At 45.2% G+C, this 144,179-nt stretch overlaps 2 protein-coding genes across 4 annotated transcripts; one reads left to right on the forward strand and one right to left on the reverse strand.

Moving 5' to 3' along the window:
* Positions 1-22,079: 22,079 nt before the first annotated feature.
* Positions 22,080-77,845, reverse strand: LOC141270501 (uncharacterized). 2 transcript variants are annotated; one of them, XM_073680507.1, is made up of 8 exons: positions 77,772-77,845; positions 70,679-70,769; positions 25,364-25,513; positions 25,055-25,234; positions 24,848-24,971; positions 24,667-24,764; positions 24,378-24,468; positions 22,080-24,011 (listed from the first exon to the last, which is right to left on the reverse strand). In XM_073680507.1, exons 2-8 carry the CDS (start codon positions 70,718-70,720, stop codon positions 22,246-22,248), a joined length of 2,451 nt encoding a protein of 816 aa, XP_073536608.1. In that variant the 5' UTR covers positions 70,721-70,769; positions 77,772-77,845; the 3' UTR covers positions 22,080-22,245. The 2 variants fall into 2 exon arrangements, with proteins under 2 accessions (XP_073536608.1, XP_073536609.1); XM_073680508.1 differs by lacking the exons at positions 70,679-70,769; positions 77,772-77,845 and adding an exon at positions 35,382-35,467 and having other exon boundaries at positions 22,083-24,011.
* An 8,467-nt stretch (positions 77,846-86,312) lies between these two features.
* Positions 86,313-113,255, forward strand: LOC141270522 (uncharacterized). Of its 2 annotated transcripts, none has more exons than XM_073680552.1 (7): positions 86,313-86,371; positions 99,592-99,742; positions 99,872-100,051; positions 100,135-100,258; positions 100,342-100,430; positions 100,627-100,717; positions 105,490-113,255. In XM_073680552.1, the coding sequence occupies exons 1-7, from the start codon at positions 86,346-86,348 to the stop codon at positions 106,803-106,805; spliced, it is 1,977 nt and encodes a 658-aa protein (XP_073536653.1). In that variant the 5' UTR covers positions 86,313-86,345; the 3' UTR covers positions 106,806-113,255. The 2 variants fall into 2 exon arrangements, with proteins under 2 accessions (XP_073536653.1, XP_073536654.1); XM_073680553.1 differs by having other exon boundaries at positions 105,493-113,255.
* Positions 113,256-144,179: the final 30,924 nt, after the last annotated feature.

A 144,179-nucleotide genomic window follows, 5' to 3' on the forward strand; every position in this document is an offset into this window, starting at 1 on the left:
GGAGGCCCTTGTCATGGAATCTCCCTGCTCCTATGACACAACCCCCAGGAGTAATTTTTGGAAATACGATGCGCATTCTGCACTGGACCAAGTAGTACAATATCAAGAAGTCTTCTCTTCCTATATAATCTGGGGAATATTGACAATCAAAATCTCTGAGCCATTTGGAGAAGCTTCTCCAACCCATCCTGGAGGGGGTCACCATATATCCTTTGTCCATTGACTTGCACAAGTGATATATTTGAGCTCATCATCCAGTTGACTAGTGCAGCTTTAGTTTTCCAGTTCACTGAGTTCAGCCATACCTGAGGATCGCAGGCCGCACTCACTGCTACCTTCTAGTACTCCATGTCTCTTGGCCTTTTTCTCTGTAGTCTCTGCCCTTAAATGAGTTAAATAATAGAGTGAGGACCCTACTATATGAATAAGTGAGGGCACTCTGAAATGTACACAAGAGGGACCTCCAAAATCTCTAGAGGAGGGCACTTCAAAATGTATGTTACAGGGCCACACGAGGGCTCTCACAAAACTCCACTTTCCTGCCTCCTGAAGAGCCTCTGAACACTTGAATTTAGGGCCGCAGTATCACATGGTGGTGGAGGAGGAGTAGGAGGAGGAGGAGGGTCAAGCCCAATGCTACAATGAGCACATTGTAAACTACTATGGAATATGTATTCCACTATCTGAGTGTCAATGATGGAGGGACCGCCCAAATATCTAAGTAACAGCTGTCCCTCCAAAACGCATGTTACAGAGCCACCTGAGGCCTCTCAGGTCAAAGATCAACATCCCTACTAGTACGTTCTAGCTGTGCTTGTAAAGTGCTGGGGCATAGCTAACTAAAGGTGATGTATGACAGAGGGACCTACAAAATATATAAGTCAGGACCCTCCCAATTGTAAAAGGTGAAAAAAAGCCACAACAGTATGTGTGAACAAAGGCTAAAAGGGATATTTTTTTTGTTTCTCTGGTTTATTTAGCCTTATATACAAGTGATTGTGCAGGAAAAACTGTTTCTTAACCTTTTTGGTCTGTTAAATGCAATTTAGGTTAGGTTTGGTAGTTGTTCTTGTGTGTCTGTAAAAGTGGAGTAATACTGCGACAAACTTATTCCCAGAAACCATATGCGAGTCAGAAATGCATGCAGGCACATTCTCCAGGCTCTTCCCATTCTGTTTCATCACTTTCCCATCCATTTCAGCCTTTTCCTCAGGCCCACAGACCACTTTTTAGGGTCCAGCAGAAAATTACTCGCATTTCCCATTGACTCACATTGTACTCGCTATTGTGAACGAATACACGATTATTACAAAGTACTCGTTACGAGTATAGCGATTACGAATATTACGGTACTCGCTCACCACTAGTACGGACCTCTGCAGATCTGCTCAATGGAAGCGCTAGCTTTCTCAACCCAGGAGATCGATGTTGCTCTAGTGAAGTGAGCCGTAAGTCTCACCGGAGGTGAGAGGTTCTGGATCTGATATGTTTCGATAATCGTTCTTTTGATCCAGTTGGCAATAGTGATTTTGGATGTTTTCTTCCCTTTATTCTAACTGTAGAGCTGGATAAACAGATTCTGGTCTTTTCTCCACAGCTGCATCTCCTGGAGGTAATGAAGGACCACTCTACATACATCCAGAGAATGGAATTCTTCCTCCTTCTTGTTTGCTGGATTCTGACAGGAGGGGAGAATTATCTCCTGCGGCCTGTGGAACTCTGAGACCACTTTGGGTAGGAACAATGGGTCAAGACAATAAGTCTGTCTTTTAGGATTCTCAAGTATGGTTCATTGATTGAGAGGGCCTGAAGTTCACTCACTCTTCTGGATGTAGTGATCACTACCTGAAAGGCTGTGTTTCAGGACAGTTTATCCAGCTTTATTGATAAAGGTTCCAATGGTGGAAGAGTCATCCCTTTAAGGACAATATGAAGGTCCAGAAGGGGAGTAGGTTGGTCACTCTAGGACGAAGACGGGAAGCTGCAGTTATGAATCTCTTCACCCAATGATGGTCGGCCAGGCTCAGATCAAAATAAGAACTTAATACTGCCACCTGAACCTTGGGGTTGCTAGGTTTGAGATCCTTTTCTAGGCCCTCGTGCAAGAAATTTAGAATCTGAACAATGTTTGGTTGGTGGGGGTCTGGAAGATCAGGTGCACACCATGAATGAAAGTTTTCCATATTTTATGATATATGGTATTCGTCACTTCTGGAGAGTTCCAATGACTATCCGCGAGGCCCTTGGTTTTCGAAATTGCGAATTCAGAAGCCAGGCAGCCAGACATAGACTTCCAGGGTCTGGGTGGCAGATTGGCCCCTTGTTAAGGAGGTCTCCGATTGTGGAAGAATCAGGGGACCATCTATACTCCGGTTGCTTGAGGTGCCGAACCAGCTACTCTTCGGCCACAGCGGTGCTACCAGGATTACCTTTGCCCTTTCGGTTCTTATTTTTTGTAGTGTCCTTGGTAGGAACGGAACCGAAGGGAAGGCGTATGCCAGTTTGAATCTCCACTGGTGGGCAAACCCGTACTTGCCTAGACAGGCATCGTTTGGATTAAAGCAGAAGTACCGATTTACTTTTGCATTCTGGTGCCCTGCAAAACGACCTACCTCTGGACAGCCACACATTCTGGTTAGCATTTGAAAGACTTCTGAATTTAGAGCCCATTCTCCTGGATAAATATCTCTCCTGTTCAGTAAATCGGCCTGAATGTTGACTGAGCCTCTAATGTGGAGAGCTGATAGGAAGAGAAGGTGTTCTTCTCCCCAGGAGAATAGTCTCGCCGAGACTGTTTTCAGGTCTTCGAGTCATGCGCTTCCCTGATGGCAGAGGTGATCAACTGCAGTCATATTGTCTGAGTAGACTTTTACGTGGGTGTCCTGAATCAATGATGTTGCTGATTTGAGTACTTCCTCTACTGCCTTCAGCTCCTTGAAATTGAAGGATTGTTGGCTAATCTCTCTTGACCAGAGTCCCTGTAAGGAAGTTTGGGCAAACCATAGCCTCCCATCCTCTTTTGCTGGCATCTACTTTTATAGTTATTAGAGGGTACAGGATCTAGGGAACTCCTCTCTTCATGTTCTCTGGACTGAGTGACCAGGATAGAGAGGCTTTTACCTGCTAAGGTACTGGAATATTTCTGTCTAGGGATTCTGGTGACCCATCCCAATTTGTAAGAATATAGGTTTGCAAGGTTCTGGTGTGTGCTTGTGCCTAGGTTACCGCTTGGATGCAAGATATCATGGTGAAGAGGACTGACATAGCAAACCTCACTGACGTTAATTTTTAGCCTTGTAGGAAAGCTAGCCTTGATCTTAGCTGGATCTGTTTTTCTTTGGGTAAGAAAGATGTTTGTCTGTGAGAATCCAGTAGAACACCTTGGAATGTCTTTGCCGTGGAGGGATCCATGTCTGATTTTTGATGATTCACCAGCCATCCCAGTGATGTTAGAATCTGGGTTGTTGTTTGTAGATGTTCCTGAAGTAATGGTGCAGAGGGAGTGGGTAGACACGGGGTCTCCCGTGGGCATAATACTACTCAGACAACACAGGGTGAGGGTTAAACAGTATGGCAATACTTTATTGAACCACCAAACAGACAATAAACATATAGCATAGTCCCAGCAATACCCAAGATGGTGCAGATTACATTGTCTCACCCGTCAGATAATTCACTGGGATTAGAGCAGCTGCTCCGAGGTTTCCAAGGCCGACTACTCCCACCAGTGGCACCACGCTTTTGGCAGACACCCACAGAGATAATGTAACGACAAGCTTAGGAAACTGACAGTTCATTGAGGTACGTGGCCAGGAGACCCAAAGGACCCAACCTGGCTTCTCCGAACATATCCATGGAACCAGGTGACCGGATGGTCCCAAACTAGCTTTCTCTGAAAGTATCCATGGGTTCCAGGTGACCGAAGGGTCCCACCTGGCAACTCCAAACAACATCCATGGGACCAGGTGACCGCATTGTCCCAACCTGGTTTCCCCAAATGTATCCATGTATCCATTTTTTCTGTGATAGTCAATGGAGAAGATCTGTATTCCTCCAGCCAGGGCCATGGTCTCTGAAGCTGGCATCATGTAGAATCCAAATCTGTGCCCCTCTTGATGGAGCCATGTTGTCCGAAGTGTTGTTTTGGCAATTCACTCTGATTCTGAAGAGTCTCTCTGATTCTACTTGCAGAAAAATAGAAATCCCTTTTTATATTTACATCTGTGGCTCAGGTCATCATTCATAAGTCGGGGGGAGGTGGCAGGGGCTCATGTCTCATTGTTTGAGCATTTAATCAATTTGCATAGTTTGTCCTCCATTGCTCTGCAGAAAAAAAAACCAGCTGGCCAGGTACAATATGTAATCAGCATATTAGCAAAATCATTGTTCCATGACCCTGCATCTCTGTCCTCCACAAATAACAGACAATAAGATACAACAAACATTAACTGAAGTGTCAACATTCAGACAATATGACAAAGTCTCCTGACCTACTGAAAATAGACATCTGGATAATTAAGATTAAATTCTGTGTTGTCACAAGGAGCAACAAGAAGGACATTGTCGAGGTATGGTATTAAACAATTATTTTCTCTCCTGATGCAGGCCATGACTTCTGCCAAAATCTTTGTAAAGATTCGTGGTGCCAATGATAATCAAAATGGTACAACATTGAATTGGTAATGCACTACCTGTCTTCCCTGGGCAACCGCAAACCTCAAGAATTTCCGATATGTTGGGTGAATGGGGACATGATAATACGCGTCCTGTAAATCGATTGTTGCCATGGAAAAAGTCTTGTCCTATCAGGTTGTGAGGATCTGAGTTTGTGGGCTTTTAATAATCACCTACCCAGGTAAATGATGCAACAATATTTTATTCCTTTCATCTTTGGTAATTCAGCAATTCCAGGTAAATGTCCAAAATACAATTGTCTCAGTCCACAATACTCCATATGACAGATAAAACGATGGAAGCACAGGTATCCAGTAGCATGTTTATCCAGCCCAGCGGGGCAGCCACCAGGAATTTCAAGGCCCCGTACTGGCAAAATTTCTGGGCCCCATTGAGACTCCGCCCGGGCTCCACCCCAGCTCCGCCTCCACCCCTTGAACCTTCGACAGTCCCACTGCCTACTCTTGGAAAAACTCCACTTCCGCACCAGGTCCTCACCAACCACACATTAACAGTTCCCATCGAACAGCATATCACATACATAGCCAGCAGCATTTGTTTCGGTTAAAAGATTTTTTAAACAGCTACCACGACAAGGTAGACTCTTCTGGCCGGGTCCTACTTCTATTAAATATTTCTTATAATACACAATACTGTTTTTGATATATTTTTCTTTATGGGAATGTGTCACATACATTTTTTAAAAATGACCAATAATACCACATACAAGGGACAAATACCACCACACTATGACCATACCACATATTACCACCACATGGTGACCGGATAATAACACATACAAGGAACAAATACTGTCACACCATGACTAGACCATATTTTACCACCTCATTGTGACCAAATAATACCACATACAAGGAACAAATACCGTCACACAATTACCAGACCACATATTACCACATATGATGCATGCAGACTGTACCTTATCAGCCACCACCGCTCTCTAATCAGCATGTCTGTTTATCCATTTCTCTTACAGGTACCTGACTCAGCTTTTCCATCCTGATTTCCATGCCGATTTCTCTGTACCTCTCTGCTCCTATTTACTAATTGTATGTTCTTCAAGTAATACCAGCTACCCCCCACTTTCATTTATGACCTTATTTACTTAGCCTTTGACTATCCAGCATCTGTTTAAGCCTTAATCAGCTGATCAAGATGAGCACAGACCACACCCCTCTGGTTCACAGCTGAATGTATTTTGCTACATATATATTGTGGGCCAGAAGTCTGTTAGACTTTAGTCTGTGTCCATTGCTTAAGTGTGAGAAATATAAATTAATCCTGAATTTAACCTGAAGGGAACTGAAGGTAAGTGGATACTAAGTCACAGTAAACAATGTTTTTCTTTGTTTTCACTCTCATCCCCTTAATCCTTCACCTTTTCAAACCACCCCTAATCTCTACACCTAGTAATGAACTCTTCATCTCTCCCTCCATTCTCCCCACCCACCTCACCTCCTACTCAAAGCTATTCCTCAACATACAATCCTTTGTCTCCAAACACAGAAAGCCACCTCATGCCCTCTCCTGCTCCCACCTAATAACGCTTTCTCTGCTCCTCCTCACTGCCGGCGACATCTCTCCAAATCCTGGCCCTGCTCACCACATCCCTACAATCACTTCCACCTCCTACCCATGATCTATCCCAAACTCTCGTAACCCTTCGAACTTTATACCCATCTGCCCAGCTCCCGCTTCCCCAGTCCCTCTAACAGGAGCTCTATGGAACGCTCGCTCCATCTGCAACAAACTTTCCTACATTCACGATCTCTTCATCACTAACAAGCTTTCCTTCCTCGGCATCACTGAAACTTGGCTCACCCTCTCCGACACGGCCTCTCCTGCTGCACTTTTGTATGGTGCATTCCACCTTTCCCATACCCCCCACCCCACCAGCAAGCATGGTGGAGGAATAGGTTTCCTCCTATCAGATAACTGCTCCTTCACCCATATCCCACTGCTGCCCTCCATTACTCTCCCCTCTTTTGAAGTGCACTATGTGTGCATTTACTCCCCCTCCAACCTCCAACTGGCTGTCATTTACCGACCCCCAGGATCAACCACCACCTTCTTTGACCACTTCACCACTTGGCTACTTCATTTCCTCTCTGTTGACATCCCCACTATCCTCATGGGTGACTTCAACATCCCCATTGACACTTCCCTCTCAGCTGCCTCTAAGCTTCTATCCCTCACTTCCTCCTTCAGCATTACTCAGTGGTCTTCCGCACCCACCCACAAAGATGGCCACACACTGGACCTCATCTTCAACCACCTCTGTTCCCTATCTAACCTCTCTCTGACCACAACCTACTTACATTCTCTATCCTCTCCTCTCCAGGGCAATAATCAACACTCCACAAACTTGCATACCCTCGCAGAAATTTTAAACACTTTGACCTACATTCACTCTCTGAATACCTCCTCCCTCTCACAGACATTAGGTCCTTACATAATGCAGATGTTGCTGCCACTTTATACAACACCACAACAGCTGCAGCTCTCAATTCAGTCGCCCCCCTCACCCATACCAAAGCTCGCTCATTCAACAGACAACCCTGGCACACCAGCCTAACTAAAGAACTGCGACGGGCCTCTAGGGTTGCTGAATGTAGAATTCTCTCCTCCGTCCCCCAGTGCCTCCTCCCTCTCCTTTTATTTTAGCCGAAGACTTTTCCTCAATCTTGAAGCAGAAGATTGATACCATCAGACAAAGCTTTTGCCTAAAGTCCACAGAGCCCCTCCCCACACCTACTCAACCCTCCTCCTCCAAAACCACCTTCTCCACCATTACGGAAGATCAACTTTCCCCTTTACTCTCCAAATCACACCTCACCACCTGTGAACTTGACCCAAACCCATCCCAAACCTTACCACTATCTTCATCCCAACCCTAGCCCACCTCTTCAACCTGTCACTAACAACTGGTGCTTCAAACATGCCTCAAATCACACCCATCCTCAAAAAGCCCTCCCTTGACCCATCCTCTCTGACTAGCTATCGCCCCATATCACTTCTCCCATATGCCTCAAGACTACTGGAACAACACATCCATTCTGAACTGTCCTCCCACCTCTCCTCCAGCTCCCTCTTCGACCGCCTACAATCTGGTTTTCGACCGCACCATTCTACTGAAACTGCACTGACTAAAGTCACCAACAACCTACTAACCGCCAAATCCAAGCGACACTAATCTGTCCTCCTCCTCCTAGTCCTGTCATCTGCCTTCGACACAGTGGACCATTCCCTCTTACTACAAACTCTCTTCTCTAGGCATCACAGACTTGTCCCTATCCTGGATCTCCTCATACCTAACAGACAGGACTTTCAGTGTCTCCCACTCACACACCACCTCCTCATCGCGTCCCCTATCTGTCGGTGTCCCCCAAGGTTCAGTTCTAGGACCCCTACTCTTCTCCATCTACTCCTTAGGCCTGGGACAGCTCATAGAGTCTCATGGCTTTCATTATCCCCTCTATGCTGACAACACACAGATCTACCTCTCTGGACCCGACATCTGCTCTCTACTAACCAAAATCCCACGATGTCTGACCGCTATTTCATCCTTCTTCTCTGCTAGATTTCTAAAACTTAACATGGACCTATCTATCAACGTCAATGGCTGCCCACTCTCCCCAGTCCCTCAAGCTCGCTGCCTTGGGGTAACCTTGGACTCTGAACTCTCCTTCAAACCACATATCCAAGCCCTTTCCACTTCCTGCCGACTCCAACTCAAAAATAGCTCCCGGATCCGCACATTCCTCAACCATGAATCTGCAAAAACACTAGTGCACGCCCTCATCATCTCCCGCCTTGACTACTGCAACCTCCTGCTCTGTGGCCTCCCTTCCAACACTCTTGCACCCCTCCAATCCATCCTAAATTCTGCTGCCCGACTAATCCACCTGTCCCCCCGCTATTCCCTGGCCTCTCCTCTCTGTCAATCTCTTCACTGGCTCCCCATTGCTCAGAGACTCCAGTTCAAAACCCTAACCATGGCATACAAAGCCATTCACAACCCGTCTCCTCCATATATCTCTGATCTAGTCTCCCAGTACATACCCGCACACAACCTCCGATCCTCACAAGATATCCTTCTCTACTCCCCTCTTATCTCCTCCTCCCACAATCACATACAAGATTTCTCCCGTGCTTCCCCCCCTACTCTGGAACTCTCTACCCCAACACATCAGACTCTCGTCGGCCGTGGAAACCTTCAAAAGGAACCTGAAAACTCACCTCTTCCGACAAGTCTACAACCTGCATTAACCATTTCTCCACCATACAGCGCCACGACCAGCCCTACCCTCACCTACTGTATCCTCACCCATCCCTTGTAGATTGTGAACCCTCGCGGGCAGGGTCCTCTCTCCTCCTGTACCAGTCACTGTCACATTGTGTTCAAGATTATTGTAATTGTTTTTGCTATGTATACCCCTTTTTCACATGTAAAGCACCATGGAATAAATGGCGCTATAATAATAAATAATAATATTACCATCACATAGTGACTGAATACTACAATACTGATCATTAATAAAAAAAACCACAATACTGATATTACCATAAATGCCATTATACACAGGAGTTCTGTACATAATATAGAGTCTATAGTGTAAGTGTACTGGTAATACAGGGATCATCAGTGACATTATACACTGGAGCCCTGCGTACAGTGTAGTGTATAGTGTACAGGTAACACATCGACTCATCAGTGACGTCTCTAGTTGAAGTCGTTCATCTTCGCTTTTCTCTTTCATTCAGCACAGACTGCCAGCACTTCTTCCAGCCAGGATTCGTCTCTGTGTAGAACAGGCAAGAAAGCTTGTAAAAGGACTTCAACATGACGTTTCAAGGACGGAGCGAGACTGCCATCTACTGGCCAGATACAGTCAAGCGGAACGAAAATATGCAAGGGAAGTTGCAGGGAGAGCAGGTTCAGATGCTGGACCCGATCAGGTGACTTCCAGGAAGGAGTTCCAGGAGATAAGAGGCCAGCGTGCCAAACCTGAGGGGTCTTTGGCGCCAAGCAGCAGAAAGGAGCAGACGTGCTCCCCGCGTCCTGAGAAACCCCACGTGACAGGCCAAATCCAGAGGCCTGAGAGGTGCTCCAGCCGGGCACCGGTAAAAGAGCTCCGGATCCCTCACAGTTGTGACCCGAGTGCTGTGCCTGCTGAGGGGACTAGGAACCTGATCGTGGTGCTGAGTGAGTTCGCGGAACCCGAGGTCGCTCGCCGACAGACGAGGCCTGGACCCCCCCTATCCAAGGCTCAAGAGAGACTGCCTCCAACGGCCAAGCAGAGAGGAGTTGAGAGACTGTTGCCCCAGGAAAGTCATGCCAGCGGAAGCAGAAGAGCTGCATACGTGAGCAGGGCCGTCACTTCCACTGTTCACCCACGGTACCGGGGACAATTGAGTTTATGTACTCAGGTTGGGAGGGGAACGGTTGGGGCTAAAGTAGCACAACGTGATCTAATTGAATTTGTCCGGAAGAGACTCACGGCCTAGCGGGAATAACCGGTGACCCCCGCTAGGGCCAAATGCACAGTTAAAGAGACTGCACCTTACTTTAAGAGACTGCGCCTTACTTAGAGAAATTTCATATTTCGCTGATATTTCAAACCACTGTTCATTACCCTTGTTGCTAATCCCTTGTTTCAGAATACCTGTTGTATAAAACTGTTTACAATCATCTCTGACTGTTCTCGCCTTGTGTCTCTGTGCGTTGCATTCCGGCACCTGCATTACATTTGCATAAGATTATCTAGAGCAGTTTGCAGAGCACATTCCCCAATTTTTCCCCAACTTTTACACTACACCAGATGAAGAAAAAAAGTGACATAGTGCTGCCCTGCACATTAACCGGACCACCTCTCACTGAAATCAGTATCCTCAAAAATAAAATACATCCTGCCCCCATGTGTCTCATCATCATCACCATCCTGCCCCCGTATGTCTGCTCCTCAGTGTTCTGCCCCGTGTGTCTCCTCCACAGTGCTATGCCCCCATGTGTCTCCTCCGTGTCTCCTTCTCAGCATTCTGCCCCCGTGTGTCTCCTCCTCAGCATTCTGCCCCCGTGTGTCATCCTCATCACCATCCTGCCCCCGTGTGTCTCATCCTCATCACCATCCTGCCCCCGTGTGTCTCATCCTCATCACCATCCTGCCCCCGTGTGTCTCATCCTCATCACCATCCTGCTCCCGTGTGTCTCATCCTCATCACCATCCTGCTCCCGTGTGTCTCATCCTCATCACCATCCTGCTCCCGTGTGTCTCATCCTCATCACCATCCTGCCCCCGTGTGTCTCATCCTCATCACCATCCTGCCCCCGTGTGTCTCATCCTCATCACCATCCTGCCCCCGTGTGTCTCATCCTCATCACCATCCTGCCCCCGTGTGTCTCATCATTCTGCCCCCGTGTGCCTCCTCCTCAGCATTCTGCCCCCGTGTGCCTCCTCCTCAGCATTCTGCCCCGTGTGCCTCCTCCTCAGCATTCTGCCCCGTGTGTCTCCTCCTCAGCATTCTGCCCCCGTGTCTCCTCCTCAGCATTCTGCCCTGTGTGTGTCCTCCTCAGCATTCTGCCCCCGTGTGTCTCCTCCTCAGCATTCTGCCCCCCGTGTCTCTTCCTCAGCATTCTGCCCCCCGTGTGTCTCCTTCTCAACATTCTGCCCCCCGTGTGTCTCCTCCTCAACATTCTGCCCCCCCCGTGTGTCTCCTCCTCAGCATTCTACCCCCCGTGTGTCTCCTCCTCAGCATTCTGCCCCCATGTCTCAGTTTTACAAAAAAAATGAAAAAAAAGTTCTCCTTACCTTGCTGCCGCTCCACCGACGACTCTCCTCATCTGAGGCGCGGACGCCAGCCAGTTACAGGCCGGCAGTGACGTCACATGCTGGCAATGTGCAAACTGACATCAGGCAGCTGCTGGCCTGCGATTGGCTGGCGACTGTTAACTATTGCCGTGCGGGAAGCTCCCGCACGTTAATAAATTTAAAGTGAACCTACGTCCGAGGACGTAAGTTCAGATTGCTAGGTCCCCGTCGGGCCCCTCTGCTCACCGGGCCCTCATACGCCAGTAATGCCCTGATGGCAGCCCTGCAGCCCAGTCGGTCCTTAGATTAGATCCTCTCCCTTCGACATCATTCCAAACAACCCCCACCAAATACATGGCTTCTCTTACTCCCTCCCTGGGATCAGCCTCCTCCCCTAGACATTTGCTTTTAGCTGTAAAAATGAAAAATCTTTCAGATGCCCATCACTGGTGACCCCTGTGGTGATTCTCAGAGAACAATGGTTTAAGGCTCCTGAGCAATGGTCATTGAATGGAAGCATTGATTCCTGAAGCTGAACTGATGAGCAAACCAATCACTACTGAGATTAATGGAATGCTGGACACTTTACAAGTGAATCTATTGCACATACTGACAAGCAAGCAGAATTATATAAAACATAACAAGTAAATCACTAATAAAACATAATAATAATAATAATAATAATAAATATTGACAGAACCAGTGCTCCGTGGTGAAAAAGTCTCATAGTCTTTAGTAAGTGGGCAGCTCTCCACATGGGTGGAAAGTCGATCTGATGTACTCCATCTTGAATCTTCTGTATACGAGGTATTGGTTCAGTTTTTCTCTGCTTCTGGAACTAGGGAGATTATTCCTGAGGATAGCAAGCCTCTTAGGCCGGACATCAAGGGGTCATAAAGCTTTGAAGACTAGAGGCGAGTTATCTTCATTCTTTGTTGAGGATAAGGGGAGAATTCTATTTTTATCCCTTCTTGAACGGATTTTAGGGTCTATGGGTTTTTGCACATCTTGCGCTTTTGTGGAGGAATTTTAAAATGCGGACCCCTACTTTTTTGGCATCATGGTTTGCTCTGACATTGACTTTGGGAGAGAAATACATTTTTGACCCGCCCTCATTTTCGATCGTTCCACCTACCCGACTTTCCTTTAACTCTGTACTGAGGTGATTGTTCTTGAGAAGGTCGAAAGGATTTCTTCCTGGAGATTCTTGGCTCAGGCAGAGATTTTCTCTCGTCTGAGGCCTTCTCTAATAAGTCATCAAGAGCTGGTCCAAACCTGTAGTTTCCTTTATAGGGAATAGAACACAGCTTCATCTTCAAAGTCATATGACCACTGCATGATTTTAACCAGCGCGCACGTCTCAAGGAATTCGATAGAACTGACGATCTTGCATTCACCCTTACTGATTCTGCCGACGCGTCTGCTAGAAAACCCAACCTTTCTTGAGGAGAGGTAAGGATGCTAGGATATCTTCTCTGGGAGTTCCCGTAGAAAGATGTTCTTCTAGCTGAACAAGCTGGTGGGACATTGATAATGCTATGCAAGTGGAGATGACATTTGTGTTCAGCAGGGCTGCTGAAGTCTCCCAGGATCTTCTTTAAAGACTGTCCATCCATTTTTGGCCACTCTTGCAACCTGAATGTCTATTTTCGGACCAGTATTTTGCAGTTTCCTCTACCACTGGAAACCTGTCTCTTAGTTCGGTGGGAATACTAAGCCTCAACGGGGATTCCCATTGATCCAAGATTAGGTCCTGGATGTTTTTGTGTATGGGAAATACCAACTTCTTCTTTGACCGGAGGCCGCCGAACAACTCTTCTTGAACCATAAGTGTAGTTTTTTTCTTCTTCCACCTTCTTCCATGGTTTTTCTCACTGCCATAAGGAGGTCTTCCATATCCTTGGAAGAGAAATAATATTTCCTATTCTGAACAGCTTCTGGGGCTGGGCTTAGTTCGCCTTCCTCTAGGCGTTTTTTCGGTATGGACATCTCTTCTGACAGTCAGAGTCCCCTTCTTCTTCCTTGCTAACTTTTCTTTTCTTAGCCACTGGAGGGATACTGGGAGTGGATAGGGAAAAAGAGGCCAGGGAAGATTGGATTTCATGGTGAACTATCCCCTTGATATCCTCCATTAAGGAAGGTTGTTCACCTTTAACAATTTTTTCAGTGCATTACTCGCATACCGGCATTCTATGGGAGAATGTCTGTTTTTTTTGCACAAATTGCACATTTGCAGCTCAATGTTTTAAATCAGCTCCTTGGTGCAGGAGCCTTGTCCCCCTAAAAGAGAGGGGAGATGGAAAAGTCATGTTACTTACCGGTAACGGGATTTTTCGGAGACCATGACAGCACCACGAGAGAGGGGATCCGCCCACCAAGTACAGGAAACCTACAGGCTTAAAAGGGGGTGGCCCTCCCTCTCGCCACAGTTTGGATTACAGAGCATTGAGAGGACCGCCAGGTTAGTAGACATAGCAAAACAATCATAAAAATAACATTTTTATACAACACCACAAAGTGAGAAAGGTTGTAACTAATAGATGAGGAGCGCTCCCATAAGGTGAAGGGAGGGAATATAAGGGTGCTGTCATGGTCTCCGAAAAATCCCGTTACCGGTAAGTAACTTATGACTTTATCGGTCGACCATGACAGCACCACGAGAGAATTGCAGAGATGAAAAAAGTCTAGGGAGGGACCACAGCCTGGAGCACTCTTCTTCCAAATGTGAGGTTAGATGAAACACCCAAATCCAGTCTATAGTGCCTATAGAAGATAGATGGAGAAGACCAGGTAGCAGCCTTACATATGTCTTCCATCGAGACACCCGTCTTCTCCGCCCACGAGGTCGCCACTGCTCGGGTAGATTGAGCCTTCAACCCCTGTGGCGCTTCCTCACCGCTGGAGACATAGGCTAGAGTAATAGCCTCCCTGATCCACCTAGCTATGGTGGATTTAGTAACCTTAAGCCCCTTCCTCACCCCTTGGAAGGAGATAAATAAGGAACTATCTTTCCTGAAGGCCTGGGTGACTGACAGGTACTTAATCACACATCTTCTAACATCTAAGGTATGGAACTCTGCTTCTTTTTGGTTTCTTGGATTAGGACAGAACGAGGGAAGTATTATTTCCTGGAGTCTATGGAACGGGAAACTACTTTAGGGAGATATGCCGGGTCCGTTCTAAGAATTATTCTATCGTCCAGGATTTGAGTGAAAGGTGGGGATGAAGACAGAGCCTGGATATCACTAACCCTTCTAGCTGATGTTAGAGCTATTAGAAGCGCTGTTTTAAGGGAGATGGACTTTAAGAGATGCCGACTCTATTGGTTCAAAAGGTGAACCGGTTAATGCTTTTAGAACTAAATTTAGATCCCAGGGTACTAAATTGCTTTTGATAACAGGTCTGGATCTCAACACAGCTCTGATAAAGCGAGAAATCCAGTAATTCCCTGCCAAGTCACAGTTATATAGAGCACCTAAGGCTGAGACTTGGACTTTAAGGGTGCTTGTCGCCAATCCCATCTCGAGGCCCTTCTGTAAAAATCCTAAAATTTTACTAATTGGAGCTCCCGTACCAACTGTAGAACCAGAGAAAGATTAAAAATGTGTTCTAGCGGAAATCCTGGTCGTGACAGGTTTTCTACTATGCATTAGTGTAGTCACTAGATCTCGGGAGAATCCTTTGCATTCTAACAGGGACCTCTCAAGTTCCCCAGCGTCAAGTGGAGGCCAGGAGCTTGAGGAAGGCGTATCGGAGCCTGGCTGAGGAGATCCGGGATTTCTGGTAGGACCCAAGGATCGGAGATGGACATGTTCCTCAGGCATGAGAACCAGGGCCTCCTGGGCCAAAAGGGGGCAACCAGAAGGGCCCTCGCCTTGTCCTCTCTGATCATTCTTAGAACCATGGCCTTCCGAAATCCAGGTGGCTCAAAAGGCTGGTACCGATTTGGAGGAAGGACCCTTCTCAGCCGGGGGGGGGGGGGGTATCATCCCTGGAGGCTGCAGATTTGTCCATCCTGCCGTGATGACTGGACTTAGACGCCAAACCTCGTTTTCTTGAGGACCGGGCATTACCAGAAACACGCGGGCGATGCACCTTTTGGGGCTCCCCAAACTGCCACTGAGATGGTGGAGATGGCGGCTGCTCAACTTGCTGCTGCAGTAGCTGCTGCTGCTGCTGTTCACTATCAAACTCCATGATAGGGAGAATGAAGCTGGGAAGCCCTGAACAGTGGTGCCTGGCCAGTTAAATAGGCCTTGATCCACCCCTCCGTCACCAGATTTCAATCAAATTCATCTTTCTTTTTTTTTTCCCAGTACCTTTACAAAGAGGGACTATGAGGTACAGACACCCTATAAAAGCACTACAAGGCACAGGGGCACCCTGAAGCACTGAGATACTATGAGGCCCCATTAGGTACTAAAAGGCACTGTGAATCGCTATGAGGTGCTAACAGGCGCTATACGGCACTATGAATACACCATAAAGCACTATGATATGCTATGAGTCACTATGATATGTTATGCTATGAAGAGCCATAAGGCGCTATGAAGCACTATGCCATGAGGCACTATAAAGCACTATGAGACGCTATACGGCACTATGATGTGCTTTGAGACTCTAACATGCGTTATGAGGCACTGTGAAGCGCTATGCGGCACTGTGAAGAGCTATGCGGCACTGTGAGGCGCTATGCGGCACTGTGAAGCGCTATGTGCCACGAGGCACTATTAAGTGACATGAAAAGCTATGCCATGAGGCACCATGCTATAATGTGCCCTGAGGCACCATGCTATAATGTGCCCTGAGGCACCATGCTATAATGTGCCAAGAGGCACCATGCTACGATGCGCCAAGAGGCACCATGCTACGATGCGCCAAGAGGCACCATGCTATGATGTGCCAAGATGTGCTATGAAGCGCTATGCTATGATGCACTATGATGTGCCATGAGGCACTATGATGTGCCATGAGGCGAGGCACTATGATGTGCTATGAAGCACTATGCTATGATGCACTATGATGTGCCATGAGGCGCTATGCTATGGGGCACTATAATGTGCCATGAGGCGCTGTGAGGCACTATGATGTGCTATAAAGCGCTATGCCATGACGCACTATGATGTGCCATGAGGTGAGGCACTATGATGTGCTATGAAGCGCTATGCTATGACGCACAATGATGTGCCAGGAGGCACTATGATGTGCTATAAAGCGCTATGCGATGAGGCACTATGATGTGCTATAAAGCGCTATGCTATGAGGCACTATGATGTGCTATAAAGCGCTATGCCATGACGCACTATGATGTGCAATGAGGCCCTATGATGTGCTATGAAGCGCTATGCTATGATGCACTATGATGTGCCATGAGGCGCTATGCTATGAGGCACAATAATGTGCCATGAGGCACTATGATGAGCCATGAGGCACTATGATGAGCCATGAGGCGCTGTGAGGCACTATGATGTGCTATAAAGCGCTGCCATGACGCACTATGATGTGCAATGAGGCACTACAATGTGATATAAAGAGCTATGATGAGCTCTTTGTGAAGCGCAAAGAGGCTTTATAAGGCACTGTGAGGCACTGCGCTCAGATTTATATTTAAAAGAGTAATCCATCTGAATGAAGGATAAACCTTTCCTTTGGGTGGTAAATCTCAATTGCCAGACTAGCCCCACCTGAAGGAGCCAACTGATGAGACGCAGCTGGACAGCAGACCTTCACAGAGACCATGTGCTGTATTAACACCATGTGCCATCCTATGGATGGAGTAAACAGACTGGAGGACAACAGTAAAAACCTCTGAGTGTTACTTTAACATTTACTGAGCAGATTGAGGCTCATTTTTGTGGTAAATTCTGAAGGCCAATCATGAGGCTCTGGCGGCCCAGACATGTGGCTAACTTTAGCCTAGAGGTCTAAGGTCCAGCTTCCATCCTGAAGCCAATTTTAAAGCATGATGCCCTTGGCCCAGATGGGGTCTTACAGAGCGCACACACACCCATTTTTGAGTTTTGCGCAAACCTCCTTCAGCCTTTCCTAGAAACCATACCAAGGAAAGGGCCCCATAAACAAGGTAAACATTCACGAAGATCACTCACCACCAGCTGTACGGATTCGGAGGCAGGGACGAGTCACAGGCCTGTTCCTCTCCCTCCGTCCATGCCTGAGCAATACTGAGGTGGTAAATCCCAGGCAGGGGCGCCTCCAATAGTGCGCCAATCAAAGCAGGAGCTGCTGCCCCCAGGCAGGGGCGCAGCTCAACAGGTGCTCCCATTGATGTACAGAGCTGGAGCTGCTGATCCCAGACAGGGGCGCAGTTCCACAGCAGCTTCTCCACTGATGCACGGAACTGGAGCTGTCGACCCCAGATAGGGGCGCAGGTCCACAGCCACTTCGTCACTTATGCACGGAACTGGAGTTGTCGACTTTTTTTTTTTTTTTTCAGGGACGCATGCATCGCGGTTAATACCGCACTAACAAACAGATGCCGGTAACCCGACTTCCGGTCACATGATGTCCTCCAGGCACGGTGACGTCATCAGGCCGCAACTTACCGGAAGTGCGCACCCGCGCGAGGATGCCTCATACACCGCCGGCGCTCCCAGGTAGGTCCTGCCCATAGCGATGGCCTGCTACCTCTGAACGGGGCGCCGCTCTCCAGCGGCCCACTCCTGGTCGGGGGCGGAGGTTCGTAGACGGCCTCAGACCCGGCGCGCCAACCTCCGCCAGGTGTCGATGGGGACAACACCCCACGCAACTCGCATCTCCAGGGCAATGGTGGGCTTGCCACCTCAGATAGGGGCGCAGTCCCACTGCAATCCGGATCCCAACCAGGGCAGACTCCTCTACAGAAAGTGCAATCTGGCTGAAGCAGATAAAAGGGCTGCCACTCCAGATAGGGACGCAGCTCCCCTGCATATCCGGTGCAAAAACATGCTGTGCCTCTCCCAGATAGGGGTGCACTCGCATAGGCAGAACGCTGGAGCTGCAGATCCCAGATAGGGGCGCTGCTTGACAGCCGTCGGCGTCCAGATCTTCCACGAGCTTGCAATAGGTTCCCTCCATCAAGGACAGGAAACCAAACTGAGGCGAGAGGGAGGGCCGCCCCCTTTTAAGCCTGTAGGCTTCCTGTCCTTGGTGGGCGGATCCCCTCTCTCGTGGTGCTGTCATGGTCGACCGATAAATACTGCTGTCATACACAACAACCTGCTCCAAGGAGAAGGGCCCCTCAATGCCAGACAACTTACTGAGATTGGAACAGCGCTAGGCTCTGCAGACGAAGAGCAGGAAGAATTTAAATCCTCTATGTAAATCACAACAGGATTGGTCCTACCTTAGGGTGTCTTCAGTCCGAGCTCTTATATAGGCAACTGGACCCAGCACCTTTCTCTTGATTAGGCCACGGCCCCACTATCAGTACTTCATCAGTATTTTTTCTCTGGAGTGGGAGCCAAAACTAGGAGAGGGTGATAAATGCAGAATTGGTGCACTTGTTTCTAGTATACCTTTTCTCTGATTGTTCAACTGGTTTTGGCTCCCACTCCTGAGAAAAAATACTGACCAAATACTGAGTGGGGCCGTAGCTTTATAGAGACTCCCCACCCAATGTCCAGCTGTGAGAGCAAGGGGTGGATGGCCCATGCAATCAGAGATGGTCATCTCCACCATAATTTTCACTATCTGGTGTAGCAGTGTTGCGGAGTTCCAGTGTGGAATGCAAAACCGGAAGTGACATTATAAAGACGTCACTTCCGACGACCGGACCCATGTCACATGTACTCCAGTGCGGGACAAGACGGAAGTATGCTAAGGAGCTCAGTGTCCCAAGCTGTCCCAGGTCCGACGATGATCACGAGGGGGGGAGGGGGGATAGGCTGGAGAACTCAGTGAGGCCTCCAGCCTTAAAGAACCTCCCAGACTTTAACCAAAGGTGAGGACTGGAAGGGGAGTCCTGGGTCCACTAGGAGACAGGAGCAGAAAAAGGAGAGGGAAAGTAGGGCCAGTCGATCTCCGATACCTGGCTATAGATAATCTTAATCCAATGTCTACCGCCGGCACAGAACACCACGAGATGACGTCTTCATTCCAATAGGGACAGGAAAAAACACTGGAGAGAGGATATGGGAGGGGCTATTTGACCTCTTTGTGATTATTGTCCCTATTAGAGTGGGGTGACATCCTCCTGTGGTGCTGTCGTGGGGAGTTATTGGAGAAATGGACTCTGCTACCAGTCCTTGATGACCCGGTCCACATGTCAGTATTACATTGAAGTCATTCAGGACAAGACATTTTAATGCCCTAGGCAGATAAGGCCAATGGCACCTCACCCCAAGCAAAGGAATGGGTCAGACAGTAAGGTAATATGACCCCTAACACATCCCCCTGCCCAGATTGGTCAGTTATCAAGATCTGATGACCAATTCCATTAACATTGTTACCTTTTCACCAAAAAAATCCCAGCAAAACTAAAATATGTGGTGTACTTTATGGGTGAGGCTTAATAGTGATTGCAATTTCAGAGATAGATATAGACTCATTCATTGTTTGCAGACCACTTACACAATGCCAAATAGCAATATTAATTCCTGACATTATATATTGTAAATGTCAGACCCAAGGATAGTCGTGGAAACTAATATAGCTTAAGTATAATGGAGGCCATTTGGTTTCAATTATGCAAAATATACAGCTTGCAATGAAACTGATGTTTTTGGTGCCATATTCCTGTACTGATCGTGTTTCTGGTGACATATTCATGTACATATGGTGGTTCTGTTGACATATTCTTGTTCTGATGGTGGTGTTGGTGACATATTTATGTAGGGTTGGGTGTTCTGCTACTATACTCATGTACTAATGGTGTTCTGGTGATGCATTCATCGACAGAACCATCATCAGTACATGAATATGAAACCAAAATCATCATTAGTATATAAATAGAACTCCAGACTAGTGTTGATCGAGCATGTATTGTTAATAGTGATGATCGAGCATGCTCGGGCGAGCACCTATTATCTACAGCGTGTTCGGGCTTTATGTTTTCGTCGCTCCGTGAACATGATTTGCGACTGTTTGACAGCTTTAATACATGTGAGGAATGCCTGTTATTAAAGCTGTCAAACAGTTGCAAATCATGTGCACGGAGTGACGAAAACTTAAAGCTCGAGCACGCTGAAGATAATAGGTGCTCGCCTGAGCACGCTGAAGATAATAGGTGCTCGCCCGAGCATGCTCGTAAATCTCGAGCAAAGAGCATGTTCGATCATCACTAATTGTTAACCCTTTCGGCATGCACGCTCGGATGATCGCCGAGTATTTGCGGCGTGCTCAGCCTCTATGTTAGTGTCATGGCTGATAAACAGCTGTGACATATGCAGGGATTGCCTGTTTATCAGCCATGCACCCGCGGTGACACTAACATAGATGCCGAGCTAGCCGCATATACTCGGCGAGCACCCGAGCGTGGACGCCTAAAGGGTTAAGAATACATATGCTCGACCAACACTTCTCCAGACCCATCAATAATATATGAATATGGTACAAGAACCACACTAAGTAAATAAATAGGCCACTAGAATCATAATCAATTCATGAATATATCATCAGAACCACTATTAGTATATGAATTCAGCACCAATACCTTCAACAGTAAATAAATACAAAACCAGTACCATCATCAGTACATGAATAAATCAACAGAACTACCATCAGAACAAGAATACAGCATCAGAACCACCATAAGTATTTGAATAAATGAACCAAGCTTAGTATAACAATTATTTCTAATGTCAGGTCAGAGCCATATGCATTTGTAGCACATGAACCAACAACTCCCAGTATGTCATTATCAATGGTAAAAAGATTCTGGGAGTTGATGTTTCCAGCCATCATCAGATTGCGGCCCTTACGAAATCACAGTACGGATGAGATGCAGGCAGCGTCACAAATAAAAATTTACATCCAAGTACCTCATAAAGGGACATTTTCTCTGATTTTGTCGTTCTCTTCTCTTCATCTCAATCTTGTTCAAACGTCATGATGACTTTTCAGTTACAGATGGACTGTCAATCTAAGGTGCCCAACAGTATGGTCACCACAGACCCCAATATAATGTCCCTCACAGCCCTCTATGCAGTTTGGTCACCTCAGACTCCTATACAGTATGATGTACCCACAGCCCCCCATACAGTATGATGTCCCCACAGTACCCAGTATAATTTCCCCCATAGCCGACTATACAGTAGGATTTCACCACAATCGCCAGTATAGTGTCCCCTTTAGCCCCAAAACAAGTGTGATATCCCCACAGCCTCCAGTATAATGTCACCCACAGACCCTTATACAGTATGATGTACCCTACAACTACCAGTATAATGTCCCTCACAGCTCCCTCTACAGTATGATGTAACCACAGCCCAGATATAATGACAGTAAATGAAACCGATTATGCGCATAGCTAGTGTGATGTAACAACCTTATGTGAGCCCCAGGAACACGAGTCGCGACACCACTTGAATAGCGCTGCAACGGGAGGAGAGTATGAGTGTTTTTATTTTAATGAGACCAAACATGAGGAATGACAAGGGGATGTCCTAGTAGTAATCAACTCCTTTAAGAAGATATAATTTTCGGTTAGAAAATTTCCAACATTCTGAACATGAAAGGTTTCTTCAATGTGTGACTTCTCTGATGTTTAGTAAGAGTTGATTTCCAAGTAAAACATTTTCCACAATTAAGAACATGAAAAAGGCTTCTCCCCTGTGTGAATTATTTGGTGTCTAAGAAGAGATGATTTCGTCATAAAATATTTTCCACATTCTGAACAGAAAAAAGGCTTCTCCCCTGTGTGGGTTCTCTGGTGGCTATCAAGATGGGCTTTCCGGTTAAAACATTTCCCACATTCTGAACATGAAAAAAGCTTCTCCCCTGTGTGAATTCTCTGATGATTAACAAGAGTTGATTTATCTAGAAAACAGTTCCCACATTCTGAACATGAAAAAGGCTTCTCCCCTGTGTGACTTCTCTGGTGTCTAACAAGAAGTGATTTTTGTAAAAAACATTTCCCACATTCTGAACATGAAAAAGGCTTCTCTCCAGTATGGATTCTCTGGTGGCTATCAAGATTTGCTTTCGAGCTAAAACATTTCCCACATTCTGAACAGGAAAATGGCTTCTCCCCTGTGTGAGTTCTCTGGTGACTAACAAAATCTGATTTACGGCTAAAATATTTTTCACATTCCGAACAAGAAAAAAGCTTTTTCCCTGTGTGATTTCTCTGGTGACTAACAAAATCTGATTTATGGCTAAAACATTTTCCACATTCTGAACATGAAAAAGGCTTCTCCCCTGTATGTAATCTTTGGTGGCTATCAAGATGCGCTTTCTGGATAAAACATTTCCCACATTCTGAACATGAAAAAGGCTTCTCCCCTGTGTGTATTTTTTGGTGGCTCTCAAGATGCGCTTTCCGGTAAAAACATTTCCCACATTCTGAACATGAAAAAGGCTTCTCCCCTGTGTGACTTCTCTGGTGTGTAACAAGAAGTGATTTCCTTGTAAAACATTTCCCACATTCTGAACATGAAAATGGCTTTTCCCCTGTGTGACTTCTCTGGTGTCTAACAAGAAGTGATTTCCATAAAAAATATTTCCCACATTCTGAACATGAAAATGGCTTCTCACCTATGTGACTTCTCTGGTGTCTAACAAGAAGTGATTTCCATGTAAAACATTTCCCACATTCTGAACATGAAAATGGCTTTTCCCCTGTGTGACTTCTCTGGTGTCTAACAAGAAGTGATTTCCATGTAAAACATTTCCCACATTCTGAACATGAAAATGGCTTTTCCCCTGTGTGACTTCTCTGGTGTCTAACAAGAAGTGATTTCCTTGTAAAACATTTCCCACAGTCTGAACATGATGATGGCTTCTCCCCTGTGTGACTTCTCTGGTGTCTAACAAGAAGTGATTTCCATGTAAAACATTTCCCACATTCTGAACATGAAAATGGCTTTTCCCCTGTGTGACTTCTCTGGTGTCTAACAAGAAGTGATTTCCATAAATAACATTTCCCACATTCTGAACAGGAAAATGGCTTCTCCCCTGTGTGAGTTCTCTGGTGACTAACAAGATCTGATTTCTGGTTAAAACATTTCCCACACTTGAAGCAGGAAATTCTATTCTCTGCTGTGTACATTTTTTGAAGAAACGACTTTTCGAGGGGAAAACTTTTTCCATATTCTGAAAGTGAAAATGGCTTCTTTGCTTTAGGAGCAGTTAGTTTTTTAATGCCTCTTTTGTGACTCAGATTTTCAGTCAGTAATGAATCAGAAGACAGGAGCCGTTTTAAAGAATCAAATGGCAAATCTTTGTTGTGATGGGATGATGGCATATCTGGAGTAATGGCATCCACTTCAATTGTGTCCTGTGGGATCTCAAGATCATCTGTTTTAAAAACTGAAGATGTCAGCGTTCCCTCTGATCTCCTGGTAAAATTATCTGCCAAGAATAAAACTAATTATTATTTTTTAATAAAATATCCTTGAATTTTATATTTTTGAACATTTATATCTAAGCTGTCCATAAAAATGGCAAAATATTAAATTATTCACCAAGGCAATGACTGATCACAGTGATCTTCTCATTTCAGTTGGTAGATGGATCCTCTAGGTTGTAAGTTCTAGAGAAGGGCTTCAATACCTAAAGTCATTTGAACAGTTTTGGGTGGAGGAGAATGTTGTGGTCTAGAGGCAAAATGGTGATCACACGATTGTGATACAGCCGGACTACACCACTGATAAAGCAGCCACAGCCGGTGACTAAGAAGAATCTGTGGCTGCTCTGCATTTAGTGCTTACTACTCACCTGGGTAGTCATATGTAGGAATCTCCTCTTTACACCGCTCATCACCCCTCACATATGTCTCTGTAGTATTAAAATGGGTCAGATCTTCACCCTAAAACAAATATTGTAAAAGTCACAGACAGATGGAGAAGTCCCATCTATGATCAACTCTAATCCAGCCATCTCCACCAATCTCATTACACAAGTATAAAACATATAATCCTGGTGGATAAAACAAGACTGAGCACAAGACCTTCACAGCCATCTACACATCATAGGGGAGATCTCATGACACCTTCTCTCCATCTACCTGATGATCCTGAGGAACATTGGGGTCTTCTTGTTTACAGTCCAATGGAATAAGAGGACGGGGCCATCTCTCTGGTGTTGTCCTCTTACTGGATAGATCTGGAGGAAACACATACAGGGACTGAATTCATTCTTTACATACAGATAATTATAGGCTGTGTGTATTTAGTCCTGACTATTACCTGGTGATGTGATGGGCTGGGGAACCTCCATCATCACGTCCTTGTACAGATCTTTGTGTCCTTCTAAATACTCCCACTCCTCCATGGAGAAATAGACAGTGACGTCCTGACATCTTATAGGAACCTGACATATACAATGATACAGTCATCCCCCCGATCCCTTCATAGCATTACAGTATAATGCCCCAGCATTCCTAGCAGTGTCACCTCTCCAGTCAGCAGCTCAATCATCTTGTAGGCGAGTTCTAGGATCTTTTGGGTATTAATGTCCTCATGTATCATGGGGTGAGGGGTAGGCACTGTGATTGTGCTCAGGGTTCTTTGCCATCCCTCAGACACAGGGTCCTGACGGTGCACTCTAGAGGTCTTCTTCACTACTGTGTAATCCTGGTTATGGAGAGACACATTAATAAATCTCACTACAGACATTTTCAGAGTCCTCACCTCTCTAGTTCTGTCCATCTGTTATTCCCATAGATAAGAATGATGTAATGTGACGTCATCAGAATCTCTCACCTCTCCAGTAAGCCGGAAAAGGATCTCTAGGGTGAGGTGTAATATCCTCTCCGCCATCTCGTCTCTGTTCATCTCGATCTTTGATGGGTAAATCAGGAAAATTCTCTTATATAGAAGATCTTCACTGAGAGGATCTGATATTGTAGAGACCTAAATGAGAAGAAAATCAGCGGATGCAACACCATAAAAATCACGTATAATAATACAAATTACTGGAGTTAAGTAACAAGGGGAAACATGAAATTTATTATTTCACAGTATGTAGCTTTCTTCTTTACATCTACTAATAAAACCTATATATTTTAGGCCGCAGGCAACAAGCAGTTTCTTCCTTGGAGTCTGCAGCTGAATAAGTTTCTCATAGACTCATCTTCCATAAAGCTAATTCTCGTCTCATTTACAGACACTGGAATCGGCATTAGCAATACTATAGGAGATATTCATTACACGTGACATGAGAAATAACTACTTCTTGATGAGGACGACATCTTCATCTTCTACTACTGCTCTAAAAACATATTTGGCCAGAGTCCGTCACTGTCTACATCAGCACCGTCCGTCTATATGAATGTTTCCCGTCTTCCCCGGACTGTAATCTTCTATCACGTTAGATCTCATGTCTGATTCACACATAGAAGTTTGAGGCTTTCATAAAATACTTTTTTGTTTGCACAAACACTGCAGACAGAAATTATTTGATACCAAAGTCTCCATGTACAGTGTTTTATGGGGTTTATTTCTGGCCTTAGGCTTTCCTATATTACAAGAAAAACACCAGAAAAAAACAGATATTAAAATGTTTCAAAAGAAAATTGCACTAACAATTCTTGAAAAAGAAAAAAATATGCAAAAGCGTAAGACACATTTTCTTTTTTAACACCTTAAACATTTGTTTTTTTTAAAAAAAGAAATTAACTCTTTTGGGCACCAGAACATAGATGTACACCACAGGGATGGCACAGGTGCGGCTACAACAAAAACCCTGGCAGTTTAACCACTTGCTGCTTTCAAAAGCAAACATGGCATCTAAGGAAGTTTGACAGACTTTGGCTGAATGCCCAAGTACTCGATAGTATGTGGCTGCCTAGTTACTACAATATTTAAATGCCTAATAATGGTGTCTGGGCCTGCAATGTATGAAGGTCTATTAGGTCGGGCCAGAGGTAGAGTTCAATAAGTTACCTTTTAACGCCTTCATACACAGACTAAAGTTGCATGAAAGTAGTGATTTCGGGGGTTTTTGGTCGACTATATAAATTATTTGGGGGCCTCCTGACAGATGTCAGGGAAGAGAAGGATCTGGCATCCTGAATTTCAGAGGATAATCTGTTTCTTCTTCCTGTAGATAAGCCTCCACTAGAGGAGTCTGGGGGTGACTCTTTGATACAGACCACAGGAAAGCTGGAATATTTGTGTGTATGGGGGAGTCAGGAGAGATAGCCGTCTGCCAAATAACTGTTCAGCCACCACTTATCTCATTGTGTATGGGGCCGTTAGTATTACACTGACAGGCAGTGATAATACACCACACTACAGCAGTACAGTGCATCACCTGAGCAATCAGAGCTTGTATGTTGTATGATCGCACTAATGAGACCTGTTTAAATCTTTTTTTAAAGTGAAAAAAAATAGCAACAAGAAATATCCATTACTACACGGAAAACAGACAGTGAGTCTGTTTCCCTGTATGTTATGTATGTTACCACAATGTTAGTTAAGTCACGTCCATAACAATTTTACTATACTCTATTATCCTATACACAGTGGCGTAGATAGAAATCACAAATCCCACAGCAATAGCTGAAATTGAGCCCCGCAACCTCAAAAGGACAAAAATGTATAAAATATATATATTTATATATATATATATATATATATATATATATATATATATATATATATTGCGGAGTCATATCCCCCAACTCTGCAATTGGCATGCTGCCGTTGTACTGGGCAGGCCCGGAGCAGATGATATGGAGATGAATGAGGGAGACCAAAGTCTGAAAATAAACTTCTCTTTTCTTAACAAGAACTTGATGAGAAGTAATACATCAGATAGCAGGCACAACACTTTATGAATGCTTCTTCAGCATTATGCACAGCCAGGAACTTTCCGGTTACATGTAGAAGTATATAACTTTTGTTACAAGCTACAACAGTCCAACAAATTATTATGGGAAGGCCCAACATGCCCTGTGTGGACCATAAGGGTCAAGATGTGTCACTATGGCCCCTCAGAGCTACTCTCAGCTCCCAGTTGATTTGTGAGGACCTCACTGGCTGAGGTGCATCGGTACGACTCCTCACTAGTACACTCAAAGTCCATTTGATGCGGACCACGCACTCCTTGCTTTATCACTGCATTTTCAGCTCTCCGTAGGAGAACTAGTGTTCCAGTTTGGTGATACTGTAGCTTCCTCTCTAGTATAGACAATTGTTTGCTTAAATCCTTTTAACGAATCCTTTATTAACTTAATCCCCTTAATCTCTATTGGAAATCAAGAATCTTTCCCTTATTGATATCAGAGAGAATAAATTACCTCCATACACAGAACAATCCACTACACCAAGACCAATAATACCACCACGCTATGACCAGGCCACATATTACCACCACATAGTGACCTAATAAAACCAATTACAGGGGATAAATACACCCACACCATGACCAGACCACATATTACCACCCCATAGTAACCTAATAATACCACATACAAGGGTCAAAAACTGCCACAGACACCACAACCAGACCACATAGTGATCGAATAATATCACATACAAGAGAGAAATACTGTCACACCATGACCAGACCACATATTACTACAACATAGTGACCGAATACTACAATACTGATAACACTAATATTACCACTGGTGACATTATACACAAGAGCTCTGTATATAGTGTCAGTGTACAGGTAATACGGTGACTGGTGACATTACACTATGTACAGAGCTCCTGTATATAATGTCACTGTTGATCACTGCATTACTTGTACACTGACACTATATACAGAGCTCCTGTGTATATAGTATACGTGCATGCACGGGAGCCGCTTGTCACTGTGCATGCGCGAGAGCCAATCGTCGCAGCGACACGTGGCTTTACAATACACATTGCACAAGCGTGGATGACAGCATACAGTGCGCAAGCGCGGGACCACAACAAGCCAAATCATGTGACGTCGGCGAAAACCGGGGACAATTCAAATTGAGTGGGCTGCGCAAGTCGGACTGAATAAAGAAAGGAACACCCATATGACTAAACAAGCAAGTAAGCATATAAAGTGATTTTTTTTTTTTACTAAAGATTATAGCACCGATATTAATTCAAAAAGTGTGTTAGTGATGCATATTGCAGTGGGCAGTTTACATGCTCCAACTGACATGACAGGTTCCCTTTAATAGTGTCCCCACACTGAGCCCCTTTATTTAATAATGTTATTTAATAATGTCCCAGATCCTGGGCCCCTCCACCTAGTAGCCCATTCTGGGCTGCTTTGTTGTCCTCATCTTGAGCCCATCTGTCAGACCCCATATCCTCTACCCTGTCCAATCACAGAGGGTGGGGGGGATAAAAAAAAAATACTTCTTACCTTCCTACGCTCCCCTGGTGTCCTCTTGCTGCTTCATAGTTGCTGCGGTCGTTAAACTGGCCGCCGGCTGCAGCTGTGACAGGGCGCTCTGCTCTGACAGGCCACGTTCTTATGTCACATAGCAGGAACATTGAAAGGCCGCCGTCCTATCTGAGACCGCAAGCTGACAAGTGAGGCCTCTGATGGGCCGGCGGCCATGTAATGTTACTGCAATGTGACGTCGGCGCGCAGCCTGTCAGAGCAGAGCGCCCTCTCACCGCTGCATCCCGCGTTCATCTTGATGTGCGTCACCGCAGCGGGTCAGGTAAGAACCCTGCGTGCGCGCGCCCTGCCTTCGGCTTTAAAGGGCCAGTGTCCTGACAAACTTTTTTTTTTTCCATTTTATTTTCTTTCCTCCTACTTCTCTGGGGCCCACAGGGCATTTCACCGATACCCCGCCAGGCCAGTCCAACCCTGTTAGTGATGCTTAACGTTATCTGTTCCTTATGCTATACACTGAGACAAAACTGTGCATCATAAAGAATATTTATTACACATAAGTCTACAGTCTATTACATACATATATATTTATACCCAAGCTGGTGACTATATATATATATATATATATATATATATATATATATATATATAATATAACCAGGGATGTGTCCATCTGTCCGAAGCCTCTATAGACTGAGCATGCTCAGTTTGGAGCAATAATGACATTATGTCCAGGATGAGAGAGAGATAGAGACAGTGAGAGAGTGAGTACACCCCCTATATTCTCAGTACGTTATATATACAGCGCTCAGCGTGAGTACACCCCCCTGTATTCTCAGCGGGTTATACATACAGTGCTCAGCATGAGCACACCCCCCTGTATTCTCAGTACGTAATACATACAGTGCTCAGCATGAGCACACCCCCCTGTATTCTCAGTACGTAATACATACAGTGCTCAGTGTAAGTACACCCCCCGTATTCTCAGTATGTTACATATACAGCGCTCAGCGCGAGTACACCCCCCTGAATTCTCAGTATGCTGGACGAGTCCTTCTGTCCAAAGCCGGGATGGGTGGTGCCTGTGTAGTGAGGCGCCGGAGTCAGCACATGTCAGCACGGTGTCTTTAATAAAATGGCGCAGAATAGCACGGTATGCGCACGTACTGACTCAGGCGCCATTAATAAAATAATCAATAAAAATGCTCGCCACTCGGCCGTAGAACGGGCTCAATAGCTAGTAATTATACACTGCTCAAAAAAATAAAGGGAACAATCAAATAAATCCTAGATCTGAATGAATGAAATATTCTCATTGAATACTTTGTTCTGTACAAAGTTGGATGTGCTGACAACAAAATCACACAAAAATCATCAATGGAAATCAAATTTATTAACCAATGGAGGCCTGGATTTGGAGTCACCCCCAAAATTAAAGTGGAAAAACACACTACAGGCTGATCCAACTTTGAAGTAATGTCCTTAAAACAAGTCAAAATGAGGCTCAGTATTGTGTGTGGCCTCCACGTGCCTGTATGACCTCCCTACAATGCCTGGGCATGCTCCTGATGAGGTTGCGGATGGTCTCCTGTGGGATCTCCTGCCAGACCTGGACTAAAGCATCCGCCAACTGACGTTGGTGGATGGAGCGAGACATGATGCCCCAGATGTGTTCAATCAGATGCAGGTCTGGGGAACGGGCGGCCAGTCCAAAGCTTCAATGCCTTCATCTTGCAGGAACTGCTGACACACACCAGCCACATGAGGTCTGGCATTGTCCTGCATTAGGAGGAAACCAGGGCCAACCGCACCAGCATATGGTCTCACAAGGGGTCTGAGGATCTCATCTAGGTAGCTAATGGCAGTCAGGCTACCTCTGGCGAGCACATGGAGGGCTGTGCGGCCCTCCAAAGAAATGTCACCCCAAACCATTACTGACCCACTGCCAAACTGGTCATGCTGAAGGATGTTGCAGGCAGCAGATCGCTCTCCACGGCGTCTCCAGACTCTGTCACGTCTGTCACATGTGCTCAGTGTGAACCTGCTTTCATCTGTGAAGAGCACAGGGCGCCAGTGGTGACTTTGCCAATCCTGGTGTTCTGTGGCAAATGCCAAGAGTCCCGCACGGTGTTGGGCTGTGAGCACAACCCCCATCTGTGGACGTCGGGCCCTCATACCCTCATGGAGTCGGTTTCTAACCGTTTGTGCAGACACATGCACATTTGTGGCCTTCTGGAGGTCATTTTGCAGGGCTCTGGCAGTGCTTCTCCTGTTCCTCCTTGCACAAAGGCGGAGGTAGCGGTCCTGCTGCTGGGTTGTTGCCCTCGTACGGCCCCCTCCACGTCTCCTGGTGTACTGGCCTGTCTCCTGGTAGCACCTCCAGCCTCTGGACACTACGCTGACAGACACAGCAAACCTTCTTGCCACAGCTCGCATTGATCTGCCATCCTGGATGAGCTGCACTACTTGAGCAACTTCTATGGGTTGTAGAGTCTGTCTCATGCAACCACGAGTGTGAAAGCACAACCAACATTCAAAAGTGACGAAAACATCAGCCAGAAAGCATTGGTACTGAGATGTGGTCTGTGGTCCCACCTGCAGAACCACTCCTTTATTGAGTGTGTCTTGCTAATTGCCAATAATTTCCATCTATTGTCTATTCCATTTGCACAACAACATGTGAAATTGATTGTCAGTGTTGCTTCCTAAGTGGACAGTTTGATTTCACAGAAGTTTGATATACTTGGAGTTATATTCTGTAGTTTAACTGTTTTTTTTTTTTGAGCAGTGTAGAATGGGGTCTGTCTACAATAATGTACTGCGCCTGCGCTACTTTTCATGCGCTAGAGGTCCAATAATATTCATCCCCTAGTGTGCATGACTGAAAGTGACGTGTTTTGAACTTAAACGCCAAATAAACTAATTGCCGCTGCACCACTCGTACCCGTGACTGTACATGACCGTAGATATGCGTTCCATCTCGCAGCGCATCTAGGATCATTGTCTTGAGACTGTGCATGTCCGGAAGCATACGTTCCACGCCGGAGCGCATACTGAATCTGGATTACATTCCACCAATATAGAAAAGTCCTGTCTCTGAGATCAGAGTCATGGGAGACTAAAGCAAGTATTGCACATCCTCCCATCATGCAATAGACATGTAGATCTACTTTATCACTACATAAAATATGGGATGGTGGCCCACAGTATATTCCTAAATGGTCAAATTTGACCCCTATTGCATAGAGATACACAAGGATCACCACACTTGTTAATTATGAAGTAGTAGATGTGGGATATAACTGATAATAAATAATTCTGATATACAAGCTCAGATCTCTCGATAAATTACAACAATATGTGAACCTCATTCACTGGGAACTGAGTAGCAATGGGTAGAGTATAAAATCCAAAATGTAATCCAGGATGGGGCTGTAATCATACAAAACAGGCACAGGAAATTTGCTCATTGAGTCCCTTAGGGACTTGTGAATCCAGTTTAAAAATCCACTCACTTACCTTTTTGAGGATACATCTATTGTGATCACCTCCTCTCACATTGGGATTAACCACCTCAATAATACAAAAGGAGATGTCTCCGGTTTCACCTCGATGTACACAGTTCATGTGTCTCACTAATGAGGTGTCCTGACCATGGTGTTTATTGCCCAAATGCTCCCACCCTCCTCCTAGACTCCCTCTTGGTCTTGCCTACATAATCTAGGGGACAGGTGCATGTGGCCATAAATAAAAGTCCTGAGGTTTTACAGTTGGAATAATCGCTCTGGAAAAAGATTTTACCTGTAGAGGAACTCGAGAAAGATTTACATGGTCTCATCCAATTACATGTGCAACTTTCTTCACAGCTAAAGAAACCACAGAGATTCTTCTATCCAGCCAAGTCCCCTTTGGTACAGGTTTTATTAGAAACTATGCACTAAAAGGTCCCTAATTGACCAATCCTTTCTGAAACTTATTGTGGGAGTAGATCCCATAGCACCCTCAGGTCCAGGTCGGTCAGGGTTTTCTGAGGATATTAAAGATATGGTCACTCTGATTCTCATAAGTTCCTATTACTTGTGTTATCCCATATTTTTCTTGCTCTCTTGGTTAGGCATGGAGGAGTGTCTCTCTCTCCTGTGTTTCTGCAAACAATCGCGTGGAATCCAAAATGTATTGTGGATACCTTTTTTCTTGAATCTGGTGTTCATGTTTATTGCCTGTATATTAATATCTGTGACATTAGAGCAGTTTAATCTCAACTGTAAAAATTGGCCCTTGGACATTGCTTTTTTTGTTGTTGTAAGGATGATTATCCCACTTCAATAGTTTATTAGTGCTTGTACGTCTATGGTAGATGTGTGTTCCTAGGGTCCAATCCCATTCTTTCCTGATTAGTATATCCAAGAAAGGCAACTGGTAATAATTAAACTCTGATAAAAATCTAAGGCCCACTCTATTGATATTGAGTTCCCTGACAAATTCAAGAAATTGTTCACTCGTCCCTGACCAGATGATAAAAATGTCGTCAATATGTTTATACCATACCACAATATATGGATGCAACCACTTATGATCATCCCAGAATATTGTGGTTTCCTCTCACCAGTCCAGGAATAGGTTAGCAGATGAGGGGGCACAGCGGCTCCCCATCGCAGTACCCCTGAGCTAGTGGAAGTACTTCCTGTCAAAAAGAAAGAAGTTACGAGTAAGAGTGAATTTTAGAAGATCGTCCATTAAGTCATTATATCTGCTACACTCCATTGATCTCGATTTCAATAAACGTCTTACTCCTTTGATACCATCCTCATGCAGTATATTACTGTACAAAGCCTCGATATCTAATAAGGCCTGCTCCCCTACATGAGTGTATACATGCTCGAGAGTATACATGTAGGGGAGCATGCAGAGGGAAAACCATTTTACAGAGGCATTGTTCTAACTACAGGAGCTCAGGTGGTACTGGGGGAACATTACACTGTCTGGGGGCATCATACATCCTGCATAAGGGGCATAATGGGGGCATTACACTGTGTGGGGCATCATACATACTGCATAAGGGGCATAATGGGGGCATTACACTGTGTGGGAGCATCATACATCCTGCATAAGGGGCATAATGGGGGCATTACACTGTGTGGGGCATCATACATACTGCATAAGGGGCATAATGGGGGCATTACACTGTGTGGGGGCATCATACATACTGCATAAGGGGCATAATGGGGGCATTACACTGTGTGGGGTCATCATACATCCTGCATAAGGGGCATAATGGGGGCATTACACTGTGGGGCATCATACATCCTGCATAAGGGGCATAATGGGGGCATTACACTGTGTGGGGGCATCATACATCCTGCATAAGGGGCATAATGGGGGCATTACACTGTGTGGGGGCATCATACATCCAGCATAAGGGGAATAATGGAGGCATTACACTGAGTGGGGCATCACACATCCTGCATAAGGGGCATAATGGGGGCATTACACTATGTGGGGGCATCATACATACTGTATAAGGGGCATAATGGGGGCATTACACTTTGTGGGGGCATCATACATACTGCATAAGGGGCATAATGGGGGCATTACACTGTGTGGGGGGCATCATACATACTGCATAAGGGGCATAATGGGGGCATCATACATACTGCATAAGGGGCATAATGGGGGCATTACACTGTTAGGGGCATCATACATACTGCATAAGGGGCATAATGGGGGCATTACACTGTGTGGGGGCATCATACATCCTGCATAAGGGGCATAATGGGGGCATTACACTGTGTGGGGGCATCACACATGCTGCATAAGGGGCATTACACTGTGTGGGGGCATCATACATACTGCAAAAGGGGCATAATGGGGGCATTACACTGTGGGGGGCATCATACATACTGCATAAGGGGCATAATGGGGGCATTACACTGTGTGGGGGCATAATACATCCTATATAAGGGGCATAATGGGGGCATTACACTGTGTTGGGGCATCATACATCCTGTATAGGGGCATAATGGGGGCATTACACTGTGGGGGCATCATGCATACTGCATAAGGGGCATAATGGGGGCATTACACTGTGTGGGGGCATCATACATCCGGCATAAGGGGCATAATGGGGGCATTACATTGTGTGGGGGCAGCAACATCCTGCATAAGGGGCATATTGGGTGCATTACACTGTGTGGGGGCATCATACATCCTGCATAAGGGGCATAATGGGGGCATTACACTGTGGGGCCAGTAAAGGGGTCCTGTACTATGAGAACAATACGTTTCCTCCCTTCCTGTCTCCATAGTTGGGTCGTATGTATCTATTACAGGAAACAGAACAAAAACCTTATGATTCTTATAAAGGGGCAACACAAGACCCCAACAGAGTCTCCGTGCTGAAGGGGTTAATGCCCCCTGCGCCCAGTAATGGGGGTCTCCACATACCTCCACCTGCAGAGCCGCCACCACATATATGGCTGCTCTGTGCTCACAGGAGCTGTGATGAGGTCACAGGAGGGGAGGAGTCAGGGGTCACATGATCAGGGGCCTCAGTGGAGGCAGGACTCTGCTGTGCTGGTTGTCATGGTGCTGGATGAGCTGAAGTTTATGTGTGGGGTCAGGAGGGGTTTACAGTGTGGATGTAGCAGAGCCGCGTGTGTACGAGGTGTACGGAGCAGAGCCGTGTGTGTACGAGGTGTACGGAGCAGAGCCGTGTGTGTACGAGGTGTACGGAGCAGAGCCGCGTGTGTACGAGGCGTACGGAGCAGAGCCGCGTGTGTACGAGGTGTACGGAGCAGAGCCGCGCGTGTACGAGGTGTACGGAGCGGAGCTGCGTGTGTACGAGGTGTACGGAGCGGAGCCGCGTGTGTACGGAGCGGAGCCGCGTGTGTACGGACCGGAGCCGCATGTGTACGAGGTGTACGGAGCAGAGCCGCGTGTGTGCGAGGTGTACGGAGCGAAGCCGCGTGTGCGCGTACGAGGTGTACGGAGCGGAGCCGCATGTGTATGAGGTGTATGAAGCGGAGCCGTGTGTGTACAGAGCCATGTGTGTACGAGGTGTACGGAGCCGTGTGTGTACGAGTTGTGCAGAGCTGTGTGTGCAGAGCCGTCTGTGCAGAGCCGTGTGTGTACAGAGCCATGTGTGTACGAGGTGTACGGAGCGTAGCCGTGTGTGTACGGAGCCGGGTATGTACACTGTATACAGCTGTATACTCCCAGGTTCGGTCGCAGACACCCCGGCTCTTTATCATATGTAGAAGAACCGACACTGGACACTCGGTAAAACTGCGTTCGGACGTCTCTTGTTCCTCGCACAGATATTGATAACATAAGATGGAGTCAGACGAACCCTCCTACAAAACCTGATAACAAAGTCATTACTACAGGACTGGATGAGAAAGGGATTTATTCTACAAGAAACCCTGGGGCCACAAATGAGAGAATCCGGGCCCCGTGGCTGGATACTCCGGGCCCCCGGCGTGTTAGGACCAGACGGGGTCTTTGTCCCTGGAGCTTCTCTGCTCGGTATAATGAGACTCTGATCTTGTTCTTATAAAGAGGGTTTGAGTAAAATAGAAGCGGCCTGAATATGAGGACCTTGTCTGATCTCTATGTCCTTGTGTACAGAGCTATGGAGATGGCGCTATTCTTGTGTATAATAGATGTGATGTCGCTGGAGCCCTAATATTTCTGTACAGGGGTCTCTGTAGTACAGTGTCCATTTTAGGACATGATCAGATATCAAAATCAAACATCAGAATGATGTCAGTTTGAGGCTAAATACCCTGTTTGACAAGTGATTCTGACAAGTGAAAGTGCTTCCACATCATTTGTACCAGTATCAAACAAAGAGGAATAGAGGAGCTAAATGGCAGAAAACAGTGAATAATTTTATTATATCAAAAAGTTAAACATATCATAAATAATTGGATCACAGCATAGATGAACAGAGGTGCATGATGTCAGAAAAACACAGCACCCATTGGCCAGCAAAACCATACCCACTGCATGGAGATGTAACTAGTGGGATTAGGAAACCTGAGTAAGGTGAACAGAGTAAATAAATACAGGCTATGGGCAATAATAGTATGCATTTATAAGCAGTCTGCGACAACGTTAGAATGTGCCCATAGTCAAATAAAATATCAGGAACCTTACCAGGAATTGACTTGGAAGGGCCAAAGGGTACTGGAAGACAGAAATCTGTGGTAGAAAAGCCTCAATGCACGTTTTGCCTTAGGATTGTTGGCTTTCTCAAGAGGTTCATTGTCTCCCAGTCACATTGAAGTAGATTATAAGGCCAAATATGTTCTTCCTCAGTTGATGCAATATGAAGGGCAAACTCATGATTGTCTCCAGTCTTTTCAGGATCTGATTCCATCATTTTTCAGACGGAAGGCAGAGGTAACAGATGAAGTAGTTTTTGTAGATGGTTCCAGATTCTATTCAGATGGGCACTATTATAAAGGATATGCCATTTTTTATCCCACAAGAGGACAGGTTGTAAAGCACAAGTTACTGAGTCATTTTTCAGCTCAGAGGGCAGAGCTAGAAACAGTAAAAATGGTGCTACAGCTGAATGAAGCTGATAATCAGTGTCCCAATGTAATCTACAGTGATAGCTCCTATGTTGTGAGATCATTGACAGATTACCTGCCAGTCTGGGAAAAAAAGAGGCTATGTAGATTCTTCTAACAAGACTCTTGTACATAGTGACACACTGAAAACAATTTTTGAGATAGCTTCAAAAACCCCTAATGGTTTTGCTATTGTCAAAGTTCCTGCCCATAAAAATAATGATGAATTATCTGTTGGAAATGCAAAAGCAGATATGTTAGCCAAAGAGGCAGCCCTGACAGGAGAAGAAATATTTGAACCTGATTATCTCGAGGTTTCAGCAGTTCAAAGAACAGACACGCATATCCCTTCTTTTGCGGACGAACAAGAAAAAGATTCAACTCTTGTTGCTTCCCGGGTTGATTCAAAACCTCCCTTTGTTTGTGAAAATGGGGTTTTGTGTCATTACTTAAACGGGGACTTGCGTCCTGCTGTACTAAAACATCTACAGGATGAGTTTACAAGATATCATAATGAAAGCTTGGGTCATTTGGGCCAACAGAAATTGTTTGGCATTCTCAAAGAGAAATTTTACTGAGAAAAGATGGAAGAGACTGTACAAAGTATTGTTCAATTATGCCTCATTTGTGCCCAAATTAATCCAAGACCAAAAGGACAGAAACCGCCACTACTGCGAACCGCACCTGCAGACGGTCCATGGTCTATGTTACAAATCGAGTACATTGGTCCATTACCATCAGGTAAAAATGTTCTCAGGTATGCATTGGTTGTAGTAGATGTTTTTTCTAAATGGGTTGAAATTTTACCTGTCAGGAAAGATGATGCTTTGTCTACAGCTAGAGCATTAGTTAATCATGTCTTTTGTACTTGGGGGATCCCAAGAAAGATTACCTCTGATCGAGGAAGTCACTTCACAGGAAAAATCATGCAAGCAGTTTGTACTATTCTAGGGGTACAACAACTGTTTCATGTACCTTACCATCCACAGTCTGCTGGTATTGTGGAAAGGATGAATAGGACAATAAAATCCAGATTTGCCAAAATGTTATTGGATAAAGGTAATACTTGGGTGGATGCAGTACCTTTTGTACTGTTGAGTGTTAGAGGAACAACTTCCTCCACAAGTCAGTTTACTCCTTTTGAACTAATGACAGGAAGGAAAATGCCACTGATTTTCCCACATGAACCATTTTTGTCCACACCTCAAAAAGATGCTGTTGCAAGGTCCAAATGGTTGCAATTGTTGCAGGAAAACTTGAAAACCATTCTTCCACATGAATGCAGAGGATGGAGTCACCATATGAATCCAAATTCAAAAAAGGGGCTCTAGTCATTAAATCTTTCAGGAAGAGTGGACCTTGGGAAAGTAACTGGGAAGGTCCCTTTGAAATAATCGACACCATGGGACAAGTTATGATCCTAGTGCAACCAGCATCCAACATGGTTAAAAATATCCGCAGACAACAGACATTTTATATCATGGAACAAATACTAGTGAAGTGAATGGACATATCAAAGGAACTTTACATTCACGGAAATCAAGAGGATCAGGTATACAAAATCTAATAGATGAAGACAAACTGGACAATTCAGTAGATATTACTGGAAACATTTGCATGGGTTATGATGTAAAATGCTGAATTGAGCTACACTTCATACACGACACTTAATATTACATGCTGCCATAGGACCTAAGTCTAAATTTACACAATTACAAGGAGATTAGATACATTATGTATCACATGGCATGACAGGCTTATGGGAATGCAATCCTACAGATGTGTTATACTGGAATACAGAGATGAGGTGAAGAGAAAGCTGTGTGGCCGGGTGATATTACTAATGATATGCTCGCAAAAGGGACAGTTAGAACATCCGAAACAGAGATTGTGTTAAAGATACAACTTTTGGGGAAAATTTTTTATCCTTCATTACTTTCTATTACAGAAGGAGATGAAGATTGGGTAAAAACATGGAATTTCCAGATAACCAGAGAATCAGTACAAGTACAAGTATCTGTAGTTTTTACAGTAACAAATACTATCGCTCCAGAAGTAAGGGTTGCACCACAAGTTGTACATAGTCAAGAAAATATGTCTCCTCTTTTATTGAAATGCAACACAAGGTTAGAGTTACCTCCCGAGTCTTTGTTAACATGGACCAGAAGCAAATTATTTTTGGGAAGTTTTTCAACTGGTCCAACAAATGTTATACACAGAAGTCAATATGGGAATGTGAGATGGTTGCATAAGAATTTTTATTTTTCTCTAGATAATCCATCTCCTAAGGATTCGGGACTTTACCAATGTTGTGTTTTAACTAAAAATAATTATAAACAATGTAAAGATGTAAATGTTTGGTCAGCAGTAGAAAATGTATGTACACCGACAAGGTTTCAACCATCTACTCCTTTCCAAACCAATCAATTCCAATCTAAACTTCTATTAAGGGATGGAGTGTTGATGACTATGGTCTGGACTTTTAACATGTGTAGTTGGAAAATCTCATCCAGATATCCCCAATGTCAATCACATCTCATCAACATGGAGATGGGAATAGAACAATGGTTTGGGAAAAAAACCTCAACACAGGTTAGAAGTAAGAGGGGGATATTAGAAGGTATTTTGGGGGGATTAGGAACAGTGGGAAGTTTAATTAACACTATGGACATTCATACACTTAAATCAGATTTGGAAAATATTGGGTATATTGGAGGTAAAGGGGTAAAAATTCAGAAAAGTTTGAATCAACTCCTTGAAAAGATGGTTTTGAACACTGCTGCTCTGTTGGGATCTTCAGTGTCACATCTACAAAATGCTACTTTAGCTCTAATGGAAAGTGAACAGGAATCCCAAGTGGCCGGAGCATGTCTAGAAATTCAGATTGAATATTCCACCAATCTGAAAATGATTGCACAAGCATTGCAAAGTGGAATTACCCCTTTAGGAATAATGAGAAATTTGCCTACAGAATATAATTTTGCATTAAATCATACAGATTTGTGGGTAAATAGGTGGTTAGGATGTGAACAGAACATTTGTATAGAAACATCACTAATCCCAATATCGGGAAGAGAAGAAACCATGGTTCCTATAACTGTTATGGAAATTTCTTTTAGTAATACACAATAGCTGTATTATCTATTACAGTACACAGATTTTGCATTTGATGGTACAAACACTGAACAATTAGACATTTTTTCATGCTTATAGTGGGTACGGAAAGTATTCAGACCCCTTTATATTTTTCACTCTTTGTTTCATTGCAGCCATTTGGTAAATTCTAAAAAGTTCATTTTTTTCTCATTAAAGTACACTCTGCACCCCATCTTGACTGAAAAAAAAAAAGAAATGTAGAAATTTTTGCAAATTTATTAGAGTTTGCTCAAAAACACATGAAGGACTCCCAGACTATGAGAAATAAGATTCTCTGGTCTGATGAGACGAATATAGAACTTTTTGGTGATAATTCTAAGCAGTATGTGTGGAGAAAACCAGGCACTGCTCATCACCTGCCCAATATCCCAATAGTGAAACATGGTGGTGGCAGCATCATGCTGTGGGGGTGTTTTTCAGCTGCAGGGACAGGATAACTGGTTGCAATTGAAGGAAACATGAATGTGGCCAAGTACGGAGATATCATGGATGAAAATCTCTTCCAGAGTGCTCTGGAACTCAGACTTGGTCGAAGGTTCACCTTCCAACAAGACAATGACCCTAAGTATACAGCTAAAATAACAGAGGAGTGGCTTCAGAACAACTCTGTGACCATTCTTGACTGGCCCAGCCAGAGCCCTGACCTAAACCCAATTGAGCATCTCTGGAGAGACCTGAAAATGGCTGTCCACCAACATTCATCATCCAACCTGATGGAACTGGAGAGGATCTGCAAGGAAAAATGACAGAGGATCCCCAAATCCAGGTGTGAAAAACTTGTTGCATCATTCCTAAGAAGACTCATGGCTGTACTAGCTCAAAAGGGTGCTTCTACTCAATACTGAGCAAAGGGTCTGAATACTTATGACCATGTGATATTTCATTTTTTCTTTTTTAATAAATTTGCAAAATGTCTATATTTCTGTTTTTTTCAGTCGAGATGGGGTGCAGAGTGTACTTTAAAAAAATGAACTTTTTAGAATTTACCAAATGGCTGCAATGAAACAAAGAGTGAAAAATTTAAAAGGGTCTGAATACTTTCCGTAGCCACTGTACATTTTGTTTCTATGGTAATGTGTCTACCTGGCAGGATAAAGTCATTTATAACTCATGTTTCCATAATCATACCTCATGTCATGCCAGAGTTGAGAATGTGCACACGATACATGACTTGGTGACTCCAATAAGCTCGAACAAAATTTGTTTCCAAGTTATGTCTTAAAAAGAAGCTGTTTCTGCATTCTTCTCATCTTGTGTACATGCTGAAAATCTGACAATAGGTTTATATTGTATGGAGGGAAGTGTTAAAAATATCTCCAAGTAGGTAGGAAGTATTAATATTACATCAATAGGGACAAGAAATCTGAAAATCCTTCCAATACAGTTCAATTTGTCCCAAATAAATAATTTCCCTTGGGATATGTGGACAAATGAGATAAAGAAAGACAAGGGTTTGTTAATTTTGTTAACAAAACAACTAAAAGAAGCTGAAATTGTACTTGGACATGAAAAAGATAATTTAGATGATATTGAACATGAGTGGACAAGTATGTCAGGCTCATCTTGAAGGAGAAATCTAGGAAGATCAGTAACTAGTTGGTCACAGTCTCCAGCGAAAATGGCAGCAGGAAATGTATTAACAAATCCAATCATAATGATATTCATTTTGGTCTTGCTTTATATTTTTTATCAGATTTTTATTATGTGTAAAATTAAGAAAATATACAAAAAAATAAAGACAGAAATGAAAAAGGAAGATGATATTTTAAGAGAAATGTTAAAAAGAAAAAATATAACTTTTTGAGTGAATTTTTTTTAATTTAGAAATTTTTGGGAACTCAGATGACGTTCAATACAGGAGTTGATACAAGGTTTTCAAAATAAAGAATGAATGTGATACGAATGGTGAGAGAATGAGTTTAGGATTCATTATGATATTTTTTAAATCATTATCAGGGGGGACTGTAAAATATTAATTTCTTATGATAGAAAAATATACATAAGCTTTAACATGCTTAGGCTCTAACCATGCTTAGATTCAAATATAGAGAAAGACTGGAGTTATTCTGGGACCTTGGTAGAAACACCTGTTCAGTTTGTCAAACCTATAGGACTCTTGTCTATATGGGTTATTTGGGGATAACTAATGATCCTTAACCCCTTAACAACATCTGACGTACTAATACGCGTCTGTGCCCTGGGACTTAAGAGCCAGACCCGTATTAGTACGTCATCGCGATCGCGCGCGCACACAGGCTGTGCAGGCGCGATCGCCGCCGGGTGTCAGCTGATTGTCACAGCTGACACCCGGTACTATGTGCAGGGAGCGGTCCTGCACCGCTCCCAGCACATTAACCCCTGCGATGCTGCGATCGAAGTCGATCGCGGCATTGCGGGGGCAAGGGGAGGTGATCGCCGATACTCACCTCCTCTTCCGGCTTCCAGCGCAGTCTGCAAAGGCTTCCCGGGTGTTGCCATGACGACCCGATGTCGTCATGACAACATCCGGGTCACCAGACAACAGGAAGATTGTTTGGACATGCGCAGTGCATCTCCAAACAATCTTCACACTGTGCACCGCTGATAGCCTGCATGGCATAGGGATGGTGCTGCATTCCTGTGCCATGCAGGCGATCAGAGGAAAAAAAAGTGAAAGTCCCAGAGTGGGACAAAGTAATAAAGTGTATAAACTGTCTGAAAGTGGAAAAAAAAAAAAAATTGCAAAAATATAAAAAAAAAAATAAAAAAAATAATCCACCAAAAATAAAAATATAATGTACCCATCAATAAATATTATTATAAAAAAAATAAAAAAAAACAATAAAAGTACACATATTTGGTATCGCCGCGTCCGGAACAACCTGACCTATAAAACTGTCCCACTAGTTAACCCCTTCAGTGAACACGGTAAAAAAAAAAAAAAAAAAACGAAGCAAAAAACAATGCTTTATCACAATACCGCCAAACAAAAAGTGGAATAACACGCGATCAAAAAGACGCATATAAATAAAAATGGTACCGCTGAAAACGTCATATCGTCCCGCAAAAAACAAGCTGTCATACAGCTCCATCAGCCGAAAAGTAAAAAAGTTATAGCTCTCAGAATAAAGCGATGCTAAAAAATATTTTTTTCTATAAAATAGCTTTTATTGTGTATAAGCGCCAAAACATAGAAAAATGATACAAATGTGGTACCGCTTTAAACGTACTGACCCGAAGAATAAAGCTACCTCATCAATTTTACCACACGCGGAACAGAATAAAAAATAAAAAAAAAAAACAATTCCTGAATTGTTGGTTTTTGTTTATTCTGCCTCCCAAAAATCGGAATAGAAAGCGATCAAAAAATGTCACTTGCCTGAAAATGGCACCAATAACAACGTCAAGTCATCCCGCAAAAAACGAGCCGTCACATGACTGTCTGCCAAAATCTGGAAAAATTATAGCTCTCAAAATATGGCGATGCAAAAACTAGATTTTACAAAAAATGCGTCTTTTAGTTTGTGACATCTGTCAGTCATAAAAACCCCATATGATTCTGGCATTGCTGTAATCACACTGACCTGAAGAATAAAGTCGTCTAATCACTTATACCGCACAAGGAACGGCGTCAAAAATAAACTCTTGGGTTAGGATTGGGCTAGGGTTAGGGCTGGGTTTGGGGCTAGGGTTGTGCTGGGGCTAGGGTTGTGCTGGGGCTAGGGTTGTGCTATGGTTAGGGTTGTGCTAGGGTTAGGGCTGGGGTTGGGATTTTTTTCAAAAGTAAGAAAAAAAGATGACGATATGGCGACTAGTGTTGAGCGCAAGTGCTCGCTACTTGAGTTTGCATCGGGTGCTCTGGTATGCATTGAGTATCGTGGGTATTTGAGTGACATGCTCGAGTCTCTGCCCCATATGCTTCGCGGCCAAAAAAACTTTACGGGGATTGCCTGCCATGCACGAGCGATCCCCGCATGTTTTTTTTTGGGTGTCTAATAACCGTGAAACATGCGGAGCAGGGACTCGAGCATGTCACTCGAGCACACGCTGTACATGGTGCATACCTGAGTACCCGATGCAAACTCAAGTAGCGAGCACTTGCGCTCAAGAATAATGACAACTTATTCAATATGATGACCTAATGTAAACAAATTCTGTGCCGTACCTCTGGGTTCAAAATGTTCACTATACACCTTAATAAAATCCTTGAGGGGTATAGTTTCCAAAATGGGGACACTTGTGGGGGAGCTCCACTGTTTAGGCACATCACGGGCTCTCCAAACGCGACATGGTGTCCGCTAACGAATTGAATGGAAAATCGGCTCAAATTGTTAGCGGACGCCATGTTGCGTTTGGAGAGCCCCTGTGTGCCCAAACATTGGAGCTCCCCCACAAGTGACCCCATTTTGGAAACTAGACCCCCCAAGGCACCTATCTAGATGCATAGTGAGCACTTGGAACCCCCAGGTGCTTCACAAATTGATTCGTGAAAATGAAAAAGTGAAAAAAAAAAACACTTTTTCATTTTTATGAATCAATTTGGGAAGCACCTGGGGTTCCAAGTGCTCACTATGAATCTAGATTGGTGCCTTGGGGGGTCTAGTTTCCAAAATGGGGTCACTTGTGGGGGAGCTCCAATGTTTGGGCACACAGGGATTCTCCAAATGCAACATGATATCCGCTAACAAATTGTCAGCTCAAATTGTTAGCGGACACCATGTTGCGTTTGGAGAGCCCCTGTGTGCCCAAACTTTGGAGCTCCCCCACAAGTGACCCCATTTTGGAAACTAGACCCCCCAAGGCACCTATCTAAATTCATAGTGAGCACTTGGAACCCCAGGTGCTTCACAAATTGATTCATAAAAATGAAAAAGTTTTTTTTTTCACTTTTTCATTTTTACGAATCAATGTGTGAAGCACCTGGGGGTTCCAAGTGCTCACTATGCATCTAGAAAGGTGCCTTGGGGGGTCTAGTTTCCAAAATGGGGTCACTTGTGGGGGAGCTCCAAAGTTTGGGCACACGGGGCTCTCCAAACACAACATGGCGTCCGCTAATTAGTCAAGCAAATTATACAATCAAAAAGTCAAATGGCGCTCCTTCCCTTCCGAGCCCTGCCGTGCGCCCAAACAGTGTTTTTTCCCCAAATATTGGGTATTTGCGTGCCCAGGGGAAATTGCACAACAAATTTTGTGGTCCATTTTTTCTTGTTACCCCTGTGAAAATAAAAAAAATTGGGTCTAAAGTAACATTTTTGTGAAAAAAGTTCTTGAATGTGGTTTTGAGCTCCTTGAGGGGTGCAGTTTTTAGAATGGTGTCACTTTTGGGTATTTTCTGTCATAAAGACCTCTCAAAGTGACTTCAAATGTGATGTGGTCCCTAAAAAAATGGTTTTGTAAATTTTGTTGGAAAAATGAGAAATCGCTGGTCAACTTTTAACCCTTATAGCTCCCTAACAAAAAAAAATTTTGGTTCCAAAATTGTGCTGATGTAAAGTAGATATGTTATTTATTAACTTTTTTGTGTGACATATCTCTCTGATTTCAGGGCTTAAAAATTCAAATTTTGAAAATTGTAAAATTTTCAAAATTTTCGCCAAATTTCCATTTTTTTCACAAATAAATGCAAGTGATATCGAAGAAATTTTTCCACAATTTTTCCACAATCATGAAGTACAATATGTCACGAAAAAACTATCTCAGAATCAGGGGGATCCGTTGAAGCGTTCCAGAGTAATTACCTCATAAAGTGACAGTGGTCAGAATTGTAAAAATTGGCCTGGTCATTAACGTGCAAACCACCCTCGGGGCTTAAGGGGTTAAAGGTCATTAGCCATATGTTTAAATATACCAACATGAGGTGATGTGCACGTAGCCAAAATGCATATGTCACAAGTTACTAGTTTTGTTCTAATATGGTAGAAGCTACTAATATATCAGCAAGTCGCCATATTGGGTTATGAAACTGTAAAAATAATCTCCAATGTATGTCTATGAGGCAAGATGGTATATAAGCAGAGCCAGACATGAATGGGGGAGATCACTCATTCCTCGGGTATCTCCAGCACGGATCATGCTTCTATACTGGATACGTAAGAACCTATAATTGTTTCCTTTCTCTCTTCTAACCTGATACTTCTTTTTATGTGCTATGAAATATATTTCTTCATTTTTGTAACCACCTTTGAATGAACATTAAATAAGCTTTTGTTTTATCCACACAATTCAAGATTGTTTTCGTCTCTATTCTCACCGTACCCTTACCTAAAGTAAGGAAGGGTTAGTTTTTCTAACACCAACCAACAACCTTTTCACACTGCTCTGGCTTCAAGAGTGGTATTACGCGGCCCCCTAGAAATTGGGACAGGAAGGTAGCTTGATATGATGTGGGTACCTGTTGTGCTCCCTCAGCAGGCTCGGTTTCATGTTGCCCACGGCATTGGCGTGCATGTCCACTTCCCCCTCCCTTTCCACGCGCCTTGCCCATTTTAAATGGTGTTTAATATTTGTCGCATTGCCAAAAATGTCTGTATTATTACCGCAGTAATATAGGATCACGTCTGATGACCATGGTTTTAAGCAATGACCTGGGAGTCAGAGATGCTTCCAGGGGTCTTCCCCATGCTGTTCCCATGTCTTTTCAGCACTGTATGGATGTGTCTGATGATGTGTCACATACCACATGGCCAGATAAGGTTGTAAAATGTTATTTACTGGTGAATGTATTTTTCACAGTTGAAAGCAATGCAAAAATGCATCAAAAACGCTGTGTGTGAACATAGCCGAAGGTGTGGAGGAGTATTTTTGTTTTTGGTTATTTTATTTTGCCTTATATACAAGTCATTACCCTGGAAAGGATGTTCCTTAACATATTTCCCAGGAAAATCCATTTTGGTTTCATTTTTGTATGTTTTATTGTGAGTCCGTAAAAGTGGCGTAATACTCTGGCCACGTTGTTGACAGCAGTGAGCGGCTCTGCTACATCCACACTGTAAACCCCTCCTGACCCCACACATAAACTTCAGCTCATCCAGCTCCATGACAACCAGCACAGCAGAGTCCTGCATCCACTGAGGCCCCTGATCATGTGACCCCTGACTCCTCCCCTCCTGTGACCTCATCACAGATCCTGTGTGCACAGTACAGCCATATATTTGGTGGCGGCTCTGCAGGTGGAGGTATGTGGAGATCCCCATTACTGGGCGCAGGGGGCATTAACCCATTTAGCACGGAGACTCTTTTGGGGTCTTGTGTTGCCCCTTTATAAGAATCATAAGGTTTTTGTTCTGTTTCCTGTAATAGATACATACGACCCAACTATGGAGACAGGAAGGGAGGAAACGTATTGTTCTCATAGTACAGGGCCCCTTTCTTCGCCCCACAGTGTAATGCCCCCATTATGCCCCTTATGCAGTATGTATGATGCCCCCACACAGTGTAATTCCCCCATTATGCCCCTTATGCAGTATGTGTGATGCCCCCACACAGTGTAATGCCCCCATTATGCCCCTTATGCAGGATGTATGATGCCTTAACACAGTGTATTGCCCCATTATGCCCCTTATGCAGTATGTATAATGCCCCCACACAGTGTAATTCCCCTATTATGCCCCTTATGCAGTATGTATGATGCCCCCACACAGTGTAATGCCCCCATTATGCCCCTTATGCAGTATGTATGATGCCCCCACATGGTGTAATGCCCCCATTATGCCCCTTATGCAGGATGTATGATGCCCCCACACAGTATAATGTTCCCACAGTACCACCTGAGGTCCTGCAGTTGGAATAATCCCTCTGGGAAATGGTTTTCCCTCTCCCTGCTCCCCTACATGTATACCCTCGAACATGTATACATGCATGTAGGGGAGCAGGCCTTACTAGATATCGAGGCTTTGTACAGTAATATACCGCATGAGGATGGTATCAGAGGAGTAAGACATTTCTTGAAATCGAGGTCAATAGAGTGTAGCAGACATAATGACTTCATGGAGGATCTTCTAAAATTCACTCTTACCTTCTTTCTTTTTGACAGGAAGTTCTTCACCAGCTCAGGGGTACTGTGATGGGGAGCCCCTGTGCCCCATCATATGCTAATCTAGTTTTGAGCTGATGGGAGGAAACCACAATATTCAGGGATGGTCATAGGTGGTGGCATCCATATATTGGGGTATGGTACAAATATATTGACTACATTTTAATCATCTGGTCAGGAACGAGTGAACAATTTCTTGAATTTGTCAGGGAAATCAACATCAGTAGAGTGGGCCTTAGATTTACATCAGAGTTTAATTATAACCAGTTGCCTTTCCTGGATGTACTAATCAAGAAAGAATGGGATGGGACCCTAGGGACTCTCATCTACCATAAACCTACAAGCACTAATAAACTATTGAAGTGGGATAGTCACCACCCCATCCCCCGAAAAAAAGGAATACCCAAGGGCCAATTTTACAGTTGAGAAGGAACTGCTCTAATGTCACAGATATTAATATACAGGCAATAGACATGAACACCAGATTCAGGGAAAAACGTATCCACAGTACATTTTGAATTTCACACAGTTGTTTGCAGAAAAACAGGATAGACAGACTCTCCTCCATACCTAACCAAGAGAGCAAGAAAAAGATGGGATAACACAAGTAATAGAAACTTGTCACAATCAGAGTGACCTTATCTTTAATATCCTCAGAAAACACTGGGATGTACTTGTGGTGGACCCGGACCTGAGGGTGCTGTGTGATCTCCTCTCACAATAACTTTCAGAAAGGGTCGGTCAATTAGGGACCGTTTAGTGCATAGTTTCTATAAAAAAACCTGCACCCAAGGGGACTTGGCTAGACAGAAGAATCTGCGGTTTCTTTATATGTGGAGAACGTTGTACATGTAATTGGATGAGACCATGTAAATCTTTCTCGAATTCCTCCTTTTTCTAGAAGGATTATTCCAACTGTAAAACCTCAGTACTTGTATATATGGCCACATGCACCTGCCCCCTAGATTATGTATGCACGACCAAGAGTTAGTTAGTTAGGAGGGTGGGGGGCATTTGCGCGATACACGCCATGGTCAGGACATCCCATTAGCGAGACACATGAACAGTGTACATAGATGTGAAACCGGAGACATCTCCTTTTGTATCATTGAGATGGTTAAACCCAATGTGATAGGAGGTGATCACAATAGATGTATCCTCAAAAAGGAAAGTGAGTGGATTTTTAGACATTATTCTCTAGCCACTAAGGGACTCAATGAGCAAATTTCCTATGCCTGTTTTGTATGAATACTGCCCCATTCTGGATTACATCTTTGGATTTTGTACTCTACCCATTGCTACTCAGTTCCCTGTGAATGAGGTTCACATATTGTTTTACTTCATCGAGATATCTGAGCTTTTATATCAGAATTATTTCTTATCAGTTATATCCCACATATGCTATTTAGTAACTAACAAGTCTGGTGTTCCTTGTGTATCTCTAATTATGCAATAGGGGTCAAATTTGGCCATTTAGGAATATACTGTGGGCCATCATCCCATATTTTTTGTAGTGATAAAGTAGATCTACATGTCTATTGCATGATGGGAGGATGTGAAATACTTGTTTTTAGTCTCCCATAACGCTGATCTCAGAGAGAGGACTTTTCTATATTGCTGGAACGCAACCCAAATTTATTATGTGCTCCGGAGTGGAACGCATGCACAGTCGTACATAGGAGACTGTAATGCTCTCCGGCATAGAATGCACACATCCAGGCATGCACAATCGCTGACAATGACCCTAAATGTGCTCTGCCATGGAGTGCATAATTACGGGCATGCGCAGTCACGGGTATGAGTGGCGCGGAGGCAATCAGTTTATCTGGCGTTTCAGTGTAAAGCACGTCACTTCCGGACATGTACACTAGGGGATGGACATTATAGGACCTCGAGCGCATGAGAAGTAGCATAGGCGCAGTACATTATTATAGACATACTCCATTCTATATATCCTGTGACAATTCACCTTTAGGAATGGGAATGGGTCTCCTAGTCTGGGGAGGGGTTTTGGATGAAGTGGGCTATTTAAACATGGACAGCTGGCTATTAGACACACTATGCTGAACACCATGAATTATCATCGCTGTATCAAGCCTCCTGATGAAGCTGTTGGATAAACGCATTGAGGCGGATTATTGAAACATTCTCTGATGAGTACCATATCCTTTCCTTTATATATACCTTGAGACATATCTGATCCTATTTAATGTATCAGTGTATTTTTTGATATATATATCAGAGTTAACCAGGGCATCTGACAGACAGCCATCAGTGAGCAGAGGCGCAATTGTCATTCCTTAGTGTGCCAACCTGCGCGGTTAGGCAGTATCCGCTTTGTTTAGGTATGGGGTAGGGTAAGGTAGTGACTGTACCAATTATTCAGCAGCATCATTGTTTACATCTGTTTATATAGATCCACAACAAGTCATTGGGCTCCCTCTGCTTCCCCATCATCACAGTTTCAGCGACATCCACATTCCCGTGACGGTGATACCATTGAATAGAATAGTAAATCAGGGAGTTGAAAGGTCCCCGATCCACCATTCAGCCTTCACCTGTGAGTCTGAGACTCCGTGCACTGCAGCCACAAAGACGTCACTACATCACACCTGTAGTATGGAGACTCAGTTTGACCAAGGTTTTGACCTTAATTAGCCGTTGTGTTTTTGCTGCCAAGAGATGCAGAAACATTGCCGAAATTTCTGCACCAAATACTCAATGTGCACACATACCTTAGGGTTATGGCTTGTTCACTATCATCGTTAGGAAAGGCCAAGTGATGGAAATTTCCCAGATTTATAAAAACCTCCTCTAACCTTGTGCCAAAAAAACGCAGCCTTGGGTTCTTCTAAGCAGCTGCCGAGCACTCTGAAAATGAAAATGGTGGTTGCCACAAAGCAGGAGAAGGCTATAAGAAGATAGCAAAGCGTTTTCAAGTTGCCATTTGTTGCAGGGCGGTATTCTTTATATTAATTATTAATGCCGGCCTTGACTATCAATAACCAATATTCGGCTAATACCTCACATGTTACGTACTCTGATTCCCTTGCTATAAACTATACTGAACGGCGACTAACTGAGATGAAACCATGTATCAATGAAAGATATTTATTACACACAAGTCTTCAGCTATTATACTACTAATTACCACACTATAACAATACACAATAATAATATATAATTAGCCCCACAATAACCTAATTATACTTCCCACCCACTTACCTAAAAACACACATATATTAATAACAGTCCACCAGCCCATCACTAACTATCCCTACAGAGAACAAAGGGTTAATAGCAGCGATATTTAACAGAGTCCAGGTACTGTGAAGCTGAAGATCCAGCTTGAGGGCTACTGCGGAGTACAGTGCAGGACAGGAGCAGGGCTGAGGCTGGAGAGCAGAGGAGATGAAGGGACTGCGGGCAGAGGATGACACAGAGAGGAGGAGGGGGCCATGGATGAAGGGGCTGCTGCGGAGTACAGTGCAGGACGGGAGCAGGGCTGAGGCTGGAGAGCAGAGGAGATGAAGGGACTGCAAGCAGAGGATGACACAGAGAGGAGGAGGGGGCCATGGATGAAGGGGCTGCTGCGGAGTACAGTGCAGGACGGGAGCAGGGCTGAGGCTGGAGAGCAGAGGAGATAAAGGGACTGCAAGCAGAGGATGACACAGAGAGGAGGAGGAGGCCATGGATGAAGGGGCTGCTGCGGAGTACAGTGCAGGACGGGAGCAGGGCTGAGGCTGGAGAGCAGAGGAGATGAAGGGACTGCGGGCAGAGGATGACACAGAGAGGAGGAGGGGGCCATGGATGAAGGGGCTGCTGCGGAGTACAGTGCAGGACGGGAGCAGGGCTGAGGCTGGAGAGCAGAGGAGATAAAGGGACTGCAAGCAGAGGATGACACAGAGAGGAGGAGGAGGCCATGGATGAAGGGGCTGCTGCGGAGTACAGTGCAGGACGGGAGCAGGGCTGAGGCTGGAGAGCAGAGGAGATGAAGGGACTGCGGGCAGAGGATGACACAGAGAGGAGGAGGAGGAGGCCATGGATGAAGGGTCTGCTGCGGAGTACAGTGCAGGACGGGAGCAGGGCTGAGGCTGGAGAGCAGAGGAGATGAAGGGACTGCGGGCAGAGGATGACACAGAGAGGAGGAGGGGGCCATGGATGAAGGGGCTGCTGCGGAGTACAGTGCAGGACGGGAGCAGGGCTGAGGCTGGAGAGCAGAGGAGATAAAGGGACTGCAAGCAGAGGATGACACAGAGAGGAGGAGGAGGCCATGGATGAAGGGGCTGCTGCGGAGTACAGTGCAGGACGGGAGCAGGGCTGAGGCTGGAGAGCAGAGGAGATGAAGGGACTGCGGGCAGAGGATGACACAGAGAGGAGGAGGAGGAGGCCATGGATGAAGGGGCTGCTGCAGAGTACAGTGCAGGACGGGAGCAGGGCTGAGGCTGGAGAGCAGAGGAGATGAAGGGACTGCGGGCAGAGGATGACACAGAGAGGAAGAGGAGGCCATGGATGAAGGGGCTGCTGCGGAGTACAGTGCAGGACGGGAGCAGGGCTGAGGCTGGAGAGCAGAGGAGATGAAGGGACTGCGGGCAGTGGATGACACAGAGAGGAGGAGGAGGCCATGGATGAAGGGGCTGCTGCGGAGTACAGTGCAGGACGGGAGCAGGGCTGAGGCTGGAGAGCAGAGGCGATGAAGGGACTGCGGGCAAAGGATGACACGTGGAGCTAGAGAGGAGGGGAACAGCGGCAGGTCAGGTGGAGGCAGGCAGGGAAGTGGAAGAGTAGAGCGTGCAAGCACTGCCATTTTGCCATGACCTCCGCCCTCCTCCTGCCGTGCATGCAGGACACGAGTGCCAGCATGGCGTTATGATGACATTGCATACACAGGTATCCCTGTATGCACCTGTGCGCACCCAGTGGCAGGGCGCTTTGAAGTGCTGGACGCCCACACTGATATGATTATATCAGTGCTGAAGTCTAGACCCCTGCAGGCAGCGGCTGTTGCCAGGATAAAGGATCTCTTTGATCCTTTTGTCCTAGCAGTGTGACTCTCTAGTGACATGGTAATTAACCATGTCAGCCTATAGTCACAGGCAATAGATGGACATCTGTCCATCGTCTTTTGACATGCCCAGACTTTTCTTGTCGTGGGCATATTTGAACAGTGGGGGGATTATTATAAAGGGGGCCAACTATATATGTGTGGAGGCACAATTATATTTATGTGCATGTGGACATATATAAGTGTGGGGACATAGGCACATAAGGCAATATATGCACATGCATATACAGGTACTTCTCACTAAATTAGAATATCACCAAAAGTTAATTTATTTCAGTTCTTCAATACAAAAAGTGAAACTCCTATATTATATAGAGTCATTACAAACAGAGTGATCTATTTCAAGTATTTATTTCTGTTAATGTTGATGATTATGGCTTACAGCCAATAAAAACACACAAGTCATCATCTCAGTAAATTAGAATACTTTATAACACCAGCTTGAAAAATTATATTAAAATCCAAAATGTTGTCCTACTGAAATGTATATTCAGTAAATGCCCTCAATACTTGGTCGGGGATCCTTTTGCATCAATTACTGCATCAATGCGGTGTGGCATGGAGGCGATCAGCCTGTGGCACTGCTGAGGTGTTATGGAAGCCCAGGTTGCTTTGATAGCAGCCTTCAGCTCATCTGCATTGTTGCGTCTGGGGTCTCTCGTCTTCCTCTTGACAATACCCCATAGATTCTCTATAGGGTTAAGGTCAGAAGAGTTTGCTAGCCAATCAAGCACAGTGATACTGTTGTTTGTGAACAAGGTATTGGTACTTTTGGCAGTGTGGACAGGTGCCAAGTCCTGCTGGAGAATGAAATTTCGATCTCCAAAAAGCTTGTCAGCAGAGGGAAGCATGAAATGCTCTAAAATTTCCTGGTAGATGGCTGCGCTGACTTTGGTCTTGATAAAACACAGTGGACCTACACCAGCAGATGACATTGCTCCCCAAACCATCACTGATTGTGGAAACTTCACACTAGACCTCAAGCAGCTTGGATTGTGACCTCTCCACTCTTCCTCCAGACTCTGGAACCTTGATTTCCAAATGAAATGCAAATTAGTTTCATCTGAAAACACTTTGGACCACTGAGCAAAAGTCCAGATCTTTTTCTCCTTGGCCCAGGTAAGACTTTTCTGGCGTTGTCTATTGGTTATGAGTGGCTTGACACAAGGAATGCGACACTTGTAGCCCATGTCCTGGATACGTTTGAGTGTGGTGGCTCTTGAAACAAAGACTTCAGCAGCAGTCCACTCCTTGGGAATCTCCCCCACATTTTTGAATGGCCTTTTCTTAACAATCCTTTCAAGGTTGCGGTTATCCCGGTTGCTTGTGCACCTTTTTCTACCACACTTTTTCTTTCCACTCAACTTTCCAGTAATATGCTTGGATACAGCACTCTGTGAACAGCCAGCTTCTTTAGCAATGGCCTTTTGTGGCTTACCCTCCTTGTGGGGTGTGTCAATGACTGCCTTCTGGACATCTGTCAAGTCAGAAGTTTTCCCCATGATTGTGGAGCCTACTGAAACAGACTAAGGGACCTTTTTAAATGCCTAGGAAGCCTTTGCAGATGTTTTTTTGTTAATTATTCTAATTTTCTGAGATAATGACTTTTTTGTGTTTTCATTGGCTTTAAGCCATAATCATCAACATTAACAGAACTAAACAATTGAAATAGATCACCCTGTTTGTAATGACTCTATATAATATGAGTTTCCTTTTTTTATTGAAGAACTGAAATAAATTAACTTTTTGATGATATTCTAGTGAGATGCACCTGTGTATATATATGAATTCGCATACATGGTAGTATGAAAAAACATACAGTACAGACCAAAAGTTTGGACACACCTTCTCATTTAAAGATTTTTCTGTATTTTCATTACTATGAAAATTGTACATTCACACTCATCAAGAGAATGCCAAGAGTGTGCAAAGCAGTCATGAAAGGAAAAGGTGGCTACTTTGAAGAACCTAGAATATAAGACATATTTTCAGTTCTTTCACACTTTTTTGTTAAGTATATAATTCCACATGTGTTAATTCATAGTTTTGATGCCTTCAGTGTGAATGTACAATTTTCATAGTCATGAAAATACAGAAAAATCTTTAAATGACAAGGTGTGTCCAAACTTTTGGTCTCTACTTTATGTGCATACATATTTTAGGACACATCTTTACACTCTTTCCTCAGTTCGAAATGTAATTAAGAAATGGCAGTTAACAGCAACAGCAAGAAAGACCAAGCTAAATTTCAGTGAGAGCTGCTCGTAGGATTGCTGGAGAAGGAAATCAGAAACCCCCCTTGACAGCAAAAGACCTTCAGAAAGATATAGAAGAATCTTTAGTTGTTGCACATTTTCTACTGTTCAGAGACACCTGCTCAAATACGGTCTTCATGAAAGAGTCATCAGAAGAAAACCTCTCCTGAGTCCTCACCATAAAATTCTGTGTCAGAAGTATGCAAAAGAACATCTAAATAAGCCTGATGCATTTTGGAAACATGTTCTGTGGACTGATGAGGTTAAAATAAAACTCTTTGGCCACAATGATCAAAGGTATGTGTGGAGAAAAAAGGGCACAGAATTTCAAGAAAAGAACACCTTGCCAACCATTAAGCCTGGAGGTGGATCAATCATGCTTTAGGGTTGTGTTGCAGCCAATGGCATGGGATTCTTTCATGGGTAGAGAGAAGAATGGATTCAATGAAGTTTCAACAAATTCTTAATGCAATAACACCATCTGTAAAAAAAGCTGATGTTGAAAAGAGGATGGCTTCTTCAAATGGATAATGGATTCTAAACACACTTCAAAATCCACAATAGACAACCTCAAAGGCACAAGATGAAGGTTTTACAATGGCCCTCACAGTCCTCTGATCTGAACATCATTGAAAATCTGTGGCTAGACTTCAAAATAGCAGTGCAAGCAAGACGACCAAGGAATCTCACAGAACTGGAAGAATTTTCCAAGGAAGAATGGATGAAAATCCCTCAAGCAAGAATTTAAAAACTCTTGTCTGGCTACAAAAAGCGTTTACAAGCTGTGATACTTGCAAAAGGTGGTGCTACTAGGTACTAACCAATCAGGGTGTCCAAACTTTTGCATCGGCCCATTTTCCGTTTTGTAATTTTGACCATGGATGTTTCAACCTTTACATGCCACTATGAATAAAGGGAATTAAGGAAGGATTCCTTATCTTAGGCGAACAAGGGCTGTAACGACACATCTCAACCTGTATGGTCCTCACAGGGATGATGGACCTTCCCATAATGGCTTGCTATACTGTTGTAGCTTTTAACAAAAGTTATGTATTGCCAAATGTAACCATAAAGTTCTTGACTCTGCATAATGCAGGAGAAACCTTCATAAAGTGTTGTGCCTGTTATCTGATATATATATACTTGTCATCAAGTTCTTGTTAAGTAAAGTAAAGTTTATTTTTGGACTTTGGTCTCCTTCATTTATCTCCATACCACCATCTGGACTGGGCCTGCCAAGTACAGTGGAAGCATACGGTCTTCAGAGTCGGCAAATATGACTCCACCAAATTAAAGTCTGTGATGCAATGTGGCATTGGTGGATGGAACAAGACATGATGTCTCAGATGTGCTCGATTGGATTCAGGTCTAGGGAATGGACAGGCCATTCCAAAGCATCAATGCCTTCATCATGCAGGAACTGCTGACACACTTCAACCACATGAGGCCTAGCATTGTCATGCATCAGAAGGAACACAGGGCCCATTGCACCTGCATACGGTTTCACAATGGATCTGAGGATCTCATCCCAGTACCTAATGGCAGTCAGGGTACCTCTGGCTAGCACATGGAGGGCTGTGCGGCCCTACAAGGAAATGCCTCCCCACACCATTATTGACCCACTGCCAAAGCGGTCATGCTGGAGAACGTTCTCCACAGCATCTCCAGACTCTGTCACGTCTGTCACATGTGTGCAGTGTGAACCTGCTCTCATCCGTGAAGAACACAGGACGCCAATGTGGAATCTGCCAATCTTGGTGTTCTCTGACAAATGCCAATGACCCTTTACCATGTTGTACTATAAGCACAACACCCACTTGTGACAAATAAATGTTAGTGGCCTGTTGGAGGTCATTTTGCAGGGATCTTACACTGCTCCTCCTGTTCCTCCTTGCACAAAGGAGGAGGTAGCGGTCCTGATGCTGGGTTGTTGCCCTCCTACGGCCCCCTCCACATCTCCTGGTGTACTGGCCTGTCTCCTGGTACAGTATATGCTCCATGCTTTGGACATTGTGCTGACACACAGTTACCCTTCTTGCCAAAGCTCTCATTAATGTGCCATCCTGGATGAGCTGCACTACATGAGCAACTTCTGTGGGTTGTAGACACTGCCTCATGCTACTGTACCTCTAGGGGTGAGAGCAATGATAAAATGCAAAAGTGACCAAAACAGCCAAAAAGGATGAGAACAGAGAAATGTTCTGCAGAACCACTCCTTTATAGGGGTTGTCTTGCTAATTGCCGATCATTTCTACCTGCTGTCTGTTCCATTTACACATCAGCAGGAGAAATTGATTCACAATCAGTGTTGCTTCATAACTGGACAGGTTGATTTCACAGAAGTGTGATTAACTTGGAGTTACATTGTGTTGTTTAAGTGTTCCCTTTATATTTTTGAGTAGTGTACTTAACAGCCCCATACACGAGATACATGTTGGCTGAACGGTCATTTGGCAGATGGCTATTTTTCCCGACTCCCCCATACACACAAATATTCCAGCTTTCTTGTGGTCTGTATGAGAGTTACCTCCAGACTCCTCTAGTGGAGGATTATCTACAGGAAAAACAAACAATTAGCCTCTGAAATTCAGGATGACAGATCCTTCTCTGCCCTGACATCATCTGTCGGGAGGCCCCCAAATACATTATATAGTCAGCCAACCCCCAATTCATTACTTCCATGCAACTTTAGTCTAATGTGTATGGGGGCTTTAAAATGTAACTAATTGGATGCTGCCTCTGGCCCGGCCTAATAGACTTTCGTACATTGCAGGCCCAGATATCATTATTAGGTATTTAAGTATCATAGTAACTAGGCAGCCCCATACTATTGAGCACTTGGGGGAGGAGGGCATTCAGCCGAACTTTGTCAAACCTTCTGAGATGCCATGTTTGCTTTTGACAGCAGCAATTGGTTAAACTGCCAGGGTTTATGTTGCAGCGGCATCTGTGCCATCCCTGCGGTGTACATCTATGTTCTGGTACTCAAAGGAATTAATTATTTTAAAACAAATGTTTAATGTGTCTTATGCTGTTTGCATGATTTTTTCTTTTTATAAGAATTGTTAATGCCAATTTTCTTTTGAAACATTTTAATTTCTGCTTTTTTTTCTGGTGTTTTTCTTGTAATATAGGAAAGCCTAAGACCAGAAATAAACCCCATAAAACACTGTACATGGAGACTTTGGTATCAAATAATTTCTGCCCCAATATTTGTGTAAACAACAAAGGTTTTATAAAAGCATCAAACTTCTGTGTGTGAATCAGACATGAGATCTAATGTGATAGAAGATTACAGTCTGGGGAAGACGGGAAACATTCATATAGACGGGTGGTGATGTAGTCAGTGATGGACTCTGGCCAAATATGTGTTGACGCATACTACCTGTCTTGTGTCTTATTCTCTCCGGGCCTGTATACTAAAGGATAGAAGAACCAGAAAGCAGTGACGACACAGTCTAATAGAAAACCTTATAGCGTGAACCAGTAAAGTGTGGTGTTCAACTGTTTGTTCATTCTGCCACCCAAATATGAAATAAAAAGCCAAACAATGTTATGTACAGTGGGGAAAATAGGTATTTGATACGCTAGTGATTTTGCAATTTTTCCCATCTATAAAGAAGGGAGAGGACTGTAATTTTTATCGTAGGTACACTTCAACTGTGAGATACAGACTCTAAAAATAAAAAACAGAAAATCGCATTGCATGATTTTTAAATAAATTAATTTGCATTTTATTGCATGAAATAAGTATTTGATCACCTACCAACCAGCAAGAATTTTGGCTCTCACAGACATGTTAAGTTTTTCTATAAGAAGCCCTCCTACTCTGCACTCATTACCTGTATTAATTGCACCTGTTTGAACTCGTTACCTGTATAAAAGATACCTGTCCACACGCTCAATCAATAACACTCCAACCTCTCCACAATGGCCAAGACCAAATAGCTGTCTAAATATACCAAGGACAAAATTGCAGATCTGCACAAGGCTGGGATGGGCTACAGGACAATAGGCAAGCAGCTTGGTGAGAATGGAAAAACTATTGACACAATTATTAAGAAATGGAAGAAACACAAGATGACTTTGAATCTTCCTCGGTCTGGGACTCCATGCAAGATCTCGCCTCGTGGGGTAAGAATGATTCTGAGAAAGGTCAGGAATCAGCCCAGAACTACACTGGAGGTCCTGGTCTGTAACCTGAGGAGAGCTGGAACCACAGTCTAAAACATTACCGTTAGTAACACACTACGCTGTCATGGATTAAAATCCTGCAGGGCACGAAAGGTCCCCCTGCTAACACCAGCACATGTCCTGGCCCATTTGAACTTCTCCAATGACTATCTGGATGATTCAGAGGAGGCATGGGAGAAGGTCATGTGGTCAGATGAGGCCAAAATAGAACTTTTTGGTATCAACTCCACTTGCCGTGTTTGGAGGAAGAAGAAGGATGAGTACAAACCCAAGAAAACCGTCCCAAACGTGAAGCATGGTGGGAGAAATTTAATTTGGGGGTAATTTTCTGCAAAGAGAACAGGACGACTGCACCGTATTGAAGGGAGAATGGATGGGGTCATGTATCGCAAGATTTTGGCCAACAACCTTCTTCCCTCAGTAAGCAGTGAACATGGGTCGTGGCTGGGTCTTCCAGCATGACAATGACTCGAAACACACAGCCACGGCAACTAAGAAGTGCTTCCATAAGAAGCATTTCAAGGTCCTGAAGTGGCCAAGCCAGTCTCCAGACCTGAACCCAACAGAAAATCTTTGGAATGAGCTGTAACTCAATGTTGCCCAGCGACAGCCCCAAAACCTGAAAGATCTGGAAAACATTTGTATGGGGGAGTGGGCCAAAATACCTCCTGCAGTGTGTGCAAACTTGTTCAAGAGCTACAGGAAACATCTTACCTCTGTAATTTCAAACAAAGGTTTCTGTACCAAATATTAAGTAAAAATCATACAATGTGATTTTCTGTATTTTTTTTACGTTCTGTCTCTCGCAGGTGAAGTGTACCTACGATAAAATTTACAGATTTCTCCATTCTTTGTAGGTGGGAAAACTTGAAAAATCAGCAGTGTATCAAATACTTATTTTCACCATTGTAGGTGAAAATAATATCAATAAAAACGTCTACTCATCTCACAAAAAAGAAGTCCCCACTCAGGTCCATCATCTGTCAGTGTAATAACAGAGGTTTCCACATTATTAGTAGCTCAAAGGTTCTAGAAAAGCAAGATGGCTTCCATAAACCAATCCAGCAATATCCGCTCTCCCAAAGTCAGATCTCCCCCTCACTTCTGAGCCTTGCAGTGTTTCCAAACCACATTTTGCATCCATGTATTTGGCATTACTATAGTGAGAAGAACCCACTTAATTTATGGTATGTGAGTGCCCAGACTGTGCTCCAGGAGACAATGTGTTGGGTAATAAAATGGAATATTTGCAATTTTCACTCTCCAACATCCTCAGTGCAGAAAGTGCCTGTCGAATCAAACTATGGATAAGGAAACTAACAGTGCAATAGTTACTTTGTGTCCTTCTCCTATTGGGGGGAATCAAGCAAACATTGGTGGAGCTATTAATTCTATCTTACCAGTGGTGAATAAGGATAGTGGTGTTTCAAATGATACAGAGCAATCATCACTAGTTGATTTTGGGCTAAATTAATTAATTGGTGCAACCTCAACACAGAGTGTTAGTGCATTGGATTTTTCTATTTTAACTATCCATCCTGATTCCCAAAATTCCTTACCAACAATATCTCAGTCATTAAGTGTAGGGCATACATCATTAGAGGAAGGTTCCACTGATAAATCAGTGAAGCTACCACCTCCACAAAATATAACTTCTTCAATATAATTTATATCATTAGCTGTAATATTAACTGATGAAACTGCACTGCCTCTCAATGGTAAAAAAAACACACCGGTCCTTTATGATACAAAAATCCCACAGTTTTTTCAGCCGGCCCAAGCTCGCCAACCAAAAAGAAAAATAAATATCGGGGATGTAGGGGGTGAGGTAGAGCCATCCCAAATAATAGCAGCCCTGTAGGATTTGCTAATTAAAAAGACAAAGCCATTAGGGTAAATATGGAGGAAAGAGAAAAAGATGAGAAACAGAAAATGGTATGCAGTTTTAACCTGTCTGACCACACCTTGCCTGAGGCTGAGATCTCACGATTGAGTAGAGGACTCTCTTTTTGACCTGTTTCAAGTTTGAATGTTTTCAATTTATATGTAGATTTGAATGAGTACTTTAGGAAATTGACGTTAAAACGTCACTTTATTATTGAAGAAAAACGTAAATCAATAAACGCCAGTATACCCCTTGCTAATAATGGAGTCGAAAATCATGTGCCCGCTATGGGTTTCCACCATGTTCCAGTAGGTAGTAAATCTCATTTTTATCCTACTCACCATAAGGGAACTCATCTCGAGACTTTTCAGCAACTGATTTTAAAAGACATTCGCACTTTTACTCGTATTAAAAAGAGGGATAACCTGACGCCTCCAGAAAGACAAGCCATGTCTAGTTTATGGAATAATAAAAGAATAATTATTAAGGAAGCTGATAAGGCGGTGGTATTGTGGTGAAGAATAGGGGTTGGTACACTGGAGAAGGTTTGCGGATATTGGGTGATACTAATTATTCTAATAAATTAGATTGTGATAATTCTGTCACCATCTTATGGAATATAAAAACTTAATTAAGGGGGCCCTTAGGGAGGGGATCTTAGATGCGAAAGAGAAAAGATTTTTGGACATACAATTTTTTCAGACCCCTTATTTTTATTTCCGACACAAGATCCATAAAAGTACTACCAATCCCCCTGGTCGCCCCATCATTTCGGGGATAAAATCTATAACAGCTAATTTATCACATTATGTCAATTTGTTTTTACAAAAATATGTGATTAGGCTTGAATCTTATTTAACCCCTTTACCCCCGAGGGTGGTTTGCACGTTAATGACCAGGCCAATTTTTACAATTCTGACCACCGTCAATTTATGAGGTAATTACTCTGGAACGCTTCAACGGATTCCCCTGATTCTGAGACTGTTTTTTCGTGACATATTGTACTTCATGATAGTGGTAAAATTTCTTCGATATCACTTGTGTTTATTTGTGAAAAAATCTGAAATTTGGCGAAAATTTTGAAAATTTAGCAATTTTCAAAATTTAAATTTTTATGCCCTTCAATCAAAGAGATATGTCACACAAAATAGTTAATAAATAACATTTCCCACATGTCTACTTTACATCAGCACAATTTTGGAACAAATTTTTTTTTTAGTAGGGAGCTATAAGGGTTAAAAGTTGACCAGCGATTTCTCATTTTTACAACAAAATTTGCAAAAAACATTTTTTTAGGGACCACATCACATTTGAAGTGACTTTGAGGGGCCTTTATGACAGAAAATACCCAAAAGTGACACCATTCTAAAAACTGCACCCCTCAATGTGCTCAAAACCACATTCAAGAAGTTTATTAACCCTTCAGGTTCTTCATAGGAATTTTTGGAATGTGGAAGAAAAAAATTAACATTTAACTTTTTTCACAAAAATGTTACTTTTAGACCCAATTTTTTTTATTTTTGCAGCGGTAACAGGAAAAAATGGACCCCAAAATTTGTTGTGCAATTTACCCTGGGCAAGCAGATACCCAATATGTGGGGAAAAACCACTGTTTGGGCGCACAGCAGGGCTCGGAAGGGAAGGAGCGCCATTTGACTTTTTGATTGCAAAATTTGCTTGAATAATTAGTGGACGCCATGTTGCGTTTGGAGAGCCCCTGATGTGCCTAAACAGTGGAACCCCCCCACAAGTGACACCATTTTGGAAACTAGACCCCTCAGGGAACTTATCTAGATGTGTGGTGAGCACCTTTAACCCCCAGGTGCTTCACAGAAGTTTAGAACATTGAGCCGTAAAAATAAAATTTACACATTTTTCCCACAAAAATGTTTTTCAGATGCCAATTTTGCATTTTCATAAGGGTAACAGGAGAAATTGCACCATGCAACTTGTTGAGCAATTTCTCCTGAGTAAGCCGATACCCCATATGTGTGGGAAAACCACTGTTTGGGCGCACGGCAGGGTTTGGAAGGGAAGGAGTGCTATTTGACTTTTTGAATGTAAAATTTGCTTGAATAATTAGCGGATGTGCCCCTGATGTACCTATACAGTGGAAACCCCCACAAGAGACACCATTTTGGAAATTAGACCCCTCAGGGAACTTATCTAGATGTGTGGTGAGCACCCTGAACCCCCAAGTGTTTTACAGAAGTTTATAACATGGAGCCGTGAAAATAAAAAAATCAAACTTTTTCCACAAAAATTATGTTTTAGACCCAATTTTTTTATTTTCACAAGGGTAAGAGGAGAAAATGGACCCCAAAAACTGTTGTGCAATTTCTCCTGAGTACGCCAATGCCCCATATGTGGGGAAAATACAGTGTTTGAGCTCACGGCAGAGTTCAGAAGGGAAGGAGCACTGAGTGACTTTTTGAACGCAAAATTGGCTGGAATCGAGAGCGGATGCCATGTTGCGTTTGGAGAGCCCCTGATGTGCCTAAATAGTGGAAACCCCCCACAAGTGACCCCATTTTGGAAACTACACCCCCCTCAAGGATTTTATCACGGGGTATAGTGAACATTTTGAACCCAGAGGTACGACACCGAATTTGATAACATTAGGTCATCATATTGAATAAGTTGTCATTAGTCTTGAGTGCAAGTGCTCGCTATTTGAGTTTGCATCGGGTGCTCAGGAATGCACCAAGTATCGCGGGTGCTCGAGTGACATGCTCGAGTCCCCGCCCGCATGTTTCATGGTTATTAGACACCCAAAAAAAAACATGCGGGGATCGCTCGTGCATGGCAGGCAATCCCCGCAAGGTTTTTTTGGCTGTATAACAGCTGCAAAACATTTTGGGTGGAGAGTCGAGCATATCACTCGAGCACCCGCTATACTCGGTGCATACCCGAGCACCCGATGCAAACTCAAGTAGCGAGCACTCGCGCTCAACATTAGTCGCCATATCATCGTCATTTTTTTTTCTTTACTTCTGAAAAAATCCCAACCCCAACCCTAACCTTAGCCCAACTCTAACCCTAGCCTAACCTTAACCTTAGACTAACCCTAGCCCAACCCTAACCCTGGCCCAACCCTAACCCTAGCCCAACCCTAGCCCTAGCCCAAAGCCAACCCTAACCCAACCCAAACCCTAGCACAACCCTAACCCAAACCCTAGCACAACCCTAACCCAAACCCTAGCACAACCCTAACCCAAACCCTAGCACAACCCTAATCCAAACCCTATCACAACCTTAGCCCAAACCCTATCACAACCTTAGCCCAAACCCTATCACAACCCTAACCCAAACCCTAGCACAACCCTAACCCTAGCACAACCCTAACCCTAGCACAACCCTAACCCTAAAGTTTATTTTTTACGCCGTTCCTCGTGCGGTATAAGTGATTAGACGACTTTATTCTTTGGGCCGGTGCAATTACAGTGATGCCAGATTCATATCGGGTTTTTATGATTGACAGCTGTCACACACTAAAAACTTATATATATTTAAATTTTTCTTTTATTATTTTTTTTTCATTTTTTTAAATATTTTTACAATTTTTTTAATTTTTTTTTTCACTTTCTGACATTTTTATTACTTGTTCACATTATCCCACTATGGAACTTTCACTTTTTGCAGCCTGATTGCCTGCATGGCATAGAGAGCAGCAGCTCCCCATGCCATGCAGCCTGTCAGCACTGCACAGGGAGAAGTTACTTTGGTCGTGCACTGCGCATGACCAAAGCAACTTCCTGGCTCCTGGTGTCCCGGATGTTGTCATGATGACGTCGGGTCACCATGGCAACATCCGGGACCGGACTCAGACGCCGCTGGATGCCGGCAGAGAAGGTAAGTATTGCGCTTACCTCCTCTTGCCACCGGAATGCTGTGATCGATTTCGATCGCAGCATTTCGGGGGTTAATGTGCCGGCAGCTGACAATCAGCTGACACCCGGCAGCGATTTTGCCCGCACCGCTTGTATGCGGGCGAAATCGCCAGGGCGTATTAATACGTATCAGGCCCATAAGGCCCAGATACATACTAATACGCCCTGGGCCAGAAAGGGGTTAAAAGATTCTTCACATTTTATTAGCTTGTTGAGGGATTTTCCTCCCCAGGAGGAGGGCGGCACGGTGGCTCAGTGGTTAGCACTGCAGCGCGGGGGTCCTGGGTTCAAATTCCACCAAGGACAACATCTGCAAGGAGTTTGTATGTTCTCCCCGTGTTTGCATGGGATTCCTCCAGGCTCTCCAGCTTCCTCCCACACTCCAAAGACATCCTGATAGAGAATGTAGATTGTGAGCCCCAATGGGGACAGTGCCAATAATGTCTGTAAATTGTCTGAATTGTAAAGCGCTGCAGAATATGTTGGCGCTATATAAATAAAAAGATTATTATTATTTATTATTATTATGTTCTTTGTACCTTAGATGTGAGTTCCTTATACTCCAACATTACACATATTTTAGGTTTAGAGGCTATTGATCATTATTTGTGTTCAGATACCTCTATATTTTTGGAACAGAAAAGGTTCTTATTAGAAAGTATTGAGTTTATCTTAAACAATAATATTTTTTCATCTGAAGGGGCCACATATAAACAGATGAGAGGTTGTGTGATGGGGATGAGATTCGTCCTTAGCTATGCTAATTTATTTATGGGGAGGTTTGAGTCTGTCTTCATTGTACAGTCCCATCTATATAATAGACATATACTGTATATATAGTTTTTACATGTAGTTTTATTTTAGTGTTGATGTTTTGTCTCTGTTATCAGCCAAGTCAGGTTGGCCCTTAGAATGGGAACCTGTATATAATGGTAATGGGGATTTGAGGGTTAACTGGTTAATTGTTGGCACCTGCTTGTTAATTCTTTAAACTTCTATATAAAGTGCTTGTGTGGTAATATTGGCCATCACCTGATGATGGCGTTATTAGCCGAAACATGTTGTGAAGCCATTTGATTAATAAAGAAAATGATGGAGTAACAAATACCCCGGCCTGCTGTCACCTTGCACCCCATTGAAAACCTCAGCGACTTTGTACTTTGTATTCTTGATTCCCTCTTGGGTAAGCAGTTGGGGGCTGCAGATATCGGCTTATTAACCCTTTACAAGGACCTGCGGTGATGTCACGCTCCATGTGATTCTGTTAGCCAGTACGCCTGAGACCCATGCGGGGTGCGGTTCACGCCGGAGCCTTAATCCGTGGTTGTGCAGGGGTGCGCAACCACACAAGGTTAGTACATTTCTATTTCCCATTTTCCTCCCCTCAAATATCACCGGGTATACACAGGAGCGCCTCTCTTTTCTTCTTTTTTTGCATGTGGAATCAAAATAATCACTACTTCTATAGATTATTTCACTGAGGGTTATAATTTCCAAAATGGAGTCACTTTATGGGGATTTTTGCTCCTTTGGTTTTCTGCCATTTTGTTATATTAGGGCTTCTGCAAATGGTGGGTCCCATCTCCTCTGTTATCTGCTCCTGTGATATCTGCTTCTGTCACCAGGAGCCGCTTTATTCATCCTGCAGGCGGCGCTGGAAATGGAGGAGACGTCAGAAGCAGAAGCTCTGGGCGGCGCAGGCTCTGTCCAGCCACTAAGATTAGGGTTGCTGGGACCAGTAGTACCATCCAGTGTGGCAGTATGGGTGTGTGTGCTGTCCAGCTGGAGTAATCTGCTCCCTGCTTCAGCCATTTGGAAAGCACCGCACCCTACTAAAGCTGGAAGCATATTGCCGGAAGCTGCCAGATACAGCCTTGTTCTCCTCTGGTTCAGACCTCTGATCAGCTCCCGGCTTGTGTATTTGTTTCCTGTTGTGACCTCGGCCCGTTTACTGACTACTCTTGTGTCTTCTGATTTTATATTTTCTCTATCCTCTTGGTTCTGACCCAACTACCTGACTATTCTTATTCCCATCTCACTCCACAGAACAGCAGGTAACACCGTGGCCCAAGCCTAGGGGTCTCTGTGTAAGTCCAGATCCATGTAGAGGGGTTAAATGGTGATGAACAAGACAATCCCTGGGATCTGGAAAATAGAGTAGATAGCGCCAAACCTGTTTGCGGTAGCCATCTTTTGAGCTTCCAGGTGACCATGAACAGCGCCCCCAATACATTGTGTCTGCAAACTATTCCAGCAAGATCTGCATTCAAATAGCTAAATGGCTCTCCTCCCCTTCTTAACCTGCCATGTGCCCAGACAGTAGTGTACAACCGTATATAGCGTATTGTTGGATTCAAGGAAAATAATTTGTAAGGTCCATTTGTTTCCTATTATCCTTTGTGAAGAATTCCAGAGTTATCACCATATAATGTGACACACATCAGATTTTCAAAAATTGGCCTGATTAGGAACACAAAACTGTCTGCAGGAAGGGGTTAAATCAGAGAAATTTGGGAACTAAATACTGTAGTGAAAAACTGACTATAGACAAGAACACATCTACTGAAATGATCAAACTCAACAGTCTTCTTCAGGAAATAATGAGTGAAACCTCTCTGGGGTAATTAGAGTATGAGGCTCGGTGGGTCTTGGCAATCTAAACTATCGTAAGGGCCAATATTTTCTATCAGATGAGTTTCAAAAAGAAAAAATAGACATTCAATGAAAACTTTTTATAATACTGAAGAGCGAGGTGTCTTATATTTAGATCTCTGGGATTTGAAAGAGGCAATGGAGATCTTTTTTAAAAGAATATCAAGGAGTTACAGAGTCACATAAGTGAGGCCGGCCGATCCTACCACAATCAAACTATCAAACAGAATAAACCTATAAAAATAGACATTTTTTTATTCTATGTTACATCCCTAACAACAATATATGTATAAGGGGAGAACTTCAATATTAAACCGGAGTCGCACTCATTTATGGTGGACCATTGGAGCTACTATGAGTCCTGAGCAGAGGAGTAGAGAAAGTATTAGCGCCCCCATTTCAGGAGAGATTGTGCAGTAATCTGAATTCCTTAGGATTGAAAACATAATGGAATTTATGATGTGGAGTGAATCCATGAAACCAGGGCTCGAGTCATACCAACACATTCATGCAGGTGTAAATATTACAGTATATTACAGCTATCAGCCTCGCACAGCTTAGAGATATATCATGGCACAGGTGTAATGTTTTCTGTATAGTTTATCACTATCCTGTTTGAAGTTAGTTGGTTTTAAAAGAAATTGAACACTCAGGATAAAGGGAAACTCTGTTGTTATTGTACAGAAATTCACACTTGGCCTCACTGCACATTTAATGTTGTCGATCATAAAAGTGAAGTTTGGCCAGAAAGACTGGACCTGGTCTTGTAGGGACCATATGAGGACATTCAGCAGCACAGAAAGTTTTTGCATCGCCATATTTTGAGAGCTATAATTTTTCCAGATTTCGGCCGACAGAGTCATGTGACGGCTTGTTTTTTTGCGGGACAAGTCGATGTTTTTATTGGTACTAATTTTGGGCACGTGACTTTCTTTTTATCGCTTTCTATTCCGATTTTTGGGAGGCAGAATAAACAAAAACCAACAATTCAGGAATAGTTTTTTTGGTGTTCTTTTTATGCCATTCCGCGTGTGGAAAACCTTATAAGGCCGGTTTATTATTCGGGTCAGTACAATTACAGCCGTACTACATTTATATTGTTTTTTTAGGTTTTGGCTCTGTTACACAATAAAAACGATTTTTTTTTTGCATGGCTTTATTCTGAGAGTTATAACTTTTTTATATTTCGGCTGATGGAGCTGTATGGCAGCATCTTTTTTGCGGGACAAGATGACGTTTTCAGCGGTATCATTTTTATTTACATTCATCTTTTTTATCGCATTTTATTCCACTTTTTGTTTGGCAATATGATGATAAAGCACCGTTTTTTGCTTAGTTTTTTTTTTTCTTTTACTGTGTTCACTAAAGGGGTTAACTAGTGGGACAGCTTTATAGATCAGGTCGTTCCTGACGCGGCAATACCAAATATGTGTGCTTTTATTATTTTGTTTTCATATATTATTTTTAATATATCTTGTAAAAATATTTATTTTTTTAATATATTGTTACAACAGGCTGATCGCAGTTATAAGGTATAGCAGAGCAGGATCACTGCTATAACTTTTAAACTGTCAGCTCTGTAGACACAAGTTACTTTGATCATGCACTGCGCATGATCAAACTTAACTTGTTGGGGCTGGTGACCCGGATGTTGTCATGATGACATCGGGTCACCATGGCAACGATCGGGACCCTGCTGCTGTCCCTCTGCTCACTCGCTAAATGCTGCAATCACAGCGATTGCAGAATTTAGGGGGTTAAAGTGCTGCCGGGAGCGGTGCGGGCACTGCGTGCCGGGTGTCAGAATCAGCCGCGCAGCCTGTGCCATGTAGTAATAATACGTACCTGGTCCATAAGGTCCAAAGCACAGAAACTTATTATTACTTACAACGTCAGAAAGGGGTTAAAAGTTTTGTGTAGGGGAGAATGTTGTGGTCTAGAGGAAGAATGGTGATCACACGATTGTGATACGGCCGGTCTACATCACCTATAAAGCAGCCACAGCCGGTGACTGAGAAGAATCTGTGACTTCTCTGCATTTAGTGGTTCCTACTCACCTGGGTAGTCATATGTAGGAATCTCCTCTTTACACCGCTCATCACCCCTCACATATGTCTGTGTAGTATTAATATGGGTCAGATCTTCACCCTGAAACAAATATTGTAAAAGTCACAGACAGATGGAGAAGTCCCATCTATGATCAGCTCTAATCCTGCCATCTCCACCGTTAATAATAATAATAATAATTTTTATTTATATAGCGCCAACATATTCCGCAGCACTTTACAATTAAGCAGGGACATGTACACACAATAAATTCAATACAAGGTGAGACTGTTTAACAGTTACATCAGGAGTGAGGTCCCTGCTCGCAAGCTTACATTCTACACGGAAATGGGGGGACACAATAGGTGTATACCCGGCGACGCCAACATAGACACACCAGGTATATATACACCCAGACTAAATGGAGGTAGAATCTGGGTCCTAAACACAGCCTCCCATCTAGGCAGATGTCTGCATTGCCAAACGTGGAGATCACTTGCAAACCCCTGCAGGGCGACTGTCTGTCACCTCTGACACACCGTGACACCCAACCATGGCGTATTTCGCCCAAATGCCCCCTCCACACTCCTCTTAGACTGCCTCTTGGTCGTGCATACATAATCTAGGAGGTAGGGGCATGTGGCCACATATACAAGTCCTGAGGTTTTACAGTTGGAATAATCCCTCTGGAAAAAGGTTTCACCTGTAGAGGAACTCGAGAAAGATTTACATGGTCTCATTCAATTACAGTGCTAGCCAAAAGTATTGGCACCCCTGCAATTCTGTCAGATAATACTCAGTTTCTTCCTGAAAATGATTGCAATCACAAATTCTTTGGTATTATTCCCTTCATTTAATTTGTCTTCAATCAAAAAAACACAAAAAGAATTGTCCTAAAGCCAAATTGGATATAATTCCACACCAAACCTAAAAAAGGGGGTGGACAAAAGTATTGTCACCCTTTGAAAAATCATGTGATGCTTCTCTAATTCGTGTAATTAACAGCACCTGTAACTTACCTGTGGCACCTAACAGGTGTTGGCAATAACTAAATCACACTTGCAGCCAGTTAACATGGATTAAAGTTGACTCAACCTCTGTCCTGTGTCCTTGTGTGTACCACATTGAGCATGGAGAAAAGAAAGAAGACCAAAGAACTGTCTGAGGACTTGAGAAACCAAATTGTGAGGAAGCATGAGCAATCTCAAGGCTACAAGTCCATCCCCAAAGACCTGAATGTTCCTGTGTCTTCCGTGCGCAGAGTCATCAAGAAGTTTAAAGCCCATGGCACTGTGGCTAACCTCCCTAGATGTGGACGGAAAAGAAAAATTGACGAGAGATTTCAATGCAAGATTGTGCGGATGGTGGATAAAGAACCTCGACTAACATCCAAACAAGTTCAAGCTGCCCTGCAGTCCGAGGGTACACCAGTGTCAACCCGTACTATCCGTCGGCGTCTGAATGAAAAGGGACTGTATGGTAGGATACCCAGGAAGACCCCACTTCTTACCCCGAGACATAAAAAAGCCAGGCTGGAGTTTGCCAAAACTTACCTGAGAAAGCCTAAAACGTTTTGGAAGAATGTTCTCAGGTCAGATGAGACAAAAGTAGAGCTTTTTGGGAAAAAGCATCAACATAGAATGTACAGGAAAAAAAAAGAGGCATTCAAAGAAAAGAACACGGTCCCTACAGTCAAACATGGCGGAGGTTCCCTGATGTTTTGGGGTTGCTTTGCCGCCTCTTGCACTGGACTGCTTGACCGTGTGCATGGCATTATGAAGTCTGAAGACTACCAACAAATTTTGCAGCATAATATAGGGCCCAGTATGAGAAAGCTGGGTCTCCCTCAGAGGTCATGGGTCTTCCAGCAGGATAATGACCCAAAACACACTTCCAAAAGCACTATAAAATGGTTTTAGAGAAAGCACTGGAGACTTCTAAGGAGTCCAGACCTGAATCCCATAGAACACCTGTGGAGAGATCTCAAAATGGCAGTTTGGAGAAGGCACCCTTCAAATATCAGGGACCTGGAGCAGTTTGCCAAAGAAGAATGGTCAATGATTTGATTTTTGCTTCATTCTCTTTTGTGCTTTTTCCTTGCAAGCAAATTAAATGAAGAGAATAATACCAAAGAATTTGTGATTGCAATCATTTTCAGGAAGAAACTGAGTATTATCTGACAGAATTGCAAGGGTGCCAATACTTTTGGCCAGCACTGTACATGTACAACTTTCTACACATCTAAATAAACCACAGATTCTTCTGTCTTGCCATGTCCCCTTGGGTGCAGTTTTTTTTTTAGAAACTATGCACTAAACGGTCCCTAATTGACCAACCCTTTCTGAAAGTTATTGTGGGAGTAGATCACACAGCACCCTCAGGTCCAGGTCAGCCACAAGTACATCCTAGTGTTTTCTGAGGATATTAAAGATATGGTCACTCTGATTGTCACAAGTTCCTATTACTTGTGTTATCCCATATTTTTCTTGGTGTCTTGGTTAGGTATGGAGGAGTGTCTCTCTCTGTTTTTCTGCAAACAATCGTGCGGAATCCAAAATGTACTGTGGATACCTTTTTCCCTGAATCTGGTGTGTTATGCACACGCCCGGACTGACTGGCGTGTGCGGGTGTTGTGGTTCCACTGGACCATGGACCGGAGAGTGCCTGGAGGGGCGTGACTAAGTATCTGGCCGATCCGACCAAGGTGGCACGACGGCATACGACGCCAGTGCACCAGGGAGAAACCGGGCAGAGGGACCAGGTGCTACTCCAGGTCAAACTCCGGACACGGGGGTTGACCCACACTGGGATTACTGGAACAGGCAGGTTAGGCTGGCACAGACTGGTGGATGTAAGCAAACACGGCAGGTATGCAGATGGGTGGATACAGGCGAGTATGCAGGCAGGGAGGTACTGGCCGAAAGGACGGGCTGGAGCACAGAGAGGTTAAGACCCAGTACAGACTGGGTCACAGAACCGCAGATGCGGTAGACAACCACAGCAGAGAGGGAACGCCCGAAGCGGTGGGCAAGAACAGAGCAGGACGGGGCTGCAGGAGCAGCGAGCACAAGCAGGGCAGGACAGGACTGCCGGAGCAGCGGGCAGAAGCAGGGCAGGGCGGAAACCGCAGAAGCAGTAAGCAAGATAAGAGCAGAGCAGAAACCGCAGGAGCGGCAAGCAAGGCAAGAGCAGAGTGAAAACCGCAAGAGCGGCAAGCTAAGCAGGAGCAGATCGGACACCGCAGAGCGGTAAACAAGGCAGGAGCAGAGCAGAAACCGCAAGAGCGGCAAGCTAAGCAGGAGCAGAGCGGACACCGCAGAGCGGTAAACAAGGCAGGAGCAGAGTAGAAACCGCAAGAGCGGCAAGCTAAGCAGGAGCAGAGCGGACACCGCAGAGCGGTAAGCAAGGCAGGAGCAGAGCAGAAACCGCAAGAGCGGCAAGCTAAGCAGGAGCAGAGCGGACACCGCAGAGCGGTAAACAAGGCAGGAGCAGAGCAGAAACCGCAAGAGCGGCAAGCTAAGCAGGAGCAGAGCGGACACCGCAGAGCGGTAAACAAGGCAGGAGCAGAGCAGAAACCGCAAGAGCGGCAAGCTAAGCAGGAGCAGAGCGGACACCGCAGAGCGGTAAACAAGGCAGGAGCAGAGTAGAAACCGCAAGAGCGGCAAGCTAAGCAGGAGCAGAGCGGACACCGCAGAGCGGTAAACAAGGCAGGAGCAGAGCAGAAACCGCAAGAGCGGCAAGCTAAGCAGGAGCAGAGCGGACACCGCAGAGCGGTAAACAAGGCAGGAGCAGAGCAGAAACCGCAAGAGCGGCAAGCTAAGCAGGAGCAGAGCGGACACCGCAGAGCGGTAAACAAGGCAAGGGGATAGGACTCTGTTTACAAAGAACAGACGGAGAAGGAAAGGCAGAACCAGAAGCACGCACAGTACTTACATAGAAGTAGCGAGCGTACACTAAATTCACAACAGAGGTACAGAGACGACGAGAAGGAATTTAGGAGCGGGTTCAGACTCTGCAGAAAGACGCAGAAAACAGACATAGAGGGAAAAGGGAGACAAGGTTAAAGTAGAAACGAGGCATAGACAACAGGGAACAGAGGAACGGGAACAGAGACAGCAAGGCAGGAACACAAACAGGACTCTGTTCAGACGGGAACAGATACCGCAAGGCAGGAACACAAACAGGACTCTGTTCAGACGGGAACAGATACCGCAAGGCAGGGACACAAACAGGACTCTGTTCAGACGGGAACAGATACCGCAAGGCACAGACAGGCAGATCTAGGAATACGGCCCCTAGAAGGCGAAAGAACAGGCAAGAAGAGTGTTCACAAGAACAGACCACAGTTCAGACACAGAACTGGAAAACAGGCAGGAAAACAGGATAGGACCTGGCATGTCAGAGACAAAAAGCCAACTGACAAGAAACAATGCTCAGGCGCCATCTTGAGGAAGAAGGTGGTATAAATACCCAAAGATGGACAGCAATAGGCTGAAGGTGCAACAGGGGCGTGTCCGCAGCAGGTACAAGAAACAGGAAGTTCAGTGGGCGTCGCCCTATGCAGCCAAAGTGGAGCAGAGCAGAGCACAAGGAAAGAAGCCAGACCAGGAAGCTAGGCGGGAGATGAAGTTTGCGATCTTGCATGATGAGAGATGGAACACCATGCAAGAACGCCGCCAGGTATGCTACATGGTGTTTATGTCTATTGCCTGTATATTAATATCTGTGACATTAGAGCAGTTTCTTCGCAACTGTAAACATTAGCACTTGGATATAGGTTTTTTTTTTGTTTTTTTTTAAGGAGGATGCGGTGGTGGCTATCCCACTTTAATAGTTTATGGTAGATGAGTGTCCCTAGGGTCCAAACCAGGGCTGTGGAGTCGGAGTAGGTGCCCATTTTGGTGGAGTCGGAGTCGGTATAAAAGGGACCCACTCCGACGCCTAAAATATGTAATAAATTGGGTACAATAGTTCAATGCAGTTTGTGAGGAATATTTTTTCATAAGAATTTGGGAAAGTTATGAAATGTCCTATAAATGTCTTTCCTATTCCTGATCTAAGGGTCTAGACTTTTAGCTGAGAAAAATGTGTCCTACTGTAAATTTATCACTTAAACATGAGCCATGTATGAGGGAGTCGGAGTCGTGAAGTCGGAGACGGTGTCATGGAAATTTAGGAGTAGGAGTCGAAGGTTTGGCTTACCGACTCCACAGCCCTGGCTCCCATCCCATACTTTCTTGATTGGTACATTCAGGAAAGGCAACTGGTAATAATTAAACTCTGATATAAATCTAAGGCCCACTCTATGGATATTGAGTTCCCTGACAAATTCAAGAAATTGTTCACTCATCCTTGACCAGATGATAAAAATGTTGTCTATATATCTATATCATGCCCTAATATATGGTTGCCACCACTTATAATCATCCCTGAGTATTTTGGTTTCCTCCCACCAGCCCAGGAATAGATTAGCAAATGAGGGGGCACAAGGGCTCCCCATCGCAGTACCCCTGAGCTCGTGTAAGTACTTCCTGTCAAAAGAAAGACGTTATGAGTAAGAATTAATTTTAGAAGATCTTCCATGAAGTCATTATGTCTGCTACACTCTACGGATCTCGATTTCTATAAACATCTTACTCCTCTGATATAATCCTCATGCGATATATTACTGTACAAAGCCTCGATATCTAGTAAGGCCTGCTCCCCTACATGCATGTATACATGCTCGAGGGTCTACATGTAGGGGAGCAAGCAAAGGGAAAACCATTGCCGGAGGGATTATTCCAACTGCAGGACCTCAGGCGATACTGTGGGAACATTATACTGTGTGAGGGCATCATCCATACTGCATAAGGGGCATAATGGGGGGCATCATACATACTGCATAAGGGGCATAACGGGTGCATTACACTGTGTGGGGCATCATACATACTGCATAAGGGCACAATGGGGGAATTACACTGTGTGGGGCATCATACATCCTGCATAAGGGGCATAATGGGGGCATTACACTGTGTGGGGCATCATACATCCTGCATAAGGGACATAATGGGGGCATTACACTGTGTGGGGCATCATACATACTGCATAAGGGGCAAAATGGGGGCATTACACTGTGTGGGGCATCATACATACTGCATAAGGGGCATAATGGGGGCATTACACTGTGTGGGGCATCATACATACTGCATAAGGGGCATAATGGGGGCATTACACTGTGTGGGGGCATCATACATACTGCATAAGGGGCATAATGGAGGCATTACACTGTGGGGGGGCATCATACATCCTGCATAAGGGGCATAATGGGGGCATTACACTGTGTGGGGGCATCATACATCCTGCATAAGGGGCATAATGGGGGCATTACACTGTGGGGGGCATCATACATCCTGCATAAGGGGCATAATGGGGGCATTACACTGTGTGGGGGCATCATACATCCTGCATAAGGGGCATAATGGGGGCATTACACTGTGTGGGGCATCATACATACTGCATAAGGGGCATAATGGGGGCATTACACTGTGTGGGGCATCATACATCCTGCATAAGGGGCATAATGGGGGCATTACACTGTATGGGGGCATCACACTGTGGGGGGCATCATACATCCAGCATAAGGGGCATAATGGGGGCATTACACTGTGTGGGGGCATCATACATCCTGCATAAGAGGCATAATGGGGGCATTACACTGTGTGGGGGCATCATACATACTACATAAGGGGCATAATGGGGGCATTACACTGTGGGGGCATCATACATCCTGCATAAGGGGCATAATGGGGGCATTACACTGTGGGTGCATCATACATCCTGCATAAGGGGCATAATGGGGGCATTACACTGTGGGGGCATCATACATCCTGCATAAGGGGCATAATGGGGGCATTACACTGTGGGGCCAGTAAAGGGGCCCTGTACTATGAGAACAATACGTTTCCTCCCTTCCTGTCTCCATAGTTGGGTCGTATGTATCTATTACAGGAAACAGAACAAAAACCTTATGATTCTTATAAAGGGGCAACACAAGACCCCAAAAGAGTCTCCGTGCTGAAGGGGTTAATGCCCCCTGCGCCCAGTAATGGGGTCTCAACATACCTCCACCTGCAGAGCCGCCACCACATATATGGCTGCTCTGTGCACACAGGAGCTGTGATGAGGTCACAGGAGGGGAGGAGTCAGGGGTCACATGATCAGGGGCCTCAGTGGATGCAGGACTCTGCTGTGCTGGTTGTCATTGTGCTGGATGAGCTGAAGTTTATGTGTGGGGTCAGGAGGGGTTTGCAGTGTGGATGTAGCAGAGCCGTGTGTGTACGAGGTGTACGGAGCGAAGCCGCATGTGTACGAGGTGTACAGAGCAGAGCCGTGTGTGTACGAGGTGTATGGAGCGAAGCTGCGTGTGTACGAGGTGTACGGAGCGAAGCCGCGTGTGTACGAGGTGTACGGAGCGGAGCCGCGTGTGTACGAGGTGTACGGAGCAAAGCCACGTGTGTACGAGGTGTACGGAGCAGAGCCGTGTGTGTACGGAGCGGAGCCGGGTGTGTACGAGGCGTACGGAGCGGAGCCATGTGTGTACGAGGTGTACGGAGTGGAGCCGTGTGTGTACGAGGTGTATGGAGTGGAGCCGCTCGCGTACAAGGTGTACGGAAAGGAACAGCGTGTGTACTGAGCGGAGCCGTGTGTGTATGAGGTGTGCATATCTGTGCGCTGTAAGGTGGCTGCCGGACAGGTCGTGGACGGGAGGTTTGTGTCCCCGAAGTACCAAGCTTCGGTGATGTAGGACCCGGAGAAGCAGGCTCCAGCACACATAGTGCTGAGAGGGAGTTAATGGGCCCGGATTAAAGGGCCGGGTTTTACGAGCAGCTGAAAAAGCTGGGGGAGAGGAACAGCGTGTGTGCGAGGTTTATGGAGCAGAGTCGTGCGTGTACGAGGTGTGCGTATCTGTGCGCTGTAAGGTTGCTGCCGGACAGGTCGTGGACGGGAGATATGTGTCCCTGAAGTACCAAGCTTCGGTGATGTAGGACCCGGAGAAGCAGGCTCCAGCACACATAGTGCTGAGAGGGAGTTAATGGGCCCACATTAAAGGGCCGGGTTTTACGAGCAGCTGAAAAAGCTGGGGGAGAGGAACAGCGTGTGAGCGAGGTTTATGGAGCAGAGTCGTGCGTGTACGAGGTGTGCGTATCTGTGCGCTGTAAGGTTGCTGCCGGACAGGTCGTGGACGGGAGGTATGTGTCCCTGAAGTACCAAGCTTCGGTGATGTAGGACCCGGAGAAGCAGGCTCCAGCACACATAATGCTGAGAGGGAGTTAATGGGCCCAGATTAAAGGGTCGGGTTTTAAGAGCAGCTGAAAGAGCTGGGCGGGATCAGCTGCTCACTTACCTCCAGTCCAGGTCTTGGAGGGCCTGATTTAAGACAGCTGCGCCTGTCTCAGTGTGTTGTGTGTTGTGCAAGGTGAGCAGACCTTGCATGTACTGCTCAGAGTCTGCTGGAGACAGAGAAAAGTACTACATTTAAACGGCTGAAGCCGTGCTGCATATGGACGGGTTATTTTGAATTTTGTTCTATTATACCTTTTGTGCCAGAAAAAGGCTGTTATGTTTTGTTTTCCTGGTTGGTTTATGGACATTTAATAAACCACCAGTTTGCTTTGGAACCTGAGGACTGCATTCCTGTGTGAACCTGCACCTACCCGAGAGCTAATCTGTCACAAATTGGTGGAAAATGCGGGCACAAATCCCAAGGGGCAGTGTGACTGCTACAGGAAAACGTATATGTCCTGGGTGAAGGCCGCCAACCAGCAAGGTTCGTCCGGCAGCATGGAGGAGCTGATAAAGCAACTGGTGCAGGCGAATATGCATCAGCAGCAAGCTCAGCAGGAGACTAACAAATTGATAGTACAACAGTTCCAGCTTCAACAGCAATAGATGCAGCAGTAGGAACAGATGACGCCCATGGTGGAGGCCCTCCGTATCAGTGAAGCCGCACCACCTCCAGGCCAAAGCGACAAGACCCAGATGAGGAAAACCGTGAGAGGGGCGTTGAAAGCGATGACTCCGGGGGATGACGTTGAGGTGTTCCTGGCCGTGTTTGAGAGGGTGGCGGACCGTGAGAGACTACCATCGGAGCAGTGGGCGGAGGATCTTGCGCCATATCTGATCGGGGAACCACAGAAGGCGTATTTTGATCTGGCACTGCAGGATTCTAAGGAGTATAGCAAGTTTAAAGCTGAGATCCTGGCGCGGCTGGGCATAACCTTGCAGTCAGAGTACAACGAGTCCACCTCTGGGACTTCCACAGGGACAAACCTCCTTGGTCACAAATGTTTGATCTTCTGCACCTGGTACAGAAGTGGCTGCAGCTAGAGACTTGTTCCCCAGCCAGATGGTCGGGAGAGTGGTCATAGATCGGTTTATCCACTCTCTGCCAAAGCCGATTTAGTCCACTGTTGCCCAGGGAGATCCCCAAAATGCAGACAACCTGGTGGGCCTAGTAGAGAGGTACCGGGCGGTAGAGGGTTCCTTGGGTGGTCAAGCAGTGGTTAGGTCACCTTTCTGGGGCTCCAAAAGAAGGGGACTAAATCTTCTTCACTGGGCGTTCGTCCAAAGTCCAAGAGGCAGATGAATCGCTGCTGGGGAATCAGTCCCAATCCATCCTCTGTTGGAGTTGTCATGCCCCTGGCCATATAGCTGCTCGGTGGCCCAGGAACTCTGAGCCAATGGACTGCAGTGTAGGCCGGCATTGCTCCTACTTTGCCTACCATGCCTGTAGCGCGGTTCATCAACACGGCGAGAGCCCTCAGGCGTGCTCAGTGTCCGTGAACGGATGCAAGTGTCTGGACTGCTGGACTCAGGAAGTTTGGTAACCCTGATAAGAGCCAAACTCCCTCATTGGCTGGTTCCTGAGAAGGTGGTGGGTGTCCGGTGTATCCATGGGGACGCTAAAATATGTCCTGTTGCCCGGGTGGATGTAAATGCGGACTGTGGCACCACAGCTCAGGAAGTGGGGGTCATTAAAGACTTGTTGCACCTGATAATAATCGGACGGGACTATGCATTATTCTGGGACGTGGGGGAAAGTGGTGACACCTGGTTGCTCAGATGACAGCCAGAACACCCCTGAAGAAACCTCGCCGCAGGCCGTAACCGAAGAGTTTCCCATGTGTGTTTGTGGGCGATGAGGATGGGGCAGCATCCCCTGACGCCAACATCCCTGAGCTGGAGGTATCCGAGGGAAACTTTAGAACTGCCCAACTCAGGGATTTAACTCTTAAAGGGACATTTGATAATGTGTCTATACTTAACGTTGTTGCTCAAGAGCCGGGGGTGACACCAGATACCCATACTTTGCCGTCAATGGGGACTTGCTATACCGAGTCACCAAGGTAAGAGGGGAGCTCGTTGAGCAGTTGCTGGTGCCGGGAACATACAGTCGTAAGGTATTAGACATGGCCCATGCACATGTGTTAGGTGGTTGCCTGGGGGTAGAAAAAACACAGGAACTAATCCTCCAGAGGTTCTATTGACCCGGTTGTCACCGAGAAATTGTAAATTATTGTAGGTCCTGTCCCACCTGCCAGCTGACCTACCCCGGTGACACGCCTCCGGTGCCGTCACCTATCATTGAGGTGCACTTTGATCGCATAGCCATGGATCTGGTGGGGCCCCTGTTAAAGTCCCCCAGAAGGCATCAGTATATCCTGGTGGTACTCGACTATGCGACATGGTATCCGAAAGCTACCTCCAAGTGTATAGCTCGGGAGTTGGTCCATTTTTTTTCTAGAACGGGGTTACCTAAGGAGATCCTAACTGATCAAGGGACCCCATTTATGTCAAAGGTGATGAGAAAGTAGTGCAAAACTCTGCAAATCACACAACTACGGACCTCAGTCTACCATCCACAGACGGATGGCTTGGTGGAAAGGTTCAACAAAACCTTCAAGGCCATGTTAAAGAAGGTCGTAGAGAAGGACGGCCGAGACTGGGACTGCCTACTTCCGTACCTTCTCTTCTCCATCAGAGAGGTACCACAGTCCTTTACTGGATTCTCCCCTTTTGAACTGTTGGATGGCTGACACCCCAAGGACTCCTGGATGTGGCAAAGGAGACCTGGGAGGCGGAGTCTATACCCTACAGGAGTGTAATCGAAGACGTGGCCCAAATGCAAGCGAGAATTGCCAGGGTGATGCCCATCGTGAAAGAGCACCTCCTCCAAGCACAAGAGGCGCAATATAGGGTGTACAATAGATCGGCACGATTGAGACACTTCAACCCTAGGGATCGGGTACTGGTACCTACAGTGGAGAGCAAATTCCTGGCGAAGTGGCAGGGCCCCTACGAAATAGTTGAAAAGGTTGGTGAGGTCAACTATAAACTCCACCAGCCAGAGAGAAGGAAGCCCTACCAGGTGTACCACGTCAACTTGATTAAGCCATAGCGAGATAGGGAACCCGTGGAAGCTTTGTGTTTAGTGGCTGAGCCTGACGCTGATGTGAAAGAGGTCAAGGCGGCAGAGTCACTGTCACGTGCCCAAAAGCAACAGTGCAAAGAGTTGCTACAGCAAAATAAAGACCTGTTTTCAGAGTTGCCAGGACTCACTCAGGTCATAGAGCATGAAGTACTCACAGAGCCTCATGTTCGTGTCAACCTAAAACCATATCGGAGACCAGAGACCTGCAGAGAGGTGATCTCAAAAGAGGTGAAGCGGATCCTGAACCTGGGAGTCATTGAGGAGTCCAAGAGTGGCTGGTCCAGTCCTATAGTCTTAGTGCCGAAAGCAGATGGAGAATCACGGTTTTGCAACGACTATAGGAAGCTGAACGAGGTCTTGAAGTTCGACGCCTACCCAATGCCTAGGTTAGATGAGCTTATTGAAAGGCTAGGACCCGCTCGGTACATCACCACCCTGGACCTCACCAAAGGATACTGGCAAATTTCCCTGTCCAAAGAGGCCAAGGAGAAGATGGCCTTCTCGATGCCAGACGGATGTTATCAATATGTCAGGATGGCGTTTGGGTTGCAGGGAGCTCCGGCCACCTTCCAGAGAGCCATGGACTGGATCTTAGCACCCTGCAAAAAGTATGCAGCGGCCTACCTAGATGACATCATCATATTCAGCCAGGACTGGGAAAGTATTTTTGGAAAAGTTCAAGCCATACTTGACACCCTAAGGAAGGCGGCTTTACCATCAACCTGAAGAAATGTGCCATGGAGATTGAGGAAGCAAAGTATCAGGGCTACGTGGTTGGTAGAGGGGAAATAAAACCACAAATAAATAAGGTAGAGGCGATCCTGAACTGGCCACAGCCCCTCTCGAAGAAGCAGGTCACGGCATTTCTAGGCATCGTGGGCTACTATCGAAGATTTGTCCCTAACTTTGCCCTGATAGCAGACGGATCTGCTGAAAGGGACGAAGTCAGCTATGGCCAAGTGGTCCACGGAAGCTGAAGTGGCCTTCCAGGAATTGAAACTGGCCCTCTGTAAACAGCCAGCCTTGGTGGCACCCAACTTCTATAAAGAGTTTGTGGTCCAGATGGATGCAACGGATGTTGGGGTGGGAGCAGTCTTGTCCCAGCAGATTAACAGAGAGGAACACCCTCTAATGTACCTCAGTCGGAAACTGTCCACATGCGAGAAGAACTACTCTATAGTGGAAAAAGAATGTTTAGCCATCAAGTGGGCGTTGGACACTCTGAGATATTGCCTGTTAGGTAGAAGGTTCAGGTTAGTGTCGGACCATGCCCCACTGCGGTGAATGTGAGAAAAGAAGGGGAACAATGCCCGAGTAACTAGATGGTTCCTAGCCCTTCAAGATTTTAGTTTCCAGGTAGAGCATAGGCCTGGGAAACAACATGGGAATGCTGATGCCCTGTCAAGGGTCTATTGTATGGTGGCAGAAGGTGCCAAGGCCCCCGCTTTGGGTAGAAGTGGGGTATGTAAGGTTGCTACCGGACAGGTCGTGGACGGGAGGTATGTGTCCCCGAAGTACCAAGCTAAGGTGATGTATGACCCGAAGAAGCAGGCTCCAGCACACATAGTGGGCCCGGATTAAAGTGCCGGGTTTTACAAGCAGCTGAAAATGCTGAGGGAGGGGAACAGCTGCTCACTTACCTCCAGTCCAGGTCTTATAAGGCCTGATTTAACCCTCCGTCAGGGGCAACTGATCTGACAGGCGCAGCTCACTTAGTTTCATTTCTCTATTTTCAGTGGTTTGTCTGGGAAACACCCTCCTCCCAGTACCTTCCTAACTTTAAAGGCTGTGTGATTATGTGTATTCTCATTTATTACATTCTTATTAAGGTAACTGATCACTTTTAGAGCATTGAAATTTTAAAAAAAGGAAAATATAGCCAATTTTCTAGCCTGTGCCTGACATGCACAATGCCCCTAAACTCGTTATGAAACATATTGCCCCCGACGGAAGGTTAAGACAGCTGCACCTGTCTCAGTGTACTGTGTGTTGTGCAAGGTGAGCAGACCTTGAGTCTTCTGGAGGCAGAGAAAAGCACTACATTTAAACGGCTGAAGCCGTGCTGCATATGGACGGGTTATTTTGAGCTTTGTTCTGTTATACCTTTTTGTTCCAGAAAAAGACTGTTATGTTTTGTTTTCCTGGTTGGTTTATGGACATTTAATAAACCACCAGTTTGTTTTTGAACCTGCAGGCTGCATTCCTGTGTGAAACTGCGCCTACCCAATAGCTGATCCGTCACAGCATGTAAAAGGGGTACGAAGCAGAGCCGTGCGTGTACGAGGTGTGCATAGCCGTGCGTGTACAAGGCGTACGTAGAAGAGCTTTACGTGTACGAGGTGTACGGAGTGGAGCCGTGCGTGTACGAGGTGTACGGAGCAGAGCCATGTGTTGTGGTGTTTACAAGGCGTTCTTTATACTCCATTTAAAGTCTGGCAGCTGTGTGTTGTTCCTAACTATTCACACTTGGTCGCTGACCAATACCATACTACAAGGCCAGTACCTAAAACCGTGGTCGTCATACATATCAGATATTACTGCGATACTAATCCAGAAATTTTTAGGGAACGTGTCAAATATTCCCTCACCTACTGTATCCTCACCCATCCCTTGTAGATTGTGAGCCCTCGCCGACAGGGTTCTCACTCCTCCTGTACCAGTCGGTTACTGATTTTTGTTCAAATTATTGTACTCATTGTTTGCTATGTATACCCTTTTACACATGTAAAGCGCCAAGGAATTAGTGGCACTATAATAATAATTATACTCCGTTTAACCCCTTAAGGACTGAGCCACTTTTGTAGGTTAGTGACCAGGCCATTTTTTTTTTAATTCTGACCATTGTCACTTTGAGGTAATAACTCTGGAACGCTTCAACGGATCCCCCTGATTCTGAGACTGTTTTTTTTTTTTTTGTGACATGTTGTACTTCACAACATTGGTAAAATTTCTTTGACATGACTTACGTTTATTTGTGAAAAAAAAGTGGAAATTTGGCGAAAATTTCGAAAATGTCATAATTTTCATACTTTGAATTCCTATGCCTTTAAATCAGAGAGATATTTCACAAAAAATAGTTAATAAATAACATTTCCCACATGTCTACTTTATATCAGCACAATTTTGGAACCAATTTATTTTTTTTTATTAGGTAGCTATAAGGGTTAATAGTTGACCAGCGATTTTTCCAACAAAATTTACAAAACCATTTTTTTAGGGACCACATCACATTTGAAGCGACTTTGAGGGGTCTATATGACAGAAAATACCCAAAAGTGACACCATTCTAAAACTGCACCCCTCAAGGTGCTCAAAACAACATTCATGAAGTTTATTAGCCCTTCAGGGGCTTCACAGGAATTAATGGAATGTGAATGGAAAAAACTGAACATTTTATTTTTTCCCACAAAAATTTTATTTTGTCCAAAATGTAGCATTTTCACAAATCTAACATGAGAAAATGGACCATGCAATTTGTTGTGCAATTACTCCTGAATACGCTGGTATCCCATATGTGGTGGAAGACTAGTGTTTGGGGTCACGGCAGGGCGCGGAAGGAAAGGAGCACCATTCGACTTTTACAACAAAAAATTGGCTGGAGTCGGTAGCGGACGCCATGTTGCGTTTCAAGAGCCCCTGATGTGCCTGAATAGTGGAAACCCCCCACAAGTGACCCCATTTTGGAAACTAGACACCTCAAGGAATTTATCAAGATATGTAGTGAGCACCTTGAACCCACAGGTGCTTCACAGAAGTTTATGACGTTGAGCCGAGAAAATAAAAAATCTTATTTTTACCACAAAACTTCTGTTTTATGCCCAAATTTAGCATTTTCAGATTCGGAAAAAGAGAAAATGCACCATACCATTTGTTGTGCAATTTCTCCTGAATACGCTGATACCCCATATGTGCTCCGTACGCCTCGTACACACACGGCTCCGCTCTGTACACCTCGTACACACGCGGCTCTGCTCCGTACACCTCGTACACACACGGCTCCGCTCCGTACACCTCGTACACACACGGGTCTGCTACATCCACACTGTAAACCCCTCCTGACCCCACACATAAACTTCAGCTCATCCAGCACCATGACAACCAGCACAGCAGAGTCCTGCATCCACTGAGGCCCCTGATCATGTGACCCCTGACTCCTCCCCTCCTGTGACCTCATCACAGCTCCTGTGTGCACAGAGCAGCCATATATGTGGTGGTGGCTCTGCAGGTGGAGGTATGTGGAGATTCCCCATTACTGGGCGCAGGGGGCATTAACCCCTTCAGCACGGAGACTCTTTTGGGGTCTTGTGTTGCCCCTTTATAAGAATCATAAGGTTTTTGTTCTGTTTCCTGTAATAGATACATACGACCCAACTATGGAGACAGGAAGGGAGGAAACGTATTGTCCTCGTAGTACAGGACCCCTTTACTGCCCCCCACAGTGTAATGCCCCCATTATGCCACTTATGTAGTATGTATGATGCCCTCACACAGTGTAATGCCCCCATTATGCCCCTTATGCAGGATGTATGATGCCCCCCATAGTGTAATGCCCCCATTATGCCCCTTATGCAGGATGTATGTTGCCCCTACACAGTGTAATGCCCCCATTATGCCCCTTGTGTAGTATGTATGATGCTCCCACACAGTGTAATGCCCCCGTTATGCCCCTTATGCAGTATGTATGATGCCCCCACACAGTGTAATGCCCCCATTATGCCCCTTATGCAGGATGTATGATGCCCCCACACAGTGTAATGCCCCCATTATGCCCCTTATGCAGTATGTATGATGCCCCCACACAGTGGAATGCCCCCATTATGCCCCTTATGCAGTATGTATGATGCCCCCACACAGTGTAATGCCCCCATTATGCCCCTTATGCAGGATGTATGATGCCCCCACACAGTGTAATGCCCCCATCATGCCCCTTATGCTGGATGTATGATGCCCCCATTATGCCCCTTATGCAGGATGTATGATGCCCCCCCACAGTGTAATGCCCCCATTATGCCCCTTATGCAGGATGTATGTTGCCCCTACACAGTGTAATGCCCCCATTATGACCCTTATGTAGTATGTATGATGCCCCACACAGTGTAATGCCCCCATTATGACCCTTATACCAGGGCTCGACAAACCCAGGCGCCTGGTCGCCAGTGGCGCCTAGAAAATGTTGTCTGGCGCCTAGCCCACACACCCACCTGCCCACTCACTGTCGGGGCCCGGGCCCACACACCCGCCCGCCCACTCACTGTCGGGGCCCGGGCCCACACACTCGCCCGCCCACTCACTGTCGGGGCCCGGGCCCACACACCCGCCCGCCCACTCACTGTCGGGGCCCGGGCCCACACACCCGCCCACTCACTGTCTGGGCCGGGCTCACACACCCACCCGCCCACTCACTGTCGGGGCCGGGCCCACACACCCACCCACCCACTCACTGTCGGGGCCCAGGCCCACACACCCGCCCGCCCACTCACTGTCGGGGCCCGGACCCACACACCCGCCCGCCCACTCACTGTCGGGGCCGGGCCCACACACCCGCCCGCCCACTCACTGTCGGGGCCCTGGCTGCTTCCTCGGCACCTGTTCAGGGACGCAGGCGCTGCTTGATTGCCGGCACTCCCCCCAGACATGGCCGCGCGCTGTCCGGCTGTGTCTGCTAGTAATGACACGGCAGGGTCGACGGCACTGCACCTTTAATTGTGCTTGTGTGTCGCTCCTGCCGCGTCATTACTAGCAGACACAGCCGCACAGCGCGCGGCCATGTCTGGGGGAGTGCCGGCAATCAAACACCGTCGGAGCGGAGGTCCTGCACAGATGGGCGGGAGGGGCCCGGACCCGACCGCAAGTGGGCCCCTCTGATGTTCCAGGGCCATGAAGTCTGTGACACGCCGGGGGCCCTGCACTGCCCCATACCCGAGGAGCTGCTGGACAGGACACTGGACCGGGGACAGGTGAGTGAGGCTTCCCCAATCCCCATATTAAAAATATTAGTAATGGGTCTGTGTGAGTGCATGTATGTGAATGTCAGTGTGTATGACTGCGTATATATATTTGTCTGTTTTATCTATGTGTATGTGTACATATGTCTGCGTACCGTGTGTGCGCACGCATATGTCTGCGTACCGTGTGTGCGCACGCATATGTCTGCGTACCGTGTGTGCGCACGCATATGTCTGCGTACCGTGTGTGCGCACGCATATGTCTGCGTACCGTGTGTGCGCGCGCATATGTCTGCGTATGTGAAGGATGAGGGGGCAGGCTGGGCCATGTGTAATAAATAAATAAATATATATATATATATATATATATATATATATATATTTATATATTTATTTCTCCGCCGTATCTGTGCATCATGAATCGTGTATGTGTTAAAAGGGCCCACTGAGACTCTTTCGCCCGGGGCCCAGAAAAACCTGGAGCCGGCCCTGGGGGGAAGGATCGCTGTGGCCGGGGGCCCGTTCTCATCTCCCGCTACCTGTGTAAGTACATACAAAGGCCGTGCTCCCCGGGGAGACGCCGTGTGTGAGGGGGTCTATATGTACAGTTTGTCAACAAAAAAAATTCTGGCTCCTAAATTTTTTGGCTGGCTCCTAGATTCTGAACAACTTTGTCGACCCCTGCCTTATACAGTATGTATGATGCCCCCACACAGTGTAATGCCCCCATTATGCCCCTTATGCAGGATGTATGATGCCCCACACAGTGTAATGCCCCCATTATGCCCCTTATGCAGGATGTCTGATGCCTCCACACAGTGTAATGCCCCCATTATGCCCCTTATGTCGTATGTATGATGCCCCACACAGTGTAATGCCCCCATTATGCCCCTTATGCAGGATGTATGATGCCCCACACAGTGTAATGCCCCCATTATGCCCCTTATGCAGGATGTATGATGCCTCCACACAGTGTAATGCCCCCATTATGCAGGATGTATGATGCTCCCACACAGTGTAATGCACCCATTATGCCCCTTATGCGGGATGTATGATGCCCCCCACACAGTGTGATGCCCCCATTATGCCCCTTATGCAGTATGTATGATGCCCCCACACAGTGTAATGCCCCCATTATGCCCCTTATGCAGGATGTATGATGCTCCCACACAGTGTAATGCCCCCGTTATGCCCCTTATGCAGTATGTATGATGCCCCCACACAGTGTAATGCCCCCATTATGCCCCTTATGCAGGATGTATGATGCCCTCCACATTGTGTAATGCCCCCATTATGCCCCTTATACAGGATGTATGATGCTCCCACACAGTGTAATGCCCCCATTATGCCCCTTATGCAGTATGTATGATGCCCCCACACAGTGTGATGCCCCCATTATGCCCCTTATTCAGGATGTATGATGCTCCCACACAGTGTAATGCCCCCATTATGCCCCTTATGCAGTAGGTATGATGCCCCCACACAGTGTAATGCCCCCATTATGCCCCTTATGCAGTATGTATGATGCCCCCACACAGTGTAATGCCCTTTATGCAGGATGTATGATACCACCACACTGTGTAATGCCCCCATTATGCTCCTTATGCAGGATGTGTAATGCCCCCATTATGCCCCTTATGCCGGATGTATGATGCCCCCACATAGTGTAATGCCCCCATTATGCCCCTTATGCAGGATGTATGATGCCCCCACACAGTGTAATGCCCCTTATGCAGGATGTATGATACCCCCACATAGTGTAATGCCCCCATTATGCCCCTTATGCAGGATGTATGATGCTCCCACACAGTGTAATGCCCCCATTATGCCCCTTATGCAGTATGTATGATGCCCCCATACAGTGTAATGCCCCTTATGCAGGATGTATGATACCCCCACACAGTATAATGTTCCCACAGTGCCATAATCCCCCCCACACACACACACCGTATAATCAGTGGTGTAACTAGGGTCTGATGGGCCCCGGTGCAAAGATTTCGACTGACCCTCCCCTCCCCCTTCATCCTGATATGTCCCCTATCTTGGTATATATATCCCCCATTTAATGTATAGAAAAAAAATGAACTATAAGGCTATGTGCCCACGATGCAGAAATGAAGCAGAAAATTTCTGCTTCATTTCTGCATCTCCTTGCCCGGAAAAATGCGTGCGGAATTTGACACATGTTTTTCGCGCGTTTTGCACATGCGGAATTGCCTTGCGTTTTCTAATGTATTTTAGATGGCAATTCCGCATGCGTAAACGCACAAATAATGGACATGCTGCTTATTTTTGAGCGCATCAAAAACGCTGCGGAAAAATCCGCAGCATGGGCATTGAAAGTGCGGAATTCCATTGGAGACCATGGGGGAAGGATTACCAAGCGTTTCCCAAGCGTTTACGCTGCAAAAATTCCGCAGCATAAACGCTTGAAAAACGCATCATGGGCACGGACCCTTAGGCTTAGTGCCCACGATGCGGAAATGAAGCAGAAATTTTCCTGAGCATTTCTGCATCTCCTTGGCAGAAAAACGCATGCTGTTTTTACATGCTTTTTTGACGCGTTTTTGCCATGCTTTTTTACAATGCATTGTATAGGCAAATCTGCATGCAGAAACGCACAAGAATTGGTCATGTCAGGAATTTTTCTGCGAGTAAAATCCGCGCTGAAAAAATCCTGACCATGTGCACAGAACTTGCAGAATGTCATAGGAAGTCATGGGATAAGGTATGCAATGCGTTTCTGGAGCGTTTCTGCGCTGCAAATCCGCACCAAAAAACGCACCAAAAACGTGTCGTGGGCACGCAGGCCTAGGCTGCGTGCCCACTATGCGTTTTTCAAGTGTTTTTGCCGCGGAATTTCCGCAGCGAAAGCGCTTAAAAAACGCTTGGTAATACGTGCCCATGGTCCCCAATGATAATCTGCATGTGCTGTGCACATGCTGCGGATTATCATTGCGGAAAAATACGCAGCATGTCCATTAATTTTGTGAACATGCAGCGTAATCGCCGCCATTGACTTGCATTGGACTGCGTGACATCCGCATCACTGCATCTGTACTTGCGGATATCACACGGTTCAATCTGCGGATGGTACCCAGGTCTGGAGGAGAGGAGACTCTCCTCCAGAACCAGGTACCATAGAACCCGTTAAAAAAAGAATTTAAAATAAAAAATAAAGATTATACTTACCTTCCAATGTCCTCCCGGTGTTTTCTCCCCTCCGTCTGGTCTGCTGTATGGGTCGCGTTGTTGTGAAGGACCTGCCATGACGTTATTGAGTCATGTGACCTGTCACATGACTCAATGACGTCATCGCAGGTCCTTCACACCACCGCGAGCCACCCAAGACACCGGACGCAGCAGAGAAAACACCGGGAGTACATCGGAAGGAAAGTATAATCTCTTTTTTTTATTTTTTACCATTCTTATTCTTTTTTTTTTTAACTAACTTGGTCACACTACTATTAATCCATGCCGGTTGCATGGATTTATGTTGTGTGAACAAGTTGTCAAGCACTTTTCCAAGTGATGCTAAAATCGCTTGGAAAAGCACTTGATAACCCGCATGCAGAAATGCATTGAAAAACATTTGACAAACGCTTCTACCTGGCGGGAAAAACGCATGTAAAAACCGCATGCGTTTTTCCTGCCAGGGAGAAGCGGAAAAAATATGCAGCATTTCTGCATCGTGGGCACATAGCCTTATACTTACCAGATGCGACCTTAGAAGTCATGGGACCCCATAGCATAAGTACAATGCGCTCCCCATGGTCCTCCATACAGTATAATGCACTCCCCATGGTCCTCCATACAGTATAATGCACAGCCCATAGTCCTCCATATAGTATAATGCACAGCCCACAGTCATAGATGTAATGTAATGCACACAGGAGCCTATACTCCTAATTGTAGAATAATGCACGGCCCACTGTCGCGCGTGTAGGGTGGTGCACGGCCCACAGTCGCGCATGTAGGGTGGTGCATGGCCCACAGTTTTTTTTTAAAAAAAAAACAACACATTATACTCACCTTCACTCTGTCGCGCTGCATATTTTTCTGGAGCTGGTTGCTGGCTTCAGCGTGCAAGCGACGGGAGCGCATGATGTCACTTCCATGCGCCTCTAGTCACGTGTACGCTGACTTCATCTGATGGCCTCTGGTCGGCAGCGTGTATTGTGGCACACGGACAAGATGGGAGTGAGGTAGTAGGGGTCAATGAGGATCTAGGAGGGGCTGGGATATGCAAGGATAGTAGGGAGCTGAGTAGGTGTAATAAATGTGCTAATAATAATAAATGTCTGCTGGCAAATGCAAGAAGTCTCGCAAACAAAATGAACGAACTGGAGACTCTTATATCGGTCACAAAATACGATGTGGTGGGTATTACGGAAACCTAGCTGGATGAAAGCCATGACTGTGTGACAAACATACACTGTGTTCCAAATTATTATGCAAATAATATTTTCTCAGATTTTCCCAAATTACCTATTATGAATTGCAGTCATTGTAATTTTCCAGTCAAATAACTATTAGAGTACAATTGAAAGGTTTTTGTACAAACTGCCTATGATAACAGTATATTTTTTAAAAAATAAAAAACTCAAACTGCACTCAAAATGCATGTTCCAAATTATTATGCACAGCAGAGTTTTCAACCTTTTCATTTTAATAAAGAACAAAAAAATGGTCATTTTTTAAATTATAAGCATTAGCAGGTTATTACAAACTGAAATCAAACAGTTTTCACCTCAAAACTTTATTCTAGGTGATGTTACATTTGCACATAGGACCCCTTGTCCGAAAGGAGCTTCTGAACTCTCTCGTCCATTGAATTTGTCAGGTTTTGGATGGTTTCTGCTACAATTGTTTTGCATGAGGACAGAATACCCTCCCAGAGCTGTTGCTTAGATGTGAACTGCCTCCCGCCATCATAGACACTCCTTTTGATGATGCTCCAGAGGTTCTCAATGGGGTAGAGGTCAGGGGAGCATGGGGGCCACACCATAAGTTTGTCCCCTTTTATGCCCACTCCATCGATCTGGACCATCGAACTGTTTTGTTCACCGATGAGTGCCGTGCAACGCTCGATGGTCCAGATGGATGGAGTGCAGGATGGCTGGTTGATGGACACCCCATGCAAACACGGCTACGGTGCCAACAAAGAGGAGGTGGAGTAATGTTTTGGGCTGGAATCATGGGGAAAGAGATTGTCGGCCCCTTTAGGATCTCTGAAGGGGTAAAGATGAACTCCATAATGTATGTTGAGTTTCTCAAACAGCACTTCCTGCCATGGTTCAAGAAGAAGAACCGTGCATTCTGCAGCAATATCATTTTCATGCATGATAATGCCCCGTCTCATGCTGCACATAACACATCTGCATCTCTGGCTGCTATGGGCATAAAAGGGGACAAACTTATGGTGTGGCACCCATGCTCCCCTGACCTCAACCCCATTGAGAACCTATGGAGCATCATCAAAAGGAGTGTCTATGATGGCGGGAGGCAGTTCACATCTAAGCAACAGCTCTGGGAGGGTATTCTGTCCTCATGCAAAACAATTGTAGCAGAAACCATCCAAAACCTGACAAATTCAATGGACGAGAGAGTTCAGAAGCTTCTTTCCAACAAGGGGTCCTATGTGCAAATGTGACATCACCTAGAATAAAGTTTTGAGGTGAAAACTGTTTGATTTCAGTTTGTAATAACCTGCTAATGCTTATAATTTCAAAAATGACCATTTTTTTGTTCTTTATTAAAATGAAAAGGTTGAAAACTCTGCTGTGCATAATAATTTGGAACATGCATTTTGAGTGCAGTTTGAGTTTTTTATTTTTTTTTAAATATACTGTTATCATAGGCAGTTTGTACAAAAACCTTTCAATTGTACTCTAATAGTTATTTGACTGGAAAATTACAATGACTGCACTTCATATAGGTAATTTGGGAAAATCTGAGAAAATATTATTTGCATAATAATTTGGAACACAGTGTAGAGGGATGTACTACATTTTGAGATATAGTCAGCAGTGGGGTGCCGCAGGGATCTGTACTAGGGCCGATTCTTTTTAACCTCTTTATTAATGACCTTGGGGATGGGATTGAGAGTAAAGTGTCAGTTTTTGCTGACGACATCAAACTATGCAGAATATTAAAATCTGATCTTGACATTATGATATTGCAGAACGATCTGGATAAGATGACTGAATAGGCAAACACTTGGCGGATGAGGTTTAATGTAGAGTAATGCAACTAGGTCGGAGTAATCCTATTGCTGCATATACATTATATGGAAGTATACTTGGGACTACAGAACAGGAAAAGGACTTGGGTATTCTGTAAGTAAGCTGAGCAGCAGTACTTAATGTCAAGCAGCAGCCGCAAAAGCAAGCAAGATTTTAGGATGTATAAAAAGATAAGGAAGGTTGAACTGGATGCACCTACTGTAGGTCTTTATTCAACCTACATTACTATGTTGGTATGAATGTGTGTCCGAGGACACACATCTAGCTGAAACAGGGGCTAGCATTGGCTAGGCCGGGTCGTAGTGGTGACCGCGGTCATTAAACCTCTAGATAAAATACTCCCACAGTACCTACAGCATATACAGTTACAGAAAATAAAAGGGATTAACAAGAGAACTTACTACACCGATCGCAGAGACGATTCAGTTTAGCTGAAGGAGAGCACTTCAAATGGCCGTTTCGTGAACGGGGGTTCCTGCATACATGATGTGTATCTCTCATACATGGGCCAGGATGTGGGCTTCAGCACTTCATGATTTTATGGAATCCCCAACTTATGTGATAACGCCTCTCTGGATGATCGCAGAAGTTGTAGATTGGCACCATATTTTCCATCAGGATTTTATTTTTACTTAGAGACCAAAAATGGCATAGCTGTTGTCAGTCATGTGGCCACTGTGCATTTATGACTCCTTGGCAGAGGGGCTACAGTTATGAGAAAATATGTATCCTTTTCTCTGGCTAGCCCATGTGCTGGAAATGTATTTCTCATTAATATTGGATTTATGTATATTCCAATATTCTATATTTTCATTCGGAGACATCCTGACTGCTGAAGCTGTGCTGATGAAAGGAATGTGTATGCTGGGTGACCATGGCTATTTCTAAAGAGTGTGAGATATCCCTTTTATCCTTGATAGACCTTTTCCTGTCTGAACAGATAGTCAAAGAGTGCAGATTAACCTATGCACAATACACATCCTCATAGTCTTTTCCCTACAAGAAGCTCTTGCATGTTAATTAAGCTGATTCACTGTTCGGCCACATTCAATTTCTTACTGGTATTAGTTTCTTGTCTAAGTCTTGGAGACTGTCAGCTGTTTGTCTTACTGGAAAGTCTTGTGAGGTGTTTACTTGAATCCTCTTACTTCACAAGGGACGGCCTGCATGTTGATTAGGCTGGTTCACTTCACACTATAGGTAACACTGTTCAACAAAGTTTTTGTTTCTGGCATGAAATTGGGTGAATATTATCGGAATTGTCATGCTGAGAAATAACTTCAGAATTGCTCTATCACGTAAGATTTTTGAGAAAAATGCAATTATGTATGCATTGAATACTGTCAAATTCGTAGTGGCATGTGATATTCCGAATGCAAAAGTCAGCAACAGCGATCAAGTTTAAAAATGTTTTGCCATTGATTTTCTTTATAATCACTGTCCGATGATTCACAGGCAAGATTCCAACAATAGTCACCCAGCATCGAGGGACTCCACCTCCCCTGGTACCATTTCTCCATCTGGGAAATGTCTTGATGAAACCTTTCACCATGTTCATCACTTACAGCGCCTAGGTTTGTTGGGAAAAAGTCAATGTGTGAATGAAGGAAATGTATTTTAAGTGATATGTTGCATTTCATTGACTTGTAAGCCTGAAGAAAACTTGTAAGCCTGAAGAAAACTTTCAAACTGTTCAGCATAGTTTGGCACCTTGTAGTTGCCTAGAAAGTTGAAAACGACATTCTTGAAGGCCGACCATGCTACATGTTCTGCACCATGCAGAAGACCATCAAAGAAAGGCTGCATGCCCACTATGCGTTTTTCAAGCAGACCCATAGTACCTGTGAAAAAAAGAATTTAAAATAAAAATAAAGATTATACTTGCCTTCCGGTGGCCCCCGGTCTCCTCAGCGATGTGTCCGGTGTGTTGGGCGGCTCATGGAAGGTCCTTTTAGACCATCGCGAGCCGCCCAACACACCGGTCGCATCGCTGAGGATACCGGGGACCATCGGAAGGTAAGTATAATCTTTATTTTTTATTTTTTACCATTCTTATTCTTTTTTTTTTTTTAACTATTACTTGGTCACACTATATAAATCCATGCCGGTTGCATGGATTTATATAGTGTGATCAAGTTGTCAAGCACTTTTCCAAGTGATGCTAAAATCGCTTGGAAAAGTGCTTGATAACCCGCATGCAGAAATGCATGCAAAAACGCTTGACAAACGCTTCTACCTGGCAGGAAAAACGCATGTAAAATCCGCATGCATTTTTCCTGCCAGGGAGATGCGGAAAAAATATGCAGCATTTCTGCATCGTGGGCACTTAGCCTTACTATCATTTACTAGCTCTCGGATTTGTGGGCCAATGAAAACACCCTCTTTTATCTTGGCATCACTGATGTATGGAAACTTCTGTCGCAAGTAAGCAAAGACTTCAGTTTGCTTGTTCATTGCTTTGACAAAGTTCTTCATGAATCCCAGTTTGATGTGCAAAGGTGGAAGGAATATCATCTTTTCATCTACGAATGGTTCGTGTTTAACATTCTTCTGCCCTGGAATAAATTTATTGCGTAGTGGCCAGTCCTTCCTGATATAATGCGAGTCTCTTGCGTGACTGTCCCATTCCCAAAGGAAACTACAGTACTTAGTGTATCCCATCTGTAAACCTAATAAAATTGCAACTACCTTGAGATCACCACATATATTCCATTTGTACCTTGAGTATTGAATGTGCATCTGCATATTCTCATAGGTCTCCTTCATACTGATCGACATGTCCGATAGGTATCGAAGGGTAGACATTGTCATTGTGTAGCAAGACAGCCTTAAAACTTAAGGCCAATGAATCAATGAACAGTCGCCATTCCCTTGGGTCATGGTCAACTCCAAGGACAGAAAACAATCCAGTAATATCACTGCAAAAAGTGAGACAGTCAGGTTGACTGAAATATTTGGTTAAATCTTCATGACGACTGCAAAATACTGAAATTTCTGTACCTGGCTGCAACAGATTCCACCCTTGCAACCTTGATCCAAGAAGTTCTGCCTGACTCTTTGATAAACCCAAATCTCTAACCAGATCGTTGAGTCTTGCTTGAGATATTAAACGTGGAGCAGTTGATATTGATGGTTCGAAATCTGAATCAGCAGCAGGTTCCATCTCTAATGAATCAACCATCATTTCATCGCCCTCTTCTATTCTCCACACCGGCGGTGGTTTTGGAACTGGCAGACTTTCATCGTGCGCCACTGGTCTAATTGCAGAAGCGAGCTTGGGATATTCAATAGACCTCCTGTTCTTAGGAGGAAAAGCCGGATACATTCGTCATGCAGAAGTAACAATCGGTTACATTTAAGGTCCACAGTCCAAGTATATATGAATAAATGTATTTATTTATTTATTCATAAATACTTGGACTGTGGACCTTAAGGGTATGTGCACACGATGCAGAAATGAAGCAGAAAATTTCTGCATCTCCCTGGCAGAAAAAACGCATGCAGATTGTGCATGCGTTTTTCCTGCAGAATACATGCAGATCCACATGCAGATTCACATGCGTTTCCGCATGCAGATTGACAAGCGCTTTCCAGGCGATGTTAGCATCACCTGGAAAGTGCTTGATAACTAGGTCACACTATATAAATCCATGCAAACAGCATGGATTTATACAGTGTGACCCGAGAGAGTGTATATACTTACCTCCGATGGCCCGCGCTGTCCTGCTCAGTCCGTTCTCCCGGCTGCCGGCAACTTTGAATTGAAAGACCTGCCGACGTCAGCGTCACGTGACCCGTCACATGACTCTGACGTCACCGCAGGTCCTACAACTCACTGCAAGTGCCGGGAACCAAGCGGGAGCGCTGCGCGGGCCGACAGAAGGTAAGAATACATTTATTTTTTATTTTATTCTTCTTTTTACAGCTTTTTTAATGGTACCTGGGTGTGGATGAGACTCTCCTCTCCTCCACACCCGGGTACCATCCGCACATTAGAACGCACCAATTACGCAAGTACAAATGCTGTCTTGCGGAATTGGCGCGTTCTAATGCAAGTCAATGGCGGCGAAATCGCCGCGTTTCCGCAAAATTAATTGACATGCTGCGGATTTTTGACCGCAGCGTTAACGCTGCGGAAAAATCCGCATCATGGGCACAGCACATGCGGATTTCCATTGGGGAACATTGCTGCCCTTCTACCATGCGTTTTTCATGCGTTTCCGCGGCGTTTACGCAACTGCAAAAACGCCGCGGAAACGCATGAAATACGCATCGTGTGAACACAGCCTAAATGTGATCATGGACTCTCCCTGGTCCTGGTTATAATGTATGATTGATTGCTCCCTGACCATTTTTTTCTAGATTATGATGGGTACCTTACCTTAGGAGTCCCCACCCCGCAAGTCACTAATATAATGCGGATGTATGGGGGTTCACAAGCGTTTTTGTGCTGTTACTACTCAACTCCCTCTTTACCCCCATTTGTGTTAATGCTATGACATGATTACTTATTTTGATATTTATGTATTTAATAAAGACTATCTTTTATCTAAGCTACTCCTGACTTTCTCCTTGGTTTAGTATGTTTGAAGGCAGCAGGGAAAGTACCAGAGGATAGTGATAGGTTGAAGAGATGGGTTAGGGATGGGACGAGTGTGGGGGTGAGGTTGGGGAGGAGGTGGAATGAGATGGGGTCCAGTGCACATGTGGTGAGGTGTGATTTGGAGAGAAGATAAGTAAGGTCTCTTTCCGTGATGTTGGGAAGGGAGGTTATAGGGGTAGGGAAATGGTGTGGAAAACAAAGGGGTTGTGGTGGTCGGACAGTAAAGACTTGCCGTGTTTGGTCAATCTTGTTTTTGAAGTGTGTGGCAAACTCCTCAGCAGAGATGAGGGAGGTCGGAGGGGGCAGTGGAGGGCGGAGGAGAGAGTTAAAAGTGTTGAATAGCTGTTTGGGGTTGTAGGATAGGGAGGATATGAGGGTTGTGAAGTAGGCCTGTTTAGCAGAGGTGAGTGCTGATTTGAATGCGAGCGTTGCTTGTTTGAATGCAGTGAAGTAATCTTGAGTATGTGTTTTCTTCCAACGCCGCTCCGCAACACTGGACGCTTGTCGAAGCTGTTTAGTGAGGTTGTTGCGCCAGGGTTGCCTGTTGGCTCGTCTACACGTTCTATCTCCTGATATATTTCCCTTATTGTGTCCAGTAATTGTATTATTACACAGAATTCTGTATGATGTTCCATCGTCTCATTGTCTTCCTATTTAGGTCACTACAATATCAGATCATCTCAGGGGACATCTTCTATATTGAGAGAATTTTTCTGAATCACCCATCAAGGATGGATATGGACAGAGACAAGATGGCGGAGAGGATATTACACCTCACCCTAGAGATCCTCTTCCGTCTTACTGGAGAGGTGAGAGATTCTGATGACGTCACATTACATCATACTTATCTATGGAAATAACAGATGGACAGAACTGGAGAGGTGAGGACTCTGGAAATGTCTGTAGTGAGATTTATTAATGTGTCTCTCCATAACCAGGATTACACAGTAGTGAAGAAGACCTCTAGTGAGTGCTGTCAGGCCCCTGTGTCTGAGGGATGGAGAAGACCCCTGAGCCCAATCACGGGGCCTCCACCTCACCCCCTGATACATGAGGACATCAATGACCAGAAGATCCTAGAACTCACCTACAAGATGATTGAGCTGCTGACTGGAGAGGTGACACTGCTGGGAATGCTGGGACATTATACAGTAATTATATGAAGGGATCGGGGTGATGACAGTATCTTTGTATGTGTCAGGTTCCTATAAGGTGTCAGGATGTGTCCGTCTATTTCTCCATGGAGGAGTGGGAGTATTTAGAGGGACACAAAGATCTGTACAAGGACGTCATGATGGAGGTTCCCCAGCCCCTCACATCACCAGGTAATAGACAGGACTAAATACACACGGCCTATAATTATCTGTATGTAAAGAATGAATTCAGTCCCTGTATGTGTTTCCTCCAGATCTATCCAGTAAGAGGACAACACCAGAGAGATGTCCCCGTCCTCTTCTTCCACATGACTGTAAACAAGAAGATCCCAATATTCCTCAGGTAGATAGAGAGAAGGTGTCATGAGATCTCCCCTATGATGTGTAGACTGCTGTAAAGGTCTTGTCTTCAGTTCAGTTTTATCCGCCATTATTATGTTTTATACTTGTGTAATGAGAATGGTGGAGATGGCAGGATTAGAGCTGATCATAGATGGGACTTCTCCATCTGTCTGTGACTTTTATAATATTTGTTTCAGGGTGAAGATCTGACCCATATTAATACTACAGAGACATATGTGAGGGGTGATGAGCAGTGTAAAGAGGAGATTCCTACATATGACTACCCAGGTGAGTAGTAACCACTGAATGCAGAGAAGTCAGATTCTTTTCAGACACCGGCTGTGGCTGCTTTATCAGTGGTGTAGTCCGGCCGTATCACAATCGTGTGATCACCATTTTGCCACTAGAGCATAACATTCGCCTCCATATGAAAAATGTTCTAATTACTTGGAGAAATTGTGAAAGCCCTTTTCTATAGAACTTACAATCTGAAAGATCCACCTACCCCCTGGATTTAGGAGACGCTGACCATTACCTGCCCAGATCTGTAAACTATAAAGCCAAATGACAGCGTACCTAGAATGTGTAGAATGTGCTGACAAGTGAGAAAATCACTTGAAGAAAAATATTATAATGGGCCTCTTAGAGAAAGCAGAGGGTAATGATGCTGTTGGCTTCCTAGTTCCCTGATATCTTATTGGATGAATCTACCTTCTCTCCCTTCTGTGATGCTGAATGTGCTCATATGGTCCCTACAAGACCAGGTCCAGTCTTTCTGGCCAAACTTCAGTTTTATGATTGACAACATTAAATGTGCAGTGAGGGCCAAGTGTGAATTTCTGTACAATAACAGCAGAGTTTCCCTTTATCCTGACTTTTCAATTTCTTTTAAAACCAACTAACTTCAAACAGGATAGTGATAAACTATACAGAAAACATTACACCTGTGCCATGATATATCTCTAAGCGGTGCGTGGCTGATGGCTGTAATATACATTTATTCCCGCCTGCAGGAGATGTGGTGGCATGGCTCCAGCCCTGGTTTCATGGATTCACTCCACGTCATAAATTCCATTATGTTTTCAATCCTAAGGAATTCAGATTACTGCACAATCTCTCCTGAAATGGGGGCGCTAATACTTTCTCTACTGTTCTGTTCAGGACTCATAGTAGCTCCAATGGTCCACCATAAATGAGTCCAACTCCGGTTTAGTGTTGGAGTTCTCCCCTTATACATAGGTTGTTGTTGGGGATGTAACATAGAATAAAAAAAAATATTTTTTTTCACAGGTTCCTTCGCACTCCGCAGCCAGTTTTGTGTTCCTAATCAGGCTCCATTTTTTAAATCTGACGTGTGTCACTTTATATGGTGATAACTTTGGAATTCTTCACAAAGGATAATAGGAAACAAATGGACCTTACAAATTATTTTCCAGCTTATTTATTTATTTTACTCGCTTATATACCGTCATTAATTCCACAGCGCTTTACAGACATTATCGGCACTGTTCTCATTGGGGCTGACAATCTACATTCCCTATCAGTATGGTCTTTGGAGTGTGGGAGGAAACCGGAGAACCCGGAAGAAACCCACGCAAACACGGGGAGAACATACAAACTCCTTGTAGATGTTATCATTGGTGGGATTTAAACCCAGGATCCCAGCGCTGCAAGGCTGCAATTCTATAGTCAAAGTATTGTCTGATCTCATCAGACAGTACTCACAAAGGTGAACACCTCCATATTAGAAGTAAACAATTAGGAAAGGGAAAAGGGTGTGAGTAAAAGTGAAATTCTTTATTAAATAATAATATTAAAACCTAGTAAATCATTCATCCCATTAGGGATGTATCATGGATCATGATTATATAAATGGAGTCCTGATCCACTAAATTACTGATAGTCAGACGGTGAATCAAATTATTAATAAAATAAGCCCCTAGCCAATGTCCCTTATAATTGATGGCTGGGTTTATGCTTACAAAATGAATGCCATAGATTATATCAAGGGTGTGCTGAATTATGATAGTATCCTCAGCCAGGAGAGATTTTATTAAATAAAGGCTCAATTTGTCAGTGTGAATTCAATAGTAAAAAATTCTCCTAGCCCGTTGGATACACTCCCCATATTATAAAGTGACTTCAAAAGTGTGGCAGGTCTGATAGATATAAGTGTAATGAGCCCTTGTACAGAGGTTATCAGGGCACACTATTGCACCTGTCACACAATCTGTGTAATGGATCCTTAATAATTCCACTCGCATCTCCAGTAGTGCTGTCAGCAGTGAAATAACTCCGGCAATATAACAGACTTAGCCAGCTTAAGAGCACAAGCGGCTCAGCTATGCCACTGACAGTCTCTCTCACGCTGTCTGCACAAGAATTGATGGTCAGCAGGAGAAGCAAGCGATCCAGCTAAGTCACGATCTCCTGGTTGTGCAGGAGATCCAACACTCTTTCTGCCGATTTAGATATCAGATGCGGCTAGCATATGCCACTATCGGCCTCTCCCACGCTGTCAACACGTGTGTGGGTATGATCAGCGTGAGAGACAATTTCAACTATGTCAACAGTGTGTCAGATCTAACAGAGCTGACAGCTAAAACGGGGTAAATCTGGTTTTATGCAGCACTCTATAGTGCGGTCAAATATGGCATAATACTGTCTGATGAAACTATCAGGAGTCATCCCTGACGCGCGTTTCGCCGGGGGTTCCGGATTTTTCTAAGGCTGCAGTGCTAACCACAGAGCCACCGTGCTGCCCATTGTGGCTCTTGATCCCACAATACCCTATATATGGTTGTACACTGCTGTCTGAGCATATGGCAGGTTAAGAAGGGAAGAAGTGCCATTTAGCTATTTGAAAGCAGATCTTGCTGAAATAGTTTGCAGACACAATGTATTGGGAGCACTGTTCATGGTCACCTGGCAGCTCAAACATGGCCACCACGAACAGGTTTGGCACTATCTCCTCTGTTTTCTAGAACCCAGGGATTGCTTGGCTCAACATTCTTTAACCCCTTTACGTGGATCTGGAGTTACACAGAGACCCCTAGGCTTGGGCCACGGTGTTACCTGCTGTTCTGTGGAGTGAGATAGTCAGGTAGCCAGGTCAGAACCAGGAGGGCAGAGAAAATACAAAATTAGAAGACACAAGAGTAGTCAGTAAACGGGCCGAGGTCACAACAGGAACAAATACACAAGCCGGGAGCTGAGCACAGAGGATTGAACCAGACGAGAACAAGGCTGTATCTGGCTGCTCCGGCAATATGCTTCCAGCTTTAGTAGGGTGTGGTGCTTTCCAAATGGCTGAAGCAGGGAGCAGATTACTCCAACTCTCTACCCCCCCCCCCCGGAAGTTGCGTCACAGGCAGGTCATGTGGCAGGGAGAGTGGGTCTGTTGGGGCAGGCCTGTTCTCCCTTATGGTGTAATCCATTTTAAACCGATAAAACATACAAATTTTTTAGTATCTCATTAGTATATCTCCAGCCTTATTCCTGCGCTAGGGAATTATTATACATACTCAGTTCTGTTATGTTGTCATCATGGTGTATCGATGAGGGGCAAAAGTGAGGTTGATCTGGGTGGGGGAATAAAATTGTGCTGGTTGGGTCAATTAGTGCCATGGATGAAAGGAATAATGGAGGGGGGGTGTAAGGAATATATGGAGTCCTGTATGAAACTAAATAGTGTGAGGCCATGCCCCTTGTATGTAATTAGGTTTGCTAGAATGATATATGGGAGCTGTGTGTAAGAGGGTGAGGAGAAGGGGAGAGGGGAAGGGGTGGAGACGGAGATTGGAGGGGAAGCCATGGGAGAAGGGAAGGGGGTTTCTGGAACTCACCTGGAGAGGAGGAATAGGAGAGGTTGTAGAGCTGATCTAGCGTGTCTGAAAAAAAGATAATCAAGTTAGCCAATCTATTTCATGGTTGAGACCCTCTGTCAGTGTCTTTTGGGTGTGTATCCAGCACCACTCCTGTTGTTTAAGGAGTTTAATATGGTTACCACCTCGTCTGGGTACTTGTTCGATCACCTGGAACCTGAGTTGTGATACTGCATGCCTGGCGCTGGAGAAATGATGGGATAGTGGTAACAAGGTTTTGCCGCAATGAATCGTGGATTTATGGCTTGCAATATGGTCCCTGATGTGTTGAGTAGTTTCCCCTACGAATAGTAGACAACATGGGCATTTGATTACATACACCATAAAGTCAGATTCTCTGCAGAATGAATGAGGACAGGTATGGTGAAAGAAGCAGACGTCACAGCAGCAGATCTCAGAGGAGATGGGTCACACCATTTGCAGAAGCCCTAATATGACAAAATGGCAGAAAACCAGAGCAGTAGAAATTCTCATAAAGTGACTCCATTTTGAATATTATAACCCTCAGTGAATTAATCTATAGGAGTAGTGACTATTTTGACTGCACAACCACTTTCCGGAAATTAGCACACATTCGATGTTGGAGCGTGAAAATTGCAAATATACTATTTTATTGCCCAACACATAGTGCCCAGATTGTGCTCCAGGGGACACACACCATAAATGAAGTGGGTTCTTCTCACTATAGTAATGCCAAATACATGGATGATAAATGTGGTTTGGGCACACTGCAAGGCTCCGAAGCGAGGGGGAGATTTGACTTTGGTAGAGCGGATATTGCTGGATTGGTTTATGGAAGCCATGTTGCTTTTCAAGAGCCTTTGAGCCACTAATAATGTGGAAACTTCTGTTTTTCCACTGACAGATGATGGACCTGAGTGGGGACTTGTTTATTTTAAGATGAGTTGAAGTTTTTATTGGTATTATTTTCACCTACATAACATTGTTTGGTGGCTTTTGATTCCATATTTGGGATCCAGAATGAGCGAACATTTGAAAACCACGCTCCACTGGTTCATCCTATGAGGTTTTATATTAGGCTGTGAACTGTCATTGTCTTGGTAAATCATTCAATGTTTTTACATAACTTGCCTTTTCTACAGACACTTTAAGTAGAAATGTTCAAAAATATAAAATTCAAGGATATTTTATTCAAAAATAATTTTTTATTCTTAGCAGATGTCTGTACCAGGAGATCAGAGGGACAGCTGACATCTTCAATTTTTAAATATGATGATCTTGAGATCCCGCAGGATACAATTGAAGTGAATGCCATTACTCCAGATTTACCATCATCCCTTCACAGCAAAGATCTGTCATCTGATTCTTTAAAACAGGTCCTGTCTTCTGATTCATTGCTGACTACTAAGGAAAATCATTGTCACAAAAGAGGCATTAAAAAACAAACTGCTCCTAAAGCAACAAAACCATTTTCACATTCAGAATATGGAAATAGTCTTCTCAAAAAGTCTTTTCTTAAACATCAAAAAACGTACACAGCAGAGAATAGATTTTTTTGTTTCAAGCAGGGGAAATGTTTTAACCAGAAATCAGATCTTGTTAGTCACCAGAGAAGTCACACAGAGGAGAAGCCATTTTCATGTTTAGAATGTGGAAAATGTTTTACAGAGAAATCAAGTTTTATCAGACATTGGAGAACTCACACAGGGGAGAAGCCTTATTCCTGTTCAGAATGTGGAAAATGTTTTACAAGGAAATCAAATATTATCGCACATCAGAGAACCCACACAGGGGAGAAGCCTTTTTCCTGTTCAGAATGTGGAAAATGTTTTACAGGGAAATCAGATCTGAACAAACATCAGAGAACTCACATAGGGGAGAAGCCATTTTCATGTTCAGATTGTGGGAAATGTTTTGCAAGTAAATCACATCTTAATTCACATCAGAGAACTCACACAGGGGAAAAGCCTTTTTCATGTTCAGAATGTGAGAAATGTTTTACAGAGAAATCACATCTTATCAAACATCAGAGAACTCACACAGGGGAGAAGCCTTTTTCATGTTCAGAATGTGGGAAATGTTTTAACCATGAATCAGATGTTGTAATACACCAAAGAACCCACACAGGGGAGAAGCCTTTTTCATGTTCAGAATGTGGAAAATGTTTTACAAGGAAATCAAATCTTGTCAACCATCAGAGAACTCACATAAGGGATAAGCCTTTTTCATGTTCAGAATGTGGGAAATGTTTTGGAAATAAATCAAATCTTATTGCACATCAGAGAACTCACACAGGGGAGAAGCCATTTTCATGTTCAGAATGTGGGAAACGTTTTGCAAAGAAATCAAATCTTGTCAAACATCAGAGAACTCACACAGGGGAGAAGCCATTTTCATGTTTTAACCAGAAAGCCCATCTTTATAGCCACCGGAGAACCCACACGGGAAAATGCCGCAACTACACCCAACTGGTCTCTGTATTGACTAAAAAGACCCTAGCTGCACAACTTAAAACACCACCTCAGATCTAACTTCGTAGTAGGCCATTGAGGGTTTTCTTGTACCTCCTGAGGAACCAGAGGGGAGGCCGCTACACACTGTCAACAAGTGGAAAGGAAAGTGTGAAGTAAGGTACAAAAACTGTGGGTGAGAAACTAAAACACATTCATATAGGGCAAAGAAGTCAAGCTAAGGAGAATCAAAAATAAAAGGAACAAGTATAACCTCCCAGAAACCTAACTGTGGAAGAAGGAAAAGCTGCTGGAAGGGAAAGCAAACAGACGGAGAGGATAGTTTCACCTTTTTGGTGAAACTTACCAAATTCATCCTCACCCACAATTACTTTGAATTTGATAACCACATATATCTACAGGAGACTGGTACAGAAATAGGAAGTATAATGGCTTAACAGTATGCAAATTTTCATGACCAAGCTTGAATGTGACTTCTTGTCCTCATGTCACATCAGGCCTCTGGCCTACTACCGTTACATTGACAATAGTTTAATTATCTGGACATATTCTGAGCAACATCTAAAGAAGTTGCTTGAACACTTTAATCAATTTCATCCCACCATCAACTTAACACTCAACTACTTCTGTACTGAAATTAACTTTTTGGACACCTTCATTAGTTACAGAACAATGAAATAGAGACGTCCATGTACCAGAAGCCAATTGACCCTCCAACATCCCCTAAATGGGTCAGTTTCCATACAAAACACATAACCTCTATTGGCTACAGCCAGGCCATCCGATAATGTTGGATATGTTCCAACCCTATGGACAGAGGCAAACACCTTGGTGGCCTCAGAAACCCCTTTTTGAACCAGGGCTACCACCAAACAATTGAAAACCAGATTGCAAGAGCCACCAGAATATCAAGGAATCATCTACATTTCAAAACTAAACAAGAAAGCAACCGGGTGCCTCTCGTAGTCACCTAAAATCCAAATCTGGAGGTGCTAATGGGAGCTTCATGGAAATTGCAACCATTATTACAAAAAGATGCCCGATTACAATCTATATTTCCAGCCCCCTCTCTTCTGTGATTTAGGCAGTCCTCTCCAACAGCTACAGGAACTTTTCCCTGCAGCCAGAAAAAATGTAAAACATGTCTCTTTAAAATGACCACTGACAAGATAAAGATTCCCAACCCGCATCAGGACCACAAGATCCCAGGTACTTTCAGCTGCATTACTTCTAATATATTGTACTTAATTATATGTACCAAATGTTCAGCTGGGTGTTTGTGTGTAGGGAAGACAGGGCAAAAACTTAGAACAAGGATGAATTCTCATCGCCACACAATAAAAGAAAAAAGAATAGATCTACCTGTGGCCAAACATTTTTTATCCCTGATCACAGCATCGTGGACATGAAATTATTTGTATTAAAATGTAACTTCAAATCTCAGAGAGAGAAAAAAAATTTGGGAGTGCAATCTTATGACAATCTTTGACACACTGTCACGGGTGTATCAGAGGTGACAGATAGTCGCCCTGCAGTTGGTTGCAGGAGATCTCTATGTTTGGCATTACAGACCTCTTCTTAGAGGAGAGGCTGTCTCTAAGACCCAGCGCCTACCTCCCTCTGGCTAATTAGCTCTCTGGCTTGGGTGTATAAATAACTGGTGTGTCTAAGAGGGAGGTGCCGGCTATATCCATTTCTACTTGTGAAGGCTTAGCAAGAGCAGTACTGTATCCTCTCTGGAGCTTGAGGCCTAGTGCGCATTTATCTGGAGTTCGTCTAAAGCAGTGTTTCCCAACCTCCAGTCTTCACGGCCCCCACAAGTTTTCAGGATTTCCATAGTGTTGCACAGATGAGAGAATTCCTGATGCCTTGATGATACTTCCATCACCTGTGTAACACTAAGGAATTCCTGAAAACGTGAACTGTGGGGGCCATGAGGACTGGAGTTTGGGAAACACTGGTCTAAAGCTAAGAAATCTCCCCCTGTTTGTCTACCCTTGTTGTCTATAGAGTTTAGTGAGATCGACTAGTGCTCATCTCCTCCCTTCCCTATCCTTAGCCATACGCCAGGGAAAGCCAGGGTGAGGCACGCGTGCGGCGATTGGCGAGGAGCCAATATAGGGACGGTAGTTGAGACAGGTTGACACTAGACCAGACTAGGAGGTCTCCACTTCCCCCTTTCCCTAGTTTCTGGGCTCCCTTTCCCTCTTCCCTCTGTGTTCACTTAGTCTTTACCACACCTGGTGTGACATTATAGATGGCCGAGCACGTTTTGCAAAGAAAAAAAAAGAAAACTGATATTTTGCTTTTTTGTTTTTTTCTGTGTTTTTGAATGTGCACTTTTTTTTTTTCTTTTCTCCCTTGGTATGGGGTCAGTTGCAGAGCGGCTACTCAGGCTGTCTCTGGAAGTGAATGACCTCCGCGGTGAGGTACAGCAGCAGCATCAGTGGTTACAAGTTGCCAATGTGGGGGTCTCTGCAGGTAGGCTTGTCCAGCCTGAACCCAAGGTTGCCCTCCCTAACAGGTTTTCTGGAGGTAGGGACAAGTTTTTTTGTATTCAAGGGGGCCTGCAAACTGTATTTTAAACTTCGTCCCTATTCCTCCGGAAATGAGGAACAACAGGTTGGAATTGTGATCTCTCTACTGCTGGGCGATCCTCATTCCTGAGCGTTTTCTTTTTCGCAGGGCTTTTTGTCTTCTGTCTGTGGAGGGTTTTTTCGGGGCTCTGGCCCTTATCTATGATGACCCTGAGTCTAGGCAATGTCGCATTCAGCAGGAGAATCAGTCAGTGGAGACGTACAGTTCAGAATTCCGTAGATGAGCGATGGATTCCAAATGGAATGACTCAGCCCTTAAAAGTCAATTTTGTGAGGGGCTTACTGAAAGGTTGAAAGATGCCTTGGCAGTATATGAAACCCCTCAGTCCTTGGAGGCTGCCATGTCTTTGTCTATACTTCTTGAAAGACGCCTTCGGGATAGACGGGTGAGACCACCTTCTCTGGGGTCTTGTTGGGGTTGTGTACCTCCTTGGGGATCGGTCTGGGGGTGATCCAGTACTGGGGGAAGTGGAGGAACCCATGCAGTTAGGGGGTGTCTCTGCATCATACATCTCCCCGCAGATTCCAAGCAAAAAGGCGTATGTTTTTTTTTTGTGTGGGACAAAGAGACATTTTGTCGGGACCTGTCCTTCAATTCCTAAACAAAAGGAGACTCGATTAACTCTTGGTAGTCTGGAGTTGGATAAACAAAGGGTGCATTTATGGTCAAACTGCAGTTCCCGCTTTGTCCTGACAGCAGAGGTGGTGCAAGAGAGCAAAGCCGAGAAAATTTCTGTTTGTTGACAGTGGAGCCAGAGTCAGCATGGTGGATGCTGAGTTTGTGAAAACTCATGGTCTTGCTTGCTGTACTTTAGATAAACCTATTCCATTTTCGCAATTGACTCGGCGCCACTTGCACAGAAAGCATTTACTCAGATTGTACATAATGTAAAACTGAGGGTGAGGTCAGTTCATTGGGAAATAATCCCGTGCTATGTCCTGGACAATCTTCCCACACCAATTTCTCTTGGGTATCCCTTGGCTTGTTAAACATAACCCGTTGAAGGATTGGCAAGCCAGAGAGATTATTGAATGGGGAGATTACTGCCATGAGAACTGTTTAGATATTTCCCTTGCTACTGTCTCTACGGAAATATAACCTGCTTTTCTGTCTGTTTTTTTCTGAGTTTCAGGATTTGCCTCCTCATCTTGCTTATGACTGCCCTATTAACCTGACCCCGGGAGCTAAACTACCGAAGTCCAGTCTCTCTAATCTTTCTGGCCCTGAGAGACAAGCCATGAAGGAATTCATTACGGAAAGTCTGGAGAAGGGACTTATCAGACCCTCATCTTCGCCCGTGGTGGCAGGGTTCTTTGTGAAGAAAAAAGATGGCGGTCTACGTCCCTGTTTAAATTTTCAGGAATTAAATCAAATTACCATCCGCGATCCATACCATCTTCCTCTGATTCCTGATTTTTTCAGCCAGGTTGTGGGAGCTGTGTGGAGGTTGATGCGTCGGATGTCGGGGTTAGAGCTGTGTTGTCTCAGGGTTTGTCCCCTGGTAAATGGTGTCCATGCGCATTCTTTTCTAAAAAATTGTCTTTGGCTGAGAAAAGGTACGACGTGGGTAATGGGGAACTTTAGACAATAAAATTAGCATTCGAGGAATGGCGACATTGGTTGGTCCCTGATTTTCACTAGGTTCAATTTTGTTGTCACTTTACGTCAAAAATGTCAAGGCTGATGCTTTGTCTAGGAGCTTCCCTGGTGGTGGTGACCATGAGAACCCTGCCCTGATATTACCGAAAGGGATAGTCATTTCGGCACTTTATCCTGAACTGGAGGGTGAGGTGTTGGAGGCACAGGGGGACGCCGCTGCCTCCTGCCCTTCAGAGAAGTTATTTGTACCATCTGATCTGCGCCGCAAAGTAATTAAGGAACATCATAACTTTTTGCTTGCTGGGCATCCAGGTGGTAAGGCAACCGTGGACCTCCTCACTCTTCGTTTTTGGTGGCCGGGGTTGAATCGGGATGTGATTGAACATGTAGATACTTGTAGTATTTGTGCGTGTTCCAAGGTTTCGCATACCCGTCCGTCTAGTACTCTTCCTCCGCTACCTATCCTAGTAGGCCATGGACACATTTGTCCATGGATTTTATTACTGACCTACCAGTTTCTGCAGGCAAAATGGTGTTTTTGGTGGTGGTAGATAGGTTTAGCATAATGATTCACTTTGTTGCATTGCCTGCACTTCTAAATGCCAAAACATTTACTTCGGTGGTCATAGATACCCGGTCCGGAGTGTTCATAGGCTACTCGTAGAAGGGGGGGTACTGTCACGGGTGTATCAGAAGTGACAGACAGTCGCCCTGCAGTTGGTTGCAGGAGATGAGTGTTTGGCATTACAGACATCTTCTTAGAGGAGAGGCTGTCTCTAGGACCTAGCGGCTACCTCCCTCTGGCTAATTAGCTTTCTGGCCTGGGTGTATAAATATCTGGTGTGTCTGAGCAGGAGGTGCCGGCTATATTCATTTTTACTTGTGAAAGCTTAGCAAGAGCAGTACTGCGTCATCTCTGGAGCTTGAGTCCGAGTGCCCATTTGTCTGGAGTTCGTCTAAAGCTAAGCAATCTCCCCCATGTTTGTCTATCCTTGTTTTCTATAGAGTTTAGTGAGATCGACTAGTGTTCATCTCCTCCCTTCCCTAGCCTTTGCCATACACCAGGGAAAGCCAGGGTGAGGCACACATGCGACGATTGGCGAGGAGCCAATATTGTGACGGTAGTTGAGGCAGGGTGACCCTAGACCAGACTAGGTCTCCACTTTCCCCTTTCCCTAGTTACTGGGCTCCGTTTCCCTCTTCCCTCTGTGTTCACTTAGTCTTTCCCACATCTGGCGTGACACACACTCAGAGCAGCAATAAATGTATGTATATCGCATGGATTTATGTCTTTCTACATCAACTAAGGAATGTGCTCCTCAGAACATTTTGGGACAATCACAATCATGGACCAGACCACAATCACAGGACAATTAAACTTTCACACTCCTTATCTATGAACTGTGCCAATATTTATGGCCACAACTGCTTCTCCCTCTCCAATACTGATAGTTCTGCTTCATGTCATGCGTCTTATCTATTGCATTATTCCTGTGCCCTGCTGTGTATGAATATGTGGCTATTCAGATTGTGGTATACTATGCCTGATGAAGATACCTGAGTAGTCTTGAAAGCTTGCAATTTGTTACCATCTTTTCAGTTAGCCATTAAAAGGTATCAATCACTGAGGACTCTCAAATCTTAATATTTTTCTATCTACTGGCTAACACGATACAATGATATATATTTTTCCTAAAATTTTTGCTAAACTTGAGAAATGTGTTTTTTCTGTTCAGGAAACTTCATTCATGGGTTTCATTTTATCGGCTGATGGGTTTAAGATGGGTCCAGGGAAGGTTTTTATGTTATTATGGTTTTCATCCCCATTTTGGTGAATTTTCTAAGATATGTTATGAATGTCCTGGGGTGGAGGTCGCCATATAGAAACATGGGGATGTTACATGGTTGAAAAAAAACCTAGGTCCATCAAGTTCACCCTTTTTCCACCAATTATAAATTTTTGTCTCTAAATTATCTGTAACCCACAATGTTATATGTACTGAGGAAGTCATCCAGCCCTTTTTTTTAAATTTGTTAGTGTTTTCCATTACTACCTCTTATGGTAGAGCGTTCCACAGTATGACTGCTCTAACTGTAAAAAACCCTTTCCTATTTGCCGAAATGGCCATTCTTCCACCTGTAATAAGTGTCCCTTAGTCCTTAGTATGGCCTATGGATGGAATAATAGTGAGGATATGATTGGCGAGCACTCTGTCACAGCTGAGGTGCAGATGTAATGGGCATGGGCTGCAATAGTTCAAATATGATTCATCGCACGCTCCAGAGGTGAAGATGCAAAAATTCATTATTAACATAAGAAATAGAAGTATCAAATCAATCGTGGATGGCGACAATACAAGACGTTTCGGCCTATTAGTTGGCCTTAATCATTTTGGTCACTACTGTAAAAAAGAACAGCCTTGTTTAGGTCATACCATAATTATGGCTTTCTGCATGGACATGGGCAATGATCCCCTCAAAACATGAATTGTATATCTCGATTAGCAGTGGTAGTAATACTTCCTTATATCTCTTATATACTTCCACTGGAAGACCATCTGTTCCCAGTGCTTTATCGTTGGACATTGAGCTCAGTGCCCATTCTAGATCTTGTATATTAAGTGATTCATCTAATAAATTCTGAGAGTCCTAAGGAAAGGACTGGAAGCTTTAGAAACCGCTTCTTCCTTCCTGCATCTACAATGTTCCCTGATTCAGCAGGTCCGGAGCTGCTTTCAGCCTGTTTTGTGCAGCCGGCATTGGATCTCTAATTATCGCATTCTCTGCATCTCCCAACTCCTGAGACACCAATTGATCCTGCTGCTTAGTATGGGATTTAGCTGCTGAGATTTATTTTGGAAATATTCCTCTAAGGTCGGCCTTCATGGCTTCCCATACATATAAAATAGAAGTTGCATTTTTTTTTAATCACAAGGTTCTCTATTTACCCTTCAATTTTCCCTTAAAAGTCTATGACTCGCATCCAAAAGGGGTTTAATTTCCTTGTGGCTGAGGGGCATGGCCTGGCCGGACATGTGAGCGGATGTGCGACAGAAGAACTCCGGGGATAAGTAGTGGATGGAGGCATCCAAGATGGTGCTGGCGCTTCTTCAGCAGGTACAAGAGTGGGAAAGTCGGTGGCTGCAGGCGCAGCACTTAGGCTGGCTTTGCTCGAGTTCCAGGCTCGGAAGCCTAGACCGGCAATGAGGCACATATACAAATTACTGAGGAATCTAACTGCTTCTCTGCGCGCTCAGAGGAATTTTATAATACTGCTGAAAATGACTCTGAAAGTTCCTGCGCCCTTCAGCCTCAGTCAGAACTCACTACTTTCCATCATAACACAAATCCGCACATAACTGAGCCTATGATAAAAGATGTATTTATGGCTGTAACACAGTATGGATCTGCGCTATCTTCACTCAGCAGCCAGATGGGGGAGATCAAAGAGGAATTTACCTATATGAGGCAAAGGCTACAAAAAGTTAATGACCGCACCACAGCAGCAGAATTGGTGATCTGGAGGATAAACATCCTCAAATTATCCGGTACACTCATAGACATGATCAACAGAATTTGGCCTTATTATCTAAGACAGATGTTTTAGAGAACAGACTCAGGCAAACTAACATAAGAGTGGTCGGTGTCCCTGAAAAAACTGAGGGCAATAACCCTACTGAGTATTTTGAGAAACCGCTGGACTCTCTGTTTGGGACTGACCGCCTGTCTCTTTGCTGTTGAGAGGGTGCATAGAGTGCCATCCTGGCCACTGCCACCAAGGGCCTCTCCACGTCCAGTTTTAATGAAGCTGCTGCATTATAAAGACAGGGACACCATCCTTAAAGCTTCCTGTGATAAAGCAGGCATTTCCATCAATGGCAAAAGAATTTCATTTTCTCCGGATAACTCCATTGAAGTTTCAAAACGCAGGGCACAGTTTCTAGATGTAAAACGCCGATTGTGTAGTTTGCAAACATCATACTCCATGCTTTACCCCGTGAAACTTAGGGTGGCGACTCTGTGAGAGACCTTTTTCTTTGAACATCCGAAAGATGCACTCCACTGGATTAACCTAAATGAGCAGAGGATCCGTCAAAGTCAGCAACGTTGAACTTGAATAACTTAAGATTTATGCCATCAGTAACTACCCGATTGACTGTTGGGGTCATATCCTTTATTATCTAACCCACGGCCCAGTGGACACACTTATCCTGTACTACATCCTACTATTGCAAGCCCCCAGAAATGTTTACCTTTCTTATTTTAGGTTGTTTGCTTGCCTCGTACACGGCTACAGGGTGGGCTGGTGCCTTCCTCCCTCCAGCTTACATGGATGGATTTATGTTTATTTGTTGAGTGTGTTTGTGGGGATTCTGTTCCTATAATAAGCCACTCGGTTCTGCAACTAACAGTAGTCATATTGATTAAGTGGAAATATTACAAAGCTGGTTTGAAAAGGGAAGCTGTGGGCGTGATACTCTACAAATCATTTTCAAATCATCCCCTAAATGATTAGATATAATGGATGAGAAAGTAAAATTCCCTTCATTGAATGTTAGAGGTCTGGGAGACTCCTTATAGAGAGCGGCGGTCATGGAACATATCCGGGACCACCTGTCTGCAGTGGTGTGTCTGCAGGAAACGCACTTTGGAACAAACAGTGTTGCTGGCATGAAATATTCATGGATAGGCCACAACTTCCATTCCACTTTTTCTACATACTCTAGAGCAGTTAGTATCCTAGTACATAGGACTATCCCTTTTGAACCGATTTATTCCAAGATAGATGGAGAAGGGAGATTTTTAGGTATTCATTGTAAAATATTTACAAAAGAAATTCTACTTATGGCAGTTTACGTTCCTCCTCTTTATAACAATGCCATTGTGAAAAACATTGCTTCACTTACGAATAAGGTACCGGGAGTTCCAGACTTAGTGCATGGGTGACTTCACCAATATTGTTCATCCATATTGGGATAGATACATACACGCATAATACATTGTAATGCATTGGTTTAATCTTGGGTGCAGAACATATTTCTCCCTTGCTAAAGACGGTGGAATATTTGCCCAGAGTGCTAGAAGACCACCCACCCTTGCTGACCACCATCTGACTCTTGCCTAGGCCGCAGACATCTCTGACTATGTGGGCAATGAATCCCTTCTGGCTTCAAATTATAGATATTAAACTGGTGTCGCAAAGCTCACTATGGAACGCTATGAAGGCGTGTTTAAGAGGAGTCTTAATACAGGCCATTAATAGATCTAAAACTAAGACCAAACAGTTTGGAGAGTTTTTACAGGATAGAGTTAGATCTACAGAAGAGAAATTTGTATTAACTGGTACAAGGGAGGATCTGATGATTTGGGGGGAGGCGCAGGAAGCGCTTCCCTGACATTTCAAGGAAAAAGATAAAAATAAACGTAAGTTCTACCAGACACAATTCTTTGGAGGGGGGGGCGCACTTAATGGCCGTGATAACAAGGGCCCAGATGGGAAGTTCTTTTTTTAAAAAAACAAGGAGGGCGTGGTAGTAAACCAGACTGACCAGATTTCAAATACTTTATTAGAATTCTATAAAGACCTATACAAATCTAAATTGCAATTCAGTAGAGAACAATTTTCATCCTATCTGAAGGAGATTAAACTGCTGACATTTTCTGGTAAAGATCGAGAATATCTGAATAGTCCTCTACAGCTGGAGGAATTACAAATGGTGGTAGCTTCTTTGGCAAATAATAAGTCGCCAGGGATGGATGGGCGCCCTACCGAAATATATAAGTAATTTGGAAACATCCTACTTCCTCACTTACTGACTACCTTTCAGGATGCAATTAAGGAAGGAGCTTTGCCACATTCAATGCAAGAGGCAGTGATAGTAGTCATACCTAAGACAGGTAAAGATCCTTTACTTCTCGATGCATACAAGCCATTATCTTTTGCTGTCAACAGATACCAAGATCATAGCAAAGGTTCTGGCCTCTAGATTAAATACAGTAATATCTACAGTAATCCATACTGACCAGTCAGGCTTCATGCCTGATAGATCCACAGCTGTCAATATTCGACAACTATTTCTTAACCTTAAATTGCTGGTCGATGGTGATAGGGATAGGGCTGTATGCTCCCTAGATGCCTCTGAGGCGTTTGACTCTATTGAATGGGAATATCTTTGGGCAGGAATGGAAACATTTGGTATAGGGTCTGGCTTCATATCATGGGTTAAATTACTATATGATGGGCCTGTGGCCAGAATACGAGTGAATGGACATCTCACCTCGGCCTTTTAGGTTAAGTAGGAGCACATGGCACGGATGTTCCCTGCTCATTACATTGGCCATTGAGCCCCTGGCAGCGATTATTAGGGAGCACCCAGGTATAATTGGGTTCCATAGGGGGAATAGAAAAGTGAAGGTTGCTCTCTATGCCGATGACACTTTGCTGTTCTTGACTAGAGCTTCTGAGTCCCTTCCTATAGCAATGAAAACGATTGAAACATTTGGAAAAAATGTGATTCTAGTGATAAATTGGAGCTAATCAGTTATACTTCCGTTAGATAATACAAATGAGAATGATTCCCACTACACTAACTCGGGCCTACAGGTAGTATCGGAGTTTAAGTACTTAGGCTTTAACATAACGGCTAAAATAGATGATTGAGAAGCTGAACCTTGACCCAATATTAACAAAGTTTAGAAGTAAATTATGGGCTTGGTCCAAGTTACCGTTGGCGGTTGTGGGCCGTGCTAATCTGATCAAAATGACTTTGATGCCGCAGTTGCTGTATGTTCTACACAACTCCCCAATATGGATAAATCAGAGATATTTCATTAAAGTCAGTCAGAAGTTTAGAAAATGAATATGGGACAAATAGACTCTGAGAATTAAACTGGAAATACTGCAAAGAAACAAAACAATGGGCAGTCTTGCAGTCCCCAATCCATGGGTTTATTATATGTCATCTCAGCTTCAGCATATTCGGGGATGGGGCGACCCTGGGGGAGAGGGAGCTCAACGTTTGCTGCTGCAACATATCCAATAGGACAAACTATGAGGCGCTGGAGGCGAATAAATTTAGGACACTAGGGAGTAGAATGCCAACAGTACTACTAATTCACAAGCTTTGTGGGATGGTGAAAAAACTACAGGGTACAGAAGGAGTTTCGCAATTCACTTCATTATGGAACACTCCGTGACTCCCCAATTTATACCAACTGGTGGGATTCAAATCCTGGAGTTCTAGGGGTTTGAATAGATTTAATCAAGTGTTAATAGGTGATTTAATTAAGGAATTCTCACAAGTGCAGAATGAATTTGGGCTATTACATTCTGAATTCTATAAATACTTACAATTTTCGCAGGCATATCAGATGGAGGGCATTGATTTAGATTGGAGGGGTTCCTCAAAATATAATAATATAGAGAATAGCTAATTTACATAGCTCTCGGGGACTGATCTCAGTAATTTATAACATTGTCCTGGACAAGATATTGACAAATCATCCTATATGTTCAAAGGAAAAATGGGAGAGTGTGATGCGCCCTATAGAAGAAAATCATTGGTTAGATATATTGGAAAGAGTCCCACAATTATCTTTAAGCTAGATGCAAAATTCACTCAACAGTTATGCTTCATATGTTGTGGAATTGTCCTAACTTAGTATCCTTTTGAAAAGGAGTTTTAGCATTAATTAACAGGGTTTATTCAATTAATGTAGAACTTTCACCATTAGTATGTGTACTAGGATATGTAGACGATTTGACTACTGATGAGCACAGCAAAATAGCGGTGGCACATATGTTATATACGGTAAGGAAGGTAATAGCCCAAAAATGGATAACAGATCAGAAGCCTATGATGTCAGAATTTATAGACAAAGTTAATTGGATAGAAAATATGGAAAAAGGTATATACCTAAAAAGAGACTCTTTCTCTAAATTTGATAAGTTATGGAATTTATGGATTGATAGCTCCGGTTTTGGGGTCTAGGGAATTGCAGAGATTCCGCATAGGTCTGTTTTGACTCCACGTTTTATGTGACACCTTAGACTTCCCTAAGAATAAAGTATTTTCATATTATTTTCGTAAACTATAAAAAGCTAAAATGTTTCTTATTATTGTGACCCAGCATACTGCTATCTACACCTGGAAAAGAATATCCTTATTTTGCAGAACCAAGAAACATAAACGATATATATGTGAAATGTTTGTTACTGTTGAGGGGTAGCGACTGCGTTCCTCTAATGTTTGTTATGTTGATATTTTTTTGAAAATTTTTATAAAAATCAGTAAAAAACATTTATTTAAAAAAATCATCCTGTTGGCTTCCTAGATCCCTGATATCTTATTGGATGAATCTACCTTCTCCCCGTCTGTGCTGCCGAATGTGATCATATGGTCCCTATAGGTCCAGTCTTGTGAATTTCTGTACAATAACAACAGAGTTTCCCTTTATCCTGACTTCAGTTTCTTTTGAAACCAACTAACTTCATACAGGATTGTGATAAACTACATAAAAAACATTACACCTGTGCCATGATATATCTCTAAGCTGTGCGTGGCTGATGGCTGTAATATACATTTATTCACGCCTGCAGGAGGTGTGTTGGCATGGCTCGAGCCCTGGTTTGATGGATTCACTCCACATCATAAATTACATTGTCTTTAATCCTAAGGAATTCAGATTACTGCACAATCTCTCCTGAAATGGGGGCTCTAATACTTTCTCTACTCTTCTGGTCAGGACTGCACTATTGTAAAAAGTTCTCTTTGAATGTCTAATATTTCTGACAGAAAATATTGTCCCTTACAATAGTTTAGATTGCCAAGAGCCACCGAGCCCCATACTCTAATTACCCCAGAGAGGTTTCACCACTAGTTACTGATTTTTTTACAGATGAAGACTGTTGAGTTTGATCATTTCAGTAGATGTGACAGTTTTTCACTACAGTAGTTAGTGCCAAAAATACTGATGTAACCCCTTCCTGCAGCGTTTTGTGTTCCTAATCAGGGCCCATTTTTCAAATCTGATGTGTGTCACTTTATGTGGTGATAACTTTGGAATTCTTCATAAACGATTATAGGAAACAGATGGACCTTACAAATTATTTTCCAACTTCTCTTGAATCCGACAATACCCTCTATACGGTTGTACACTACTGTCTGGGCACATGGCAGGTTAAGACGGGAAGGAGCGCCATTTAGCTATTTGAATGCAGATCTTGCTGGGATAGTTTGCAGACACAATGTATTGGGGGAGCTGGTCTTGGTCACCTGGCAGCTCAAAGGATGGCCACCACAAACAGGCTTGGCGCTATCTACTCTGTTTTCCAGACCCCAGGGATTGTCTTCCTCATCATCCTTTAACCCCCTCTACATGGATCTAGACTTACAAAGAGACCCCTAGGCTTGGGCTACGGTGTTACCTGCTGTTCTGTGGAGTGAGATGGCAAGAAGAATAGTCAAATTAGCACATATTAGGATAACATTATATACGTTGTGCATCCACTGGAACCAAACAACCTATATATTAAATGCACAACAAAATAATTTTCAATTTAATTTTCCCTCCTCAAAGCCCAGGTGAAACGCGCGTTGGGAGCTGAAATGAAAAGTAAAAGAATATGAATGAAAATAAAAAATATTCAATAGTGCACATAGTGTTTTTACAATTTGTAGGAAGAGAATAGTTTTGTGAAGCTGACTGTCAAAATGTTTATAGATAAAAGACAAGCGTGATAACATTAGTGAATAAGAGTGGGTTAGGTGGGGAGAGGGAGGGAAGCTGAAAACAAAACAGGATGTATAAATGCATGATACAGCGTTGATATTACAGTCCTGTCTCAAGCAAACATTATACTTCTTTTCTTTGAAGAACTCCTTCAGCCCAAAAGATGATCCCCCTAAAAAACCTTAAAGGAGGTTTAAACATCTTAGATCTCATAATCAGAATATGTCCAACAAAGGTTGGTACTGTCTTATCTTGAGGATGAAATCCATGAAATTAAAAAGTCCCACTATCATTTAGTGCTTCCTTGATTTCCTCCAGGGTTTGTGGTTCCACAATGGAAATCATGTCAGGAAACTGCAGTCAAGAAGCTTCAGACGTTTCTCTGCTGGAAAGGATCGGCTCCCCAAGAGACGGCCCAGTAAAAAACCAACCACGCAACTTTGGGGATCAGTCATCAGGAGAACACAACAGCAAACCAAGATGAGTGGAAGAAAATACGTATATCTCTTAGTTACTTCAGGAAAAAACAGCCACGTTCTGTAGGTATCAGGAATAACAAAGCTTGAAAAGTAGAAGAAAAATAGATAAGTTAAATCATTTAAAAACACCTAAAATGAGACCCCTGCATTCTTAATGCTTCCATGTGTTGTTAGAGAAATGCCCCAAACCCAAAATTTTGATTTTCATTTCGAAAAATTTCATTTGTGGTGCTAAGGTACCCCACCTATAGATCCATTTACTTTCTTATTTAGCTAGAAACTTCCCTAAGTCCCCCCTCTAAATCCCAGGGTCACAGCATCAATTCCTTTAATTTTCAATAGATGTGGTAAAAAAGTGTTTTTTATTTATTTAACTCACTCATATAGCGCCATTAATTTCACAGCGCTTTACAGATATTATCAGTAGTGTTGAGCGAATTTGTTCGGCCTTTCAAATTCGTGTTCGGGATTCCGGCTTGTTCGCGCCAAAAAATTGCTGGTTCTGCCCACGAGCATCCCTGATTTGCCACGCTGTCACTCAGATCTGTGTGACAGCGTGGCAAATCAGGGATGTTCCTGGGCGGAGCCGATTTTTTGGAGCGAACAAGCCGGAACCCTGAACATGAACCCGAATTTGAAATGAAAAAAAAATTCGCTCAACACTAATTATCAGCACTGTCCAAATTTAGGCTCACAATCTACATTCCCTATCAGTATGTCTTTGGAGTGTGTGAGGAACCCGGAGGAAACCCACGCAAACACGGGGAGAACATACAAACTCCTTCAGATGTTGTCCTAGGTGGGAATTGAACCCAGGACCACAGCGCTGCAAGGCTTTTTGCTTCGATTCAAGGGGTAGGTAATAACATCTGTTTTAGTATGGGATCTGTAAAGAGAATATTCCAATGCTTTTTAATTATTTCTTTGAAATCGTACCTCTGATTATGAAAATTTGAGACCAATCGTACCTGATCATCTGTAGCAGGTTGTTTATGTAATGCCTTGTTCTCGTATAGTAGAAGATCCCTGGGTGTGTTTTTGGCTCTTTGATAGCCTTTCCGAATGCTTCTGCCGCTGTATCCTTCCTCTTTTGTAGATAAAGCGTCTTCAGTCTCGGCTCTTACAAACAAAATGGTGGGAAAACGAAACACTTTTTTTTAATCAGTTATTTTTTATTACAGTTTTTTCTAAAAAATGAAATTACAATAAAATGTCCCCAATCCCTTTTTCTCTGTCTCCCAATCCATAATGCTGGGGTAAGATTATCTCTACAGAGACCCCTGTACAGACTCCACACACACGTCTCCGTAAACACACAGCTCCGCTCCGTACGCCTCGTACACGCGCGGCTCCGCTCCGTACGCCTCGTACACACGCGGCTCCGCTCCGTACGCCTCGTACACACGCGGCTCCGCTCCGTACGCCTCGTACACACGCGGCTCCGCTCCGTACGCCTCGTACACACGCGGCTCCGCTCCGTACGCCTCGTACACACGCGGCTCCGCTCCGTACGCCTCGTACACACGCGGCTCCGCTCCGTACGCCTCGTACACACGCGGCTCCGCTCCGTACCCCTCGTACACGCGCGGCTCCGCTCCGTACCCCTCGGACACGCGCGGCTCAGCTCCGTACACCTCGTACACGCGCGGCTCCGCTCCGTACGCCTCGTACACGCGCGGCTCCGCTCCGTACGCCTCGTACACGCGCGGCTCCGCTCCGTACGCCTCGTACACGCGCGGCTCCGCTCCGTACGCCTCGTACACGCGCGGCTCCGCTCCGTACGCCTCGTACACGCGCGGCTCCGCTCCGTACGCCTCGTACACGCGCGGCTCCGCTCCGTACGCCTCGTACACGCGCGGCTCCGCTCCGTACGCCTCGTACACGCGCGGCTCCGCTCCGTACGCCTCGTACACGCGCGGCTCCGCTCCGTACGCCTCGTACACGCGCGGCTCCGCTCCGTACGCCTCGTACACGCGCGGCTCCGCTCCGTACGCCTCGTACACACGCGGCTCTGCTCCTTACACCTGCGGCTCCGCTCCGTACACCTCGTACACACACGGCTCTGCTCCGTACACCTCGTACACACGCGGCTCTGCTCCTTACACCTGCGGCTCCGCTCCGTACACCTCGTACACGCGCGGCTCTGCTCCGTACACCTCGTACACGCGCGGCTCCGCTCCGTACACCTCGTACACGCGCGGCTCCGCTCCGTACACCTCGTACACGCGCGGCTCTGCTCCGTACACCTCGCACACATGCGGCTCTGCTCCGTACACCTCGTACACACACGGCTCCGCTCCGTACACCTCGTACACACCCGGCTCTGCTACATCCACACTGTAAACCCCTCCTGACCCCACACATAAACTTCAGCTCATCCAGCACCATGACAACCAGCACAGCAGAGTCCTGCATCCACTGAGGCCCCTGATCATGTGACCCCTGACTCCTCCCCTCCTGTGACCTCATCACAGCTCCTGTGCGCACAGAGCAGCCATATATGTGGTGGCGGCTCTGCAGGTGGAGGTATGTGGAGACCCCATTCCTGGGCACAGGGGGCATTAACCCCTTCAGCACCGAGATTCTTTTGGGGTCTTGTGTTGCCCCTTTATAAGAATCATAAGGTTTTTGTTCTGTTTCCTGTAATAGATACATACGACCCAACTATGGAGACAGGAAGGGAGGAAACGTATTGTTCTCATAGTACAGGACCCCTTTACTGCCCCACAGTGTAATGCCCCCATTATGCCCCTTATGCAGTATGTATGATGCCCCCCACAGTGTAATGCCCCCATTATGGCCCTTATGCAGGATGTATGATGCCCCTACACAGTGTAATGCCCCCAATATGCCCCTTATGCAGTATGTATGATGCCCCCCACAGTGTAATGCCTCCATTATGGCCCTTATGCAGGATGTATGATGCCCCCCACAGTGTAATGCCCCCTTATGCAGAATGTATGATGCCCCCACACAGTGTAATGCCCCCATTATGCCCCTTATGCAGAATGTATGATGCCCCCACACAGTGTAATGCCCCCATTATGCCCCTTATGGCGGATGTACGATGCCCCCACACAGTGTAATGCCCCTATTATGCCCCTTATGCAGGATGTATGATGCCCCCACAGTGTAATGCCCCCATTATGCCCCTTATGCAGGATGTATGATGCCCCCACAGTGTAATGCCCCCATTATGCCCCTTATGCAGGATGTATGATGCCCCCCACACAGTGTAATGCCCCCATTATGCCCCTTATGCAGGATGTATGATGCCCACACAGTGTAATGCCCCCATTATGTCCCTTATGTAGGATGTATGATGCCCCCACACAGTGTAATGCCCCATTATGCCCCTTATGCAGGATGTATGATGCCCCCACACAGTGTAATGCCCCCATTATGCCCCTTATGCAGGATGTATGATGCCCCCACAGTGTAATGCCCCCATTATGCCCCTTATGCAGGATGTATGATGCCCCCACAGTGTAATGCCCCCATTATGCCCCTTATGCAGGATGTATGATGCCCCCCACACAGTGTAATGCCCCCATTATGCCCCTTATGCAGGATGTATGATGCCCACACAGTGTAATGCCCCCATTATGTCCCTTATGTAGGATGTATGATGCCCCCATTATGCCCCTTATGCAGGATGTATGATGCCCCCACACAGTGTAATGCCCCTTATGCAGGATGTACGATGCCCCCACACAGTGTAATGCCCCATTATGCCCCTTATGCAGGATGTATGATGCCCCCATTATGCCCCTTATGCAGGATGTATAATGCCCCCATTATGCCCCTTATGCAGTATGTATGATGCCCCCCACAGTGTAATGCCCCCATTATGGCCCTTATGCAGGATGTATGATGCCCCCTTATGCAGAATGTATGATGCCCCCACACAGTGTAATGCCCCCATTATGCCCCTTATGCAGAATGTATGATGCCCCCACACAGTGTAATGCCCCCATTATGCCCCTTATGCAGGATGTATGATGCCCCCACACAGTGTAATGCCCCCATTATGCCCCTTATGCAGGATGTACGATGCCCCCACACAGTGTAATGCCCCTTATGCAGGATGTATGATGCCCCCACAGTGTAATGCCCCCATTATGCCCCTTATGCAGGATGTATGATGCCCCCACACAGTGTAATGCCCCCATTATGCCCCTTATGCAGGATGTATGATGCCCCCACAGTGTAATGCCCCCATTATGCCCCTTATGCAGGATGTATGATGCCCCCACACAGTGTAATGCCCCCATTATGCCCCTTATGCAGGATGTATGATGCCCCACACAATGTAATGCCCCCATTATGCCCCTTATGCAGTATGTATAATGCCCCCCACAGTGTAATGCCCCCATTATGGCCCTTATGCAGGATGTATGATGCCCCCCACAGTGTAATGCCCCCTTATGCCCCTTATGCAGAATGTATGATGCCCCCATTATGCCCCTTATGCAGAATGTATGATGCCCCCACACAGTGTAATGCCCCCATTATGCCCCTTATGCAGGATGTATGATGCTCCCACACAGTGTAATGCCCCCATTATGCCCCTTGTGCAGGATGTATGATGCCCCCACACAGTGTAATGCCCCCATTATGCCCCTTATGCAGGATGTATGATGCCCCCACAGTGTAATGCCCCCATTATGCCCCTTATGCTGGATGTATGATGCTCCCACACAGTGTAATGCCCCCATTATGCCCCTTATGCAGGATGTATGATGCCCCACACAATGTAATGCCCCCATTATGCCCCTTATGCAGTATGTATGATGCCCCCACAGTGTAATGCCCCCATTATGCCCCTTATGCAGGATGTATGATGCCCCCACAGTGTAATGCCCCTTATGCAGGATGTATAATGCCCCCACAGTGTAATGCCCCCATTATGCCTCTTATGCAGTATGTATGATGCCCCCACAGTGTAATGCCCCCATTATGCGCCTTATGCAGGATGTATGATGCCCCCACACAGTGTAATGCCCCCATTATGCGCCTTATGCAGGATGTATGATGCCCCCACACAGTGTAATGCCCCCATTATGCCCCTTATGCAGGATGTATGATGCCCCCACACAGTGTAATGCCCCCATTATGCCCCTTATGCAGGATGTATGATGCCCCCACAGTGTAATGCCCCCATTATGTCCCTTATGCTTGATGTATAATGCCCCCATTATGCCGCTTATGCAGTATGTATGATGCCGCCACACAGTGTAATGCCCCCATTATGCCGGATGTATGATGCCCACACAGTGTAATGCCCCTTATGCAGGATGTATGATGCCCCCACACAGTGTAATGCCCCCATTATGCCCCTTATGCAGGATGTATGATGCCCACACAGTGTAATGCCCCCATTATGTCCCTTATGTAGGATGTATGATGCCCCCACACAGTGTAATGCCCCCATTATGCCACTTATGCGGGATGTATGATGCCCCCACCGTGTAATGCCTCCATTATGCCCCTTATGCGGGATGTATGATGCCCCCACACAGTGTAATGCCTCATTATGCCCCTTATGCTGGATGTATGATGCCCCCACAGTGTAATGCCCCCATTATGCCGCTTATGCAGTATGTATGATGCCGCCACACAGTGTAATGCCCCCATTATGCCGGATGTATGATGACCACACAGTGTAATGCCCCCATTATGCCCCTTATGCAGGATGTATGATGCCCCCACACAGTATAATGCTCCTTATGCAGGATGTATGATGCCCACACAGTGTAATGCCCCCATTATGTCCCTTATGTAGGGTGTATTTTGCCCCCACACAGTGTAATGCCCCCATTCTGCCACTTATGCAGGATGTATGATGCCCCCACAGTGTAATGCCCCCATTATGCCGGATGTATGATGCCCACACAGTGTAATGCCCCCATTATGCCCCTTATGCAGGATGTATGATGCCCCCACACAGTATAATGCTCCTTATGCAGGATGTATGATGCCCACACAGTGTAATGCCCCCATTATGTCACTTATGTAGGGTGTATGATGCCCCCACACAGTGTAATGCCCCCATTATGCCACTTATGCAGGATGTATGATGCCCCCACAGTGTAATGCCCCCATTATGCCCCTTATGCAGGATGTATGATGCCCCCACAGTGTAATGCCCCCATTATGCCCCTTATGCTGGATGTATGATGCCCCCACAGTGCAATGCCCCCATTATGCGCCTTATGCAGGATGTATGATGCCCCCACACAGTGTAATGCCCCCATTATGCCCCTTTACTGGCCCCACAGTGTAATGCCCCCATTATGCCCATTATGCAGGATGTATGATACCCCCACACAGTGTAATGCCCCCATTATGCCCCTTATGCAGGATGTATGATGCCCACACACAGTGTAATGCCCCCATTATGCCCCTTATGCGGGATGTATGATGCCCCCCCAGTGTAATGCCCCCATTATGCCCCTTATGCGGGATGTATGATGCCCTCACTGTGTAATGCCCCCATTATGCCGCTTATGCAGTATGTATTATGCCGCCACACAGTGTAATGCCCCCATTATGCCCCTTATGCCGGATGTATGATGCCCACACAGTGTAATGCCCCCATTATGCCCCTTATGAAGGATGTATGATGCCCCCACACAGTGTAGTGCCCCCATTATGCCCCTTATGCAGGATGTATGATGTCCACACAGTGTAATGCCCCCATTATGCCCCTTATACAGTATATATGATGCCCCCACAAAGTGTAATACCCCCATTGTGCCCCTTATGCGGGATGTATGATGCCCCCACATTGTAATGCCCCCATTATGCCCCTTATGCAGGATGTATGATGCCCCCACACAGTGTAATGCCCCCATTATGCCCCTTATGCAGGATGTATGATGCCCCCACACAGTGTAATGCCCCCATTATGTCCCTTATACAGGATGTATGATGCCCCCACACAGTGTAATGCCCCCATTATGCCCCTTATGCAGGATGTATGATGTCCCCACACAGTGTAATGCCCCCATTATGTCCCTTATACAGGATATATGATGCCCCCACACAGTGTCATGCCCCCATTATGCCCCTTATGCAGTATGTATGATGCCCCACAGTGTAATGCCCCCATTATGCCCCTTATGCAGGATGTATGATGCCCCCACAGTGTAATGCCCCCATTATGCCCTTTATGCAGGATTTATGATGCCCCCACAGTGTAATGCCCCCATTATGCCCCTTATGCAGGATGTATGATGCCCCCACAGTGTAATGCCCCCATTATGCCCCTTATACAGTATGTATGATGCCCCCACAGTGTAATGCCCCCATTATGCACGTTATACAGTATGTATGATGCCCCCACACAGTGTAATGCCCCCAGTATGCGCCTTATGCAGGATGTATGATGCCCCCACACAGTGTAATGCCCCCATTTTGCGCCTTATGCAGGATGTATGATGCCCCCACACAGTGTAATGCCCCCATTATGCCTCTTATGCAGTATGTATGATGTCCCCCACAGTGTAATGGCCCCCATTATGCCCCTTATGCAGTATGTATGATGCCCCCCACAGTGTAATGCCCCCATTATGCCCCTTATGCAGTATGTATGATGCCCCCATTATGCCCCTTATGTAGTATGTATGATGCCCCCGCACAGTGTAATGCCCCCATTATGCCCCTTATGCAGTATGTATGATGCCCCCGCACAATGTAATGCCCCCATTATGCACCTTATGCAGTATGTATGATGCCCCACAGTGTAATGCCCCCATTATGCCCCTTATGCAGTATGTATGATGCCCCCCACAGTGTAATGCCCCCATTATGTCCCTTATGCAGTATGTATAATGCCCCCACACAGTGTAATGCCCCCATTATGCCCCTTATGCAGTATGTATGATGCCCCACAGTGTAATGCCCCCATTATGCCCCTTATGCAGTATGTATGATGCCCCCGCACAGTGTAATGCCCCCATTATGCCCCTTATGCAGTATGTATGATGCCCCCGCACAATGTAATGCCCCCATTATGCACCTTATGCAGTATGTATGATGCCCCACAGTGTAATGCCCCTTATGCAGTATGTATGATGCCCCCCACAGTGTAATGCCCCCATTATGTCCCTTATGCAGTATGTATGATGCCCCCACACAGTGTAATGCCCCCATTATGCCCCTTATGCAGTATGTATGATGCCCCCCCCAGTGTAATGCCCCCATTATGCCCCTTATGCAGTATGTATGATGCCCCACAGTGTAATGCCTCCATTATGCCCCTTATGCAGTATGTATGATGCCCCCCACAGTGTAATGCCCCCATTATGCCCCTTATGCAGTATGTATGATGCCCCCACACAATGTAATGCCCCCATTATGCCCCTTATGCAGGATGTATGATGCCCCCACACAGTGTAATGCCCCCATTATGCCCCTTATGCAGTATGTATGATGCCCCCACACAATGTAATGCCCCCATTATGCCCCTTATGCAGTATGTATGATGCCCCACAGTGTAATACCCCCATTATGCCCCTTATGCAGTATGTATGACGCCCCCACACAGTGTAATGCCCCCATTATGCACCTTATGCAGTATGTATGATGCCCCACAGTGTAATGCCCCCATTATGCCCCTTATGCAGTGTGTATGATGCCCCCCACAGTGTAATGCCCCCATTATGCCCCTTATGCAGTATGTATGATGCCCCCCACAGTGTAATGCCCCCATTATGCCCCTTATGCAGTATGTATGATGCCCCCCACAGTGTAATGCCCCCATTATGCCCCTTATGCAGTATGTATGATGCCCCCCACAGTGTAATGCCCCCATTATGCCCCTTATGCAATATGTATGATGCCCCACAGTGTAATGCCCCCATTATGCCCCTTATGCAGAATGTATGATGCCCCCGCACAGTGTAATGCCCCCATTATGCCCCTTATGCAGTATGTATGATGCCCCCGCACAATGTAATGCCCCCATTTTGCCCCTTATGCAGTATGTATGATGCCCCCGCACAATGTAATGCCCCCATTATGCCCCTTATGCAGTATGTATAATGCCCCCACACAGTGTAATGCCCCCTTTATGCCACTTATGCAGTATGTATAATGCCCCCACACAGTGTAATGCCCCCATTATGCACCTTATGCAGCATGTATAATCCCCCACACAGTGTAATGCCCCCATTATGCAGTATGAATGATGCCCCCCACAGTGTAATGCCCCCATTATGCCCCTTATGCAGTATATATGATGCCCCCACACAGTGTAATGCCCCCATTATGCCCCTTATGCAGGATGTATGATGCCCACACACAGTGTATTGCCCCCATTATGCCCCTTATGCGGGATGTATGATGCCCCCACAGTGTAATGCCCCCGTTATGCCCCTTATGCAGGATGTATGATGCCCCCACACTGTGTAATACCCCCATTATGCCCCTTATGCAGGATGTATGATGTCCCCACACAGTGTAATGCCCCCATTATGTCCCTTATACAGGATGTATGATGCCCCCACAGTGTAATGCCCCCATTATGCCCTTTATACAGTATGTATGATGCCCCCACACAGTGTAATGCCCCTATTATGCCCCTTATGCAGTATGTATGATGCCCCCACATAGTGTAATGCCCCCATTATGCGCCTTATGCAGGATGTATGATGCCCCCACACAGTGTAATGCCCCCATTATGCGCCTTATGCAGGATGTATGATGCCCCCACACAATGTAATGCCCCCATTATGCCCCTTATGCAGGATGTATGATGCCCCCACAGTGTAATGCCCCCATTATGCCCTTTATACAGTATGTATGATGCCCCCACACAGTGTAATGCCCCTATTATGCCCCTTATGCAGTATGTATATTGCCCCCACATAGTGTAATGCCCCCATTATGCGCCTTATGCAGGATGTATGATACCCCCACACAGTGTAATGCCCCCATTATGCGCCTTATGCAGGATGTATGATGCCCCCACACAGTGTATTGCCCCCATTATGCCCCTTATGCGGGATGTATGATGCCCCCACATAGTGTAATGCCCCCATTATGCGCCTTATGCAGGATGTATGATGCCCCCACACAGTGTAATGCCCCCATTATGCCCCTTATGCAGGATGTATGATGCCCACACACAGTGTATTGCCCCCATTATGCCCCTTATGCGGGATGTATGATGCCCCCACAGTGTAATGCCCCCGTTATGCCCCTTATGCAGTATGTATATTGCCCCCACATAGTGTAATGCCCCCATTATGCGCCTTATGCAGGATGTATGATGCCCCCACACAGTGTAATGCCCCCATTATGCGCCTTATGCAGGATGTATGATGCCCCCACACAGTGTATTGCCCCTATTATGCCCCTTATGCAGTATGTATGATGCCCCCACATAGTGTAATGCCCCCATTATGCGCCTTATGCAGGATGTATGATGCCCCCACACAGTGTAATGCCCCCATTATGCCCCTTATGCAGGATGTATGATGCCCACACACAGTGTATTGCCCCCATTATACCCCTTATGCGGGATGTATGATGCCCCCACAGTGTAATGCCCCCGTTATGCCCCTTATGCAGGATGTATGATGCCCCCACACTGTGTAATACCCCCATTATGCCCCTTATGCAGGATGTATGATGTCCCCACACAGTGTAATGCCCCCATTATGTCCCTTATACAGGATGTATGATGCCCCCACAGTGTAATGCCCCCATTATGCCCTTTATACAGTATGTATGATGCCCCCACACAGTGTAATGCCCCTATTATGCCCCTTATGCAGTATGTATGATGCCCCCACATAGTGTAATGCCCCCATTATGCGCCTTATGCAGGATGTATGATGCCCCCACACAGTGTAATGCCCCCATTATGCGCCTTATGCAGGATGTATGATGCCCCCACACAATTTAATGCCCCCATTATGCCCCTTATGCAGGATGTATGATGCCCCCACAGTGTAATGCCCCCATTATGCCCTTTATACAGTATGTATGATGCCCCCACACAGTGTAATGCCCCTATTATGCCCCTTATGCAGTATGTATATTGCCCCCACATAGTGTAATGCCCCCATTATGCGCCTTATGCAGGATGTATGATGCCCCCACACAGTGTAATGCCCCCATTATGCGCCTTATGCAGGATGTATGATGCCCCCACACAATGTAATGCCCCCATTATGCCCCTTATGCAGCATGTATAATCCCCCACACAGTGTAATGCCCCCATTATGCCCCTTATGCAGCATGTATAATCCCCCACACAGTGTAATGCCCCCATTATGCAGTATGAATGATGCCCCCCACAGTGTAATGCCCCCATTATGCCCCTTATGCAGTATATATGATGCCCCCACACAGTGTAATGCCCCCATTATGCCCCTTATGCAGGATGTATGATGCCCACACACAGTGTAATGCCCCCATTATGCCCCTTATGCGGGATGTATGATGCCCCCACAGTGCAATGCCCCCGTTATGCCCCTTATGCAGGATTTATGATGCCCCCACACAGTGTAATGCCCCCATTATGCCCCTTATGCAGGATGTATGATGTCCCCACACAGTGTAATGCCCCCATTATGTCCCTTATACAGGATGTATGATGCCCCCACAGTGTAATGCCCCCATTATGCCCCTTATGCAGGATGTATGATGCCCCCACACAGTGTAATGCCCCTATTATGCCCCTTATGCAGTATGTATGATGCCCCCACATAGTGTAATGCCCCCATTATGCGCCTTATGCAGGATGTATGATGCCCCCACACAGTGTAATGCCCCCATTATGCGCCTTATGCAGGATGTATGATGCCCCCACACAATGTAATGCCCCCATTATGCCCCTTATGCAGGATGTATGATGCCCCCACACAGTGTAATGCCCCCATTATTCCCCTTATGCAGGATGTATGATGCCCCCACACAGTGTAATGCCCCCATTATGCCCCTTATGCAGTATGTATGATGCCCCCACACAGTGTAATGCCCCCATTATGCCCCTTATGCAGTATGTATGATGCCCCCACACAGTGTAATGCCCCTATTATGCCCCTTATGCTGTATGTATGATGCCCCCACACAGTGTAATGCCCCCATTATGCGCCTTATGCAGGATGTATGATGCCCCCACACAATGTAATGCCCCTATTATGCCCCTTATGCAGGATGTATGATGCCCCCACACAGTGTAATGCCCCCATTATTCCCCTTATGCAGTATGTATGATGCCCCCACACAGTGTAATGCCCCCATTATGCCCCTTATGCAGTATGTATGATGCCCCCACACAGTGTAATGCCCCCATTATGCCCCTTATGCAGTATGTATGATGCCCCCACACAGTGTAATGCCCCTATTATGCCCCTTATGCTGTATGTATGATGCCCCCACACAGTGTAATGCCCCCATTATTCCCCTTATGCAGTATGTATGATGCCCCCACACAGTGTAATGCCCCCATTATGCCCCTTATGCAGTATGTATGATGCCCCCCACAGTGTAATGCCCCCATTATGCCCCTTATGCAGTATGTATGATGCCCCCCACAGTTTAATGCCCCCATTATGCCCCTTATGCAGTATGTATGATGCCCCACAGTGTAATGCCCCCATTATGCCCCTTATGCAGTATGTATGATGCCCCCGCACAGTGTAATGCCCCCATTATGCCCCTTATGCAGTATATATGATGCCCCCGCACAATGTAATGCCCCCATTATGCCCCTTATGCAGTATGTATAATGCCCCCACACAGTGTAATGCCCCCATTATGCCACTTATGCAGTATGTATAATGCCCCCACACAGTGTAATGCCCCCATTATGCACCTTATGCAGTATGTATAATGCCCCCACACAGTGTAATTCCCCCATTATGCAGTATGAATGATGCCCCCCACAGTGTAATGGCCCCATTATGCACCTTATGCAGTATATATGATGCCCCCACACAGTGTAATGCCCCCATTATGCCCCTTATGCAGGATGTATGATGTCCCCACACAGTGTAATGCCCCCATTATGCTCCTTATGCAGGATGTATGATGCCCCCACACAGTGTAATGCCCCCATTATGCTCCTTATGCAGGATGTATGATGCTCCCACACAATGTAATGCCTCCATTATGCCCCTTATGCAGGATGTATGATGCCCCCACACAGTGTAATGCCCCCATTATGCCCCTTATGCAGGATGTATGATGCCCCCACACAGTGTAATGCCCCCATTATGCTCCTTTTGCAGTATGTATGATGCCCCACAGTGTAATGCCCCCATTATGCCCCTTATGCAGAATGTATGATGCCCCCCACATTGTAATGCCCCCATTATGCCCCTTATGCAGTATGTATAATGCCCCACAGTGTAATGCCCCCATTATGCCCCTTATGCAGTATGTATGATGCCCCACACACAGTTTAATGCCCCCATTATGCACCTTATGCAGTATGTATGATGCCCCACAGTGTAATGCCCCCATTATGCCCCTTATGTAGTATGTATGATGCCCCCCCCAGTGTAATGCCCCCATTATGGCCCTTATGCAGTATGTATGATGTCCCGCAATATAATGCCCCCATTATGCCCCTTATGCAGTATGTATGATGCCCCCACACAGTGTAATGCCCCCATTATGCCCCTTATGCAGTATGTATGATGCTCCCACACAGTGTAATGCCCCCATTATGCCCCTTATGCAGTATGTATGATGCCCCACACAGTGTAATGCCCCCATTATGCCCCTTATGCAGTATGTATGATGCCCCACTGTGTAATGCCCCCATTATGCCCCTTATGCAGTATGTATGATGCCCCACAGTGTAATGCCCCCATTATGCCCCTTATGCAGTATGTATGATGCCCCCCACAGTGTAATGCCCCCATTATGCCCCTTATGCAGTATGTATGATGCCCCCGCACAGTGTAATGCCCCTTATGCAGTATTTATGATGCCCCCGCACAATGTAATGCCCCCATTACGCCCCTTATGCAGTATGTATAATGCCCCCACACAGTGTAATGCCCCCATTATGCCCCTTATGCAGTATGTATAATGCCCCCACACAGTGTAATGCCCCCATTATGCACCTTATGCAGTATGTATGATGCCCCACAGTGTAATGCCCCCATTATGCCCCTTATGCAGTATGAATGATGCCCCCCACAGTGTAATGCCCCCATTATGCCCCTTATGCAGTATGTATGATGCCCCCACACAGTGTAATGCCCCCATTATGCCCCTTATGCAGTATGTATGATGCCCCCACACAGTGTAATGCCCCCACACAGTGTAATGCCCCCATTATTCCCCTTATGCAGTATGTATGATGCCCCCACACAGTGTAATGCCCCCATTATGCCCCTTATTCAGTATGTATGATGCCCCCACACAGTGTAATGCCCCCATTATGCCCCTTATGCAGTATGTATGATGCCCCCACACAGTGTAATGCCCCCACTCAGTGTAATGCCCCCATTATTCCCCTTATGCAGTATGTACGATGCCCCCACACAGTGTAGTGCCCCATTATGCACCTTATGCAGTATGAATGATGCCCCCACACCGTGTAGTGCCCCCATTATGCCCCTTTTGCAGGATGTATGATGCCCCCATTATGCCCCTTATGCAGGATGTATGATGCCCCCACACAGTGTAATGCCCCCATTATGCCCCTTATGCTGGATGTATGATGCCCCCACACAGTATAATGTTCTCACAGTACCGCCTGAGGTCTTGCAGTTGGAATAATCCCTCTGTAAAATGTTTTTTCCCTTTGCCGGCTCCCCTCCATGTATACCCTCGAGCTTGTATACAGGCATGTAGGGGAGCAGGCCTTACTAGATATCGAGGCTTTGTACAGTAATATATCGCATGAGGCGATGATACGAGGCGTACAGTGCGGGGCCGCGCGTGTACGAGGCGCACGGGGCGGAGCCGCGCGTGTACGAGGCGTACGGGGCGGAGCCGCGCGTGTACGAGGCGTACGGAGCGGAGCCGTGTATACCAAGTGTACGGAGCGGAGCAGTGTGTATGAAGTGAGCGGAGTGTGTATAAGGTGTCTGGAGCAGAGCCACGCGTGTACGAGGTGTACGGAATGGAACCGCGATCCACCGCATGCAGTGACACTTCAATCGGTCAAAATCTGCAGCGGAGACTTGCTGTCACGCCAAGTGTAGGAAACACCAAGTTCAACACGAAGAGAAGAGGGGAAGGAAGCCCAAACACTATGGAGAGGGGGAGTGAAGACCCCTAGGCAGATCTAGTATCACCCTGCCTATCCTACCATCCCTATATAGGTTCCATAACGATCACCGAGCAGGAAACCTAAGCCCTGTTTATCCCTAGAGCTTAGCCCTAGATAGGCAGGGAAGGGGTAAGCACTGTTCAGGCCCCACTATAAACTAAAGACAACAAGGTAGACAAACAAAGGGGATAAACTTAGCTTGAGCAGACGCCAGAAAGAAAACGACAACTATCCTCCAAGGGCACAAGAGAAGAAGCTAGTCGACTACTAGAGCTCCAATGCCTGCACAACGGTACATAGAAATATGACTGGTAACTCCCTGAAGCAAATTGAGTGTTTTTAAACAACCAGACCAGGGTGTGTCAATCAGCAGCAGAAAATTAGTCACTGCTGGGTCCTAAAGGAAGAAGGATTAAGGTGTCTGCAATGCCAAGCGCAGTGACCTTCTACAGCCAGATGCAGAGTGACAATTACACCTGACACACCCGTGACAGTACCCTGCCTTCTACGAGTGGCCTAAGGAAAATCACTCAGGACCAGGTTTCTTAGGATAAGAGGCGTGGAATGAACAAACCAACCTAGGGTCATTCACCTCTGATGCTGAAACCCACATCCTTTCCTCTGGACCATAACTCTTCCAATGCACCAAGTACTGTAGGGAACAACGCTTGAGATGAGAATCTACAATCCTCTAAATATGGAACTCCAGATTACCATCAAGCATGATTGGGGGCGGCGGTAGGGGTGAGGACTCAAGAGGTTCTACATATTTCTTGAGCAGAGACCTGTGAAACACATTGTAGATCTTAAGGGCCTCAGGTAGCTCAAGACGAAATGCTGCTGAATTAATGATGGCGGTTATTTTATAGGGACCAATAAATCTAGGTCCCAGCTTACGGGAAGGAACCTTCAACTTGATATTCCTGGTAGACAACCACACAAAGTCATTCACACTCAGGTCCGGACCTGGCGAGCGTCTCCTGTCAGCTATATGTTTGGAAAATCATGGGAGACAGATGCAATTACTTAGAACCTCCCACCATACTGAGGAGAGCGATGAAGCAAAACGTTCCTCCTCAGGAACTCCCGAAGCCCCTCCCCCACTAAAAGTACCAAACTTAGGATGGTAACCGTATGCACCAAAGAACAGTGACCTGAACTCAGATGTTGCCAAAAAAGAAGCGTCCAAACCCATGACATCATCATATAGGCAGTCCAGAATTGTTTAAAGGCATAGTAATCGTAGTGTATGTAAACTTTTGACTTTGCAGTAACTAATAAAAATTCCTTCGAACATTCTCTCTCTCTCATTATTCTGACATTTGGCAAATATTAAAAATGATGGTAATCCTAATTGATCTAAAACGTGAAAGGTTTATTCTGATTTCATGTCAGATATTGAGAAAAACATGCTTCAACTGTAATATATATATAGTGCGTGATAATAGTGAGCTTCCACTTGCCACTTCCCGCACCTGTTGTTGATTGGCTGCAGCGGTGACTTCATGTCTGCAGTACTGTGATCTGTCACCGAACTCAGTGGCTTGTGATGTCTACATCACACGCTGAGTTCAGTGATTGACTACAGCGCTGCAGACCCAACTTCACAGCTGCAGCCAATCAACAAAGATAGAAAGAGTAAAACCTCAGTTTTTGGGTTTGTTTGGTTTTTATACCCCTGATCTTATCGAGTAATTTTTGAAATGGGAAAACCCTTTTAATGATTTACTTTTAGTAATTTCTTTGGGCGTGGGGAGGTGGTAATTATTTTTTTACTATTATACATTTGGTATAAACAACATTATAGATATATTAATTTATTCATTCTGCATATAAAAATTCCAGTTCTTTTTTTTAAAAGGTACATGTTTTATTATTTTTTGTGGCACTTTTAGCTAAAGCATATATGCTGTTTAATGTCTGACTTATCTACAAATGTTACACGTATATAGTACACATTCACATCAATACAGATGGCATATACACTGTATTTATTTATATAGTGTATATACTGTATGTGATTTGTGTATGTACTTTACACACATAAATAACGGCAACAATGCAGAAGATGGGGAACCGCTGTCACCATCACAGAGAGCAGTGGGGGAAGGTACTGTGATATCATCAACTAGAGGGCAGAAAGTGTAGAGCGGGCAGGGAAATTGCAACTGTGTGGGGCAAAAAAGGAAAAAACAGCTTTTGTTGGAGTGGAGGACAGGAGAGAGTAGTGAGGCTAGAGACATAATACAGGAGGCTCCAGTACTCACTTCAGGTCAGAACTGTGCTCCTGTATACAAAATCTTTAATATCATTATTCATAGACGGCCACCAAAAAGCCTAGTAATAGCTTTCTGCATAGCTGTGATCCCAAGATAACCACTCAAGATGGAATAATGAAACTCCTGCAACAGTCACGATCTTAGGTACACAACTACAAATAAATTGGACCCAGGAGTGGCAGAAGGAGCAAACGATTGGACTTTACGGATCTCAGCTTCCAACTCTGAGGATATCACAGAAACCACAATGCCCTTAGATAAAATGGAGGATAAAGGTTCTGGAGGAGAAACTGAACTTAAACTGCCTGATAGTTCGACAGCCTTCACAGCCTGAAAACGATAGAGAAATTGAATCTAGAGAAAAATAAAGACCATCTGGCCTGTCTAGGGAGCTAGCCAGTCAGCTAATCAATATATGCTAAATTCCTATGGTCAGTGACCACAGTGAATTGATGTACAGCCCCCTCCAGAAAATGTTTCCATTCCTTAAAGGCTAATTTAACAGTGAGTAACTCACAATTCCCAACAGCAGAATTTCTTTCAGCAGACGAAAATTTTCTCTAGAAAAAAACACAAGGCCACAAATTGGTCAGTTTTTTGAAACTCTGAGATGAAACGGCCCCTACCCCGACCTCCGAAGCATCGACCTCTACAATGAATGGTTCTTAGAGATCGGGTTGGATTAGAGCAGGAGCAGACATAAAAGACTTTTTCAATTTTTCAAAAGCCCTCATAGCATCCGATGGCCAAACCTGGATATCTGCCCCCTTACGTGTGAGGTCAGTAAGAGGTTCAGCAATCTGAGAAAAACCCCTAATGAATTTCCTATAATATTTGGCGAATCCTACAAATTATTGCAACGCTTTCAGGTCACTAGGTTGGACCCAATTAGCCGATAAAATGATCCACAGGAATTAAATTTCCTGAACAGAAAAAAAAATTCTCAATTTTAGCAAACAAGTAATTTTTTCCTTCAATCTTTGTAATACAACACGAACATGTTCCTCTTGAGAATTCAAATTAAAATAATATAAATAAATAACTGCCTTTCTGCTCCGCTATCAGCTGCACGTGGTCTGAGGCATGGCGGGCACAATCCAGCAATGTGCCCACCAGTGGTCTGAGGCACAACCTAGCAACGTCCCCACATGTGGTCTGAGGCACAACCTAGCAACGTCCCCACATGTGGTCTGAGGCACAATCTAGCAACGTCCCCACGTGTGGTCTGAGGCACAATCTAGCAACGTCCCCACGTGTGGTCTGAGGCACAATCTAGCAACGTCCCCACGTGTGGTCTGAGGCACAATCTAGCAACGTCCCCACGTGTGGTCTGAGGCACAATCTAGCAACGTCCCCACGTGTGGTCTGAGGCACAACCTAGCAACGTCCTCACGTGTGGTCTGAGGCACAACCTAGCAACGTCCTCACGTGTGGTCTGAGGCACAACCTAGCAACGTCCTCATGTGTGGTCTGAGGCACAACCTAGCAACGTCCTCACGTGTGGTCTGAGGCACAACCTAGCAACGTCCTCGCGTGTGGTCAGAGGCACAATCTAGCAATGTCCCCACTTGTGGTCTGAGGCACAACCTAGCAACGTCCTCACGTGTGGTCTGAGGCACAACCTAGCAATGTCCTCGCGTGTGGTCAGAGGCACAACCTAGCAACGTCCTCGCGTGTGGTCAGAGGCACAATCTAGCAATGTCCCCGCGTGTGGTCTGAGGCACAACCTAGCAACGTCCTCACGTGTGGTCTGAGGCACAACCTAGCAATGTCCTCGCGTGTGGTCAGAGGCACAACCTAGCAACGTCCTCGCGTGTGGTCAGAGGCACAATCTAGCAATGTCCCCGCGTGTGGTCTGAGGCACAGCCTAGCAACGTCCTCACGTGTGGTCAGAGGCACAACCTAGCAACGTCCTCACGTGTGGTCAGAGGCACAACCTAGCAACGTCCCCTCGTGTGGTCTGAGGCACAATCTAGCAATGTCCCCACGTGTGGTCTGAGGCACAACCTAGCAACGTCCTCACGTGTGGTCTGAGGCACAACCTAGCAACGTCCTAACGTGTGGTCAGAGGCACAACCTAGCAACGTCCTAACGTGTGGTCAGAGGCACAACCTAGCAACGTCCTAACGTGTGGTCAGAGGCACAACCTAGCAACGACCTCACGTGTGGTCAGAGGCACAATCTAGCAACGTCTCCACGTGTGGTCTCAGGCACAATCTAGCAACGTCCCCACGTGTGGTCTGAGGCACAACCTAGCAACGTCCCCACGTGTGGTCTGAGGCACAATCTAGTAAGGTCCTCACGTGTGGCCTGAGGCACGGCAGGCACAATCTAGTAATGTCATCGCGTCTGCCGCTTCCGGTCTGATGTATTAGCTGAATATGATATTCAACAATAAATAACATTAAAATCTCAGTGACACCATATCATCTGCGAGGTCAGGCGTTATAGATGCCCCTGAAGGAGAGGCCTGGACCCACCGGAAGATTCTCCAGACAGCCAGTCTAATGATGAAGTCTATGGCTTCTAAAAGTATATTGTAATTGGAACACTGCAGCGTTTCACAGTTAATCATATATGATGAAGTGAGACTGACTGCTTGCAGTTCAGCCATCATGAATATTTAAATAGCATTGTTTGGATGGTTAAAAATATATGTTAATTTTGGTTATAGGAAGTTTTGCCCCCAGCAGTTCGTCCCCATCTGTTTGCCCCCAGGTACATTTCACCCCTATCAAGATTCACCCCCGCACATTTTGCCCCCGGACGGAGGCGAACTGGGGGAGATATGTGCGGGGGTGAGATGTGTGGGGGCAAAAACATCCTGGGGGCCAAATCCTGGGGACGAAATGTGCAGGGGCGACCGGCTGGAGGCGAACTGCTGGGGTCGAAACATCCAATTCCAGTTACGGAGATCGGCTTGGGGACTTATATGCAGCATTCTAGAATAGTGTATATAAAGGCCATACTGGTGGTGGTCGTACTTTATATGGGGAAAACCAGGTGACCGGTTCCCTTTAAGCAGGTTTTCATCTATGCAGCTTGTACAAGTGAACTGCATAGTTTCAAAAATGCTTTACCTGTCTAAGCCATGTTATTATAGTACCTTTTACATGGTTTACACAGATGCATCATGGGCTTTTCCTGCCCTATGAGTAAAATGAAAGGCTAAAATAAAATGTGGAAACTTAACCAGAGAAATATTTTATTGACACTCCGAGCAGGTTTAAAAGGAACAAATAACCATTACCACAGAAATCTCAAACTTTTACTTGTATAAATATTGTCAAAAGAACATTTTAACATATATAGAAACAATTATAATTTTATAAAAGTGCATTTTATTGGCATTGAAAACTTTATGCCTTTGCTTGTTTCATTTAACGCATGTCTGATGTATTGTAAAACTGTGTAATAAGCTATTGGTGCATAAGGGCAGGATTGTGGGTAGGGTCTTTGGCTTTGCTCCGGCCCCTCGGCCTGCCTCCAGTGTCTGATGTTTCGGTGTCCTGGAACTGGGATCATGATGCCTGCTTTGGATAGCGAATCAATAGCCTTGAAAAAGCCGGCAATGAGGGAAGGAGTCTTAGGGGGGTGGGTCTCGAAAACAAGGGAGCATGGAAAATTCTATTTTGTAGCTGTAGGAGACAATGTCTCTGACCCACGCGTTGGTGGATATAGGTGTTGGTGATGTAGGTGTAGCGCCCCGAGGGTTCGGCCGCTACAGGGGTATTGCACCTCTGCCAGAGGTGTGATATTCCACTCCCAGGTGAGGATGGAGTATGGACCAGGGCTCAGTTAGCTGCATACAGCACACTCACCCCATTTCCGAGGGACAGCTCAACGGTACTCCCATTAGACAGAAATGCAGGTACGACAGACCATGTCCCTGTCTGGAGTGGGGAAGGGGGAGGAATACCCAGTGATGTAGGAGCAGATAGGGGTTGGTTCCTGAGCGTAGATAGGAGCTCATTGGTTGCTGGTCACCTGGGCTCATGGCTAGAGGGAGGTATAAAAGGTGGGCACCATCTTAGAACAGGGTTCTGTTCAGTGAGAGAAGGAGTGCAGCCAGAGAGGGCTGACAGGGGGCTGTGGCTCAGTCTGGGCCCAGTTCCACGAGGCAGGCCTAGGGTGAAGGCCGGAGCCAGAAGAAAGGAACAGAAGCAGAAAGGAACAGGAAAGAAGGAGAAGAGACAGAGGAACAGAGGGGCTCAGGAACAAGAAGGTGGAAGGGACCCTAAGAACCCACGAGAATACCGGGTGAAGGGTCAGGCAGATTAAGGGTACCGGATCCCAAGTTGGTGGAGGAGAAACAACCCTCAGCCAAAGACCGGAGGCTGTGACCATTTATTGGTGCAGCACCTCATCAAACCTGCTAGGAAGTCACCACAAAGGACAGCGGGGAACGGGGCCCACGTTTACCTGCGCAGGTCCGCGGCAGCTGGACAAAAGTGGGTCACTGGTGAGGCAGGCCAGAGAAAGGAAAGAAGGGGGTCCTGAGCCATACTTCTGAGCTGCCTGGGAGTTGACCGAGCCCCTCACCTGGTGGACGCAGCTCGGCTCGGGCAGTCATTACCAGCTGAAGTGACTTGGATACTAACTGTGAGTAAAGACCCTGGACTGTAACTTGTTGTCTGTGTGCTCCTTCGCGCCTCCAGCACTACCGGTACTGGGACTCTCACCACCATCACTCCCATCTTCCATTATACTGCCCTGGGGCCGCACTCTTCCCGTGGGGAGTCACACTACCCCAGCTGCACACATCATCAGCCCCAGCGGTCTGCATGCAGCGGCGGTTCCTAATAACCGCAATCCACGGGTGGCGTAGTCGGACATTATCAATAGTGCATAGCAGACTACCATTGGTCTGACCACCCTGAGCCGCGGGACTGGGCCGCCACTACTACCCCCATCGTTTCCCTATTGCCCGGATCCGCGTGCCCCACGGCCCAGGGAGCGAGTCATAGGTACGAGGTGATTTTAGTTGTGCAGCTAGGGCCTTTCTAGTCTGTACAGAGACCAGTTGGGTGTTGTTGCAGCATTCTCCCCTGTGTGGGTTCTCCAGTGGCTACCAAAATGCGTTTTCTGATTAAAACATTTCGCACATTTTGAACATGAAAAGGCTTCTCACCTGTGTGACTTCTCTGATGCTTATTAAGAGTTGATTTCTGTACAAAGCATTTCTCACATTCTGAACATGAAAAAGGCTTCTCCCCTGTGTGCGTTCTCTAATGTGTATTAAGAGTTGATTTCTGTACAAAGCATTTCCCACATTCTGAACATGAAAAAGGCTTCTCCCCTGTGTGGGTTCTCTGGTGCTTAACAAAATTTGATTTATGGTTAAAACATTTTCCACATTCTAAACATGAATAAGGCTTCTCCCCTGTGTGAGTTCTCTGGTACCTAACAAGATCGGATTTCTGGTTAAAACATTTCCCACACTTGGAACAAGAAAATCTATTCTCTGCTGTGTGAATTTTTTGAGGTTTAAGAAAAGACT

This window comes from Phyllobates terribilis, unplaced genomic scaffold, assembly GCF_046119375.1.
Source record: "Phyllobates terribilis strain yellow unplaced genomic scaffold, ASM4611937v1 Scaffold_5__5_contigs__length_657084704, whole genome shotgun sequence".
In the NCBI taxonomy this organism is placed as follows: domain Eukaryota; kingdom Metazoa; phylum Chordata; class Amphibia; order Anura; family Dendrobatidae; genus Phyllobates; species Phyllobates terribilis.

What these genes read in the sequence shown, in the direction of transcription:
- LOC141270501 (XM_073680507.1), bottom strand. Translation starts at nt 70,720, where the DNA reads ATGAGCGGTGTAAAGAGGAGATTCCTACATATGACTACCCAG. An exon ending in TCCTACATATGACTACCCAG is followed by an intron (nt 25,514 to 70,678) that starts GTGAGTAGGAAC and finishes CTTCTCATTTAG; the next exon opens with GTCTCTACAATATCAGATCC. An exon ending in TTGAGCTGCTGACTGGAGAG is followed by an intron (nt 24,972 to 25,054) that starts GTGACACTGCTA and finishes TGTATATGTCAG; the next exon opens with GTTCCTATAAGATGTCAGGA.
- LOC141270522 (XM_073680552.1), top strand. Translation starts at nt 86,346, where the DNA reads ATGTGGTGGTGGCTCTGCAGGTGGAG. An exon ending in TTGAGCTGCTGACTGGAGAG is followed by an intron (nt 100,052 to 100,134) that starts GTGACACTGCTG and finishes TGTATGTGTCAG; the next exon opens with GTTCCTATAAGGTGTCAGGA. An exon ending in CCAGCCCCTCACATCACCAG is followed by an intron (nt 100,259 to 100,341) that starts GTAATAGACAGG and finishes TGTTTCCTCCAG; the next exon opens with ATCTATCCAGTAAGAGGACA.